General features: G+C 41.7%; 6 protein-coding genes across 6 annotated transcripts; 4 read left to right on the plus strand and 2 right to left on the minus strand.

The window, feature by feature from the left end:
* Nucleotides 1-628: 628 nt before the first annotated feature.
* On the minus strand, nt 629-5,897 carry ctss1 (cathepsin S, ortholog 1). The gene is made up of 8 exons (XM_080485381.1): nt 5,754-5,897; nt 4,694-4,814; nt 4,484-4,606; nt 3,454-3,606; nt 3,149-3,373; nt 1,932-2,097; nt 1,459-1,564; nt 629-1,377 (listed from the first exon to the last, which is right to left on the minus strand). The coding sequence occupies exons 2-8, from the start codon at nt 4,811-4,813 to the stop codon at nt 1,278-1,280; spliced, it is 993 nt and encodes a 330-aa protein (XP_080341507.1). The 5' UTR covers nt 4,814; nt 5,754-5,897; the 3' UTR covers nt 629-1,277.
* Nucleotides 5,898-12,662: 6,765 nt separating this feature from the next.
* On the plus strand, nt 12,663-14,492 carry LOC308122883 (leucine-rich repeat and immunoglobulin-like domain-containing nogo receptor-interacting protein 1; the record flags this gene model as incomplete). Its single annotated transcript, XM_080485032.1, has 1 exon — nt 12,663-14,492. The coding sequence occupies one exon, from the start codon at nt 12,663-12,665 to the stop codon at nt 14,490-14,492; it is 1,830 nt and encodes a 609-aa protein (XP_080341158.1).
* Nucleotides 14,493-16,242: 1,750 nt separating this feature from the next.
* On the plus strand, nt 16,243-21,386 carry vps72a (vacuolar protein sorting 72 homolog a). Its single transcript, XM_080484320.1, has 6 exons — nt 16,243-16,629; nt 18,813-18,965; nt 19,563-19,683; nt 19,804-19,980; nt 20,168-20,312; nt 20,569-21,386. The coding sequence occupies exons 1-6, from the start codon at nt 16,513-16,515 to the stop codon at nt 20,957-20,959; spliced, it is 1,104 nt and encodes a 367-aa protein (XP_080340446.1). The 5' UTR covers nt 16,243-16,512; the 3' UTR covers nt 20,960-21,386.
* An 11,067-nt stretch (nt 21,387-32,453) lies between these two features.
* Nucleotides 32,454-74,398, plus strand: LOC308123160 (ras/Rap GTPase-activating protein SynGAP-like; the record flags this gene model as incomplete). The annotated part of the gene is made up of 19 exons (XM_080485492.1): nt 32,454-32,553; nt 42,440-42,528; nt 42,689-42,810; nt 50,479-50,632; nt 52,358-52,456; nt 52,577-52,837; nt 52,934-53,269; nt 53,395-53,539; nt 53,938-54,082; nt 54,164-54,400; nt 58,841-59,042; nt 60,473-60,663; nt 61,837-62,041; nt 62,633-63,208; nt 67,383-68,069; nt 68,181-68,342; nt 69,953-70,164; nt 72,136-72,208; nt 74,360-74,398. The coding sequence occupies 19 exons, from the start codon at nt 32,454-32,456 to the stop codon at nt 74,396-74,398; spliced, it is 4,035 nt and encodes a 1,344-aa protein (XP_080341618.1).
* Nucleotides 74,399-88,453: 14,055 nt separating this feature from the next.
* LOC308123045 (relaxin-3 receptor 1-like) lies at nt 88,454-89,665 on the minus strand (the record flags this gene model as incomplete). The annotated part of the gene is made up of 1 exon (XM_080485297.1): nt 88,454-89,665. The coding sequence occupies one exon, from the start codon at nt 89,663-89,665 to the stop codon at nt 88,454-88,456; it is 1,212 nt and encodes a 403-aa protein (XP_080341423.1).
* Nucleotides 89,666-96,628: 6,963 nt separating this feature from the next.
* On the plus strand, nt 96,629-113,857 carry LOC308123189 (zinc finger protein 516-like). The gene is made up of 5 exons (XM_080485533.1): nt 96,629-96,928; nt 106,330-107,827; nt 108,469-109,749; nt 109,838-109,902; nt 111,822-113,857. Exons 2-5 carry the CDS (start codon nt 106,492-106,494, stop codon nt 111,870-111,872), a joined length of 2,733 nt encoding a protein of 910 aa, XP_080341659.1. The 5' UTR covers nt 96,629-96,928; nt 106,330-106,491; the 3' UTR covers nt 111,873-113,857.
* The last annotated feature ends 30,322 nt before the right edge of the window (nt 113,858-144,179 follow it).

A 144,179-nucleotide genomic window follows, 5' to 3' on the forward strand; every position in this document is an offset into this window, starting at 1 on the left:
CCTGTTCACTGATTCTACTTTTCTTTGTATCTGCATGTAATTGTTTTCTCCCTTGAATTAGTTAACTGATTATGTATTCTGTTTATTGTAGACACAATGTGAACTTTACAGTTTCAGTTTCATGTTTTATGAGAATATTGTGTTGAATAATCTGAATAAAAGGGTGTGACAGTAAATATTTCCACTAAATCCTGGCACCTTTATTTATAATTCACAGTGAACGTCTCTTTCAATAATTGTAACCAATTTGGGTGAATCTTATCATTCACATCATACCGTGTAAACGTAAAGGTGAGACATAATCGTGAACAGATTAATTTGACAATAGTGCGGAGAAGACGATTAAAGGAGAGGATGACATAGTTATGGCCTTTTAAAATTGAATTTCCCTCATTAACAAAACTCCTTAAACCCTGTGCTGCTTCTTGGTATTTCTAAATACGAAAATGGCTTAAAATTCAGTTTGTAAACCAACTTGTAATCAGTCACACTTGGAAGTGTCTACATATTCTGATCATCCTCATAAAGATACTGATAAGCCCTCACTGTCAGGCCAGAGTTGAAAAATCAAAAAAAACAACTAAAGAAAGTATATTAACTAAGTTAAAGCACCAGAAAGCATGTTTTTCACTGCTTTATTCAACCTCTTAAAAAGGAGGCTCACAAAGTGCTTGGACAGACACATACCCTTTTACAGACGATAACAAACAAACAAACAAACAAACAAACAAACGAACGAGTGACAGAATTCAAATGCAAATAAGGAGGTGAGAGGGAATTTCTTTTTTGCACAAAACCGCAAATACATCACATTTGGTTATTGTTATTATTGCCACTTCACAGAGGGATGTTAGAATGAAAACACATTTTTACACTGCACTGACAAAAACCCGTCTGTTATTTTGATAAATGCTCATCGATGTTGACCTTATTTAGATATCTCTAAAACAAGAAAAATTAATTACATCACAGTACAAAATTAACTGTTTAAATTTCTTTCCCCCCATATTGTTATGACTTGTATTGAATTCATTAACATGAGTAGCTTACAGCACAAATATTACTATTTAAATAAACAGACTAGAGCTCACTATGACAAATATACAAAGTACCTGGCTGTTCTATGGGGGTGGGGGTGGGGGGGGTGGGGGGGGGGGGGGTCAGCATGTTTGACTGTTGAGCAAGTGCAGGTTCGGCAGTAAAAATAAAAAAACCAACAAAGATGGGACCTCTGATTTTAAATTGAACAAGATGCTTTGGGAGGTTTTTTTTTTTATTTACAGGGTTGGGTAAACTGCAAAGCTGGCAATGCCACACATATTATTCTTGTTCCTTGCGATGCGAATGTAGCCCTGCTCTCCCCACGCCGTCCCCCAGCTGAAACCACAGTTAACATCAGATTGAACACATTGCACAGGGAGCACCTTCTAATCGTCTGTCCAGGAGAGACGACTTCACCTGTTTTTCACCAGCCAGTAGTCTTGTCCTGCGTCCGTGCCGTAACCCACCACCAAGACGGCGTGGTTTACTAACTTTGGGTTGCAGCGGGGTACATTGTATAAACCTGCAAGACGCACACATTTCGAACCAATCACTCGGACACTCAATTCCAAATATCTATACTCAGCATTTCAATTGGGAAAGTCCCAGATTGAAGGGAACTTCAACAGTTTTACAACTATTAGGTCATGAATTCCAACGTATCTTTCTAAGATGTGCTAAGAAGTTTCGAAAGATATTCAAACGAAAACAAGAAATGGAAAACTGAAAATGTGTTTGTGACTCTTCACCCACGAATGACGTACAACCGATTTCATTCGGCTCATTTGCACACATTTCTGAGTTATTACTGGAGCCAGACGTGACAGCTCCAAGCTCCTCATTAGGAATACGTTAATAAAACCCACATATCGGAGACCGATGAGCCTCACCTCCTCTGTACAAATGGAAAGACGCCAGCCTGGCGTTCACAGCCACAGCGACTGGTCCCACTGACGCCACCACAGCCTGCAGCTCCTTCTCATCTCTTCGTGGAAGGACGTGGAACTTAGAGCAATATGCAGCCTTTCCCTTGACTGAATAGCGGCAATTCCCATTCTACAAACAGGAAAGAAAATGGCAGGCGAATGTATCAAGCGATTTTGATACTAGAATTTGAAGTTTAATATGATAATGTGACCAACTTTGCTGCTCTTGGGGTTTGATGAACTTGCTGCTCTGCTGAACAGGCTTATTGAGAAACAAGTATAAGTATGTTTTGCAGACGCTAAACACGCTCCTCTTCAGAGCGAGCAGCTTCTGGTTCTTGCAGCTCACCACCGTGTTAAACATGTGGCTGCTTCACTAAAGATGCTCCGTTTATGAGACATGCAGCTTGTAATAGTTGTTGCTCTTCCAAATACGCAGCTTATGATTGTTGCTGTTCTGCTAAACAGGATCATGTGCCGAGTTTTGCTGTTTGTGGGTGTTGCTGCTTTGTTAAACATGAATATCCTTAATATTTTCACCATAGGTGTTATTGCTCTGCTAAATATGCTGGTTGTTGGTCTGCTAAGCATGTTGCTCGTGGTTGTTGCTGCTCTGTCAAAAATAATAGTCCATTGGCGTTCTGTCTTGAGAACTTCACTGTGGCTGTTCATGGCCAAAATGACCTGCAGGCCGATTGGAAAACATCTGTAAATGAAAATCTGTACTTGAAATCCCGAAGTTGTTTGATTTCTCATACAAGAAAAGAAGCCTGATTGTAGATTTTACTTTCTATCTAAAGTACAATGTAATTCATAATACCCTGTACAATATACGGTGAAATATTCATATGAATGCAGATATTCCACAGAATATTGTCTGCATCTCACATACGCAGTTTCACTGAATATGTAGAGTGCACGCAGTGTTATGCAAATTGTAATTCTCACACCACCGCTGATAACAAATGTATATGTTTGACACATTATGTTTTGACATGGTTGTCTTAACATAAAGATTTAAGGAATTCAGTGTATGTTATTATTAGTTCACATCCAGGCCAGAATAATGCTCCAACCAGAAAGAGTAAAAAAGAAAAGAATCACAATAGAAACTGAGAAAGAGGAAGTAGCACCATATTAATTTGACATTAAGCACTGTCAGACTGTGTGCTCAGCCTGACCTTGTGTTCGTAGGGGTAAAAGTCCTCCGAGTCCACGCCGCCGTTGTGGATAATGTAGCTGTAGGATTTGGAAATGTAGCCTCCTCTACAGCCGAGGTTTCCCTCCCTGGTGCTGCAGTCCACCAAGTTCTGTGGACTCAGAGACACCAGGATACCCGTCTTCTTCTTCATCTGACCCTCGAGAGCTCCCAGAGAGCTGAAGGCCCAGCATGACCCACACGGCCCCTTTAAAAGCAAATAAAAGACATGTTTACCCACACATTTCTTCATCATTCTAGTTTCTATATTTTGATGGCTGTTCTTACTTGGTTTCTGACAGGAGTAACCAGGCCCTTCTTCCTCCAGTCCAGACTCTCTGGTATCCGTGAGCCACTCGCTTCGCTGGAAGTGCCATTTCTGAAGGGAAAAGCCTCCTCCTGTTTGAGCCCGTTGAGCTTCTCATTGATCTCCTCCACTGTCTTAACAGAAACGAATAAAGCGCCCGAAAGTTAGTGAACGCGTCTGTATTGCGATGCTTCTCTGAACCTCATGACATTGGAATTTACTGAAGTATGTTCTCTACATATTTGTGTGTTGAAGGCCATCTTGAATTGTGTAGTCCCCTTTAGCCTCAAAATGCACACCTTAAGGTAAATTTGTCTTTCATATCATATAGATTACAAACACTCGAGCTGCGTTCTGAAATTCCACGAGGCAACACCGGGTAACACACTGTCCTCTGAAAGCAGGCCAAGAGCTTGTGTGAGTCCCAAACATTTCTGCCAGTTTCCTGCGGAGTTGTACTCGTCACACCCATCCATGCCTCGCTGCTCGGCCTTCCTCTTGTGCAAAAACCCTCCTCCTCCTCCTCGTGACACCGTAGAAATGCCCTTCTACTCAGGATTATCCATCTTTTTGATGACAACCTCTAAAGGGACCGTCACTGCGGTGGGAGGGAGTCATGCTTGTGTTTCTCTAGTTTCCTTTACTGAACCTGGATTCAGAGCTTGTTGTGTTGCTTGTGATTGTGTTCGAACAAACTGTATAGATAGTAGATCATGTTTTGATCCCTGGCTGGGTTTTCTTCCATTTTAAATTATTATTTTTTGATTTCCTGAAAGACATAAACAGTGTAAATGATTGTCCGTCTCTCTATGTTTGCCCTGTGATGGACTGAAACCGGTCCAGTGTGTGACTCGCTCCCCGCCACCCTAACATGGACGATAGAGTTTAAGTTTTCTCCCTGTTAATTGGAACGACTTGGAGTGAGGTGTCGCGTCATGAATGCATTTCAATTATTTCTGATTGATTCTCAAGTCTCAGTACTTGATCCTTTTTCCTTGAATGTTCCATTACCATGTCTGCCAGATGGTGGAGCCCCAATGTGAAGCTGTGTTTTCCCGCTGAGGCCTCCAGGTTGTGCTTCATCACAAAGCGCACGTTCCTCTCCCAAACTGCTCGCCTGAAGTCGATCTCAGTCTGAAAGGCAAATGCAGAGTGATCTGAACTGTGTGGTCACGTGTGACGTTGGGGGTTTTTTTTGTTCTTCATTCTCCTTTGTCCCACCTCGTTACTATAAAGTCTGTGGTGTTCAAGTGTCCAGTCTTCCCAGGCTCTGTTTGAGGACGGTGACGAGCTACAGCGAACCAAAAAGGCCCAAAGCAGAGCAGCACATGAAACGTTCATCCTGTAACAGAAGAAACATAAACTGATCACTTCATCTGATCAAATGATCTTTGTCGAGAAAAGACGTGAAGACCAGAAACTACAACTCTAAACTTGATCATTCATTTTTTTCTGCATTCATTTCAAAAAAGAGAACGAACAAAACTAATAATGTCTTTTTGCCCAAAAAAACCAACTAGTCAAGTTTTTTATTATCTTACACTTCTTGTTTATTTATAAGCTACAAATCTTTACACACATATTTAACACACTATATCCTTTTCATGTATACAAGTGTGTAACAACAGCACTGCAAGCCTACAAGTTTAAACAGAATAGTTTGTTAATTTCAACCCCATCTGTTTGTATTATTACATTATAAGTTGTTGTAAAGGCAGAATTAATAACTGAGCAGGATTACATGCCTGTTTATGAAGCAGCTGGTGAGTATGAATTTGAGTGTCAGCCGATATGATGCGTGTGCATTCTAAAATCCTGAGGACAACACTTCATCAAGAAGATCTACGTCTGTTTCAATCTTCACTTGGTAAACATCATATTATTTAAAATCTTAAAACAAACAAACAAGAGAAATACCACACTTTCTAAATATAAAATGCACAAAAAGTATAAACCCTCGCAGTGTTGATATTTTTTAAAAGTATCTTGACAGTGAATCCAGATAAAAAATAAGAGTCGTTATCACAACACAACACTTTTTGACTTAGTTGGCACTGAACATGACGGTGCAGATGACGACTGATGAATTGATTTTAGCATTATTAATTTTAATAGTGATTTCTTTTTCTCCAGGTTTTTGTCACCTCTCAAAGGAAATGTTCAAACATGTTACTGTTATCTTAAATCTTCTTCAGCAAATCTCTTCTCCAACACTCTTTTCATTCACACGTCACTGAGAAGCCTAACTTCATTACGGCAAACACAAAATGAGGGTTTTTACCTTCTTTCAGAATGACAAAGAAAATACTTGTTGTTCTCTCCAGGGTGGAAAATGCGTCTGTTTTCTACCGGACCAGTAGATGTTCACACTTTAAAGAGGAAGTTTAGTTTCCTGGCATTCACTTTTCTCTCTGACTCGTCATGTGAATCTAATTTAGAAGCAGCAGCAGTGGCTCAAAACGCCCCTCCAGCACAAAACGCCAGAGAGAGGAGTTTAATTATGAAAATGTGTGCTAATCCAACTGTTTGCATAGAAAATATGAGTGGAATGAAAAGTTTAGCCATAAACGGACCTTTGTTTTAGCCCAGACTTCTTCAGCTTGTTGGACTTTAAACTAAACCAAACATGAAAGCACAGACCGCAGTGTACTGCCAATAATGGTAATCTAATTTAACCAGGGTGACTTTAAACATACCGATGATTCATAAATGACTAAAATGTTTTATTTTTCAGAGTTAGGAACTGTAAATCCGCTCTCATTGCTGACTTACCTCCACATAAACATCTTAAATTCATTTTAAGAAGGTTAATGATAGAGGTAAATGTACACATATTGATGATTAATAGTCCTGTTTTATCAATCCAGAATGATATTAGGCAGCAACCTAAATCAGGAATTTATGTCTTATATTATCTTTTACTTGTTTCCACATAGTAAATCTAAATAAATCTCGAATAAAAGAGAAATGCCCACATGCATCAGCGCAGTCCCTATAAGGAGGGAGGAACACACGGTGTGACGATAAACAAACAGGAGGTTATTATATAATGTGGAACCTCGATCCGGCACCTTGCTATAATTAGCGTCCTCCTTTGACCTCTCCTCCTCCTAAATCCGGGTTTGGACTGAGTTCTGCTGATGAATGCAGCTTCTCTTTGGTACCAGATGGTAAGATCATGACTCATCATCACAGCCTCTTTTTTTCCTATAGTGATCATACATGTTCAGTTTTAACGCACGGAAGGGGGAAACCCTGGTGAAACAAATGGATTGTTGCCGTTTGTTTCTTCAACAAGTTGCGATGAAGCAGAGCCGTAAAGGTTCATTCAGCAGATGAAACTCAATCTGTAGAACTTTAAATGAACCAGAGAAGATTCCTCAGCTGACTCATCACAAAAAGCTGAATTGATTACAATGCTTCTTCTGGAGAGAAGCAGCAGGTGTGCTCTGTTGTACCTTTCCTGTTGTGTAACTAGGAAAATAGGATGAGTGTAAATATGACTACATAGAAACACAACCAGTTCATGTCTATATATGGGAAGTCTTCTTATTGATGGTATTAATATTTATTAGATAACACTGTACAATGCCAATAATAGACAACTGTGTCTTGTAACAACCAAAAATATATGCTTAACAAAACTTGATTTATTGCTGTCTTTCTTCTTTTTTTTTTTTTTTTTAACCCAGTCAGGTCTCAGATAAACACTTCCTCCAATGCGAGACAACAAACCATCAGAATCTCATCACTTCCCAGGAGGAGAGTCCGAATGCTGGACGGGTCGTCTTCTTCAACTGGCCGTTTACCAACACAAGACGTCATAAGATGTAACGGTAAAGCAGCTGGAATCCTACACCACACAAAAATGGGGCAACTCTTTCTCCCAAAAGTCAATATTTGGCCACCGATTGCTTCCTGGTCTTATTTGTATTTCACATATCCTCTCAAGTTTTTGTTGGAATTAGAGATATTTGCGAAAAGGCATAAAAGCAATATTATATTAATTAAAAATGATTTATTGTAGTCGAGAACAGTGATTCTCAAACTGTTTTTATTTAATTACATTGAATTGAAACTATATAAAATTATCAAAATAGTACAATATTTAGAATAAACTGTAAACTGTCCGTAGCCTCCACTACTGTGTCTTCATGTCAGCCAAATGGTCATAACTCTCTTTTCTCAGATGGTACACACTGTGGAACGTTTGATAACCGCTGGTCTAGAAGGTTAAGTTAATGTTATGCAGAATGATGATATTCCTAATAGGAAAGGTGAGTATTTAACCTGGAAACAAAACAACACAAACCAGGAGCTATACGGAGACGTCCAGAGTCTCCGACAAGGTGGCGGGACGGAGGCTCAAACTGGCGGGCCATTGCCTCCGACACCCAGAGATTCCAGCTTCAACAACCGTCCGGTGGGAGTCCCCGCGTGGTAAAAGGAGACCGGAACGACCAATCAAAACCATGAGAGACATGTTAAAGGAGGATGCCAGGTAGGACAGCATCTCTGCGTTGAGGACCCCGATGGTGGACAGGGAAATGTGGAGGACTACAAAGTTTGGCACGCATTTGGCTGAACATGTCAAAACCAAAGCGCTGACAAGATTCTGGCTCATGTTTGGTCTCTGTCATCACGAATCGCGTGCTCCTCCCTGCCTTCTTGTCTCTTACGTCTTGTGACTCTGACCTTGTGTCTTCCCTCCATGAAAACCCGTCAAGTGTTTCCACCTGTGTCCTGTCAGGCCCTGCCGCCCCGTGTGTGTTTTTAAACACTCGGTCCGTCCATCAGTGTTTGTCGGTCCATCTGTTCAGTTTCTGTGTCTCCTGTCCAGCAACCGTACGAAGGACTTCATGCCCTCGTCTTTTGGAAAAGTTTTGACATTCTGTTTTTGGCACAAAAGTACTTTGAATTTCATATATTTAGAATAGAACAGAATAGAATAGAACTTTACTTATATCGCAACTTTCACAGACATGAGTCACAAGGTGCTTTACAACACTACAAACAGAAAATATAAGAGAAAAGATCATTAAAAATATAGAAGAAGGAAAAACATACATAGTTATATATATATATATATATATATATATATATATATATATATATATATATATATATATATGGGAGGTTAAGTGCTTTATATATATAAGACTTATGGGTAATTGTGTTCATTTGTATCTATGCTGCTCAAAATTACATATGTCGATAATTTGTCAGTGTCATAGATCCGTGACCTCCCCTCACTGTACAACATAAGACCACAGAGTTTAAGCCACAATCAAGGTTAAAGCTACAGTTTTCCCTTCTTTAATCTGGGATTATAGCTGTTTTTAGATGTGCTTGAAACTGAGTGCTGTTATAGGGTTCAGAATCAAAAATGCACTGCTTGATAATTTTCCTAGATTGACAAAATTATTTCCTACCTAAGATGTGAATCAGGAAAAGAAATTCTGCTTTTGAAAACAAAAAACTGGCAACAGAAGCAAATATTGGTCAGACAACTTTGTTTATCATTTCAATCCACTAGGATACGAACCATTTTCTCAAATAACAAATGATTAAAAATCACTATTGCTAAAATTTTGAACTATTAGATTCACTAAAAAGATTGGAAATGTGGACGTTTTAAAATGTTACAATGTCGGGAACTTGAATTAAACGATAATGAATGGAAATAAATAAACAGTAAAGATAAAAAAAAATTGAGAAAAAGAAGCATCTGTTTGTGTTTAGCAGCAGAGTTTAAATTAGCCATGAGGGGTTTTCTTTTGTTTGTTTTTATTTGAGCTTTTCTAAGTGAAGAACTTGTAACGACATTCAGCAAATTGCACCAGTCAATGTATTTCCACTTGAATCAAAGTCCTTGAACGCTCGGTGGAAGCAACAAGCTGGAAAAGAATCTTCTTTTATTTCTAAGTGTCGGTGTTTAAATTCCTTCCCATCTGGTGTTGCTCCGAAATCTCTGCGTTTGGCTGACCTGCGCCTGCCTCCTGCCTCATCCAGTGCAGCAGGCTGGATGGAGTCCAGGAGCGAGTGCATATAATCCCCCAGCATGCACCGAGCCCCCGCGCATCCGCGGCCAGGTTGTTGTTGCCATGAGGACGGAGGAGCAACACGGGAACTGAAGCCGTGCAGCATCACGCTCTTCCCTCCCCGAGTTTGGGGGTGTTCAGGATGGGACCACACAGCTTTCTCACTCCTCTTTGCTCTCAGATGTATTTTCGGAAGTGTTTTTGAGCTGCACGGTGTCTGTTGGTTTTTTTTTTTTTTTTTCTTTCTTTAAAGGCGGTGCTGATGAAACCAGGCTCTCAGCTGTTTGAATCATTTCAGACAATCTATCAAGGCAGTTTAAAGAGAAAAACAAAAAAGTCCATTTGCATCACAATGACGAGCGCTTCAGCCTGAGGAGAGGGTGAGTTCCTGCTCTTGGATTTTGTTTTTCTCTTCGCTTTCACTGAGAATTTCTCTTGTTGTTATGTGGCTTTTATACACTCCCTCCGTTGTGCCGGCGCTCTCAAAGCTGTGGAGGCACTGCTAAAAAACTGTAATATCACCTTTTGTACACTATTTACACTTCCAGGGATGTGCACTCCCTGGAGGTGTTGAGGAGGAAACGTCCTCCATCACTTATTGCCGTGGGGAGCTGCTGTCGGCACCGACTCTGTCCCATGATGAGATTTCTGCCTGAAAAGTATTATCTCAGATAGAGGAGGAGAACATTTCAACCTGCTGCCCACCCAACCCCCCCCCCCCCCCCCCCCCCCCCCGGCATGTTTGTTTGTTGTTTTTGTTGAGTGTCTGAGGCTATCGCAGCTTTTAGAATAAGATGTTTTATGTGGAACATCTTTGAGGCAATAAAAGTAAGAGCACTGTAAAAGTTAGGCCGATATAAATCAGCTTGCATCGAGGGGAGAATGCAAACATCGAGTAGATCTCTGTTGTTCTCGCCTTTACATCGGGGATCTCATCCGTTTCCCTCACAAACCAGAGTAAATCCTCCCTGCTGCAGTCACTCAGGTTGCATGCTTCGTGGAGTCGCGACCTTCAGAGCAACAACATGCGAGCGAAGCTGCCAAAATCCAACCGAGGGCGGCATCACACTTTGAAGGCGTTATTATATTTTCTGTCACTCTCCGCACAATTTAAACCGCACGTCTCAGCGAGTCACACATTTTATGACGAGCTGATCGCCCACTCAAAAAAACATTTTTTTTGACAGACCTACAGTTTGATAAGTAAGAGAGCTGTGTTTCTGTGTTTTGTTCTCATTTATTTTTTCTAATTTTCACACACAATATCAAACCAAAGTTACATGTGTTTTCCCCCCCCCCAAAATGAATGCATTGTAATAGTTTGCTTTTGTCTCCTCCTACTGTTACTGTCTGCACTGGGCATCCTTCCTGTCACACATCAAAGTTTGATGAAGATCAAGTCCACAGCCTTTCAATCCTATGTCACTATTTCTGCTCATCTTTTTGGTACGGTTGCAGGTTTGAGTGTTAATCTGTGGCACAACATTATTTCACTCTTGTGTTTAGAGTTTCTGCATCTCCATTGTCATCGGGCGCAGAGACGACATAAGAGGTGAAATAGTCAGAGACCAAGCATCACCTGACAGTGGATGAGGCCAAGGCGCTGGCTGAGGAAAAAAAATACACGTCTTGTTCGCCTGAAACGAAAACAGAAACTTTCATACACCTTGCATCATCCAGAAACAGATATAAATCAATATGATCTCTGCCTCAGTGGGTATGAAGACCTTTACAGAATAAACAAATAAACCCTGAAGTGGAAGCCTGAAACATGCCTTCTTCTTTTCCTTTTTGATTTTTTCTCATGATGAATTTATTCTGTCATTTGTGTAAAATACAGAATGTGCAGAGGAATGTCACGCATTCATAAAAAATCCTAAGTGGAGCTCCAAGCTACTCCTACAGAAGCGGCTGCATCAGGGTAAACCGCATCACCTCAGATGTAATAACTGTGGAGGAATAGGTGTTCTTTTCACATCACTTTTTGCCCCGAGAGAGAGAAGAGAAAGAAAGAGGATATTTACAGTAGCTGCAGCCCTGCTGATAATTCAGTGTCTAAGTCCTCCACGCGATGCCTCGTGTGGAGCAGCTTTACACGTTCTCCCATTGTCTGCTGTCAATCTGTATAAATTAAACAAAAGCAGAGTGGGCATACAACCAGCTATTCTTATTTTGGGATTTATTGACTCTTGCTTGAGCTGTCGAGCTGAAAGGAAATTGTCCACAAGCCTGCCGACTGTGCTCTCGGCATGCGAGGTGATACGAGGTGATGTGGGATAATGATGGGAGAAGTGATGGCACTCGTTTATGTCTGTTGATGCCTCCTCACTAGAAGACAGCAACTGAGAGGAGGTGACAGCTGATCTACAGACTTATACAGCATAGGACGAGTTAAGATTGAATGGCATTTTTATTTGGAGATTTACGTTATGGTGATTTGGATGTGTAATTCAGTGGCGCTTACATCAGGGCCAACTCACAAAACAAACAAGTACTCAATTTGAGATTAATTAAAATGATATGGCTTATGCCACTATACCCCTGTGCCCACCAGGAACAGATGTATGGTGATTAGAAATCTCGCCTCGTGGCAAGAAGGTTCCAAGTTGAAGTTTTCTTGTTTTCTTGTCCATGCATAGGTTTTTGTCCAGGTACTCCAGTTTGTTCCCACAGTTCAAAAACATGCATATGTGCATAAAAATAAGCTCGGCTGAATTGTTCACGTAGATTCTACTCTGGACTTTGTTGTTAATATCGGCCATGAACCAGATCCATGACGAGATGACTGCACAGGCGATTTGAAGTGACAAGAATCAACTGTATGAATACCTAATAAGTTCACACAAGTGAGAAGACAAAAGTTCACCTTGAAGCAAAATTGAAAAAAGAAAAAGATGCAAATATTTCATAAAGAAATAAAAAAAATGATTACAAAGACACAAAATAAGTGGGATGAATAACAAGCTGTTGACATTGTATGGGCGTACATAGAATGAAGATTAAAAGCACCGATCAGTTTATTCTCACTATGTTAGTTTAATAAAAGTCACTCTATCTATTATAAGATTATTTTTTCCAGAACTTGACAACCAAATAAACTTTATGTTTTCACAGCTGTGTTTTTCTCCCACATGCAGGCAGGTCGCCAGATGTTTGAGGGCTCTGTCTTCCACCAAAGGCTGTGCTGGGGAGCGCTCTACCTGCTGGCGGCAGGCGTGGCGTTAACGCCTGAAACACGCGCGCTGTGTCCGCCGTCCTGCCGCTGCAATGCCGTGCTGCTGGAGGCCAACTGCTCCAGCAGTCAACTTCCATCCGTGCCCGATGATCTCCCGCACGAAGCCAAACTGCTTAACTTGACCCACAATACAATCAAAACTCTGCAGCACCAGCAGTTCCGCTCCTTAACGCAGCTGCTGGACTTGGATCTGAGTGACAATCTGTTGGGATTCATCGAAGTGGAGGCGTTTCTCGGCCTGCAGAGCCTCTTGAGGCTGCGCCTTTCTCACAACCACCTGAAGATTATTCCAGTGGGAGCGTTCGCCGGTTTGACAAACCTGCAGTTGCTGGATATAAGCAGCAATCAGATCCTTGTTTTTCTAGACTTCACTTTCAGTGACTTGGCGAGCCTCCAGTTTCTCAAAGCAACTGAGAACGACTTAGTTTTTATCTCTCATCAAACTTTTGCAGGACTGAGCAGCTTAGAGGAGCTGTACCTCGACGGAGGGAACCTCACTGCTGTGCCAACGGAGGCACTCGCACAGCTGAGTGTGCTGAGGCGCCTTCATTATTACCGCCTGGGCCTCGACACACTGCCAAACTACTCCTACCGCCCTCTAGTGCACCTTAAAGAACTGGTCATTTCTCATTGCGTCTGGCTTGAGACGCTGTCAGGAAACAGTCTCTTTGGTCTGAATCTCACATCTCTAACCATCACACACTGCAACCTGAGTGCTGTGCCCTACATCTCTTTACATCATCTTGTCTATCTCGTGTACCTGGACCTTTCTTTCAATCCTATCACCTGCATTCACGGGAACCTCCTCGGGGACCTTCTCCGCCTCCAGGAGCTGCGTCTCATTGGAGGCTCGTTGCTTCAGATTGAACTTGGAGCGTTCAGGGGATTGATTCGTCTCAGTTCACTGAATGTGTCCAGTAACTTTCTTACTACACTTGAAGGAGGAGTTTTCCATTCAGTGGACACTCTGAAAACCCTCGGGCTTAATAACAATCCATTAGTGTGTGACTGCCGCTTGCTCTGGATGGTACGAGGGCAGCCGTCAGTGGACTTTGGCGGACGCCGACCAACTTGTGCTACCTCGGTTCAGCTGCAGAGCTGGGATTTCCTGGAGTTTTCCAAGGAAGAGGTCCAGACTCTGCTCACCTGTCGACAGCCTCGGATCCTAAAACGTAAACCTCAAGACGTGCGAGTGGACCAGGGACACACGGTGGTGTTTTACTGCAGCGCAGAGGGTGACCCTGTACCATCTGTCAGCTGGCTCAACCCACAGCTCAGACTTTTATCGCCCTACGGTAGAATGCGAGCGCTCTCCAACGGCACGCTGGAGGTTCGTTTTGCTCAGCCTCAAGATAGTGGCACTTACCTGTGTGTGGCAACGAATGCAGCAGGAAACGACAGCTTGACAGTGAGCCTTCATGTCCGAGCATTCACGTCCTCGTCAAGAACCCCCTTCCGTCTTAAAGGTTGGCCCGTGTTTCCGTCGTCCTCTCCGGACAGGACTGCCAATGAAAAGCTCCCATTTGACGTCAAGACCCTGCTGATAGCAGTAACCATTGGCTTCTTCTCATTCTTCAGCTCCGTGAGCGTGTGTTTTGTTTTTATGTTGTTTTGGAGTAAGAGCAAAGGGCAAATAAAGCACACAGCCACAATCGCATACGTGCCCCGAAGCGCTGCGTCCAGTAGTAATGGAGGGACCAGCAGCAGGCAGGAGACAAGCAGGTACACCATGAAACTAATATGAGAACAGATCAAAGTTACATTTTTACTTGACATGACTGTGTTACAATGATTGCGTTTTATTGTATGTTACTGCTGCAGAGGAGAATGTTTCATAAAGTCAAAATTTTTTTATTTGCATGAAGTTGTTTAACATTAACTTAAACAAAGCAGAAGACAAAGAATGATTAACATTTTCCCGAAGGCATGTCAACCGTTGCAAATATTGTTCACGACAAAAACTGTATTAAAACAAAGGAAATGGTGTAAAATAGCCAAAGTGAATGTATTTAATGCATGTCAATGTGAAAATGTATTACTTATAATAATCTAATATTATAGTTTGCCGCCACGAATCTTTCAGTTTGTTTTTATTTGGTTTCTTAAAGCAAACCACCAAGGAGGAAAAAAATATTCACCTTATATTGAGCTTAACTTGTCATATTCTGGATTCAACTTTGGTATTCCTACCAAACTTTTTCTTTATCTGATGTCACTCATTTTGTCATTATTCTAAAAATATCCGATTGTTTATTTATTTTGATGTTTTTTTGGGGGGGGGTCTTGTTTATGTTGAATACATTAAAATGGTCTCTTTTTTTTTGCAGTATTTGATGTTTATTTGTTGCTTTTCAAATTTTGAAAAATTAACATCAGTTTCATCCTGTAAATTACAATAAATAACTATAAATCAATAATGCATTTGTTTAAATTGGTGTCATTAAAAACAAATGTTTCAGAACTGAAATATTTGCATATTTCATAAAATTATAAAAAAATTAATTATGTATGTCTTCTGTTAATCTAATTTCTTTAACTGTTTTTCACTCCAGACAATCTTTTTCTTTAATTTTACATCCAACTGTTGAAACATTGGCAATAAATGCAGTAAATCTATAAAAGTGTATACAAATAATAAAGTTTGAATACTGTATATACTTGATTTTTACAATAGATGATAAGTGTTTACTACCACAGACACATCAATTGATATAAGTCAATCAACTTTATTAGCACATTTGTTCAAATGAACAAATGTTGCTGTCAATCATATGCGAGGATGCATATTAAAAAATGAATGTTCTTTTTCCTGTTGATATATATAAATATATATATATATAAAAGGGAATATACAGTACCATCACCAGGCTGTATATTGGAGCGGTGGTAAGTGCCTCTCAGTGACAAGGTCATAGGTTCAAATACTAACTAGGGCTTTCTGTGTGGAGATTGTATGTTTCCTCCAAATCCTCCAGTTTCCTCCGACTTTTGAAAAACATGCATGTGAGATTAATTGATGACTCAAAATAGCTCCTTGGTGTGAATGTGAGTGTGTGGTTGTCTTTCTCTCTGTGTCCACCCTGTGATGGACTGTTGGCCTGTCCAAGACTGGGATTGGCTCCAACGCCCCGTGACTCTGCACAGGATAAAGTATGCATGATTGAACTTTGGCTGACCTTCATTTACAAAATATACAATTTAAGGACAAAAACAATTAGAGGACAAAAACTTCTTCTTTTTATATTTGAAAGTTTTAATTATTAGTGTGAAATTAATGCAAATACTGTTGTTTGTCTTTGACATATGGCGCATGCAAAAAAAAAATATATATGTGATTAAATTTTCTGTAATATTTTGGAATTTTGGAAACTACATTTAGAAAATAAGGAATTGGAACAAAACCTCCATAAAAAGTGGAAATTTTAAACAATCTAACACAAGTAAAATTGTCAGCGCCTGCAGTTTCATTCTGAACACCCGGAAGTACATCTGCTGCCCCGGAAGTGACGTCTTCACAAACAAAAGGTACCGCTCTGTCTTAGCCATTAGCTCGTTGCCCAAATCGTTGTTACTACAGTTAAATTCAGTGCGACATTTCGCAGCAGAGTAGAGGTAACTGGAACCGCTTAATTTAAAGTAAGCAGCAAACAAACCGATGAGTCAGGGCACCGAAGAAAAGCAAGTTATTCCAGCCTCAACGTCCAGTCGATAGCGGCTGAAGCCCCGGAGCTAGCCAGTGTTAGCCGTGTTTGTGAGATTCCACCATGACTCTGGCGGGGAGCCGTGAACCCAGAAAGACTGCGGGGAACCGCATGTCCAAACTCCTGGATGCTGAAGAAGAGGACGAGTTCTACAAGACCACGTATGGAGGCTTCAACGACGTGAGTGAACAAACTGACCCTGCAAGTTGTGCTGAATGAGCTGCAGCAAAGCTGAATGGGTCCAGGACTGGTTGTTGTTATGATGAATGAAAACGGTCATTTATTTATTCATTATTAGGCTTCAACTGAGGGTTACAGTCATCTTGAATCAGTTATTTTACAGATCTGGTACAGTAGATCATAAACAATAACAAACAAGGTATTAAGAGCATCCTCTAGATGGTCTTAATACCTTGTTTGACAAAACAATTCCTCGATTATTACAAAGACGTATCTCAAAATATTCAAATACAATAGAAGCGATTTCTTTATTTAATGAAAATATATATATATATAATTCAGGGAGTGAATCATGAACTAAAATATTCATAAAATATAGAGTCTTTTCTGTTAAGCATAGACTCAATTTCATTTCATATGTAAAATATAGGAAAGGCCAACACATTTATTTGTGGTTAAATATTTCTTCTGGAGTAATTATTATCAGTTCATGACAATCCTTGTATGGCTGCTTTTATCATTGACATTGTCTGTGACTTTTATAAGATCCTCATCATTGATTCTTAATTATGCTGAAACCAATATTAAAGCTGTAATGGGACACTTGTTCAACCAGCTGTCTTAAATTATCAGTGCTTTGCAGACTCTCTTTGATTTTAAATTTGGCTGTGGTCAAGAGATGTTTGTTTTCCTAGGCATCATATAAAACTAGAAGGAACATATCTGTGAATTGTTTAAACTCCCCCTGGAGTTGCATAAAGGTTGATTGTGGGTTGATTGACTATAGTTAGATTTATGGTTCCATTCCGATTTTCACAATTTCACCACGTGAAAATGTTAATGCTATTTAGGAGACATCTACTGATTTTGGTTTAAATGACCCATTCTACAGTCATGACCAAGGGAGAGTTCCTGTATTAGACTGCGTAAGTTGTGTGCCTACTATCTTCTTCAGCGTTCATCTCAAAGTCCCACCACCAATAAATGTTATCCCACGTACACAGATTTACTGGCATAATCCCTGCAGTTAATGCAGGCAGATTAGTGTGGGGTTTTAAAAAGCTTTCTCCGACTTCAAGTTTAGAAATTTGAGATAGCAAAGTAAATTCATGTTAAAACAACCTGAAATGTGTGGGGAAAACTTAGTCTACATAAATGTGTCAAATATTAAAGTCATTGTGTTCCATCTATTCATTTCTATACTGGTTTCTTCAACTCGTGGTCATGTCAGAGCGGAGCAGATCTCAGCTGGTTCCACTCTGGACAGATCATAGTCCATCACAGGGGAAAGATGGAGACACAATCAAACCTATGGGAAATGTAATAACCCACCAAACCTCAGACATGTTTCTGGAGCGTGGGAGGAAGTTAGTTACTGGAAATAATACAGGAATGCACAGGGAGAACATGTAATCTCCATACTGATCAGCCTCCAAGGTCGACTTGCACTCTTGTCATTGACTGTAAACGTTCTCTCAGCTGTGAAGATGAACAGGATGTGACTGGATACCAACATTTACTGTTTGATCGCCAAAGAGAGAAGAGAAGCGCACACTGACTATACTGTGTGGCAGAGCACACCGGAGAGCCTGAAATTACATTTTAAAATACTCACATTGCTTCCTCAATTTAAAGCACGGCTGATTTTCCTCAAACAGCTGCTGGTTCAAAGGTCAACTTGTGTAGGGGGATTTGGCAGTGGCTGCTCTGGCAGTTCTGACAAGAGTGGTTAGATTTAAAAAAAAAAAAAAAGAAAGCATCTCAGTATCTGTGGGTCCTGAGATGCCTTCGTCATCTCTGCTGAGACTCTGATGAAACAGTGTGACCGTGTCTGTGTGCATGCTTCTACTTGAAGGACAGTCTGTTCTCCAGCATTTTCACCTCGTGGCCTGTTCTGCTGCTTGTCGCCACAGCAGATCTAAACTTCAACGTGCTGTTAGAGTTTCCTCGTCACTTTTGTTTTCTTCACCTTATTTAGTGTTTACACAGCCGTTCTTTATTTAATCTTTCCTATTTCATGCCGGTCCTACAGTTAAATTCTGTTTTGTGCGCTGTACAATTCCCCCAAAATCCTAAATATTGCTGTATTCTGCGAGCTTGAAGGTTACAAACTATGTATTTAAAACCCGAGTCGAGGGTGTTGAGCTAAGCGCTTCAATCCTGCACTGGTCTTCGCTTTTCAGGAATCAGGGGACGATGAGTATCACGGTGAACATTCAGACACGGAGGATGAGGTGGACAGTGACTTTGACATCGATGAGGGCGACGAGCCGGACAGTGACCAGGAGGAAGACGCACCTCGGAGGAAAGGCCGGGTTGTCACGAAAGCTTACAAGGTAATATTCATGTACATAAGAAGCTGTGGAAATTAATTAAAACCAGTACGGGCTGTATTACTAACTGAGAACTTTGTAAATAACAAACAGGCTGCTGTTGTTGCACTCTTGCGTTTCTCGCCACAAATTTACAGCCTGACTTCAGAAACTGTTTGTTTTCTCTCCAAACAATCAAATTTAGGAGCTGCCAGCGAGTTTTTATCCCTTTGTTGCTCCCCAAAGTCTTTTCAGCACATGTGCACCTTTTCAGCTTGATACAACTCCACACACTGAGCCTTTAAAGCTGCTTCTTACCATCACTGCTCTGCAGCCCCTCTGGAGCCGCCATGAAATCCTCTCCAACAGCAGCTGATCGAACAGACAGCATCACAGATTCCACAACACATTTTTGTAGGATTTTTACATCCTTTTGGGGGAGAAAAGTGCTTATTTTGTCCATTACTGGTATTAACGAATGAAGACAGGCTTGTTTTGATGTGTTATTTGCTCCGTTGGTTGAAAGGAAGTGTGTGGCAGGCGCTATGAAGCGAAGCCTGTTCATACATCTGTTCATTGATGATACGGGTTTGAAATTAAAAGGTTGTTATTCAATTTAAGGAACCTATTAAGGTGGCGAAGCCCAAACCCAAGAAACCTCACGAGGAACAAAAGAAGACTGAAAAAAGCAAAGTGGAGCTCAAAAGGAGGATCCCTCAGGAATTCCAGGATTTTGCTGAAAGTAAGATTTCTACTCACTGTTAATTGGGTCACGTCCCAGCTTACTTACATGGTAATGACACAGTAACTGCATCAGTTTTAAATATTGTCTCCACCCCCCCTTCCCCCCCCTCCCCTGTAGCCCGTAAGTCTGTGCGACAGTCCACCAGTGAGCACACGCGCAAGACCAATCTGCGCTTACAAGAGCGCCAGGATGCCCCGCGGAGAAGGCGAGGTGCTCACCGCGATAGACCCCTGACCCAGGAGGAACTGCTGGCCGAGGCCAAAATAACAGCCGAGGTCAACATCCGATCCCTCGGTACGAGAACGTTTGAAACGTGTTCGGCAGAAAAATCAACAGAAATGTGACAGGCGATACACAAAGGGAATTCCCTGTGTTTTCGCTGAGGTCTGCAGTGTTAAAGTGGATATTTATTTTAGGGCTTGCAAGTGATTATACTGTGGGGAGAAAAAATCAATTTCCCTTTTGTATATTTTGTGTCCAGAAAACTATGAGCGTCTGGAAGCGGACAAGAAGAAGCAAGTTCATAAAAAGCGGCGTTTCGAGGGACCGACAATCCGTTACCATTCAGTCCTCATGCCTCTCGTCTCCCACTCCGTCCTGAAAGAAGAAAACGTTGACGTTGAGGGGTACGTATGACCTGCCAGATGGCTTTAGAATCAGTCCGGCAGATGTTCTGTGGACCTTTCTGCTGCTCCGTTTAATCTGCTTCCTAAGTATTTAATCCAGTTTCTGTGGCGTTCTGTACTGAATCTCATGAATTCGGTTGAAAGCAGGTAAAGCAAAGCCATTGAGACGTCAGTGCAGAGTTAAATCTTCTCAAGACAATTTCATCTGTGTAGAAAGCAAACGAGTAATTCTCATCATTTCCATCTCGTTCCAAAGACTGGACCAAGATGTTCCTCAGACCGCTCCTCAGAATCCCGCCACGCCTGCCCAGCAGCCCGCCGGAGGCCTGTGCTCGCGCACTTACATAACGTTCAGCGACGACGAAGCCTTCGAGGTGGCCTTCCCGCACGGCGCCCAGCCCAGCCCGCAGCTGCCCGTCCAGGAGGTTTGTCCCGTCACCCACAAGGCCGCGCTGTACCGCGACCCGGTCACAGACATACCCTACGCCAACACGCGCGCCTTCCGCATCATCCGGGAAGCGTACCGGAAATACGTGGCCGCTCATGGATTCCCAAACACGTCGGGAGGGGCGGCGGGACTCGAGTCCTCGGCAGCCAAGGGCGCGCGGCAGAAAATGGCGGTCAAGCAGAGTTCCGCCGCCACATAAACGACCAAACGGCTACAGACAGATGTTTTTTTATTACAAACGGAGTGACTTGATATGGATCAACCGACCTCATGAAAGACCTGCTCGCATCCTTTTCACTGCAGAGTTCTGGGGGTTGAACAGCCTGTCATACTTGGATTCAAGTACATAAAAAGTACAACAAACATGGAACACAAACTGCACTTGGCCTTATTTGAGATGCACCTGTCTGCGTGTTTGTGAGAGATAAAGATAACCCAGGTGGGGTGGAAGAGACACGATGACTGTCTGGGATCCAGAATAAGGTCGGATCTCCACGTTGGCAGCTTTTCTTTTTCTTTTTTTTTCTTTTTCTCCCCCAATGATTTGTATTTTATACTCGTTGAATCTTTTTGTTTCTACAATTGTACAACAACAAAAAATAAATAAAAGATTGAATCTTGAAATGATTAAGCGTCACTATTTCTTTGGCTTTAAAGTGCATCTCCCAATAACAGCAGCTGAGGAAAACAAACCACAGACGTGATCTTTGCTCATCTAATATAAACAAGGATGTGTTTTTACTCTGCCGTCGTTCCCTTCCAGCGCCTCTTAAATTATTTGGATGTGATTGAAAGTTATATATATATATATATATATATATATAAAAGAAATAAATCTTGTTGAAGTACATGAAATAGTTTGTGTGTCTGACTCATCATTGACACTTTCAATTGATCAAATCCTTCACATTTTGCCAAAACGTGCATGAAATCCTCTGTTCTGTGACGGTGCCCAACAAAAGAAAGCCTTCCGCTGTCGCGTCCTCATTCCTTCTCTTGATGTTTGTGGATTTTATTATTGCATGTCCTCTTATCTGCTCGCCGCGTCTGAGTCGACAACAGGATCTAAATAAAGCAGACAATTTTACAAGCATTTTGAGTATGTTCAATCTGGTTATGAAGCTTTTACAAAATGGATTTTTTTTTTTTTTTTTTTTTAGCCTCCCGACATTCATTGTGAAGAGCAGAGAAAAATTGTTTGGGTTTCAGTGGCGAATAATGAAGCTATGTTGATCCTTTGTTGGACCCCCCCAAATCAGATTTTCTATATTTATTCTCTCGATACACAATCACAGAGTACCAGAGTCACCGCTGCTGGTGTCCCGGAGCCGGGGGGACAGAAATAATCAAACGTTATGAAATCACAGGGCATGAATTAGTCGGGGCGAAAAGAAATCCCACCAGCACAATAAGTCCTTTTTTCATTGCGGCTGTTTATAGAGTTTGGCTTCTAAAAATACAGGCAGACATGATGATTTATACTCAAGCTGGGAACATGATGATGATGATGATGATTCCGACCTTGAAACTCTTGGAGGTTCAGGCAGAAGCTTCACCTTCACAGAAAAGCTCCCAAATTTCTCAGCCGAGTGCCAAAAGCATCCTGTTTCCTACTGGGTCCTGATGATGACGTCTTGTAAGCAGTTCAGAGAAACGAGTAACCAGGTTTTAATGCTCCAGCTTCATCTGAGGCTTTTATTTATTTATATATTTTTTTCAACCTGTTTTAATCTTTGATATTCACGTCCTGCTACTGTACCTCAGAAATACTTGTATGTTTTTTTTTTTTTTTGTGACTGATGAAAGCTGACAAATGGTTTCTTTTTATAACTTAAGTGGAAAAACCTCGGTTGCCAAATCCGCACCGATGAGCCATAACATTATGACCATGAAGCCTGTTGCTTTGTGGGATACATCAGACAAGAAGTGGACAGCTTGTCCTCAGACCTGACGTGTTAGAAGCTGGGGAAGTGGACGAGTGCAGTCATTTGTGCGAGTTTTTGGGAAGGGTCAGATTGTGATCGCTGGATGACTCAAGTCTGAACATCTTGAGAAAAAATAAAAAACCCCGCAGCGATGGTTGTTCTCGATCAGCAGACCTCAGTGTCGGTGGAATAAAAAGCAATAAGCCGGCAACAGGTTCATGTTCAGCCAAAACTCTGATACACTGAGGCTGCGCTTTGCTCAGGCTTTAAAGGATCCACTGCATGATAACACGCTTGCACAAGTCTTTTTTAGTTTGTAGTCGTTGGAACCGTGAAACCTGGTGTCTGCCGCACACTTTGAAAAGCACTAACAACCAAAGAGAGACTTTCCCACGTCATTAGGCAGGTGTTTATTACGTCACGACTGTTCAGCGTGTGTAAACGAGAAGCTTTCAAGGGCAGTTCAGAAAGCAGAAACTAGTAATTTGATTTAGAAGCCCGTTAAAGACACTCAAGGTCAGCTTGTGTCAGAAAAAATAAAGCTAAAAATATACAAGCATTTTTTTTTTCTTTTTCTTTTTTTAAATCGAGGTTGAACGATGGAACTGGTCGGTCTGCACGAGAACGTGAAAAGGGGGAAAGAGTGGAGATGAAACGGTGAGATAGATACCGTATCTACCATAAAGAGCTTTTAATGTTAAGAGGATTTCAAATCGTATACACAGTTTTGACCGGGAGCCAGTTCCGCCGTAACAGAAGAGGAATAAACATGTTCGGTGTGTTTGTTTATGCGTTGATCCATGCTTCTGCACACAAACCATCGTTGTCTTCTCACATTTAATGAGCTGCGATGCTCTTGGACTGCAGGTAGATTATTTATAATCAAAGTAAATGTTGAGTTTTTACACGTATACTCCCTCTAAGTTTCGAGCCTCGTCTCTTTGATTCGCTTGTGCTTTTTGCTGAAAGTGTCAGTGGATGAGGACCCTTTTAAAATGCTGTCACTTGACACTGTTGTTGATAGGCAACACATTTATTAAAAACAGTGATCCACCAGGGGAAAAAAAACAAAAAACAACAACAAGTGAATAATCTGTTACATAAAGCCTATTAGCATAATTATGAATATTGATTTAATGCGGCCATTAATAGTAAAATGCCATATTTTAAAAGGGGTTGTGGAGTCATCATAACAACAATGACAGCAGGAGCAAAAATAAACTTTCCATCTCTGTTGACGGTTTTTTTTTTTTTTAATGCAAACGACACTGCAGTGCTGCAGGAGAAATGCAGGCGCACGTCAAGCATCTGCAACGGGCCGTCCCACAACCGGCCTCACCTCAGTTACATTCAAATAAATAAGACAAATCTTGCTGCGCAAAATTCACATTGAACGACAAGAGAAATGGACAAAGAAAATCCTCGCTCTGGTGTGAGAGAAACTGTGCTGCTTTGGCAGGAAACAATGAAAATAAAAAATAAATTAAAAAATCCAGGATATGATTAAAGGCTCAAAGAAAGATGGCTAAAAAAAAAAAAAAGTCAGTGGGTGTAGCAGCAAGTCACTGTCTCAAGTAATTCCCCTGGTTGTTTTATGGCTAAACCCTAGTTATAATTTTGTACACACACACAATGTGCATTGTCATCTGCACGTTGTTGACACAAGTTCCACAGTGAACACCCCGAGCCAAACTGTAATCCACACTGTGGCGCCTTCACTTCATGATGCAGATTCCGGAGAACAAGCTGCACTAAACGTCACGGTGTCACTCCGCGTTCATGCCAAGCAGAGGAGCGAATTGTCTTTGGTCTGCCTTTTCTTATCTATCATCCTCAATACTTGTTCGTTGAAAGCACCTGCTGCCCACACACTGTGCCACTTGCTTTTGGTGAAGGAAGGGAAAAAAAACAAAAACCTTAACACATTAATGCAAAAATAACAAGTTATCCCTTAAAGCGAGGATGATGATGATGGGCTAAGACGACGTCCCTGGTGGATGGATGTACATGAAATATGCAGTTGAAATATTTAGCCAGCAGTGTTTTAGAAGAATAATACTTTAATGCTTCCAAATTAAAAACAAAAACAAAACCCAAACTCCTCATATCCTGTGCAACAACAGAACAGGGGAAGCTTTGTCTCCCACATACTGCTCGGTGCATATGGTACCAATTGAACAGTTTTCAGAATAGGAAGAGAGGGAACTGCATTATCACCCGTTCTCGTGCGGTAGTTGCCATGGCGACGAGTGTAGGTGGTGTACTGTGCTGTACTCTGTGCTGTACTCCTTCCCCGGCCCTCTCCCCTCCTCGGTAGCCCACCCTCTCCGTTCTGCTATCTGCAACATCCGCACAACTTTCATTCCTTCGCTTCAACTCGCGCTCTCCTGCTTGTTTCTGCTCTGATGTTTCACGGTGGAATTTGACGTCTCGGCTGCGTCACGTCACGTCAAAATGACACTCAAATTACACGAAGGGGTTGAATTTCGCCAGATTACAAGAAGTTGATTTGGGATCAGCTCACCAGTTTGTAAACGGAAACAGATCACATCACTATCATGCCACGTTCCCTTCATTTTGTAGTGAAAATTAGACACTTCTATTTGACATCTTTGCACATTGTGCGTCTTCCTCTTAAGTTTGGCAGCATTTTGTTCTTGTGTACATCTTCTCTTTGTTTTCAGTTATTCTGTATGCTTGTTTCTTGCTGACTGCTCAAGTTCTGATATATGTTATGCTTTGTCAATCGCTTCTTTTCACAGGCCAGCTATTCTTTTATCAGTTTCCATGGTGATGTGTGTGTGACTGAGTGAGCGTTGAGAGTGAAACTGTAAGGATGTGTCGTTTCCAGGTTTTCTTCTTGCTGCAAATTTTTTTTTTTCCCTCCCTAGGACTGCATGTGCCATCCAGAGTCCTTAAATAAGACTTTCTCTTGATGTAATTTCATCAAATGTTCTTCTGCTCCCTGCTCCTTGTTGTTTGGCGAAGATGGATTACACTTTTTAGATTCTCATAAAGGAAAACCCCAGTAGAGCCTGAATTTACTCCAGTTTATTCTTGGAAAATAGAGGAATACAGGAAAAATGATTGTCATGTAAACACAGGCCAAAAGTAGCCACACACACACACTTTAAAACCCAGACTTTTCTAGTGTGTTTCTTACAGATCAAACCTTTAATTGTTAAGTCATTGATTCGTTACCAGTCATGAAATGTTTCTTATAATATGACTTTATACCAAAAGCCCGTGTTTGTGATGTAAAAGATCAAAACCTTACTGGGCTTTCCGGCATTTACATAACAGTCTTTATACATTCCCACAAAATAATCTATGACACATACAGCAACAATTACCATTACATCCTTATGCAACATGTTTACATGCAGATATCAGAATAAAGATCCTTTAAAACAGAACAATAGCTCTTTCCCCCACATCTCTGGACCTATATGGATATTTCTTTTTTCCTTTTTGGCACATTCATAGTCACAAGAATGAAATCCAATTACAGACTATTAAAATCCAAATGAGTCACACAGAGGCGCTGATCCGCCCTGTGTTTCTTTTTTTTGGGGGGTGGGGGGGTATTTGAGTTCTCTGAACACAAAAAGCATCTCTTGGTACTATTCAGGAACAATTCACATTTTAAGCAAGTCTCTGTTGAATAATGCTCAGAGGCCTACATGCACATTAAAAGTCATTGGCTGAGAAACTCGTTCTTTTGAAATAAGGAACAAAATCCACTCTTAATACTGTGCAAAAAGCTTTTCTACCATTGGCCAAGAAGATTATACAAGGATTTAAGCAGCTAGTTAAATCAAGTGTGGCTTTTTTTTTTTTTTTTTTTAAGTTATCTTTTGTGTTACTCAATTTTAATTTAGCGAGGAATCAATGTCTTAACACAAAATGAAAATCCAATTTTTTTAAACACCAGCTCAGGTTCTGAATACATTAAATCTTCACAGTTCCAGACTTAAAAAAAACAACAGAAAACTTTCCACTTTGTCAGGCGTCTGACTGGTGAAGACCTAAAGCTTCAGTGGCTATATTATGTTACCTTTCGGCAGCAGAACGACCTGCTCAGGTGAGAGGAACTAACACACTTCACAACATGCCTACGTAAGCTTTGGTAAATGTTTTTTTTTTCTCACGGGGATATGAATAGTGGTCTCAAGTGTGAACACCAGCAGTGCCAACAGTTGTCCTTTATATTCCATTTTGTCCATTGTTTTGCTCATTTTAAGTAGTAAACAAACTGCTTTTTTTTTTTTTTAAATTACAGAAATGCACATACATGCTCGCATTTGATGAATGCGACTTTACCAGCAGGTCATACAACATATTAAATATTTGAAAACGTAAGTAAAGGCCTGTGACTTTGGAGCATTCCGTAACTGAGCCAGTAAAGTCTGCCAGGGAGCTTTGGAGATAAAGCTGCGACGATGGAGCATGTCCTGGATCAATACTCACTTTGTCAAAAACCATCCGTCCATCTTCCGTATTGCTTTGTTCAGCTCACTGGAGGTGATCCCAGCCTGGATCACTGACTGAGTCACTGGTGACACACTCACACATATCAATGATCAGTTGATGTCGAACACAAGGATAACAAGTAGACTCAACTGGAACTCATAAAGTGGAGGTTCACGTGAAGTAAGATTGATATTTGGCTTTGTCAGTTCAAATTCAACAGAAACTGATTACCTAATGACCGATAAGAATGGAAGAAAATATACTTTTATCCAACTCCTCTTTCAATTTGCAATTTAGCACGTGAGCATTGAAGATTTCTGAAACGACTCCATGTATGTAATGAGACAGATACACACCCTTAATAGATGTATGTACAAAAGGAGTGAGTGTCAACGCTTTCCATTGTGTTCAAAGTTACCACACACCTGTGGCCCTTTGGGAATATTCCTCCCACGGATCTGTAGTGACACACAGAGTGAGATGTCTGATTGTTTCTCATCCCCCTTTACAGATAAAGACAATCATAAATATTCTGGATAAAAATAAGCCTGGGGACGTTTGGATGCCAACACCCACGCTTCCATATTACATTCTGCACGAGACATTTGCATATTGAAGAAGTAACTTAAGATGAACTTTGTAACTCCCCTGTCTCATTTCCATTGTAATTATTGGGCGCAGTGGGCGTCACGTCGCCTCTTTTATTTTTTAAATTATTATTATTTCTACTGTTACAAACTCCCAGATGATGGTACATCGCAGGGCGGACTCAGCTGCCATTGGAGGCGTCGGTTCTCTGTTTGTGTCTATCTCACACTCCATCTCCGCCCTCAAGGGAAGAGACTTCACTTCACCCACCACCTCCGAGCGCAAATGAAGACGAAGGTGTGACGGACTGGAAGCGCGCAGAGGACGCCGCGACAGGTTTTTGGTTTGGGTTTTTTTTTTTTTTTTGGCTCCGGGATCTCTCAAGCCCTCCTCTCTCTCTCTCTCTCTCTCTCTCTTTTTCTTCCTTCCCGGGATTATGAGGACGTCGCTGAACTACACGCCGCTTTCTAAGATTCAATCTCCCTAGCTCCCCAGAAGATGTGCACGAATCCGATTTTGTTGAATTTTGCTGCAGCGCGCCTCGGGTCCGTGAACGCCACAGGACGCGTCGTGTTTCCCGGACGCGTCCGTGGGTTTTTTCAAGTGCGCGCGATGTGCAGCGAGGCTGATCGCGGCTCAGAGTTGAGCTCCATCACCGTCACCATCGTGTCAATATCAGCGTAAATCGCCGCTGTGCTTGTAAACCGCGCAGTGTCGTTAGACGTGAACATCGGAAGACGAGATATTGGACCGAATGCGCCAACAGGAGTTCATATCATCCTCACATTAAAACGCAACGCAGAGGGGGGGGTCTGGGTTTTTTTTTGTGGTTTTTTTTTTGGGGGGGGGGAGTCACATGCGCCCAGAACAAACATTTAAGATGACAAAAACCACCCCCAGAAGAGATTGTTTCTATTTCCGAGGAAGCTGCATTGGGATCACATCCCAGTTCCTGGATTGCTACAGAGTTGGAGGAGAAGGAGCAGAGGAGGAGCAGAGGAGAGGAGAAGCTTTGGCACCAGTGATGGACTGATCGGAAGGTTGACAGTCAAGCTTCACGTTATCCCCAAGAATCCCGCCTCCACTGCCCCCCCCACCACACACGCGCACACACACACACACACACACACACACACACACACACACACACTGCAGCACAGGTGGGGGACAAGCGGAGCTCCCCACGTTGGACACCACAGGTCGGCCTAATGTTTCAGAGAGGACAGCACTGGCCTTTAATTTGGAAACCTTCTCTCAGGTCTGCACAAACTGTTTCTACCTTGGTCCCAAAAAGCAAGTAATCCTGGAAACTCACCCCACCCCTACCCCCCCCTTCTCCCCCCAAGTGCCCTGAAAGCCCTGCAGGATTCAGTCTGCACCCCACAGATGTAACTAATCTGTCAATATTTCTTCACCAGGAAGTCCCGAGATTTAGGGTAAGTGATGTATGAAATGGGTGAGAGGAAAGTTGCATGGATTACTACCCCCACCCCCACCCCCAACCCACACCCCCTCCCTATTGAAAGTGTTTTATTCCAGTCAAGTGTTCACCTGGTGTCAGTGACAGCTGATGTAGGGAATACTCACCAGCCCAGGTGTTGCAGGTGCCCGTCCACCTACATCAGCTGGTAATACCTGTGTGAAACTCAGCAGAGCTGCACACAGAGAGGAGGAGGAGGAGGAGAGGAGGAGTCCACCTTCTGTGTGTTGCTTATGTGATGAAGAATTACAGGCTGCATGACCTCCGATGACTCAGTGATGGGTTCAGGCAAAGTGGGACACGGAGCAAGGTAGCAGAAATGGGAAACAAGAATTCTCTCGATAAGATGCAATTATTTTGGAAGCAACCAGTTCTTTTGTGGACGAGTTCTCCTCAAGACTCTATGTTGCTTAGGTGATTTGGCAGAAAACCAGATCTGAACCACTGTAAGGATTTGTTGGCTGTAACCAGAGGCCGCCCCCTCCTTCAGCTTTAGCAGCATGAAGGCTTTTTGATAAGAGTTTTTCCACAGATGCAATTCTCTGCATGCACCATTTCAGGCTACGAGGCCCCGAGTATCACAGGCTGCATTACAACTGCACTTCTGCATGAAATGCCTGCAAATCCTTACAAAGGGGAGTTTCTAAAGCAACAGTGTTGTGAAATACACATCGCATCCCTTCATACACATTGTAGCTGACATGGAATTGGACCCGGCTATTCAATTTGAGTTCTGTTCTTTTCTGATTTGATCCTTGCAGAAACCTGCTGCTCTCCTCATGTCAAGTCTTTATTGTTGGGGGGGGGGGGGGGGGGGGGGCTTTTGAATAAGTTAGACTTCCATGCCATTTTGCTCTAATTGCACTGATGCCTGCAGTTACCTAATTGGCTTTCTCAGTGTTGCACATTGAACCCCTGCATGGTTTATAGGGAGCCTCTGGGAGCTGAACTCCGTGATGAGATATGAAAGAGCTTATATTTGAAGGTGTATTTTAGCCTGCTCAGGTATTTGGATTCCTCCACTGATTCCTACTTTGTAGGTTCCGATCAATGAGCATTTGCCACACAGTGTCCCAGTTTTACTGAACTTTGCACTGGGTTCTCTGGCTTTTAGAGGAACGGAGAAAATGTGTGTGATGTTGTTTAATAATGACTATGTCGGTTTTCTTCCCTCTCAGCGGGTGACAGACAGCCACCATCTTCACGGTCTATAATGTTGCACTTAATGCTCACTTCTGTCATAGACTTGCCCATCTTGACGCAAAAAATAAAACAGAAATAAAACATAATGCGGTGGAAATAGAAGCCCTTCACTTAATGAAATGTCTAAGGCGGCGCTCTTGACGAAACAAGATGAGTCCGGTTCAGCCTGAGTCACTTGCCCTCAGTGGATTTCCTCATCCTCCTTCATGTGAAATGGCTATCCCAGTAAGATAGGCCAATCTCATACAATCTCTCCATGGAATTATTGTGTTAGCTGAAATGGAAAGCTGTGGATCACCGACGTCTATTAATCTCTCTCAATTCCCTCTGAATTGCTGAGAATTTGGACTCGTCGCGCGCTCGGTCACAGTTGTCAGCCGGGGAGCCTGACAGCCGGCAAAGAGCCGCCCGCCTCTGCTCCAACACCAAGTTTCCCTCGTAATTCGGCTGTTCTTCAGCCATCTTCAATGCAACACACGGAGGGAGCTTTTTCTTGCTGCCAAGGACAGAAAGCCTTTGTCAGTCTGTTTGAATGTTCTCTACCAAGAATAATAAAAAAAATAATAATAGGAGCTACTGTCAAAGCTTCTGTCCTGCAATCTTCTCAAATAGTTTTCTTTAGCCGCAGGCCGTAAAGTCTTCCCCATCCTCACATTTCGAGGGGGGGAAAACCCCCCCAAACAAACCTGAAGACATTTTTGCCCTTCCGGTAATTGTCTGACTACACACTCCCTCACGATGCAGAAATGTCCTCCTCGCAGGACTGTCCGGCTACTCCGGCCCTCGATTCCTCCTTATCATCTGTTCTCATATGACCACCGGAGGAAGCCATGCTGGATTTGTGTGTGCAGCCTAACTAGCTGGCGTCTCATCCAGCTGGGACGGACACTTCCCCGTCCAGCAAATGTCACAAACGAGACAACCTGAATTGACTGCTGCTATTATGTTCAGGTATCGTAGCAAAGTGAAGACGCGTCAACAGAGGTTGATCTTTTCTTATTCTGTAGGACAATTGTCATGACACGAAGGAAGGACGTGAATTCGCCTCAGTATTTTATCGTGTCGCGTCCAGACTTTGACGCTACAAAGACATATTGCACGGTCTGCTGAAAGTGAAAACGTTTCTAAAGTTAATGAAACTCTGACAAAGTGTGGAGATCGAACGTAATCTAACAGGACACTCGCTGTCAATTTAAAGCTCTTCTCAAGAAAACACACGTCTCATATTTACTAGTTTAACTTCAAAGAGAAAAAGTTTTAGCATATTTAGTCAGTCTGAGTCTTGTCATGAGGCAAAAGGCGTGTCAGTGTAGTTTTTATTATTATTAATAAACAGACAATTCAATCTTTTAATGGGAAAATCTTGTCCGACACAAACTATTATTCAAAGCGGAGTATTTTTTATTATTATTTTTTTATTTTTTATTTTCACACATCTTCCAGTGTGCCTGGAGGGGCTCTTTAAATGCCAGTGATGTCTGTGGAAATGCTTATCAATTAATCATAGTAGCAGCTTGAGGTTGAGCACTGTTGTGACATTTAGCTTGCGACTCCATAAAGGGCAGCTGTGATCGGCGGAGGAGCCTCCTCCCGTTGTTCTGCGCCACACAAGCCGACACGTTTCACGACAACTTTTGCGAGTCTGTGCACATGCTCCGCAGCCGCTGCCGACTGCGCCTCCTTACATTTGAGTCACGTTTGTTTTCAGAAAACGCTCCCGTCCCCGCCGGGAAAACCTGCTCCCTCCGGAATCCTCACACACTTAATATAAGGAGGATAAATCCAACTGATTGCATCTTTCGATTGTCTCATTTGTGCAGCATGACCTGACATTGTCCAGTTTTGTTTTTGTTTCATCATACCATCTATATTAATGTTGATTTATCTGTTATTCTCATGTACATACTTTGCTGCCCAAACTTTTTGTTGTTGTTGTTGTTGTTGTTGTTGTCATTCTGGTGATCCATCAGATGTCAGTAACCAAAAGGAAAAATACTTGACTTGTGTCTGTGCCATATAGCTGCATGGACACATCTTCAAAGACGTGGCTGCCGCATCAGAGTCAGTTTGGGTTGGTTGGTCAAGCGGAGGTTTGCTGTGGCGGACCTGGAGTTTTAACCCCAAGTGAGTCAGTTTAGTCCAGACCCGGTCACAGTGTACTCTGCTCCGCTCTCGGCTTTGCCCGCATGTCATTTCTTCAGCTTTCTCTCCCATCTGTTGTGATCTGATGAGATTTTTAAATTTTTTTTCTATCTGTTGTATATGTTTTGTTTTTTTATATATATTTGTGCCCTTTAGTCCGCTGTTCTCTCTGAAATCCTGCTGTTGCCAATGGTGAATGAACGGTTTATCATGCGCTCTAACCTCGGACACACAGCTCAGCTAAACTCTCCCTGTGCCGTGCCGTCTCAGTCCTGTTCAGCACTATAAAGCCCTACAAAGGTACCTCAGTATATTGAGGATTTTTATTTATTTTTTTAACCACTCACTCCTCCGCTGGAGCATCACTCACCCTCTGAGCCCCTGCTTTGTCACACTCCCGGAGTTTTATTTTGACATCTTCAAGGTTTTGATAGCGCCATTTGCCTTTTACACCAGCTTTGAGTCGTGGTCCTCGGTGTGGTCTCGTTACTTCCCCCACATGAAAGCAGCCATTCCTGCTCCCTCTGGGGGACCGGGGGGTGGGGGGGGGGGGGGGGGGGGGGGGGGGGGGACAGGAAGAAAATAATAATTTGCAGTTAGTTAGCGCTCTGCGTAAAGCTTTTATTTAAGTTCCAACATTAGCAGCAACCACAGCGATGTTTAGTGGCCATATGAGGAAACAATCGGGGTGGTTGGGGCTGTAGGGGGGCTTCTCAGCGGAGGCTGGATCTGTTTGCAACTGCGCTGCGTTGAGACGCCGCAGGAACATCAGGGTGCAGTTGCTGTTGAGGGCTTCAAATTGCTGCTTGATCTCTTTGATTTCATTCTCAGTTCTTTAATTTGGGTCTGCTCATTTCCAAGCATCGCAGTAATGCCTCTAAATACATTAGTAAAAATGAAGGTAGTTTGGTGGAGAGCGGTGCACAAGCTGCAAACACGTTCCTATGGTAACTAGGCCACACTCCTCTTGGCTAGTACACACACACACGCACACACGCACACACGCACGCACGCACGCACGCAAGCACGCAAGCACGCACGCACGCACGCACGCACGCACGCACGCACGCACGCACGCACACACACACACACACACACACACACACACACACACACACACAGCAGAAGGACAGGCAGGAGAGAAACTGGCATCACGCTGGAAAACACACATGACGGGTAGCAACTTCATTCTGTTTATGGAGGCTACTCTTTTGCATGTGTGTTCAGAAATGGTGGCTCCATTGCAGAAAGCTGGACGTCACTTTGTTTGTGTGTTTCGCCCCCACCCCACCCCCCCACCCCCATCAGAAATATCTGTCAGATTTCAAGCTGATGGCAGGTTGTTTCCCGCGGCTCCCCCGTGCCCACACCGGCCCCACTTCCTCAGCCCTTCCACCCACCTCCTCTCTAAATCCTGCAGCTCTCCCTCTCCTGTGCAGTTTACATTCACTTGATTACAGTGCTGCTTCTAAACATAGCAGCACAGTGGCTCTGAACCAAGCACAGTTTCTCGGCGGTGTCACACAGCCGACTACACCCATCATCCTAAGAGTTTACAAATATATATATATATATATATATATATATATATATATATATATATATATTTATCATTACATAATTAAGCCTTATTAACTTTTTTGGTGCCATATACCAGGTTCAGAAAAAGGAGCTATTTTAATTCCTCCACGTTTGGGTCTGGAGGCGAAGGGTTCTTTAACAGCTTTAAACAGCTGTAATGTTTCCTGGCTTTGCATTTGAAAGCAGGCAGCGTCATGCCAGCAGTGCACATCCCCGGTGCCTTTTTTCCCGTTTTGTAAATCGCTGCTCGCGCTCACACCGTGTCGAAGCTCCCGGGGCACTGCTGCCAGCATGTCAAAGAGCCATGAAGTTGATGAAATGAGGTTTTGCTCCTGTCAGTCATGCAAGCTGATCGTTTGGACGGCGCGGCGCTAACGAGTGGCCTTAACTTTCTGCACACATTGACGCCGTCCGCGGCATTTCAACAGCTGTGACGCTGCTCGAATCCACAACAGGAAATGAAGCATCTCCAAGCTTCTTAAGAGTCGCTTGAGTCCTGTAATGCACATTTATAGGGGTGTGCGTTGTTTAAAAGAGATATTTATTTGAGAATGACCAAAATATATTACATACCTTTCTCTTGTGATATCTAGAGACATCTTCTTGTAAAGCGTTTAGGGGATTTTTTAGCTGTTGGAATGAACACACACAATATGACTTTGTTCTTTTTCTACAAAGCTTTTTACACAACAATAAATTATTAGATTTTAATCTTAAAAAAAGAAAAAAAAACTACTTAAAACTGCAGCTGTTGTCAGCACTGTAGCCTGGGGTGCTACATAACATCATAAATCAACTGCAAAACTTAATTCACTCGCCCCTAAAAAAACCCCAACCAAAACACCGTTAAATTGACTCTTATTTTTATGAGAATGGAAAGTAATGATAAGAATATGTAAAGTGCTAAATTTGATAGCGTTTAGGTGAAATTTGCCCCCAAAAATACATAAATTACAACGGTTTTTAAATTTCACTAATCAGTTTTGCTCCTCGAGGCATTTCTCTGTAGGATAAAACATATCGTTTATCAGTTATATTGTCATACAGCACATCATAGGAGGAAGTTTTCATATTGTGACCCTTCAGAAGCCATATGAATAAAAAGAAAACCACTTTACACATCATTTACCTACAAAATAAAGCATGCAAGCCACTAAGTGAATAGCACACATATGCATCATGAACTGAGGAAGAAAAAGGACACATTGAATTCATAATAAAAATAGGCAAATCATTAATATACAAAATTGCCAACATATGATATTAAAATGACTAATTTGCAGAAAATATTAGATTTATACGTATATCCATTCATCCATTACTACTTTATCTAAATCAAGGTTGTGGAGCCCAAAGGTAAATAAAGATGAACTCAATATTGAAATCCATCTAAAACTTAAGAAAAGTTTCAGTTTTAACCATTTTTATGAGAATTTACCAACAAATCAAACCAAATGTTCTTCATATTCTAAGAAATGTATTCAGTTGCATGTAGATTGCAAAATGAATGAAATCAGTGCAAGTTAATCTTCATATCCACATACAAAATATACACACAGTGTGGCAAATAAAATTCTATTGCACTGATAGAATTTTCAATCTGAAATAAAATTAACTGATTAATTCACAAAAATTGCAGATTGATTTCTCAAACCTTTTTTTTTTTGAAAACCAATTTACAGCTCTTACTTTCAGCACAAAAATCAAGGAAAAAAAATTACGAAATACCACAAAGCCAACAAACTAAACATGACAGATGTGATGGAAAATCTATCAGAAACAAACAAACAAACAAACAAACAAGAAAAACAATGATATTAACTATTTAAATGTATAAATAGTTATCACGTGTTAGCCCGGATATAAATCTATTGGAAATGAATTGTAATGAATTTGGATCCGTTTTTTTTTCCATTTATTCTGAATTCTCACATTTGGACCAAATAGTGTGTCGAAAACTAGCAGTTAATCATGAGTCGGGTTCTGGAGACATGTTTACATTCTGGACACCGGGAGCTGTCAGAACAAGAGCAGAGTCCCGTGTTGTAATTAGCAGCTGGTTGTGCACATGAACAGTGTTTACTAGTTGAAATATGGCAATTACGCAGACAACATGAGTGCGACATGAATGAGTCCGCCCCAGCAGGCTGGTCTGTGAGTCACTGGAGGCTCCAGACCAGATGTAACGAGATCCTGCGAGCGTGACTGGAAACGCTGCCACAAACTGGACGGCGCCATCACTACTACCAACAATCACAATGGTGTGAAGCCCACTCAGTTTGTCTGCAAAAAGATTTGGCTTCCCACATTAATGCAGTGAATCAAACCCTGTTCTGGAATGTGCTGCGCACGCGTAGAAAGTACCACCGAGAGGCTTTTATTCCTCATTTAAAGATGTTTTTTTTCTTTTGTACACAGCGTGCCAGTAACAAAAAACACCCACGTCGGCTGGTAACTACTTACATTATTTAAACGTTTCAAAATGTGACTCATTCTATACTGTACATAGTGACTTTATTTCACCTATTCAAATGCTAAAAAGCATAAAACATGCAAATTATGTCTTCTGAATTCATCCTTGAACATAACCACCCTGAAGCTTGTATTGTCCCATATTGTTAAAGACAATCTGCACCACACTCTTCTTTTTCTGAGTCACAGTTGTATCCTCCAGAGGACACAGGTATAATTTGAGAGGAGGCAAAGTCTTAAATAGATTTTTAGAACAAGTACCGCTGTGATCTGCTATTAACAGCTTTTATAATATACAGGGAAATCTGCTCATTTTGTGTCTTTGGATCTGTTTGTTTTCGATCCGTGTTGGACTTATAGATGATTCTGAAGTAAAATGTGAGTATTAAAACAGTAGTTTTTGCATTAGTTAAAGCAAACGTTGGTTACATTCAGAGATTCCGCATCTCTGTGTCCTGATCATGAAGCAGACTATATCAACATGCTGATATTGCTAATAAGTGCAGATTGGTTCATTAAAACCTTTTAATTAATTTTTTTAATCAAATGACGAAATTAAATCAAACTTTCAGAAACACTTGAACAAACACGCTGGTGACAAAAAGAGTCTGAAATAACAAGAAAAGAAAGTTGATCTAATATTCATTCAGATTATTTTTTTTTTACATGCTGGGAGAAGGTTTCATGTTATTTCCAGCAAAGAAAGCTCTGTCATCCACCCTCTGTCATCCACCTTCTGTCATCCACCTTCTGTCATCCACCTTCACACAGACGCCAAAGTGCTGCAAGAATGACATTTCTCTGTTGGTTAACCTAAAATTTAGCGTTACCCTGCTTCTAACAACAAAGAGCAGCTGTTTCACATGCAGCACGTGTTAACACGTCTGTGTACAGTTATTTTGTGAATTTAACATTTTCGTCAAAAATACTTAAATTGAGAGATATTCCTGACGATGCGTTCAATTCAGAATAGTGCTAGTATACCTTCAAGGTCAAAATTGTAGGAACCGAGAACCTAATAAATGCCAGTAAGATACTAATTTTGGCCATTTTGAATGTAATAAAGCCGCTGATGGAATAACTTGCCAATATTATAATAAAATTGAAAAATTTTTACAATCACGATTGAGTGTTCAAAGTATAAACCCTCATTAAATGAATATGACGACTAATCAATATTTACATATTAGTACAAAATTGACAGAATATCCTATAACACTATTGCCAGGTTATCACTTCAGTGGTTTTGTTACATTTAAAATGACTTAAAATGATGTGATTGTCTATTATTGCAAGATTAGTTCTTACATATCGGCTCAAAATCATTGTTGCCAAATGAAACGTGAAATTTATTGAGCTCCTACTCACAAATCTCCACTGACTTCTATATAACCTGAATTCTGCAGGCGTTGGATGTTGTATCCTTCGTGCTGCCAATGTTAGACGTGCTACCGTTGCTGTGAGCATCTCCGTGTTTCAGTGCAGCCTGAGTGAGCTTTCTAGCAGCTCTCCGTCTCATTGACCTCCAGTAGATCTGTGTGAGGAGGGGGGGATTTTTCATTTTTTTTTTTTTCCCCTCATGCAGTGTGGTGCTGTTATGTAAGTTAACATGGAAGCAGGAATCAGTGACATTTGCTTGTTGTGATTGATTGAAGTAAACTAATAAGACAGATTTGCTCAGGGTGGGTGATTAAATTAAATAAACTTGTGATGACGACGTAGAGGCTCCTCTCGATTCTTGCACATTTGGAAATAAGCCTTCGATTGACAGCCGAGGTTTGAATTAGCGTATCTCGTAGAAAATGAATAAAGTGAGATTTCATGATCATTTGAATTCAATTTTAGAATTAGTATTTTGTTTGGGTCGTTCTGTTTTTATGTGCCTTTAGAGACAACACGTTATGTCTTTGTGTTATCTATTTTTATAATCTCCAACAGGTAAAAAAACCCAAAAAACAAAAACACCATCCTGTTTAAAAGGTCATGATTTTATTCCATTTATTAAAAAAAGAAAAAAGAAAAAAAAGAGCTAAGTTTCAAAATATGTATTAATAGCGATATCTATGCTAAAGGTTGAGTATGTTTCTGCAACACCCACTCACAGTCTTACTCTCTGTCTTTCTCTCTGCCTGTATCACAGTTAGCTAGAGGCTGTTGCCGCCCACACACTCCGTCCTGACAGCAATTTACATTCAGAATAGCCCGTTGCGAACACATCCATGTGTTCTGATTTGTCACGTTTGCTTAGATCGCTGCATGTTGCGGGGAGACTGCTTTTAGTGGGCAGGTGGCGATGTGACGGATGTTTCCCCCTGCAAAGGCCGTTTCGGTCTGCATTGTCTCTCGCTCTCTCACAGAACAAACTGAAAACGTCTCCTCCCGTCGAGGAAGATTCCCCCCCCCCCCCCCGTCCTGGCAGGGCCGACAGGTTTCGACCGCCTCGCTCACACGCGGCAGAAAACACAGTGTTACTTTGCGTTTCTCTCTCGTCGTTATTGTGCAGTTTTATGCCAACATCTTCTACAGTTCAAGTAGGAGCCCTTGGAGTTGTTTCCATGGATACCAAACAATTAGCTAGGATTGAGAATAGAACCTGGAGAGAAGCCTATTTACAGGCTTTAGGAGCAGGAAAATCATCGGATGACAGAGTGTATTCATTCTCTGCTGCAAAGAGAGAGAGAGAGAGAGAGAAAAAAGACAACTCCTTTGGGTAATAGGTAATTTAGAAAAAGGCTCAACAGATCAATCACACGTTAAGATGAAAGAGCTGAGTGAGGATCATTGTACAGCTTGATCACGCTTAGACACGTCACGTGTGCTTGTCATCTGCACAGCCAGTATACCTGCTTTGTTCATGAAACAGTGGTGCAGTGGATCGCAGTCTGTCCTCACTGTGAGAAGACCCTCGGCTTGAGTCCAGGCTCGATGTTTTTATTTATTTTTTGCCGTGTGGCGTTCCCGCTGCATGTCTGTGGGTTTAGGACGAAGGGAGAACATGCAAGCACAGGAAAAGTCTCCAAACTTGGGATTAAACAGCTGGTTTTTCTCCCTTTGAGATTAGACTTCTAACCACTAAACTATCCATGTGCATAAACAGTTTGACAAAATGCCTAGAAATAAAACAGGTCTGACTTTATTGAACACATTTGAAAATCATCTCATGTAAAGGCTGCGTTTTCTCTTTTGACGGGGCTCATTCTGCCTCCTGTTATTACAGAGTCCAAACCGTGTGTGGCTGGAAGTAGGACACCTATTCAAAACCAAATGACAATCCCCCCCCCCCCCCCCCCCCCCTTTTTTTTTAGAGGTTCAACAAGAGAACAAATTTTTGTTGTGCTCATAAAATGTCTTTATAGGATACAAAAACTACTACAAGTGAAGTTTGACAGTATTGGTTCTTTTTTCCCTGCAGACATAGCACCTCCATTTCTATAAATTAGATCTGAGACAACAGCTCTGCAGCATGACTGTATGTTGAGCAGGTAACACGATGTACCATCCAGCTTCTTTGAAGATGGCAGATTGAGATGGCGTGTCTTCATACCTTGATCCATTAATTCAATTCGGAGATAAAGAATTACACAGCGTACATGTATTTGTTCTTTTTACAGGTATTCATTGTTTATTTTTGCATTTTAAATCGACACGTATTTACTGTTCACTCACACAATAGGCTTTCTGCATCACTAAACTAATGTAACGTGGTCAAAGAAAGCAGTGATATAACATTTTAACAAAGCCAAAGCAAAATCATGAACATTTATCCTACTTACTGCATTCAGTGGAGTTTCTCTTCGCCTTGCTCCTTCAGCTGCCAGTGCCTGGAATATCTCGCTATCAGGGCCCGCAATATAGGCTTGAAATGACTAAGTGCTGCTACAGCGCAGCAAAGTCCACAGTGCAGGAAAATAGCACACAGCCTGACACAGTGAACCTGCCAGGCTAAATTCAGGGCAAACAACACCCGATTTATGGACAAATCTTGAAATAATCCATTTGATTTAGAGGGCTGAGGACATATCAAATGTCACGCACACATTCCAGGTACAGGCACAAATGATTGCTGAGCACGCTTTATCCGGGGATGTTCTTGCGGTGAGGTCAGAGTGCAACTTGGACAGGACTGTAACGCATTGCAGAGACACAACTTACTGAATATGATTCCTGTGACACAGCTGGAAGACGACCAGATAACTGAAGATGGAGCACGTTTTACTGAACTAAAGCCTTATTTATAATGTGGTTAAAGTTCACAGAACAGAAAAGTCCTCCAAAAGTTCACTTTCACACTTTGTGGATGTTATTATTAGACTGAATTAGTAAAGCTTTGCCTTCTTTCACCAATACTTCACTTTGCGCTTAAGATGGAAAAGTAAAAAAAGGCAGCGCTGCTTCCTAATGGTTTACACACTTTGCATGTCCTTTGATTGTGTGAGGAAGCTTATACACAGAGAGAACATGCAATCTGCACACAGAAAGGCCCAGGCTATCAAATCGAGGTCTTCTCCTTTGGAATTATAAGAAAGTGATGACTGCCCTCTCTGGAAGAAAGCAAAGAACTGTGAGTTGGAGATTTCAGGAAGAAGCGCCTTCATTGCATTGTTAATAAAAACCTCTCCTATATTTCTTCTGCTCGCACACAGAGGTAAAGATTACAGCGTAATATAAGATTCCGCATCCCCGGTGGTCAACACACAGCCACGTAGAGAAATCACAGGAGATGATTCCCTGAAGACAGTTGCTCATGCTTTTATAGATCCATGTTCTTTTTCAGAGTTTGTACTCACCCGGAGTCAGACTAAGACCATCCGTTTCAACATGACTCATTGGAGTCTTCCTTCCAATATAGCTCCCGCATCAGGCCTCCGCGTCAGTTTCCGCCGGCCCCGGATACAAAAAATTTCCTGGCGACGGCTGATGAAAAGTAGCCGCATTTCCAGAGAACATACAGACGTCTTTCACTCTGTCACAGTCTTATTGTTGTTGTTTTTTTTTTTTGGGAGGGGGTGGGGCAGCTGTAGCTGTTTGTTCTCGTTGGTGTCAAGCTTCAGCTTGAGCTTCATTGTCCTGGTTTCCTGCTTGTGAAAAGTGTTTGTGTTTCCTAATTCTGTTTCCCCACTTCTAAATGTGACTGAGGCGGCTGTGCGTTGGAATTTACTGTGTTATGACCGAGTCAAGAGGTCCTATGATTTGAAGCGATGATGCACAATGTGAAAATGTGACATTTCAAAAATGTTATTCAACATTATAGTTACAGTATCTGTTAAGCCCTTTATGTAATAATTATGCAATACTGTGCCAATGTGTTTTATTCTTCTTAGAGCTGTTGTTTGAATTCTCAGCAGTGTGTGAGCACTTTGTATTGTGAGCCAGCACACAGTTAATTGTCAGTCACACCTCTTTCAACGATAATAAATTGAATCTGTTTTGGCACCAGATTCAATACATTAAATATTTGGATAAGCCTGAAAACGACATCATTAATTTGATTTTCTGTATTTTTTATCTTGCTTGCCAAATTAGTGTCGCTGGGGTTTATTGACACATGCTGCATTGTGAAATTTGATTGCATTTATATATGCAGCCCTACAGCAACATGATGAATGACAATCGCCATAACACAGCAGCTAATGAATTTGACTTTCATGTCGGGCTTCTGAAATAGTAAGAGACCAATGAAAGCAGTTGGGTAAATAAAGACAAAAAAACACAGTGTTACATTGAAGACGTACATTTTCCATGTTGCTGTAAAGGTTTAAAGTCTTACCCTTTGTTTTTTTTTATTGTTTACTTATTTGGCACTTTTTCCTCGTAGACCAATCTCGCAGGGCAAGTTTTGCCTCTGTAAGACAGTCCAGCATGGAGACACCTCCGAATGCGACCCCGCAGCCCTTCAGACAGCCGGTGAGTACGGTCAAGTCACACCAGGGGCACGAGGCACACGACAAAAGCTTTCAACGTCGCAGACTTATTTTTAGCCCCACTGGAAGCAGCTCGTGGACTAATATCGTTGTGCTGGCTTTGATAAAATGACCTTATTTCTTTTGGTTTGTGCAATTTTCAGAGTTTTCTCAATCGAAGGCTGAAGGGCTCCATCAAGAGGGCAAAGAGTCAGCCCAAACTGGACCGGACCAGCAGCTTCAAACAGATGATTCTGCCCCGGTTTCGTAGTGCCGACCAAGAAAGGTAAGTCACCTCTGTGCAGCGTTTGTATGTTCCCAGGTCTCATCATCCGTTTGCTGAATTCATGTCTAATTGATGGCGTGGATGTACCGGTGTGTTTTTTAGGGTGAAAGCCAATAAGACAGATTTCTGGGTGAGCTCAAGGAAAGCAAACTGTGGTGTCCACAATTCATGGTGGTCTTCTTTAATCCACTGAAATAAGGTCATCTACCTCCTTTTTATTGTGCAGTTTGAATGTGCTCGGATACTTCTTCAGTATTATGTATTAAAATGCCCTACAGCGTCGATTTGTGAGTGTCGTAGGAGGTTTAATGGTGCAGAGACGACATATGGAAAAGCATACGTGGAACGTAAACTGCATGAAGAAAGGCCTTTGATTTTTTTTTTTACTTCTTCCTTCTTTGAGAGCTGACGTAGCGCCTCGCAGGAAAACATTGGGAAAGAGTGTGTACTTGTGTGTGTGTGTGTGTGTGTGTGTGTGTGTGTGTGTGTGTGTGTGTGTGTGTGTGTGTGTGTGTGTGTGTGTGTGTGTGTGTGTGTGTGTGTGTGTGTGTGTGTGTGAGAAATGTAGAGAAATGGGTAGATGACATTCAGCAAACTTCCCCAGCTGGAGGTGAATCACAAACGCCGTGGTTGGCTTGAATATTAGCAAACTTAAGATGGATAGTGCATTGCAGCTGACATTACTGAGCCGATCTACGCTGTTAGAAAATCATAACAATTAATGATGGTGTTTTTGCGACGGCTGACTTGCAATCAGATGTAGTCCCTGCATGTTAGGGACATTTGGAGCGTACACACCCTCCTGCAGAGTGGCTCCACTAATGTTTCTTTCAAAGATCATTTACACTCATGGGTGCATTTCATTTTTCTTCAATATGTTTGTCCTACGTCAACAACTTTATCATTGGTGGGTGTGAGCGTTTGGACTTTTCTGTTTATTTTAAGAGGTTGTCATTGAACTGTGGTCATAAGTAGCTGCAGCTCAGTTGGTAGTTCAATGCCGATTCACTCCTCGTGTGTGTGTGTGTGTGTGTGTGTAAATGTGACAGTTTAAATCACTGAGGCTGCTGAAGCAGCACCCATCTGTCTTCCATACAGCTTTATCCAGGGTAGCAAGCGCTGGAGCCTGTCCCAGCTGACTTTGGGAAAAGGGCAAGATACACCCTGGACAGGTTGTCAGTCCATCACAAGGCAAACACACACACACACACACACACACACACACACACACACACACACACACACACACACACACACACACACACACACACACACACACACACACACACACACACACACACACACACACACACCCCCTCGGGGCAATTGAGAGTCACAATGTCGCCTCAAAAGCATGTTTTTTGAGGCTATGAGAAGAAACAAGAGTACTTGGACAAAACCCTCACACATAGAGGGAGAACATACAACTTCTTCACAGGAATCTAGGGATTTTCTCTCTGTGAGGCGAGAACACAAACCACTCCATTGTGCGGCCCTTCATAACCCCACAGAGCCCTGCAGAAAGTTGGGTACACCTTTTTCGCTGGGTTTACTGCTGCTTTGGAATAGCTGTGAATCTTTGTGGGGAGGTTTCTTGAAAAGGGACGCTGGGACCAAACACAAGTTTCCTTTTGAGTGTATTATATTTTATACCTGCTGAGAAGCTCAAAGGAAAAGGTGCAAAAGGAGCCGTTGCAAAGTTAGAACCGGATTTCAGCGCCACCTTTTAGATTTGGACGACATTGAGGCATAGAGCAAAACAATAACAGATTCTACGTTAGAAGATTCTTTCTTCAGTAATTTTCCAGTGAGAACTTGCGATGTATTGCTTGATAAATTAGATTTTCATACTTTTTTGACACATAGAACTTCACTTACATTTCAAAATATTGATCTATTCAAAAAGATAAAATGGCAAATAGCTATAAGAGCTATTAAATGAATATGCTGGTTTCCAGGCTGAACTGGATTACTGGTTAGCTGAGATTTACTTACTTTTTAAAAAAAATTAAAGCGATTGAATGCACGTGCAAATGACAATGTATTAGAAACTGTAAAACACACAAGAGTGAGTCCTGGTTTACTGTACAGGAGTCTCTCGTAAAAAGCCGACTGTGACCAGTGTGGAAAAGCAGTAAAAAATAAACAAACCTATCCATTTTTTTTTTTATAGAAACATAATAAACAAAATAATTTTCAAAAAGTTGAATATTAAGAATATCATAAAATCCCTTCCATCTAGACAAATCAGTAGATTAGGACTGATCGCACACAGAGTAAAAACAAAGTCTGCTACTTGTCCTCTTCGGCTCAATGCACTCAATGTAATCAGTGTAGTATATCGAGCAGCATTCATCCATTCATTAATGCATACGTGGACTGTCGTTCCAAAACCAGCGAACTTGCCAGTTTTCAGGATTAGTCAATGCACTTCTGTTGCTCTTGGCATCCCTCTGGTTGTAGTATGCCTCAAACGTGACTGAATCTGTACTATACATGACAAACTGATCATCATCAAGACATCATTCACAAAAAGACATGTTGACTGAAAACAAAAAAAATATAGGTTTTCATGCACTGTGCATTCATGCTCTGCATCGGATGCTCCTGGTTGTCTTGACAGTGGATCTTATTTAATGTCATTATTTTAACACTAGTGACGAATTCTTGGCATCAGAAATGTGACCAACAACTTCCTAATGGTTATGACTGACAGTTGCAGCGTGATTGGCACTTTCGTCAGCGTTCCATTTTGTTTACAGAATGTGTCTAATGAGCCTACAATTGCTGCTATTTGGTTGCTCTGTGATTTTATTCTTTAACAGTTGGCCTCTAATTGGCTCACACAGTTTGCTGTCCTCACCAATGTGGTGCTCTCGGCAGTTGCCAAATCCGCCTCTCCGGCCGTGCCAGCGCTGTCTGTTCTTTATAGCGAATACCCAAGTCAGATTCTTACACGAGCATGGCTTTACATTTTTCTTGGGTGGGTGGGGGGGGTTGTTTCTTTAGTCCATTATTCGTGGAGTCCAGGTTGTTGTGTAACGTCAGGAGCCTGTTTTGTCCTGGTGCGGCTGCAGCAGAGCGTGGATGGATCTTCTACCCTCCATTCTGACTGTGGCTCCTCATCAAGCGCTCTGACGAAAGCAGAGCCCGGATGAATGAGGGACAGTGCCTTTAGTGATACCTTCACAGATGGCTCCGGGCTGCTTTCAGGCAGCGACTGAAGATATTCATTAGAGCGATATTAATAGCAGCATTACAAAACAGTTTCTCCAGCCGCTGCAAGGCTGCCATCAGAGCTGTGACGTGTTGCAAATTAAGGGAAGAGGTGCAGGCGAGTGAAAAAGCTCATTGAATGTGGAACACGTATCATCAGTACTTAGAGAAGAGGACTTAGGTCTGTCTGCGCAAAGGATTAAACAATACGGGCCTAATTATATGCACATTTATTTAAATAAGTGCTCCTACTCTCTGGATTCATGCATTTTTTATGGGGTTTTCATATTGTACTACTTGAATTGTTGTGAGATGCAGATTACCCTGAATTACCCTGGGCAGTTTGGAGCTCTCGTGAAACCCATGAATGACGGAGCCATTTTTTAATACTTTGACAGTAATAAACTTTGATTCAAATCCAAGCTGCAGTGACATGGACCGTAAGTAATCCAATTAAATGTGATCCAATTAAAATTATGTCACATAATCAGACTAGTTATCCTAAATTGATGAAGCCACTTGATTCAGTTATTTCGAGATGTATGCAACGCCACTACGTAACGCCACAACGTAACGCCACAACGTAACGCCACAACGTAACGCCACAACGTAACGCCACAACGTAACGCCACAACGTAACGCCACAACGCAACGCCACAACGTAACGCCACCACTTAATGCCGTCTCGAAACACCGTCTCATAACGCCACCTCATAACGCCACCATGTAACGCCACAACATAACAGTGTCTTAGAAAGCCGCTTTGTAATGCTGCTTCGTAACGCCACAACATGACACCACAACATGACGCCACAACATGACTCCACAATGCTCAGAGATCCACAGTGGTGACCTGTCAGTGGAATTCCAAGCTGGGAACATCCAATCACAAGTCGTCTTCTCGAACCTCTAACAAGCAGCAATGTTTCTTTGTTGTTGCAGTTTCTCAAGCGTCATTAATCAAATGAAGAAATCCATCTTTGATATCGGCGGGTTCCCAGTTAGATGTGAAGTCATGTCATCAATGGTCAGCATCACAGTGCAAAGCATTTTAAGGATTGATCCAGTGATTGAATCAGATGGTCTTCATTCTTTTTAAAGAAAATAGGGAAATCTGCTCACTCAGTCAAACAATTTACTCAGATTGACAAAAAAGTGACCGTACAAACGCAGCCGCTCTCTTTTTTTATTTGGTGTCGTCGGTTTAATAATGCAAACATACAAACTGAATCTGCCTCCTGTAAGAGAAGGTTTGTGCCTAAGAGCCTCCTGATGGAAACCGCAGAACCGCTCCACACTTCAGGCATCGGTGTGATCTCTATGGAGCTCTGGATACGATCGCTTGCAGCACTGGAGGCTCTCATGACAGCTGTTTCTTGTTTTGTATTCTGAAGTGAGGTCAGATCCCGGCGGATTCCTGCTTGCGTTGCGATCGAAATTTTATGCAGTCCTTGCACAGACCAGTCACGAAGCACATATGGGAAAGACATAGACGTGGAGAGAGCAGCAAAAAAAAAAAAAAAGGGTACTGCTGACAGCACACTTTGCTTCAAGCCACGAGAGAGACGTAATAGACATTTTCAGGGCAGGTGCGGACGTCCAATGAGATAAACGGTGTATCATTTAGCATAGGACGAGAAAAAACAACAACCCTGAAAACAATTGTGCTCCCAATGATTGATGATCCTGGATGCAGGAGGCTCCTTCGAATGTATAAATGAATTAAACCGAGATGTTTGGGCCAAACGTAAAGGTGTTGGAGTTAAAGAGGCTCTCATCCTCAGCCGGCGCACTTTCCCCTCGAACCAGAGCTGCTCACCGCTGCCGCAGACAGCTGCCTTCACAGCCGGCTTTGAGTTCTGCCCACACATACTTAATTCACTCAGTAGTGTTAAGTTGACTTTGCTATAAACCCGCAGCATCCAACTTCACACTCTTAGCTTTCCAGCGCAGCTGCTCTGCCTGTGCTGCCAAGTGGCTTTACCAGAGTATTTTTTGTGAGTGCTGCCCTCTGCCAGCGTCGGCGCCTCAGACCGGATGATTCACTGCAGATCGACATTAAAGCTGCCCTTAAATTAGTGTTCCCTGTTTGCTGTATGATTAACATGCATTTCTTCAAAGCTGCAACCCTCCGTATTTTTGTCTCCTATATTTAAACCCAGCGTGCAAATCTTCGTGCAGATGAACCCCACATGTGGAGCAACCACAGAGTAGCTCAACGTTTACCTCGCGTGTTTGCTTTAATAGGAATAGAAACAGGAAACAAAGTGTCCCGTTATTTTTTCAACTTGGGCTGAAACCTGATTAGAAGCTATCATAAGATCGAAAATTTCAGATGAAATTTTGGGTGTGCCTGCTGCTCGTTGCCTAACAAAGTCCCATTTGCTTTCACTGGCAAATTTTATTTGTTTATTTATTTATTTGCAATTCTTGCATTTCTTTGTGGAAACAGTCCACAGCCCAGTTGTCGTTTTTTGATGTGCTGCTTGTGTACGTGTTCCCATTTTTAATTTCATTTCATTTCAACATTCAAAATTCCATTCTCTTTGATTGACAAATCTGTCATAGTTTTTTGCATTTATATACATATATATATATTAGAACTACGACAAAGCTTTGTACTGTTTTAAATGTGTTTTTGATATTTAAGTACGTGAGGGTATTTGTTTATTTATTTATTTTACTTCCTGAGAACTTACAAAGAGCTTATCAAATGTTTGCTGTCAGAACAGTGCAAGGAACATCGCAAAGCAGCAAAGAGCAGCTGCATAATAGAGTGGCTGAGTCACCTTTATCGCTTAGTATATCGGTGTTGTTTTAAAAACAGTCGATGCAGGCTGACATGGAAGGAGACGCATTGAAGAGCAGGTTTTGATCCCCTTCCATGTGAGCTTTGAGTAGCAGCTCATCAGTCACAGCACGGCTCATCATAGTCAGGTATGTTGCGGGAGGATGAGCCTCCCATCCCTCAAGTACTCATTTTTGTTCTAATACCAGATATCCCCAAGTGTTTCCCAATTAAAGTCCAATAATCCTAGTTTATCTATATATGTAGTCCGCAACTGCCACGACTGTTACACTTAATATTGGCTACAAAGGTTTATCCTGTCCCCCTGACCCTCAGATTTTTCCTGATGCTGGAAGTTGTCTAGTGTCCCCATTAATCTGTAAACCACTGTACTAAATTGAACCTAACCTGACAACCTAAACACACCCTGAGGCTAATGTAAACACACCCATGGTGCGTTTAAGGAAGATTAAAGGAAATCTGCCTGTTCATGCTGTGCACCCAGTGATGGAATCATCCACGGAGAGATCTCCAGCTAGAAACACTCATATCTATTAATGAATTCAAAGGTATGGTCAGGATTTATTCTAAAAGGGTGAATTTTGTTAGTTTTCTCAGTAGTTTTCTGTGCTTTACTACTCTGTTTTAACTTTTCCTAGGTTTTACATTTTGTGGGTCCTGTCTAAATACCTCAATGTTGAAATACTGGTCAGATTTAAGACATTTGAGGGGTCCTAATCATTTCTTCTAACTCTTAGCATGAAAGACAATAATCAGAAATCATAAAAAAAAAAAAAGTGTATTTTTTTATCTAAATTAACTAGTTTGAGAAATGTATTTTTGGTTACATAACTTGATCTTTGCCATCCGTATCTCACATCTCCTGCAAAACGATTTACTGGCTCACATTGTAAAGCTTCAGCTGCACTTAAAGGGCAGGCACCCACTCAGCTGCTTAGACACACACACACACGCACGCACGCACGCACGCACGCACGCACGCACGCACGCACACACACACATCATGCATGTTGTCCCGATAAAAGGTTTAATTTAGTTCTCCTGCTTTTTTCCCCTCTGCTCTCAGCTGCAAAATGCTTTTCCTCGCGACATTTTTTTGATTCGACACACTGACCCTGCTTCACCTTTTCTGCTTCCAATTCCACCACTTTTCTGCTATTTGATAGCGCTGCCCTGTGCCAAAGGTTACTCTATGATCAGCCCATTTTCCACCCTCCGTCCCTCCACTTCCATACTGCCGAGCTGTATTTCTTCCTCGGGTCAGAGCAACATTATGTTTCTCGTGTCTTTGGTACATTTTTGTGACCGTAGAGACAAACACAAGGAGTTGTATTGTCAAACCGTCCTCCACTCTGAGCCACTGCGGGCCTCGAGTCGACAACAGACCAAACTGAAAACACAACAAGTGAAAATCTGGAAGCTTTAACAATTTTTTTTCTCCCTCTTTATAAAAAGCACGGAGCTATAACAAATCATGGCAGGAGACACACATGAGCACTTTTTTTTTTTTTAAGCTGTAGTGATGCGTGACACATGAATCGAAAACAGCAGAATAATTATATCTGACTTCTGAAAGTGACTTTCTCTTTCTCCCCCCCCCCCCCCCCCCCCCCCCCCACCACCACCCCCCACCCACCCATTAGGACTCGCTTGATGCAAAGCTTCAAAGAATCCCACTCCCATGAGTCCCTGCTTTCTCCCAGCAGTGCTGCAGAGGCTCTGGACCTAGTTCTGGATGAAGATGCCATAATCAAACCTGTCCACTCTAGCATTTTAGGACAAGAATACTGCTTTGAGGTCTGTTAAGTGGTTTCACCTTTCTCGTCCCTGTATTATTATCTTTAACCTACGATGGTAGTGTTGCAGTTGTATCTTTTCTTTCTTTTTTTCCCTTTGTTTTTTTAAATAAATTACATCAAAATATTTGTGATTAAATTTGAATCTTAGACCTGGAGAGACGTTTGTGTACATCTCCCTTTTTTAGGCGTTTACAAACTGCCATTTTCAGACTCTCTCAGACAGAAACAAGCATGGCGAGTATTTTATCATGTCTTCTATTGGTAATCTAATGTTGAAGGTTAATGGTAAATTTAAACTGAGTTCACAATAAATTCAACAGAAAAAAAAACCCTGGTGATCATCAATGACACAACGATAAATGTGACACTGGCGGTTTGCAGTTTCCCGTGGAGGTAAAGTACAAGACCAGGTTCACGTCTTCCATCTCCTTCTCTACTAAATTTCAACAATTTCCGACCTGGTTCGCTGAGTTAGGCTTTTATCAGCACTGGTGTTATGCCACGACCTGCCGCACTGAATTACCTCCCCTCACAGGATCACTGTTAGTGAAGCGGTTGCTGTAAAATAGCGAGTTTAGAAATGATTGAATTACTCAGAGAAACCTAAAAAGCACCAATTGACCCTAATGTGCCATCAAAATGAGGTGATGTATTTTTTATTTTTTATTTTTGCAGTTGTTTCGAGTTGGTCAGATGTGGATCCCCTGTTTTATCAACCCAAGTGTGTAATATATGATAAAATTAACCCCCCCCCCCCCCCCCCCCCCCCCAAAAAAAAAGATGATCGCGGTAGCGGTTGTTTCTAATTTATTCACCAGGAATTACACTATTTGATGAAGGCGAGCAAAACCCAATGATGAGGCGAGAGATCTCACATACTGAGCGCCGCACAAGTTGTGTGCCTTGACAAGTCGTGGCAGAGAAGATTTGACCTCTCAGATGATTTACCAAATGAAGGTCTAAGCAAAGTCGTTTGTTGTCATTTTGAATGTGAAAAAACCCCCAAACAAGCTGCAAATGGACAGTTTTTGTGCAGTTTATATTTATATAGATCTATATTTTATAATATTTAAATTGTACTTTTATATGTTTTAAAACTTTTTCAAATGTTCAGAGAAGATATTGATTAACCGTAGACATCTTTCAGAAAGGATTAATCCTACAACACTGCCCTAAAACTAAGGTAAACATTTATTGGCTACTATGCCGTCATTTTACTGGTCAAACCCACTGAATATCCGATCTTTCGGTTTGTGACCTTGATTCAAACGGCAGCATTAGACGTAGCCATTGTTTTGATTTAGTCATGGGTTGTTTTTTATTGTCATTTGGAGATTTCCATGAGAAAAGTACATATTAAGGTAAAAGATGAAAAAAGTTGTTTGGCTAAAAATGGGAGATGCACACAAAAACAAAACCCTGTACCGAGCCTTCAAAGGATGAGGTACGGTGGTTTGTTTGGACTCGGGACAGAAGATGTAACTATAAAGATGAGTTGGACTGGAAGAAATTGATCAAGCTCCTCAGTGCTTAATGATTGAACAAAATTAGTTTATATACTTGATTGTGGGAAATCATGTTGGCCATTTTGCTTATCTTAAAACCCAAAGGTGAATTTAACGGCAAAAGTGATCAATTAGCAGTGGGAGCTATTGTTTGTTGCCTCCGCGAAATGAATATTTTATGGGCCTGAATCCACTATAATGAGGAGTTCTGTCTGCAGGTAACCACCAATTCAGGGACAAAATGTTTTGCCTGCCGTTCAGCTTCAGAAAGAGACAAATGGATTGAAAATCTACAACGAGCGGTCAAACCTAACAAGGTAGATTCAGTTCCTTTTTATTGTCCCACAAACACCGGGTGGTCTTCCACTCTCATCCATGACATATATATCCAACTAATGAAGGGTGGGACATTAAGAACAGTTATAATCCAGTAACAGAACTCCTCGTTTCAATTCCAGGATAACAGCCGACGGGTGGACAATGTGCTCAAACTGTGGATCATCGAAGCCCGAGACCTCCCGGCTAAGAAACGCTACTACTGCGAGCTCTGTCTGGACGACATGCTGTACGCACGCACCACCAGCAAACCCCGGACCGACACCGTCTTCTGGGGCGAGCATTTTGAATTCAACAATCTGCCTACCATTCGTAGCCTTCGTTTGCACCTCTACAAGGAGACGGACAAAAAGAGACGCAAGGTAAAAGGGGAATTTCCTATTTCACTGCGATTGATGGTCAGTTGATGTTGAAAATACGTACTAAATGACATGGAAACGACAATGTCTATCGTCCAGGAGAAAAGCACATACCTTGGCCTTGTCAGCATCCCCATATCCAGCATCACGGGCCGGCAGTTTGTCGAGCAGTGGTACCCAGTGATACAGTCCAGTGTGTTGGCCAAGAGCGGCGGTGTGGGAAGCACCAAAGTCATCAACGCGTCACTGCGGGTCAAATCCCGCTACCAGACCATGAACATCCTCCCGATGGAGCTCTACAAGGAGTTCGCCGAGTACATAACCAACAACTACCGAACACTGTGCGCCGTCCTGGAGCCGCTGCTGAGTGTGAAAAGCAAAGAGGAGGTGGCGTTCGCTCTGGTGCACATCCTCCAAAGCACAGGGAAGACTAAGGTAAACCAATGGTACCTGGTTCAGGCTGCGACCATCTAATTAATTTCTGCTCACTGCTACTTATCGCTGTGGTGTTTATTACAACAACAACAACAAAAAAGGTTTTTGGTGCAATCTCCTCTCAGGAGTTCCTGTCAGACATGGCGATGTGTGAGGTGGATCGATTCATGGACCGAGAGCACCTGATCTTTCGGGAGAACACACTTGCTACAAAGGCTGTGGAGGAGTACCTCAAACTGATTGGTCACAGATACCTCAAGGAAGCTATAGGTGATGTTCCCCCTGACTATCTTTACTATTTGATTATGAAGCGACTCTGCACCTATATCAAGTGGCTGTCACTGTGTGTGTTTGTGCGAGAGACAGAGGAAATATGAAAACGTGCTTTGTAAATATTTACCATTCACCTCAAGGGAAATTACATTTTATTTAAATAATATACAGACTGACTGACATTTCCATAGAAATACCATCTTACATTTGGTAGACTAAAACCCTAATGTGACATGAATTGTTGTTAAATCTTTTTCATTCACATCTTCAGTGTCAAAATAGTGCAAAGGTCACCTCAGCATATAAGAATGTTTTCTTAACTTTGTCGTTTCACACAAGGTTCATTTGTATTTTCAGCAACAAAGCTTAATGACAGTGTGGCCTTTGGCTTTCAGGTGACTTTATTCGAGCCTTATACGAGTCTGAGGAAAACTGTGAGGTGGACCCCATGCGTGTCCCACCGTCAGTCCTCGCCGACCATCAAGCCAACCTTCGCATGTGCTGTGAGCTGCTACTCTGCAAGATCATTAACTCCCTCTGGTCAGTTTTGCCCACACAGGTCAAACTCTTGTTTTGCACAGTTTTCCTCGACGTTTGTTCAAAATGAAACGTGCTTTCCAGCATATTCCCCCGCGAGCTGAAGGAGGTGTTTGCCTCGTGGCGAGCCAGGAGTGCCGAGCGTGGACGGGAGGATCTCGCCGACACCCTCATCAGCTCCTCCCTGTTTCTCCGCTTCATGTGCCCGGCCATCATGTCGCCCTCCCTGTTCAACCTGATGCAGGAGTACCCCGCCGAGCGCACGTCCCGCACGCTCACGCTCATCGCCAAAGTGATGCAGAACCTGGCCAGCTTCAGCAAGTGAGAGTCCCATTGCACCCAATAACACACATCAGCCTAAGTCGCTCTTATGACGTAAACATGATGGAACAAAATGTGAGGTAATTATATCGGTTGCGACCCAAAATACAACAAGTACCTGAATTGTTCTAAAATTGAATGTAATAAAACCCGAAATGTAATAAGTGGTCGATAATGTAACAAAGTGGTGAGCCCGAGATGTAGTAAAAAAACTAAACAAAAAAAAAAAGGACAAATTTGCCAAACAACATAAAAATCCTTCTGGTTTCCTTGATCTGTATGAGAGACTGTTTCCTCCTACACTATGACGTCCCAAGAAACATCGTGACAACATATGAGCTCTCATTTGCTAATTCCTCACTGTGTAAGGCAATAATGAACGAAGGCACACATGATTCAGTTTAAAGATTGCGGTCTTTGGGTTTTTGGTGCTGGGATGTATTTCACCCTCACGTTTCGTCACTTTTTTTTTTTTTTTTTTTAATATCTAACCAGAATCTTTTTTTTTTTTAATAGACTTCTGTGCCTAAGACATCAACAGTGTGGCAGTTAGTAAAATGTTGTAATTTTACTTGCTTCACTCGAAGAGTATTTGATGAAATACACTCACGGTCTCGCCTGTTGTCGTCTCGGCACCCTGAAGTGTTTCACTGGATGTCATCAGATATTTGATGAGCCGAGTGTGGCTTCCACACCGACGCCGCTTTATCTCGATGGCTCCCTGCAGAGCGGAGACAATTAGTCGGTGACTTGACAGAGAAAATAAACCATCCACAATCTCATTTAACAAATTCATCCTTCAGGTTAAAAGAAGTGAAAGAAATCAGCACAGGATCCAAGCTCATTCAATAATTAAACGTACTGGATTTTTTTTTTTTGGGGGGGGGGTGTAAATTAAATATATTTTGGTTTTGTACTGACAAACAAATAATCTGAAACTACTTTGGCATTTGAGGAATTTCATCAGCAGTTTATCACTATGACCTGAACAATTAGGAGGGCAGCTGCATGTTTTTTTTGGGAGAAAGTTGTAGTGAGTTTAATGAATGAAGTTGATTTTCTTTCTCTGAAATCATGAAGCCAAAAGTGGTGAGTTCATGTCAGGTGAAATTAATTTGAATTCTTGCTTCCATTTGTGTTAAAAATTTTTTTTTGCTTGTTTGGTTGATTTTCTTTGCAGCCGATATGTGTAATTTTAAAATCCAGCAGCTAAATTGAAAAGAAGAAGAAAAAAAAAGAAACAGGTGTAAAATTGGTCCAGTATGACAAACATCAAGAGTTGTAGCTGTAGTCCATCGAATGAGATCGTTCTTTCAGAGCTTTTATCCGCACCTGTCAGCTGTCTGTGGATTAAAAAGGATATTCACTTTGGATGGAAAAGATACCTCTGAAAATTGACCATTTTTCTTTTTTCAGGTGAAGAAAGAGCTGCAGTTACCAGTATGAATGTGTTTTATTTCAATCCGATACGAAACCAAAGCTGGTGTCAGTCAGTGTGGTCGGCATGAAATGGAAATTACACAAAAGGTTCCTTCTCGGGGATCGTTTAATTATACCACCTCAGAGCAGGGGTAAATGGTGAATGGAATTCACTTATATTACGCTTTTCCACCACTTGATCGGTCCCCAAAGTGCTTTACATTGTTAATCATATTTATCCGTTCACACACACACACACACACACACACACACACACACACACACACACACACACACACACACACACACACACACACACACACACACACACACACACACACACACACACACACACACACACACACACAGAGAACAATGGAGGCGGCTGCCATCCAAAGGCTCTCAATCCATCCACTGGGGCCAATTCAGTTCAGTGTCTTGCTCGAGAACATTTTGACATGTGGACTGAGGTAAGATCGAACCTGCAACCGTGCTGATAATATTTGATTATTTCACAGTAACTCAATTTAAAAACGAAAACGTTTATTACTGGGATTCCAACCCGAGTCCCCACTTTCAAAGTTAAAGCTTAACCCACTGCTTCAGTAAAATTGCTATATCGGAAAAATAAAATCAAGCAGGCTCAGATAAGATAAAAATAATCTCACTTCATAGTATTAATATTTTCTTTTTTTTAATAAAGATGGCTGAAGATCTGAAGGTAAAAGCCAAACAATGCAAATTCCTGCCAAATGGGTGATCACTATGCGTTTATACGCGACCAGCAGGTTCGGTTTACCTTCAATAAGCAACTCCACAAGGCAGTCACAAACTTTTAGATTTATTTTACTGTCATGCTTCCGTCATTCAACTAAAATATAACCGTTAGTGTGTCAGGAACAAAAAGACAACAAGATCTCTTTTTCACGTGGCTCAGTTTTTCACTTCACTGAACCTAAGTTCTTGTTTTCTTTCATAGCGTTGCAGCAGTTTTAAAGAGCTTTTATTTTGTCACTAAACATAGCCTGACTGTGTGCTCACAATATCAGTCAAAGGTTTAAAATAGCTGCTTAGACGTCTATGATTCGGCACCAGTCTTTCTTTTTCTTCACTGCAAAACAATTGCAACTCAGTAGATGTCAGCCGCCTTAAAAAAATATATACCCCGTATTTTCACGACCAAAAGGCGCACCGTACTAAAAGGCGCAGTCTCAGTTATGTGTGCCATTACTGCATTTAACACACACATAAGGCGCACCTGCTCATAGGGCGCGGGTTCCATGCCCACACTTCCCCCTTTAACGTTCTCATGGTGTCCGCATTACAACAACACACACACACACACAAGCATACAAGTGTGCGTATTTAAAAATAGAGCGGGAGCAAAACTGAGTTTGGTTGTGCTTTATTTAAGTATTGATTACAAAGTACTAACATTTTTTTTTACCTGTAATCGTCATCAATCAAACCCATCGAACTCCTCGTCCTCTGTTTCTGAATTGAACAGCTGCGCTAAATCTCCATCAAACATACCAGGTTCATTTTCTTCACTGTCAGAGTCACTTTCCGTGCCGTGCGGCTCCTTGGAAATGATGCCGGCTTTTGCGAAAGCTCGAACAACAGTGCCAGCAGACATGCTAGCCCAAGCATCTACAATCCATTTGCAAATTGTGGCGTAACTCGCCCGGCGCTGCCTTAGACTCTTAGTGAAACTGTGGTCTCCATCGGTCATCCATCGCTCCCACGCCGCTCGCAGCCTTACTTTGAACGGCCGGTTCACACCGATGTCCAGCGGTTGGAGTTCCTTTGTCAGGCCTCCCGGAATGACAGCAAGCTCAGAGTTCATTTGCTTCACTTGTTTTTTCACATCGGCTGTGAGATGGGCACGCATAGAGTCACAGATCAACAGCGATGGTGATGCGTGGAAAAAACCACCTGTTCTCCTTACATACACCTCCCTCAGCCACTCTTTCATCATTTCCTCATCCATCCAGCCCTTTTGATTTGCCTTAATGATGACTCCTGATGGAAACTTCTCTTTAGGCAAAGTCTTTCTCTTAAAAATCACCATAGGCGGCAGTTTCTGTCCATTAGCATGGCAGCCAAGCACAACAGTAAAAGAAGACTTTTCGTACCCCGTTGTGCGTATCGCTACCGTGCTGGTCCCCTTCTTCTCCACAGTGTGACTCACCGGGATGTCGAAAGTTAGCGGCACCTCGTCCATGTTAGTGATGTGGCTGGGCTGGATGTGTTTGTCGGCGATGTGTTTGCTGCAGTAGGGGTGGAAGATGGCCAGCTTTTCATTATAATCCGCTGGAAGTTGCTGCGCTACCATAGTTCTGGCCCGGATGGAAAAATGGCACCGGTTCATGAAACAAAAGCACCAAGACGGACCTCCTTGGAAATGTTCAATTTTCATTTCTTCTGCTAGCGTTACTGCTTTTAGTCGAATGGTGACCGTCGAAACGCTTCTCCCACTCGTTCTTTGTGCGATGATCCACTGCTCGAGTCTTTCCTCCAACTCGGGCCACCTCGCCTTATGTCCGCGGAAACTCAGCTGCGTCTTCTTCACCTGTCGGAGCTCGTTTTCCAGCTTCCTCCACTTGCGAACCATCGATTCATTAATCTTAAATTCTCTCGCGGCTGCTCGATTTCCATGTTCCTCCGCATAGCTGATGGCCTTCAGTTTAAACTGTGCTTCATAAGCGTGTCTCTTCGCCATTTTCAGGGTTGTTAAAACAACGACGTTCTGCATAACGCACATACCCGTTCATTTATATACAATCCACGCCCACACTTCCCCCTTTAACGTTCTCATGGTGTTCACTACTACGTCCGCTTTACAACAACAACACACACATAGGGCGCACTGCACCATAGGGCGCGCCGCACATTTTGAAGAAAATCTAAGACTTTTATGTGCGCCTTATAGTCGTGAAAATACGGTATATAAAAATGTCACCATACAAACCTAAAGTGGTCCCACAGTGTGTATCTAGCCCTTGTTTATATTGTGTGCAGATTTGGACCCAAGGAGGAGTACATGTACTTCATGAATGATTTCCTGGAGATGGAGTGTGACTCCATGCAGCAATTTCTCTATGAGATCTCCAACATGGACGCTGGAGGAAACGCTGGAGGCTTTGAGGGCTACATCGACCTCGGCAGAGAGCTGTCCATGCTCCACAGCTTACTGTGGGAAGTAATGGGCCAGCTCAGCAAGGTAGGTGGGAGGACTCTACCAGTCAAACGCTTGATACGGCTTCTCGCTCCCCGTTTAAAAAAAACAACAACTCAAGAGCATGAAAGTCAATAGCTGCAGGTCTCTATCTCGTAGTCATAGACTGAATATTAATCTTGATGGAATTCTATGTCAAATTGAAGTGCTCTCTCCTGTAATTAACCACAATTGCTCAGCTGTTTCTGTATAATGAAAGTTGTGACTGTTTCAGGCCCGGCTGCAAATTGTATTGAAGATTAATCTGCTTTATAAATTACATTCATCTTTTTTGAGTGGAGGACTCATCGAATCTAATGTATGAATCGCGGGACTGTGGGACATTTTCTCAGTTCGTTCACATTACAAGGCTACAGAGTGACGAAAGTGTCGTGCAGATTGGTTGACACCGAGGTGATGGAGCTCTCGCCTTCCTATTAATATTGCACAAAATAATGGCTATAAGATATTTAGGAACTAAGTCACAACCACCTGGTTCAGTCTGTGCTTCAGCAAAGGCAGTCGAACAACTTTGGTCAGTAGATCACTAATCCGTTTTACTGCCTCTTTTTATCCACATTCAGCTACAATCCGCGTACAAATTAGACCTGTATATATTAACTGAGCCATGTTATTGTTTGTATTGTCGTCATCTTAAATATCTTTCTGTATTCTTTTTTTTTTAACAATCAGTCAAAATGAACATTTATTAGCAAATATGATGAGTTCAGTTTATCAAGAAAAGCTTTTAGCACTGACTCCTCGTTAACACTGACAGTGTTGACCTTTTACATTATCCATTTTGGATCTTAGTTAAATTTAGTTATTTTTTTCAAAGTTTAGCTGAAAATGTTTGTGTTTACTCTGACGCATGTTTTGTCATGCAGAACTTTGATCACCACACATCATGCTAAACTCCTAGATTTTTCCCAAAAATGCAGATGACCAACACTTTGGACTATCTCAGAATACACCGCAGGCTGGTAAACAAACTGCTCACGCCACATCACACCATTACACGGCGGGTGCTTTTAGTGGAGGTTATTTTATTTTATTTTTTTCCCCCCAGGTTTTTAGGGAGCTTTGAGAAAAACACTCGAAATAGAAGGAAACCTTTAATTTCATTCACCTTTAGGCAGATTTGGTGTCACTAAGTAGCTGCTTTTAACTAATCTTGCCAGTTGCATATGCCTCACATCTGTTTCACAGTGAAACAAGTAGACATTATAGCCAGAGGTAAAATGGCAACATCTGTCAAAATGTCATTTAGTGATTAGATTTTAGAGTCCAGAAATAACTTAAGTGTGTTTGGTGGGGTGACTGGCAATGATGTGTATTTTAACGCAGTTCATGTTGTGAGAAAAGGTCGAGCTCTCCTGTTTTGAGCTGCGTGACCTTGTGCATCCCCTTGAATCAAAAACCCGTCTGTCCCGCAGGACGCAATTCTCAAACTTGGACCTCTGCCGCGGCTGCTGAACGACATCAGCGTCGCGCTGAGGAACCCGCAGCTTCACATGCCTACAAATCACCAACCCGACCGACCGAAGGACCGACTCTTCTCCCGCCCGTCCTTCAATCGTCTCATGTCCTCCGACTTCCAAAGCCTTATGATGCGTGACTTGAACAGGTATCGTCCAGCGGTTCCCTGTTGTTGTTTTTCTCTCTCTTGTTATCACTTCTAGACAGAAAATTGTTGCATATCCTCAAAGTGAACAACACCAAAGCAGATCCGGTCCCCGCTGTGGCTTTACCCAGACGCCATGCACGGTCATGCACGGAGCACCTCACCCACAGAAAGACGAGAAACGCAGTTTCACATGGCTGCAATTAGCATTAATGTATAAAAAAAAAAAAAAAAAAAGGGCCAAGAATCCACAATAAGTGAGAGTTCAGTAGCTCAGAACAACACGGGTGTACTTCTAAGAGCCCATAATGCTAATGCTAATGCACCTCTTTAGGCTTTTAAAGTATTTTATCAATCAGTAATTGCGGGCGCCATCTGTTCCCAGACGCTCTCACCCAAACCTCTTGCTCTGTGCTTTAATTCATGTCAGCACTCTGCTTATTGCCAAGAGACAGTTGCTCCATTACTGCCTGGTTAAAGAACTCTTTAAGTAAGATAAATACCAGCAGCATTATCAAAGGACTCCACCAGCGCCGACTTCATGCTCCACCATAATCCACTCCTTCCAAATATTTTGGGGGGAAAAATCTGGAGCAGTAAACATGTGATGGACTGAGAATGAGTCGAGTGCGCTGCAGGCGGGTTTGAGAGGACGGAGATGAAACATCTGGGGATTTAAACCAACACCTGCCAGCTCCAAACCCCCCGAGGCGTCGCGTCACGCCACGAGTGACTGACAGGATGCAGTCATGTCTCCTCGCTGATGCGTTCGCGTCTTTTACCATCCAACGGTCACGTGATCAAACATGCAGTTTTTGCACGAAAATCTCACATAGACAGACAGTCTACTGAAATGCAGTGTGCGTGCTTTGTTTCTCACAGGACAGGACAGAAAATGTTATGTCATTCAGAAAAGGTCTTCAGGTAATTTGATGTGGGAAGAAACTCTCCTGTACATCAGTCAACAGAAAGCTTTTTTTGTTTTGGTTCATCACTATCCTGCTTTACCTGAGAACTTAAAAAGAAAAGAAGTCAAAATAAGTAAAATTTGCAGGAATCGATCTGAATTTAAGGAAAGAAGAAAAATGTAGACCAGGAAGTAAGGAGGTATTACACATGTATTACTATGTTCGGTATGTTTGTACTTATTTATGAAACCGGTTCTTGTGCGTGCAGCTCTATAGACATCTCCCGCCTGCCGTCGCCCACGACCGGAGTGTCAGCAGTGGAGTCGCTCTCCTCCAACCTGAACATGAGGCGCCACGCAGAACGAGACCTCCGCTCATCGAGGGAAGTTTTCTATGTGACCCGGCCGCCGCTGGCTCGATCGAGCCCCGCGTACTGCACGAGCAGCTCGGACATCACCGAGCCAGATCCTAAGGTACGGACTCAGGTCGTCGTCTAATTTGTGCCTGTGTGTATACCTTTATGTCTTCTTAGTGACAGAAACGTCAGGTAAACAGTGAGTAACACACAAAAATGGTAGAACTGTTCTATTTCTGATATTTATATATAAAAAAAAAAAAAGGAATAAAATAAGGATGAAAGTAATTCTGATATTTATAACAGTCAATCTTAGGAAACACTAAAATTATGATTTGGTGGGATCCTGTATATTAGTTACTATAGAGGTGAGTCTGAGAAAAACATTATGGCTATATTGACTGTTTGGTACTTTTTTTAACCTCCTCCCTGCTGCTACATGGGGGGTGTCCCAAATATTTTGAGAAACATGAGTAACGATGGGTCCAAGGTGGAGTCGACAATAGTTTATATATTGTAGAAAGGGACGAGAATGGCACGCGTTAAAACAAAAATAAACTTTCAGAAAAAAATGATTTAATGATTAACAGAGGCTTAGAAATCAAAATCTGAAATGAAGAATAACAAAAAGGAGATAACTCAAAACAAGTAAAACTCATTAATGTCCTTATCGTCACTCCTCTTTGGCCCTATTTTCTTGCGTCCTCAGGTCCATAGTGTAAACAAAAGTGTGTCCATGATGGACCTTCAAGACTCTCGTATGAACAGCATCTCCAACCTGAACTCGGTGGGAGACATGCTCACCTCCTCTCAAGCCTCCATCGCTGGTCTCGGCCACAGCTTCGGGAACCTCGGCGGTCCTCTTCGTATGGGGGGCCATATGCCGGCAGGTTCAGCCGGCTCCGGTCTGAGACTGAGCCAGATGGGCCACGTCGGGGGGCCGACCGAGTCCATCTCTCAGCAACAGCAGCAGGCGGCAGCCGCCATGAACTTCCCCCTGTCTTTCCAGAACCCGCTATTCCATCTGGCTGCCCAGAACTCCCCAGCTCAGTCCCAGCCCCCTCCGCCCCTCCTCCTCGCCCCCGAGGCTGAGAATGGCCACCACGACTACGCGCCGGCCTTTGGCAACAGCGCCTTCTCCCGCAGCGAGGACTTGTCCGCCCTGCGGTCACAGAGCAGCCTGGTGCAGCCCAGCATCGTCCACTCGCACAGCTACAGCGACGACTTCACCCGGCAGAATCAGAGCAACGATTACGCCTGGCACCAGCTGTCGCTGCAGGTGCAGGTAGGGATCTCTCGCTCACCCGCACACACACATGAATCTTTTTGTAAGGGCAAGCAAACGAGATCTGCTTCAAAAATAACCATTTCTTTCCTTCAAAGACTTCATTTCCTGTTCAGGAAAATGAGCAAGATACAGCAATTAAAAAGCAAAAGAAAGTTCTGGATTAGAGTTAATAGTTTATACGAGTGGCCGGAAAACCAGGAAGTGACTCGAACGTCAAGAAGAGCGAAGCAGTTTGCTTAAAGATCTTTGATCCAGATAGTTACCTGACACTTATCTGCAGATGAGTTCTCATGAAGTAGCTCATTAAATCCTATGAGGACCAAATTCACAGCTTGTTTACAAAAAAAAAAAAGAAAAAAGAAAAAGATGTCCCTGTCTGTGTCTGCCGTGTGATTGGTGACGGTGAACTCGTAGTTCTGAGCACTGACAGCCTTCATGCTGAAGGTGGTGCGCTTCTCCTCACACGCGGCGTAATCGCAGTACCTGATGAGACCTCGGGCTTCGCTCACACCGAGCAGACTCACAGTGACGCTGGTTTATTTCCTCTCTCCTCACTGCACTCAGAGGGGTATTTAGTGTCCCAGAAATAATCTTGGCTTAACCCGAGCGGTAAGTGCTCAATCATCTTGTGTCGGATTTATCAGGTTTTTATGAGTCAACTTACAAAAATCTTTCCTTCAGCTTTTCTCAAAACTTGCGAAAATGTGGTGATAACCAAAGCGTCATGGACTCGTATAAATAAACTCAAAGTGGTTCACCAAGGTGGTTTCCATTAATCACTGACATTAGATTGATTTTTATCTTTTATAAATGTGGAAAAAAAAAAGAAACAGTCCGTGTCAAAAGTGCAACACTTCTAAAGAAATTTGGATCATTATAGTTGTCTATTCAGTTTCTTGTTCAACCATTCATCTCCATAAGCCAGGCAGAGTGATTACGACAGTCCTAATGAATTAAACTGATGTGCTGTATTGGCTCTCGTGATAACTGTAGTAAATTTGATCAGAAATTGCATTTTTGGCTGGCTGTGTGACGAGACGAGTTCAGCCCACACAGCTGTTTTGTTTCCCGGTGACTTCCTGTTTGATTTAGCAAAACTAATGTTAAGGTTCAGTATTTCTTAGGTTAGTATTTTCTCTTTAAACAATTCCGTTTGTGATAAAGCTATTATTGCGCAGTCAACTTCAGACTAAATCTTGGAAGTCTTTCATGTTGAAAATGGAAATATTATGAGGCCAAAATTGTAAGATGCACTTTTAATCATTTCACTGCTGATGTCATTTTTTTCCAACTTGGATTTGATCTGTTTGATATTAAATTTGCAGTTTGGATCAAATATTTAATAAAAATAAGTGCTGCTGAGTTTGACTGTAGAGATATATATCTGACTGATGGGGGCCTGGAAATGTTGGTACTTCTGAAATAGGGGCCCGACAGGAAAAAGGCTGAGAAAACACAGACTCAACTGATTTAATGTTGTTTTTTTTTAAATCGGAGCATTCTTTTAAATGAATTCAGCTGCTGTTTGCTGGATGACAAATGAATGCAATGGAGTCCAGAACTTCAGAAACTCGACACATACAGTAAGCTTTGCACTTCCAGTTTTCAGATCACTCAACGTTCCTCACAGCTCCGAGGACCTTCCAGATATATATAGTTTGTTCCAACAGAGTCAGGTCACATTTGTGACTCACAGTGAGTTTGTGTTGCAGGGGCGAAGGACACAGTCCACTTTATTGTCTTCTAATCTGATTTGAACATGAATGGAACTCGGCTTACTTCTACTTTAATCTTTTGTTTATTATACATTATGTGTCTTTGCTATTTGACTCAGCGTGACAATATGTATACCTTGATTTGTGTAACTGAATTCAGATTACCCCTCGTTGCATGAAAAAAGGAAAGAAATGTTGACAGAAATGATCCTCAGCTGCATAATATGCAAATGTACAATCTCTTGTTGTGTGGAGAGATCTGACTGAATTATATGAGCAGTGATTATTTGCGTGTCCAAACTGAAGATAGTCAATCGAGCCTTTTCAGGAAAGAAAGAAATGTCCCCTCCTAAACTTCTCTTTAGGCATAAATTTAATCTAAATTACATTTTCAGTAGATTTGAGAATTTTTTTTTTGCATAATTTTAGTTGAAACTTAAAGCACTAAGCTGTAGATCTATCGCGCAGCAAATTCAGTTTGCCTGGTTAAATCATACTGTCAAGTAGTCTTCAGCTATTTCTGTCAGTCTGCGTGGGACCTAATGGAACAAACATCACACTCCTGCTTCAGACAGGACCGTCCTTTATGAATTAATTATCATCCTATCTGTCTGTACATTTATTAAACAGACGCAGCCAAATGTGCATTTCTGACCATCCAGAATCCAGCGTCAGGCTGACAGAGGCCGGCCTGCTGATACCTTCACACGTACTTCACAGATACCGACTGTGTAGAAACATGGTGGGAGAGCAGGAGAAGCTTCTCTGAATCTGCTGTTTTCTGGATGACAGTCGCTTATTGATATGGTGCACATATTAAGAACACTAGTATATAATGGAATCAGCGCTCAGGGAAGGAAATCAGTCATGATGGCAGGAAGTCATCTAAAGTAACTCAAATCAATACAGTTGATATAATACTAAAGTACCTGTCAAGAGTTCAAGAATTCTTTTATTAAAGAAATAGCAATATGAAGAAAAAAATAGCTCTACTTTACGACAATAAAGTATTTCTTCTGTGTAACTCAGTTTTTTGTTATTTTTTTGTCTCAACTTTTAGTTTTCAGAGCAAACCTGAAAAATCAGCCCCTGCGTTATTTTAACACCGTCTGGCTGAGTGATGGCTTATTTATACACTCGAACAACAGTTTTCAGTTTCCTGTGAGCTTTTCGCAAAATGCTTTTTTTCTATTTAGGACATTTTTATACTTGCTGCTCCATTCGTGGGGAAAAAAAACCCCCACATCTTTCGTCTTTTTTATGAAGCTTGTTATGTTGAGTTGTTGTTAGCTCCATCACAGAAGTATTAATGGAACAAATGTGCACAGTTTACTGCAAAATCCGGGGCTTTACAAGACAGTCCTGCTGTGATGCTTGGGGACAAGAGTCCAGAGTTAGACGATGAGATTTTCCTTGGGAGTGAGCGGGATGGACATGAATGAAAATGAACAGATCAGACGGACAGCTGAGGTCGAGAAGGACGAGGTGGAGTTTGTTGGTGTAGAAGCAGAGGAGGTGGGGGATGGAGGGAGCGATAGAGGCAGATTATCCTCTGTAGTGAGTGACACCTGAAGGGAGCAGCACAACAAAGGAGACCGCGGTACTGAAAGCTGCTGCTAATAAAATCTGCATGCCTCCTGTATTTTAATGGAAGAACACCTCTTGACAAACCTAACTTTCACATTCCTGACAGTTTCACTTGGAGATGCTGGAAAGTGGCTGGCACAACCTTGTGAACGCACATTTTGTTTTATTTAGTTTCATTGCAGAATAATCTCACAAGTTTGGTACGTAGCGTGTCACTCAAATTCCCACCGACAGGTTGGAGGAAGCCAAAGTCGGCAGGAATGAACCGACACGTGCACATGGAGAACATGCAAACTCAACGCAGAACGATGAGAACCAGGGAGTGTTTCTCACAACTCCACTGTGCAGATTGTTAAGTAATCTCAATAAAACATGAAACCTTTGTGCCGGCGATTTTTGTCGTGAGTTTTCTTGCAACATTTGTGCATCAAAAGCACAGTCGCAGCTCCGTTTGATTCCAAGTAATTGCGTCTGTCATTTTTGTGCATTATTCACATTTTTGTGTCTCAGATTAGTTGCAAGTTTTCTGTAGCCCAGTGGGATAGGGGCTTTTATACAACTCCCTGTCATTCGTCTGTTTCTTTTAATTCAAGTCACTGCATGTGGAATGTCTGTGATTCCAATCACATCAAATAATTCGGATGATACATTTTCTTGTTTGAAGAAGAAGAAAACTGTGCAAATCTGGTCAAATGTATTCAGCGCAGTACATGTTGCTTTCATTCATCTCAGTGGGGGGAGTCTTGTGCAGAAATGTCTGCCTGTGTGTTTAATTGGATTTTGCCTGTGGGGGCATCAAAGAGGGCTGTTGCGTACACTGGCTTTCAATAAACATCTGCTTTATTTTCTCCCTCCCCTCTTCCACTCAGGAGTCTCTCCAGAATCAGCACCTGATGGGAGTCACCTCTCAGACCGGCACTGGCACAGGGACTCCCGCCTCCCTCGCAACGCCTCCGACCACCGTCCATCCTGTCCGCCAGTCGTCCATGGCCGCGTCACATCTGAAATCCCAGCGGTCCATCAACACCCCGGCCACCGCCACCCCCCCGAAGGCTCGCCCGCAGAGCAGGAACCTCCTCCTCGGCTCATCTGACACAAACTTCAGCGGCAGCCAGTCGAAATTGCGGCAAGCTCAGCAGGCGTCGCAGCAGCAGATGCAGATGCAGGCGCAGCAGCAGCAGCAGCAGCAGCAGCAGCAACAGCAGCAGCAGATGCAGATGCAGATGCAAATGCAGGCGCAGCAGCAGCAGCAGCAGCAGATGCAGATGCAGGCGCAGCAGCAGCAGTTGCAAATGCAGATGCAGGCACAGCAGCAGCAGCAGCAGCAGCAGCAGCAGCAGCAGCAGCAGCAGCAGGAGGGTCAGACGTCCGTGACTGACAGTCCAGCTCCCGGGCTTCCGTACCAGACCAGCTCCACCAAAGAGAACCTGGGCCAAAACGCGGCGGCAGAAGAGTCGACGGACACTCCCACGAGAAGCTCCAAGAAGTCTCAGCAGTCGCAGCTGCAGCTGCAGCCGCCACAGCAGCACCTGCTCAAACCAGTCGTCAATAAACAGGTCAGTCCAACTCAAAGTGTAGGAAAGGCATCGTCTTCCAATTGCAATGCGGTGGAAACCAACAAAAAAGAAAAGACATGGACTGAAACCACTCCTCTGCTGTTGTTCCAGGGTTCTCAGTCGACTTTGAGCACCCCGGCTATGAACGAGCGGACGGTGGCCTGGGTGTCCAACATGCCACATCTCTCTGCAGACATCGAGAGCCTCCGGCCGGACCGTGAAGGACAACTGAAGGAGTACTCCAAGAGTATGGATGAGTCACGACTGGAAAGGGTCAGTACTTTTGCCTTCCCTCACACAAAAACATGAACTCCCAGAAAATTACTCCCCCCCCCCGTTACATTCATTTAATTTCTAGATTGTGTTATTACATTTTTCAGTTGATGAAATTGAATACAAGCTGTGAAAATGAAACTCAATAAAGACACAGATTCAACCCTTAATGTGTTCGTTAAATAATGAGAAATAATTGCAGTTATTTTATTCTAATATGAAGTTAAATCAAAACACACTGATGTATTCAAGTGTTCATTAATGTAGAAAGCTGTACATCCATATGCTGGTATATATATATATATATATATATATAGTACCTCCCTATCTGCACTGACTTTATCCTCTCTAACCACTTCAACTCTAATGCACAGCAAGTAAAGTGCCTATTATGACGTCCTTACTGGGGGGAAAAAGGGCGAAACATACATGTTCTGTATTGTCTGTCGTTAATTGTATAAACTAATCTGCACGGTGTATATTTCCTCATGTGACACCAGAGAAGTCTTGATGCAGAGCCACACTTTTTTTTGTCTGTATACTGAGCACAAAGCTTTTCTCAGTACAGCAGTAATATCGCTTCATCTGCTTTATCCATCCATTATGCTGGAACTCTAACAAAATTGTCAGGCAGAGCCTGCATGTATTTTCTCTAATAATTCACTCCCACACGCCCCGGTAAGAAGCAGTTAAGTGCTTATTTGAACTGAAATAGGTGTTTGCACATTTAAGGCGAACCCAGACGGACTCGGCCTGCACATTCATCCAACTTGCTGCTTGGCTGCACAGGAGAAGATTGTCCACACCAGAGCTTTTAAAAGAGTGGGAGGATGAGCCTCGTGGAGCTTGATTGTACACCCCACTTCTCACTCTGCACATGCTTTCTTTCACACCACGTAGTCATTTTTGGTTGAATCCCAGATGTCCTCATGTGGCTTGTTGGGATCCATATGTCAATGTAAAGTGTGTCCCAGGACAGAACTCGCCTCATGAAGCACAAGTCATCTATCAGTGCCTCTGACTGTTGTTGGCCATGGATTTATAGCCCAAGCTTCTGTTTTGGTGGTAGTTTGTCAGTGCAAACATTTATTGAATATACTATAATACAAGCAGAGAAATATTTCTGCAAAGCACATTAACTTTTAACCTACAGCAAAGAAGATTCCTTCAAATTTAATTTAAAAACCATCATGGAAGAGTTGTGCGTGTGCATGCTTGCGCTAAAACTTGATTCGACTTACTTTCATTTAGATGAATTCCAAATTTCTTTGTGCTACTTAGATATTTCTATTTGGAACCATCTGTTAAATCGTTTATATGTGTGGCAATTGTTACTTGTTATACTAATGGTTATTTTATAAGTTCAGTCATTCTGTTTTGGCCTGGAATATCCCTATTGTGGGAACTAATGAAATACTATTTAATGTAATTTAATCTTTATGTGTGAGAGTCTGTAATACATCCGTAATACACAGACACATTTTCTGAAGCTTGTATGTATGCATCCATACACACCTGTCAGCCCCACCGCTGATCTAACAAGAGAAGCATTATGCATGCAGCTCAGAGATAATTAAAATGAAGTGACTTTTTTCAAATTCCTCACTCAGGTAAAAGAATACGAAGAAGAGATTCATTCGTTGAAGGAGCGTCTGAAGATGTCACATCGTAAGCTTGAAGAATACGAGCAGAGACTGATGTCGCAGGAACAGCAGACTAACAAGATCCTGATGCAGTACCAGAACCGGCTGGACGACAGCGAGCGCCGCCTCAAGCAGCAGCAAGTGGAAAAAGACTCCCAAATCAAAGGCATCATCAGCAGGTGATTAGTGTTGAAGGCTGAAGAAGCGGCAGAGATGAGGCTGATGCTTCAAACGTGCTTTAAAAGTTGCAGTCCAGTTCATAAATAAAATAATTTTAATCCATGTCCTTAATCATGATAACATCTCATCTGTAATGAGCTGTGTTTTAACATAGAGATCCTCCATTAGAAATGGGCCAAGTATAATCTTGCTGTTGCATAAAGGTTTTGCAGCTGGAAAAGCAACAAATAAGATTTGCAAACTTTCGACAAATAGCAGACTTCAGGGAAGATTTCAGGCAAAGTAAGGGTGATAAAAAAATGTGCAGCAGATTCACTAACTTTCAAGAAATGAAAAGCCGGGATTCATTTTGCCCCGGCGCAGCATGAAGACCGAAGGCACTTCTGTGTACAACCCGAAGCAAAAACCTCACCTGAAAGCCACAGTGCCAAATATTTGAAAAAGGGTAGATAAATTAGGAACCGTGTGCTTGTCTTGAAGCTAACCTTTATGCTATAAGCTATTTACTTTCTGGCTGTAGCTTATTGCAAAAAGGGTTTTCTTTGTTTCTTTATTCCTTTATTTACAGTCTACACTGACAATGACAAAATCCCATCCGTATTGAGAAAACAGACCAAATCCAGCTCTAAATTAAGACGGATCGCACGCAGTCGTAGACAGAATGAATAACACAAAGCGTGCTACTTGTTGCGTTTGTCATAATGACAGAATCCGGTTGTCCTGCTGCAGCACTGGATGACAGATCTGTTAATACCTATTTCAATTTGTGCATTCAAGTTCCACAGCTGAACAATAAAGACAGAATAGTGCTTTCTTTTTTTTAAATTGCTGATGTTGAATGCAGTGCAGTGGAAACACACTTGGAAAGTAAACCATTGCATATGACTAATGTAACTTTTTTTTTCTTTCTTTTAGTAGTTTAAAGATAACAGCAGATATTACCACTTGATTTGGTGAAGTGATGAAGTTTCCCTTTTATTTACATCATCTATATATCTAAATCTGAGTCGCCTTTGCCAGTTAATAAGTCCCCCAAAGTTTGGCCTTTCCAAGATATAAACAGGAGAAGTCGCTGCACTCATCAGTACATCATCCACCCGCAGCGTTTAAAACACGATATAGAAGTGGGGAACATCTGTCATCCTTCTTCCCAATACATGCAGCTGTTTTCTTTCCGTCAATACATTTTTTTTTTTTAATTCATGAAACTGTGCATTTACAAACGAGTTGGAAAATTATCCAAAGCATTTAAAGTAAAGTGACATTTTTTTTCTCTGACTGAAGGTTAAACACGATAAACACTCTACCAATAAAAAATCTTGATTAGATATGTGTAGATCTGACGGGAGGAAGATTGTTTTTAAAGATCCCGACAAAATGAAAACTAAATCATCCTGTTATAGACCTAAATCTGGTCGGTCAGAGGTTTCCTGGTAAATTGACTACAAATGTTCACACTGGGGCGACTTAAATCATAGGAGACGCTTCACAAATAGAAATGTCAAACTCATCACCACTGAATCAGCATTTTCTATGAATAATAATATTGAGAGGTTAAAAAAAAAAAGTGAAGAAGAAAAGGTAGTACCTGAAGGAAATATCAATTGGAAAGCAGCACGATTTTACCAGATAAAAGATTTGCATTCCTTTCTACACAATCAAATCTCATTTCGTCTGGTAGAAATCCTGCTGGAAGACGGGCGCACACCTCACTATCCCGCACACACTCATCTCACAGACTTCCTTTTCCCCCCCCCAGAGAGCTGAATGCGAACTTCCTGCACGCGTCTGAAGGCAGCTCCCATTCAGCCTCTGGGCGCGCTGAGGATAGCTCAGTGTGCCCGCCAACACGCCAGGACCTTAATATCATCATATGGCCGTAGAATCCTACAGTAAATCTGGAAGAACACCGGCTTCATTAATTCTATTTTTGTCAACCGGTATGTTTGTTTCTATTTCCCTGTTGTCAGACTCATGGCTGTGGAAGATGAGCTGAGAGGGGGTGCCATTCCTGATATTAAGCCTCGAATCCTCACAGACCAGGTTTGTGCCTGAGTCTACATCTTTTATCATCCCTATTCGCTAAGCCAGTCATGTCCTAAAACAGTTTGCTTCATTCTTGCATCACATCCAGAGCATTTGCCGAAGCCAGTGCAGGGGTGGGGGTGCGGGCTTGGGTGGGGGTGGGGGGGGGGGGGGGGGGGGGGGTAAGAAAGTTTGCCGCTTTCATACGCATCGCCGACTCCCATCTTTCAAAGAGTACATTTATGTCACGCCTGGAATCGCATTGCACCATCAACCGCACCACGTTGATCTTTGGAAATAAAGATTTGCGTTGCAGAGGCTAATCTCGTCCGTCTCTGTGAAAGGAATAGCAAGACCTCAACATGGAGAATGAGCATTATTCGTCACAGAAAGGTTTGCATTATACCATAGGATGCATTCAGCCTTCGGAAAAAAAAACCGAAAAAAAAAAAAAAAAACCTTGACTGTGACTCACCGGCGGCGTCACAGTAATTCTTCGGGGCCTCGAGCTTCATGAATGCACCATGTGGGCTGGATTGTGACGCAGGTGAAGAGGTTGTGCGTGCCGAAATAACTCGTTTGCTCTCCTTGAGATGCACCGTCGCCTTCTCCTTCTCCGCAGCTCTCTGGAGTGAAGGCGCAAAAAACAGCCTCTTTAAAAAAAACAAAAAGAAAACCACAGCGACCACATATAGAAATGCTTCTCCACCGCGAGACTGTAACTGTTGTCACACCAGACCTCACAAACAAATGTCTGAGTGGGATTATTCTGCAAGCTGCAGTTTTTTTGGGCTCAGAGTCCCGCGCGCGCTCTCACGCCGAGTGTTCCAGTTGTTGAGGTGAAGGAGCGTCAAAGTGTTGAGGAATGTTATTCCTTCAGAGACGAACGGCGCTGATTGTTGCTTACTGCGTCTCCTCCAGACAAATCACGTTAAGACGATAATTGCGCGCAGTTATTTGCCTTCTTGCCAGGATTTAGAGGAGCAGATTGTAAAGTCTGTGCAGTAAATGTGAAGCTGCAGCCAGATGATGCTTTGTTTACTTTTTGCAACGATCGGCGAGAAGAAAAGAAAAAAGGCAGAGCAGCTGATCTGGTTCTGTTCAGAGGTAAAAAAAAAAAGAAAGAAGACCCAGCCACTATCCTGCCCCTGTAGTGGTTCAACCTTGACAAAAAAACTGAATTGAGGGTTATGTTGTGGACCGAGTTTCATGATAGTGTTGAGTCGTGTCCAAATTCATGGCTGCGTCCTCTGAGGATGCACTTTATAAAGATGTGGCCTTCGGGGGAAAAAAACCCCCCACAGGATCTATTTTAAAATTGCCGGCTATAAAAAGCCAGCTATTTGGCAAGATGCACACTACAATAATCTGTAGTACTATATATAGAGTAACATTCACTTTGAGCCAATATCTTACTATTTTCTCAGAAAGTTGCTGATTTTAGTAAACAGTTATAGCTGATAAACTACTGATTTTCTATATAAGACGCAGGAAGAAAAGAGACAACTGGTTCATCTTAATGCAGCTGTTGTTTCTCAGATGTTTAAAAAAAAAAAAAATATATATATATATATATATCGTTTTGGAGCTCTGCAATACATGCAATATTTTTGACCAAATGTGTATGCACAGCAAGTATCATGAATATATCCATTGTTTGTAGGATTTGCGTCTTAAAAAACTGCTTGTGTTGCTTAGCAACCGTGAAAGCAGCCACACATGACACAGGAGAAATCCGACAAATAAAATATTGGATTCCTGCTCCAGTTTCCTTTTCTGGACATTTATATTTTTTACAGTGGAGGGAACAGACACACTGTGTGTGCGTGTTGGGATAAGTTTGGCTGCAAATCAACAGAAATGCAAAGGTGGAAATCACGGTGCATTCAATCAGGTGGAAACTCCCAGTTTTGAGTTCAGGGTTAAAAGAGGTTAGAAAGAGGTCAATTGATCCATCAATGATGATCTGTGAAAAATTCCTGTTAGACAGAAACTCAGATTTAGATTTTCCGGCTCAAAAGTTGGAAATTTCCTCCTTCCTCATGAATGCGAATGCCGCCCTGGAAAAGTGGCTGCCCAGCTTCACACTTGCGACACAGACCCGAAAGTGGCGACTTGATTTCTTAAAAGGAGAAACGAAGTAATTTCAGCTATTTTGTCTCCCTGTAGTCGATCAGCCAGGGCTACGGAGGCCACCCAGGATCCTGACTGAGGTTTCCCAAGTGACCAGAACTCATGACGGTCACTCGGGTGTGAGGAGACTCATTCAGATCTTTCTACAACAACAAAAAAACTAACTAAACCTCCATCAAGACAAATCTGCAGTGGATCCAGCCGGACTACTGGAGGTGTCATCTCACAACCTACCGCCCCCCCGCCCCCCAACCCCCCAAAAAAACTTTGCACATCTTCAAACTTAGCCTGTACCAGAACTTGACAATCAGCTTAGCGCGAGGACCAACGTGTGACGTGAATCTCCTGCACATGTCGACTGAAATAGAAGCCAGCGCCACAGGAATGGCAATACTGAACCTACCATGAGTTTTAGGTCATTAATTGGAAATGAGGTGCCGTCATGACTTTCCCCTGCTGCGGGCGGCGTGGTTGCTCCTCGCCTAAATGGCTGCAAACAAAAAACAAAACAACGAACTAAACAAAACAAAACGCTTTATAAAAGCACAAACTCCCTTCGTGGTGGCGCCTGACGACCAACTGCCACCTACGTTTGTCACACGCAGGGTCGAAGCGACGCTTCACCACTCGGCTCTGATGAAATCACCCAGTCACGTGTTCACATTGTAAAGATGTAGGATTTTCGCATCTTTTTCTACTTCAGCCATCTCATCTGAGACGACGCCAAACGAGTTTTTACAATCAACCTCTGAGTACAATCTGAATCCTGCGGTTGGTGTTCCCTCTTCCTTCGGCACACAGTGTAGAGGTTTGACTCCGAGTGTATACAAGTGTTTCCTACATCTACCGAACCTTTTTTTTTTTTTTTTCTAATAACGGAAACTCTTCGCAAAAATGATCTGACGTTTAAAATCTGCTTTGTTGACTTTGTAATGATATTAATCATGGGAATATTTATGATCGTGAGTTATTTGAATCACATTTCAAAACAGTGACGCAAAGTGCTTCTTCAGCAACGTTAAAACGACATAAGAGAGGAAACTAATCAGGGAAACAAACGTCAACAGAGATCGGAAGGCCGCTCCATCCATTCCTGTTTATGAGAATTTGATACGGAGACCTGACAATTTTTATTTTTTGTTTGTTTTTTTTAAAGTGAAATTTCATGGTGCATCCAAATCAGAAGGATACTCTCAGGGTTTTTAATCTCTTTGCTACATTACAGACAAAAGTTAGCAGAGAGTCTGCAAAGAGGCGTTTGAGTAGAGCGGTTACCGTGAGTGAGTGTCATTGCATCAAAACAGACTCGGTGCTCTCAGCAATCTGGGCGCGTTTTAACAGTTTAGAATGCACGTGATCCAAAAAAAAAGGAAATACTATGATCACGACAGTCCTTCCATATATAGAAAAATGGAGGCCAGTGGGACTCGATAGGTCAAAGGGTGTTACAGCTGAATTATTTTTTTTTTATTCCGCCATTCAGAAGCTTTCTTGTACATATTTGCTTCGTCTTGCACTTTTCAGCAGATCTGATTGTATCGAAATATCATACATCTTTTGTTTATGTCCCCTAAAAGCTGCACAGCTGCTCCTTTTGGTCACAGTATCTATTTTTGCAGATTCTTCAGCGAGAGCCCGATAAAGAGTTAAAGGCCTTTACCTGCTACATACAGGGAGGATGGGAGCAGACTAAACGCATACAAAACACCGGTCCGCAATTATTTCACATCAAAACTATGAATTTGAGCCAAAAAAATAAAGAAAATAGGGATCTGTCGTTTATTGTTGTGTTTAGTGAATGGCTTTTTTTTTTCTATACACAGTAAAGCATAAGAAAATAATCACATAAATAAATAAATAAATAAAATGACATGTATTTTTTTTTAATATATGTAATTTTTCCATAAAAATACCGTCAGTGTGTCACAGCCCCGAATCGTAAAAAATAAAAAACTCAATAAGCAATTAAAATTGACATTAAAGTTGGGCAACATCTGCACAATGACTGTAAAAATAATGAGTTTTTCATTGATTTGTCACAGATGTTTAGTAAACATTTAAGATTTTCTCACTACAAATCAACATTAAACTTGATTCTATCACACTGATCTCTGAACATCCAGTACATTTACTGAGCGAACCTGCTGGAGCGTCGCCCTTTTTTGAAAGCTCTTCTCTCACTCAGCTCTCCACAGACTTGTGAAGCAATGTCCAAAATATCTTAAAACATAAAGCAGAGGTCTGCAATGTCAGTCTGGTTTTCTTCCAGGTTGGAGTCTTAATCCAGTCTGTGTTTTCTTTTGAGCAAATGTCCTGCAAACATGTGATTCCAGGTTAAATTGGCGACAAATCTTCTGAATTTTGTCACATTTTTGCCATCACTAATACAGAGTTGTTGCAGCCCCATGAAATGGAGACTTATTGGAAGACATGAAATTAAATTTGATCGTTACATTTCATTAATCAAATTTAAAATAAAAAAAATCGAAAAAAATGTGTGGTTCTGACACCTGAGTTAATGCTACAACAAGTTAGAAGTATTGAGATGTACGTTTTTAATAATTAAACATGAAAAATGCCAAATAGATTGTTGAGTGGAATATAAAAACCAATAAGTTAATCATTTTGGCCATTTTGAATGTATTAAAGCCCATAACATAATAACTTGCCAATGTTGAAATTAAAAAGTAAAAGACGTTTTACAGCAGTGTTTGAGTGTCTATAATATACCTATTTTTCATGAGCAAACTGCACAAAACCTGCAAAAAAAAAAGGCTATTATTTACAAGAAATTCATCATATTTGTTTATTAGCCAGTTATTACACATTAATCACGTAATAACTTATTACGTGATTGAAGTAGCCGTACACCACTACATTGAAAAGGGCCTAAATGACATTGTATTGACAGATATAAGATTATTAGTTGTTACAATTAGTTGTTTGCATCATTAACATCAAACCTGATATTTGAAAAAAAGAAATTCTTTTTCTTTTTTTTTTTTTTTAAAGAGTTTCGACAGTGTTGGTCTAAATGAAGTTTAACAACTGAACTCAACAATAAACGTCAGATAAATAATAAAAAGGATTATTTTCCTGTTGAGAATAAAGAATAAATGTTAAAAGGTGTAAAAGTAATGAATTGAACCCCAAATCTTAAAAAAAAAAAAAAAAGCCTTTTTCTTCACAAGCGTTCCTATGTTCCCAGCATTTCTACTTTCCATCACTTTATGTTTGAGTTGCTGTGCAGCACTTTGTACCACTGCTTTGAAAAAAAGTGTTCTATAAATACATTTCGATAACTATGATTCAAAAACAAATCCTATTATCGCAAGTCGTGAATTACTCACCTGTTGTGTTTAATGTTTCTGAAGCGTAGATGTGCATCGGTTCTGCATGAGCTTTTTAACTGCGAGGACGAGTAACACAGTTTGCTGGTATTATAGAAATGTACAAAACAACAACACAAACTCAACTTTCTCGCTGGAAGCCGTATTTTTCTAAACAACTTGTTGGCTCTTCATTTTTTGGGGTTATTTAGTTTTTTTTTTTCTTAACAGAAGAGTGTGGCATTCAGCCTTTTGCATTATACCACAAGAGCGTGAGGCGATAAACGGACCAACGTGGAAGTAAAAGGGGAGCGACAGTGAAAACAGCAGAACAATAAGGAGTTTACAAACAGGGATATGTAGTATATGTGCATAGGACTTGACTGCCTTACAGTCTGTGCCACAGGGCCCTAAAACAACAATGCCAATATTAAAAAAAGAAAAAAAAAAAAATGTAAAAATTTGTATGATAAATGTCTTTTTTTTGTAGTCAGGTGATGAATTAATAAGCAGTGTGTTGGTTAACTTTGTACGTTGGTCAGAATCATTTACATAACCAATTTCATGGTTGATATAATTTATCTTAACCTCTTGCCTTTAAAAAGACATTTTCTTTTTAAGATGACTATAGATGATACAAATTTAAATGTTTATGTTACCAGAAATGTATAAAATAGCTTAATGTATATCTATTCTTATATGTAAAATGTATTCAAATCAAGGGTAGGCCTTCAGGCATGTTGAAGTTGCGGTTCAAAACTGATTCTTATATTATCACAACTCTTAATGCTGCAATCCAGAGGCGACTCTGGCAAATCTGTGACTTCAGTTCGACACGACAAACCCTCCGAAAAGCCCGGCTACGTCGTGTTGCGCCGGTTCCAGCTCCACTGGGTTGCAGTTTTTAAGGAGTCTTCTTTTGAAATATGCGTTTATTTATTTGGCCTTGCATTGCAATACAGTATTTTGAGATGTTATATCGCACTTCTGTTTTCATTTAACAAGAAGCTGCACTCCGTAATCTATAAAAAGATGTTTTTAAAGACATAAAGATGTATAATCTACCCATGTATTATTGAAACTCTTCTCTGTATTAGCTGCAAGTGGTACAGTGTGCTACCTCGGAAATCAGTCTGCTTTATACCACGACCCGAGAGGACGCTTTATCCCACTAGGCAAGAAAATCCTCCATTTGTTTGAGTGACAGTGCTAACGGACACGTTACCTTTTTTTTTTTTTTTTTTTTTTTCGTTGCTTTCAAACCACATGAAGAAACCAGGTTGAGATTTAGTTTTGCTTGTTTATTGCTATCTTTTGGGGATTTCTCATGTACACCGCAGGGCCATCCGCACCGGTCTGTCCTGCTCAGTAGTGTATTTAAGTGCCGTTACCATCACACTCCTATGAAATCTCCTTTTACCGACGGGATGAGATCGACTGTGTTCCAGCTGTTCGTCAGACTCTCAGGTGTTACAAGGAACACGCAGATCACTTTGGACCATCTCTGAAGCCAAATGCACAAAATATGGAAACACTAGTTTGTTTGTTTTTTGGCTTTGCAGCTAAACGCAGTTCAAAGAGCACATGAAACCACGGGTCTGTGGGCCGAGACACCTGCTCTGCTTTCATTTGGGTCGCCTCTCATCCAACAGACACTTTGAGTTACTCTTTCATTATATTTAATAGGAACAAGAGTATTTTTTTTTTTTTTCCTTGATCCAAATGACAAATGTGACGGATGCCCTACTGTATGATAAATATTATAGTAGATATTATTGAAGAAGTGCTTTATGTTTACAGAATAATGACATTATAGATGATATATTAACCTTTGTTGAATCAAGGGGGGGAAAGAACTGCCGCTTTGCTGCAGCTAAAGCAGGACCTGATATATGAAATCATATATATCTTGTATATTCAATCCACATATTTATGTTTCTAAAAATGGATGTATTGCATTTTGGAAGGAAACTGAATATTTTGTTCTTGGCAGCTATTATTCTGCACAATTGACCTGCTGTGTCACAAATATATAGTTGATGGGATTTCTGACTTGAATTAGGCCTACTGGATGTAATACCTTAATTTACTTGAGATTTCTTTTGAAATAAGCCATGCCCCATTGATAAGCCATACCCTCCAGTCCCCCGATGTTGTATGGTGAATGTTTATTGTTGGTAGTTTTATTTATATTGGTATTTATTGTAGGTATGATTGCGCTTGTAATTATTATTATTATTATTATTAGTGTAAGTATACTTGATTGATATGATTTGTTTTGTTTGAACAAAGGGAATGTATTCATTTTTCAGGTGATTTTTTTTTCTTTCTGAGTGATTTAAATAAATTAATAAATCCCTAATCTACATTTTTTTTCTTTAACTATTCAAGCGAGTCATTATGCGAGGTTTTTTTTTAATCTCGATCAGAGGAATAAAAAAATATATCGTCACTGGGAATTGATGTGTCGAAGGCCAAGACAAGTAGAGTTTCAATTTGACAAAAGAAGTTGAACGGTTGTGTGTGAATTGTTGTGAACGAAGTTTCAAAAATGTTACAAAAAATATGAGAAGTTGCATAAAGATGAAAAGCTGTGAATAAAGTTCAAATGTTGCACAAAAATAAAGTTGAAAGGCTGTGAATAGAGTCGACTTGTTGTAAAACTAGTGAACATTATGCATCTAAACAAAGATAGAAAAATGTTTTTAAAGTTGAACGATTGTGGAAAAAGAGCAATCAGAGATTTCTGACGTCCGCCAAAGGGTTACATCGATCAGTGGGGAAAATTTGGTGAAAATCTTTAAGGTGGTTTTGACGTATAAAAGCCTATAAAATGAAATCCTGATCCAGAATCCAGATCGCCTCCAAAATTGAATGGAATGTTCCCTGGCCTGATTTCTATGAGGTGAAAATGTTGACAAAATCTGTTCAATAGTTTAGATAAACAAATATACGCCAATGTTTTTTTTTTTACATCCTTGGCGGACGTAATAAGGTCAAAATGTTCCAGAAACACGAGTTAAGTGGTCATATATGAGGGTGAAGGAGTGGAAAGAAAAGCCTTCTACAGAGGCAAAATGTTTCATATAGAGAGAGAGCTGCAAATAGTTCAAAATGAAGTTGAAAGATTGTGAATGAAGTTTAAACACTGCAATAAACAAGCAAAATTAAAGCGTTATTTAAATTAAGAAAGAGTAGGAAATGTAAAAAAAAAAAAAAGAAGAAATAAAGACTGGGTATAAAGTTGAAAGATTGTGTATAAAGTCCTTTTCAAATCAGGGTAAAAGACGGGCAGAAAAAACAACAACATATGTTACAAAAGAGGTTGCATATGATGTTTTAAAGGGGACATATCATGCTAAATCCACTTTTTTAGCCCTTAAATGCATTTTGTTGTATATTTAGAGTGTTTAGAAGTACAGAAAAGTTCAAAGTAGTCTCTTCAGGTGCTCCGTTGATATCTTTATATTCTGTTTTGGTCATATTTTGCGATCGGTTTCGATTTTTCTATTCTCTATTACGTTTTTTGAACAATGACGTCACAGTATTCTCAGCGGAACTGCCAAATTAGGACATCGACATTTCGAGCAATCCGCCATTTTTGTTTCTCGCTGCGATTTTGTAGTCCAACCGAAGTTACGAGAGGATAAGTCGAAATGTTCGGTTGTTGGATGTAGTAACCCACAAGCTTCGTTACACCGTCTCCCAGCATCAGAACCTTTTCGAAGTGCCTGGTTGAGTTTTATTTTTCACAGAAATGTACCCACATCTGTGGGCAAGGTCATTTTTGTGTGCGCGAATCACTTTAAGGACGACTGCTTCAGCAACCTCCGCCAGTATAAAGAAGGATTTGCCGAAAGACTTGGTCTGATTGAGCGGTCAGTTCCTTCTATCTATGGAGACGACGAACAGAGCACTTCGGTAAGCTGTATATAACGCTAAAAAGTGTGATGATAAGACGTCCCTGTCATTGTTTTGTTAGCATTAGCAGTTGCACCGTCTTCATATGTTAGCGCTGTGTGCTCGTTTTAGATTATAATGTAACTTCTGTGTTAAATAGTCGTTGTAATACAGGCAGTATTGTAGTAGTGGGCATGGATGGAGAAGTTAGTGTAAATATAGTAACACACCATTGCGTTACATCCATATGAAGACGTTGTTCTTCAGGTGCATCATCGTCATTTTCATCTCGCTCCGCCGGGTCCGACTCTGGCTCCAACATGTATGGCTGGATGGACAAATCTTCCGTTGTTGACATTTTGTAAATAATGTGTGAATATAAAGTTTCTGCGCCGCTAGATAATTGTATCTGTTCTATCAAACTACAAAGATGGCCGAACAGGGTGACGTTGAACCGAGTGTCACCTCTGCAACCTGGAGAGGAGGCGGGGTATGAAGTGTCTCATTTGCATTTGAAGAGACCGCCCCAAAACGAGTTGCTCTCAGAAGCACATCAGAAAAGGGGTTGAAAAGGGGCCTGTGGAGCTATAATAATGAGGAATTCAGACCCAAGCATTGCAGTTTCGCGTTGTATAGACCACAACTGTATGATTTATATGTAAAAAGGAAGGATTTAAAAGCATGATATGTCTCCTTTAAGATTAAAGTCCAAAGTTTTCAGGAAAACTGGAAGTTTTTTTCTAAAACTGAAAAACTGTCTTTCTAATGTTAATATGTTCAAAATGTTGCAAAAAAACAAAAAAGGGTTTATAGGTTGTATATGTATTTTAAAACAACTGAATAAAGTCAAAATGTTGCAAGAAAAAAAAAAGTGAAACGCTAAATAAAGTGGAAAAATTGTGTATGGAGTTACGGAATTCAAACGTTCACTTTAAAGTTGAGAGGTTGCCTGGAAGACTGAAAATAAAAAAGCCCCCAAGAAGTTGAAAGGTGATCGGATTTCAAAATGTATGAAAGCAAAATGTTGATTTAAAAGCTAAACGATTTTTTTTTTTAATTAAACCATAAAACATGGGAATTGTTACCTAAGAAGTTTAAAGACTGAAGTAAAAACAAAAAGAACAAAACAGTTGGTGAAGGTGAAAAACATGATTGTGAATGAAATTGGAACAACAAAAAAGTCAAAAATACATAAAAGTTAAAAGTTTTTTGAAAAAGGTCCAAAATCATTGATTTTAAAAGTTGTAAATATGTGCAGAAAAAAAGAAGCAGATTGTAAAAAATCAAGGTTGAAAATAGCGTTCAAAACAAAACACAGTTCAAATGTTCCGTATAAAGTGAAAAATGTCTGAATAAAGTAGAAAAAATGCTTCAAAAAACAAAACAAAACATAAAAAACAGTGAAGGATTGAAAGGTTGCATTGAGAAATGGTGACTAAAGGTCAAATCCAGCAAACAATAAGAAGTTTCTTATGAATTAAGTGGCTGTGAAAAAGTCTAAATGTTACCAAAGGAAGAATAAAAGATCAAAAGTTACAGGAATAATAAATAAATTCCAAATGTTGCTTCAAGGTTTTCAAAATTAAAAGGGAGCCGATAAAGTGAAAGAGTGTGAATCAGGTCAGAATCCTTTAAACTGATGCAACAATAAATAGTACAGAAGCTACACACTGAAACTCATTTCTGTAAAAATACGGCATATTTCGTACAGTAAAATACCTTTTTACATAAACACAGTTTAATAGTGTACTGTAAATTTGTATGGTTTTCAAGAAAAGAATATTTCCAGCAAGCAAGTCCACACAAAGCAACGAAGAAATTGGTGTAAAATATTATGCATCAGCGATTTCATTCATCATTGATGGAAGATGAGGATTTTCTGCCGAGCAATGAAGAGAACCACAGTGACTAAACTCACCGCTCACCATCATCCATCCTGCTCCGCTGGTTCACCTAACAAGGTAATCGTGATCTCATTCATGTCTTAATAACATTTTTAAAGTAAAGTAACCTTGTGTTGGCCGTGAGACTGAATGGGGAAGTTTCCCGTCGCCGTTAAACTCAGAATAAACACAACTTTGGTTCTTTGTTCTTCCCACCGAGTCGCTTTCTTTAATTCTCCTAGCCAGGGAAATACAGTTCGCTCTCTTTATCGATGGAATCAAACACTTGGCTTCATTTGACTTTTGTATTGGGGATGTTTGAAGTTTACGAAAAGGTCTGAGGGGGTCATGTTGCAGTTTATGCAAGTTGATTTAAATGTGCAATGAAGTAGGTCCTTCTATGTTAAGCATTTGCCTTTATTTGGCTGAAGAATTTGACTATCCTCAGAGAGCATTGTTAAACGAGTGACTTGTTTTTTCATAAAGGCAGGTGAATCATAGAACAGAAATGTTAATTTGCAACATTCAGTTTGTGCAAAAACCTGGAATATTAAAAAGCGCATTCAAACTACAGTTGTTTGCCTGATGCATCGTGCAAGTGTTGTTTTCCTGCACTCACTTTAGCTAATTCGAAGTTTTCAGCATTAACGCTTCACATCGCTATGAACGTGAAAAGAATTGGACTAAACGATCGTGTGCAGGGACTTCATGTCATGTGGACTCATGTAGCACGAGGTGATGGGGACGTCCGGGGTTTTCTACTGCATCTGATGGTCACCTTGTTCATATGTTGTAGAAAATGTTTTACTGTTAAGTCCACATTCACATCACGTGTGTCAAGACACATTAAAGATTGTTCTGAAGAAGGCTTTGCCTGTTGTCCACCAGGGCGGCGATGTGGAGTTACTGTTCACCTCGTCCACCTGCTGATGGTCGACGGTGAAGAGCGACCAGATGGACTGATACTTCTTGCCAATGCAAGTTTTTTAACATTATTTTTTCACAACTGTACTCTACATACGATGTCATTACTAATTTGGATAACGTTGGTGTACAGATGTCTGAAACTGGCAAGTGTCGCCTCAGTGAGGCATGGAGTTCAGAACGTAAGTTTTTTTTTTTAATATATCTGTCTTTCTAATTTCTGTGTTTTCATATCTTCCCCATAAACGTTTTATTGATGAGCACATTGTTTTTTGCTCACTCATGGATATAGTTCTCTCACCTATCTTACTTTTGCCCGGTCATGGAAAGTCATTTAAAGCATTGTAGCTTATGATACTTGATGTAAATGCCTCCAACCAAAGAACTCAGATACTGTTATAATGGTAATACACGTTTCATTTCTGCTAATGATAAAATTGTTTGTCAAAATCATGTCATACTCACACTGATGAAACAGATTATAATCATTATTATGATCATTATTATGACCTGAAAATGTTTCTTTGATGAATGTTCACCTTCCACATCTAATGTATTCTTTCTCCATTACTACTTTAGGTGCTTCACTGGTACCGACCCTGAAAGGGGAACAAAAGGCCCGGGGGGAAGACCATGTCCAAGAAGACGGGGATATTGGTCCAGAAAAAGGCTGCTACCATGAAGTGTTTGGCCACACTTATAAATCGACTCATGGACTTCGAATTGGGTTTTATGTAAACCCACAACACGTCTCCACGCAGGACTTCACTTTGACAAAGGAAAAGCTCTGCAGCAGGATGATCATGTTGACATTTTAAGGGAACAAGTCTCAGCATTCTGTTTCAATATACTTCAGTCCAAGTGTGTTCATGATGAAGTTTCAGGTTTGTTCCTCGACTTGGTGTTTATTCTATTTGATCACGAGTTATTACTGATTCTGAAGGCAGCGTACCTAAAGTGTGATGTGCCATCTTATGTTGATAATGCTAATTGTTCTAATGTATAGTATAGTACAAGACTGGAATTATTAAAAATGTGTTAGGTGCTGAATATGTGCAATGCAGCAGTTAATCACTGTTATGAATTCAATGTTTATTTGACATATTTTGTTATTGTATAAGAACAATATAAACTAAAGTGAGAATACCTGGACCGGGCCATGCAAAGTGAGATCCTGTTTAGCATTAAGAAAGGTTTGTATGACACAGAAATGTAATGATGTTTGATGCTGAACTTGATTATGTTAAAAAGTCATCTTTTTTCAGTGTCATTTTTGTGCTGACAATTTTCAGGAGTCATTATTTTGAGGTGTGACATTTTTAAATCACTACTATCTTCATGTTCTATATCATCACATTCTATGCTATGCATTCTACAGTATTATGAAGATTACAGTAGCAACTGTAAAATAACATTATTATACTGTAAAGCTCATACTCTTATTGCATAATACTGTAATATTTAATGCAGTGACATACTGTTGATGTAAAATACAGTAGGTTCACTGTGGAATAACCTGTAGCTGCCGGCTCTTTACTGTACATTTACAGGGTATGTTCCTCGAGTGCAGCGCTGCAGTCTAAAGTGCTGGAATCTAACGACTAAACAGCCGGTTTGTTGAGCACCTCATCACTTCCCCTGGTGTCACTTTCAGTGGTTGAGTGGGTAATGGGATGTCAGCAGCTCTCCATCAGACCCCGGCCAGGCCAAAGGACCGCAGGCAAACCGCCTGCAAGAAAATGAAGGTGAATCATATCCCTGCTCTCACTGCTCCTTCAGCCTCCTCAACAGCCTCGCGTGACGCTTTCACAAGACTCCTCCTCGTCGTCCTCGTCCTCGTCCTCGTCGTCGTCGTCGTCGTCGTCGTCTTCGCCGCCGCCTCCTCCTCCTCCTCCTCGTCGTCGTCTTCACTTTAATCAATTTCTATTCTGCCTTTGATACACTGGTGTTCATTTGTGAATCAAAAACCCTGTATTTGTGTTTTCATTGAGCAGAAATGATTTGACAAAGTCAATTTCTTTAATCAGGATATTTGAACTATTTCTGAATCATCTGTGGCATGCTTTAACGGATATGTTTAACAAATATAATGTGTTTGTGTGGTATTATGTTAAGCACTGTATTTTTGACTTACTGATGCAGAAAATTCCAGATTTTACTTTTTTTTTTTTACTTTTACCTGCAGTATGAGAAGTAACATGTTAAACAGGTGCAGTTGTTTTCCCCCTCTGAGCTCTGGGAGCAAAAAAAAAAACCAACTAACTAATCAATGAAGAAGAATCGGTTGAAGTTAAAGTTCTTTATTGCTATGGGAGCACGATTTAGCAGCTCCACCTTGATGGCAAACTACAAAATTTAAAGTTTTTTTTTTTAAAGAGAAAGTAATTTGTGCAAGAAACCCTTTCAGTAATGCTGTTGTTCATGCAGATGTTCACGTTAAAGTTAATTTACACACACCACTCCTTGATCTGGCCCATTTGTAGGAATACAGTATGTTGAAGGTTTATTAAGTTTGAAACGTTGACCATCAGCACCATCTTGTGGCGAAATTGAGTTACACAATGAAGAATCAGCAGCAACTCAGGATTTCTTTCTGCAGTATTACAATGAAATATGACACAATTGTGTGTTTTTTGATCTGACAAGTTCTGCAGGTTTCATGCAGCAACATCTTTTTAAATAAAGCCGCAAACTCCTTGTATCTACTTGATCCCTCCAGTGTGTTTTAATAGAGTGTCAGTGTTTGTAGAAAGGCTGTAAATACTGCATAAGAGTGTCTGAAAGCTCAGAAGGTTTTCAGGACATTTGAAGGAAAGTAATGATCTGATATAAAGATTGTCCTGGTTTTGACTATCATTAAGAGTGATAAATAGATATCAGTTCGACAAAGTGCAACCTGATGAGACCAGCAATAACAGCCCAGGAACTCTTCGCTGTGAGGTCACAGATAAACACACTAACGTACAGGGAGGGACGACAGATGCGACTTAGACTCAAAGCCATGGCATGAAATGATAGTGTGCATGAGAGAAAGACAGAAGACCTAATGTTTTCACCCTGAAACATAAAGTTTATTACACATTTAGGATATATATAAAAATCTGGTGGGTTGTTTTGCAGCAGGAATAAAAAACAAAAACTCGTAGTGAGAGCATGCAGTGGATGTGATGAGTAGCAATAAAATATTGTCTTTAAACAGCAACCACTAAACAAAGCCAGCTGCATTTAGAACATTTAAAGTCTTCTGAATAGAGACTGAAGACATGGACCGGAGGTTTGATCACATCCTCGTGTCCCGAGACCAAACATCAAACTCGGAGATGCTCCGAGTGGAAGAGTAGTTCATCACCTTCCATGACATGAATGTGTGGGAAGGAGACTTTGTGTGAAACATTGTGGGACTGCCGAAGTGGTGGTGGAAACCCAATATATTAACGGTGGCATTTTACCGAGAGCTGAAAGCTTTTGAAAATGTGATGGACCTTGGTGGTTGAAAGTGTTGCCGCACATGAGCCATTAGTTTGTTACAGTGCAGAATTCGATTGGAGAAAAAAAAAAAACACGTCTTCGTTAACAAGAGGTTATAATTTTTACATTTAAATAGATTTTTGTGGGTGTTTTGTTCTATAAATAGAGCTGAAAAACAAAACAAAATTGAAAAAAATCATGGAGTGAAATTCAAAGTCGATTTTAAAGTTTTTTATTCAAACAAATCAAATCAAGACGAACACAGTTTGGACCAACAGTGCAGCAATATTTACTCCATTACATTTATACAGGATTTCAAACAGCAGTAAACTGTTGTACCATCTCAATAGTACAAACAATAAGACAGATATGAGATAAGATGTTGGAGGAGGTATTACACATGGTGGTAGGCTCACTGATGGTAGATCTGAAGTTAATTACTGAATGTTTCAGGACACATGTCATTCAATGTCATGCAGACCAACACAGGCTTTGGTACATCTTCTCACATTTTCAATAATATATATATATATACTGTACATGCCTAGAGGAAAAAAGGCTCATCTCAAACACGCTGTCAAACCTCTGAAAACACCTCGTTCTTGTGACTTCATTGTGCGGTGGCTCTACAGAGTGGAGGCCACAGTCGGGAGGGCTGACAGGGGAGCATATCTTCTGGAGTCGGTCTGAGATGTCTCCTTGTCCATGTGGTTCAGTGGAATGGCCAGCTGCCCAGTCTGCCCCGACCCGTCCTCCGAGGTGATGCCGTAGGGCATCTTGGACATGATCGCCAGACTCAACTTGAAGAGCACGTTGTGCAGAGCCAGGCGGTACTCCTTCCTCACCAGGCAGTAGATGACCGGGTTGAAGCAGCTGCTGGTGAAGGCCAAGCAGTTGGCCAGAGGGAAGAAGTAGGTCTGTGCCTGGTAGAATGACGGGCTGATGTCGACGACATCCAGCTGGATCAGGACGCCCCAAAGCGTGAGGACATTGTACGGAAACCAGCAGGCGCAGAAGGAAAGCACCACCACCGCCACGGACTTCGAGATGTCGGCCTTTCGTCGGGAGCCGCTGCCTTTGAGTTTGTGGCGGCAGAGGAAGCGCAGCAGGAGCAGGTAGGAGAGGATGATGGTGGCGTAGGGCAGCAGAAATCCCAGCACCACCCTCAGGAGCTGGTTCAGTCCGAGCCAGGCCGTGCCATCTGGGAAACGGAGGAGGCATGCTGTGTCGTTGCCGCTGCCCACAAGGCTCAGGTCTGCAAACACGGCCCGGGGCGCCGCTGCGATGAGCGCCGCGGCCCAGATAAAAGCCGTGACCAGAGGAGGAGCGCACGGCCTGCTGCACAGAGACGAGCCGGGTTTCAGGGCTGCCGCCACGTAGCAGTACCGCATCAAACTCATGGCCGTCAGGAAGAAGCAGCTCGCGAAGACGTTGAGTCCCGTGAGCAGGGACACGGCCTTGCACGTGGCCAAACCAAAAGGCCAGCTGTAGTCCATCGCGATGTCCACGGCCCAGAAGGGCAAGGCCAGTGAGAAGAGCAGGTGTGCCAAAGCCAGGTTGAAGACAAAGAAATTGATGGTGCCCGTGGTGATGGTGTGAGTGGAGTACAGCAAGAACATCACCAGCAAGTTCCCCAACACTCCGGCTGTAGCCACAGCAAAGTACACCACAGAGACCAGTATTCTTAACCAGGGGGAGCCATCATCGGGAAGCTCCAGCCCATTATCGCCACTTGCGTTGTGAAAAAGCAGCTGAGAGCTGTTACAGGATTTTCCGACGCTGCAACCACTCAGGATGTTGCTGAAGAACTCGAGTCTCTTAAAGTCGATGTTTGACATTTTCGCTGCCCGGAGGGTTCCCTGGATGAAGACGGTGATTATCCTTAAGATCCTGCGATGCTTCCACTTCTCCTCCTGATGCCAACAACAAATTAAAAATGTACTGCAAGTTCTGGATGTCAGTTTATTAGATGACAGTGTGTCCCTGCAAGGAAAGAGGAAGTTATTATTGCATAATAGGCGCTGTAGTTTATGAGTAAATAAGTGGATTAGCTTTGTCAGATAAACAAATTACACTGAAGTGTTACCCACAGAGTTAGATAATCTAATTTTGACCCTAAAGAATCAAAGAGGAAATAGAAATTCAGCTTAGAGCTATTAAAACTAATTTCAACCATTTGAAGTGTAGAAGCCTGTCAGCGGGTTTCCAGAAGCTCTTTTTGATAACGCAATCATACATGAGTCTGTAGATAATCAAGTGCGCAACCAAACATGGGAACTGCTCATGCTGATATACACACACATCGGTGTGTCGCAAGCAATTCTGAAAACGGTGCAGAAGAACAGAGATGTGCTCAGTGATGACTAATGAGCAAGAAATTGATTGAATCGAGATTTATGAAATTTAAATTTTTGTGACGCGAAATTTTCACTTAAACTCTGACATTCATGAAATGATCACAATTAATATGAACCACTTCATCTTTGGGGGACTCCTGAGACCTCAGTGGTTGTTTTCATGAGTCAGGGTTAGTAATTATTCAGCGGATCACTTCAACAAATGTTTCTCCGAGACTTAGGCAAATAATTTGATTTGAACAGCTCCCAGTTAAAACAGGTGTTTTTAATTCCGATTTTTCAGCTTTGATAGAATTGTTTTTAATAAACTAACCCTTCTAATCCCACAAATCTGAAAATCATATATGATCAGATTCCATAACAGAATAATTTTGATTATCATATGTGGCCTTGTTAAGATGTTTATGAGCATAACAAAAAGTTATCTTTTTGTTTCCTACCTTATAATTAATAAACAATGCATCATACATCCTTATTTAGACAATAAAATCTCAACATTTTAAATGCCACTTAAAAATGACTGACGCCCAGACTGCCATTTGTAAACACATTTACTAGTCACAATAACTCTCAGCTGTCTGGTATACAACATTGGAAAAATAACACATATTTATCCACTTTGCTGAATAGTATTTATTTCAATTAGCCTTAATACACATGCTCAAAGGCCAAGAACAAAGAACAAATCTTACCTGAATATGCAAAAGGCGAGAGATCCTCAGCTGTTTGTTATTGTAGCCACACGCTCTGCTACACAACGCCGACGACAACAACAACGTGGATGTAACCCACCCTGAAATCAGGCCCCGCCCCATCGTATTCTTCGCTCTGCATATTCAGAAGCACCGAACATCCCAAATTCCAGGAAAACGGGGGAACAAACAATACTGATCACCTTGCGTCACATTTCAAATTTGTAATAAATCCTGGGTCAACCTTCATTATTACACCCAAAAGAACGATTTTCTTTTTTTTTCTCCCAGATTTAGAGACTTGATCTGAATAAGTGTTTACATGCACTCTGTGGTACAGATCGTATGAAAAATAAAGGTTGATTTGATTTACGGTATTTAAAATTTTTAAAACTTGTGTTCATACTTCATTGTTGGCATTCATTATAAACTCTGGTAAAACATCCCAATGCTTAACCTTTTCAGCTGGATCATACCAACACTATATGTTTAAAAAGGATGCATCAGAATAAGTCCTTTGTGGTGCCATGCCGTTTACAGATCCTTGTTCAGCTTCAAACTAAAAACAGACAAGCCGAGTTCATCATTAGATATCCTGGGATCACGTGACCTTTCTTTGACCTTGCGATTCTCTTCATTAGTGTGTTGCCAGCTGTTTTGTTTTTTGCGTGTGGGTTTTTTTCTAGCTGTATGTCTGTTTTGTTTTATGCTCTTCACAAACACAGAAACATACCATGATGATCTTTAAAACGATCTTTAAAAGAAAAAATGTAATAGTACCAAATTGATACAACTTGATTTTTTTGAGTTTTTAGATGAAATAGTTTCTAAAAAGCAGATTTGAGCACTTTTCTAACACTTGCAGATTCCTTATCTTTCTCCGCTAATGTAATAAAAAGTTCATATCAGGCTAAATGATCTTTGTACAGATATAACATGTCCTTATCGTATGGATCATATGTTTTCAAACAATATTTGAACCGCTAACAGGTTGCACAAAGACGCCGGCGATAAATCCATAGGAAGGCCAATTTATTATTGTTTGGTCTGATCTTTTTTCTATTTATAACCGGGGCGTTGCATGAAGATTAGATTGAGCAGCAGAGATGACTCTTCATTACAAATCGTTGATAGTGGAAAGAACATCAGCAGTGACTGACAAAATGAGATTATGTGGGAAAAGGCGGAAGAGTGGGGAAATTGATTTATGCTGATCCGTCCGAACTGAGGCATAATCATAAACTAGTGAGTGAGACATGCAGCTCTCCAAGACTTTATGCTTTTACAGACGGGCACTAAGTAAACCTGCATGTAAGAGTAAAGAAAAGAAAACCCTGAATATTTCCTCTGATGTACATATGCCTGTCTACTCACTGGGTGACTGCATGGATAAATCCTTGCATGCAATGTTAAAATTTTAATAATAACCTAATATCATTTCAATGACATACATTGCAAATACTAATAAATCTTTTAACTTCCTCAGAATGTTCTGCCTTCAGGTCTTTAGAGCCTATCCCGACCCCAGCTTGTATGCACCGTATGGCTTTCAAATACACACTGTACGTCCAAACATTAAAAGAATTTTCATTTTCACTGAGAGCAGCAAGTGCAGTGGCTAGAACTTAAAGCATGAAGACAAGGTTTGCTTCCAGGCCAGAGCCTTCCTGTGTGTAGTTTGCATATTCTCCCTCTGTCAGCGTGTTTTATACTGGTGCTAACTGAACTATTTCATTTATTTTCAGTTTAGTTAGTGATTCAAACTTTTGTGCATATGTACATTTTACTGTGGTTATCAGTCAAACTTGGCCAATGTTAGTTGGGATACTGTAATAATCTAGATGAAGTTCTTTCAGCATCTTCAGTGGTTGTACTAGATTACACTTTATGACTTCTGATTGAAATTAATGTGGAAAGTTCCAGATTATTAATTTGGCCAAATCTACATTGATAGGCCTGACTGATTCTGCTTTTAAAATGATGGAAGAATGAATGTGTGTGTGTGTGTGTGTGTGTGTGTGTGTGTGTGTGTGTGTGTGTGTGTGTGTGTGTGTGTGTGTGTGTGTGTGTGTGTGTGTGTGTGTGTGTCAGATGAGTTGTGCCTGGGGGGGTTTGGAGGGTCTGTGGGCAGAGTGAATCTAGGCCTCATCAAGACTCATGACTTTGTCGCCACCCTTTGAAAGAATGAGAAAACAACACTTCACTGTGTGTAGGGAGGAGGGAGAGAGAGAGAGACAGAGAGAGAAAGAGAGAGAGAGAGCCCTCTGGTGTTAAATTTGAGCCAACAACAAGCAGTCTGAGGCCATTTGCTGGGAGATAGAGGGGGTAGTTGCTCCTCGAGGAAGACATGCATTATGCAGTCTCTTTGTTGTGACATTTCAATCTTGTAAAATAGAAAATGGGACCGCATTAGACACAACTTCAATTCTCCGAACCAACAGCAAGCAAAGATCCAATCAAAAACTACATCTCTGCTTTTGTGATATCTTTGAGTTGGTGAGTCGGAAATGAAACCTGACAACATAAAAAGCACATCTCAAAGAGAATAAATCTTCACAACAGGAACAAATGAAAATTGTGCTGCATAACAAAAAAGCTGAACTTGACATTCAACTCTTGTTTTAGTGCGTATGTGTGGGGGGAAAAACTCCTGGAGAGAACAGCCCAACACCAAACCTTAATCTAATGCCTGTGATTTTAACCTTGCTACTAATAAGGCAGCTGTATAAAGGAGGCGGATCGAATTGAATCTATCACAGTCGATAATGCATGTATGACTATATTACTGACCTGTAAAACAGTTTGAACCCTCTCTGGTAACAATAGAGGAAGCTTCATAATACTGTAATTAAAACAAACAAACTGTGATACGGTGTTATTGCCATTATTATAGATTTGTTGAACTTTATTATTTCTTTATCATCATCGCAATGAAAAGAGAAGCAGAATAGATGTTCTTTTTCTATCCACACAAATTGCAAATTTTTACAAAAGCATACAATAAAATAGGAAATAAATATAATATTAGAAAAGCAATTACAGTAGATACATGTAGACAGACTGACAGTAAACACACTATGTACAAGTAGATGGGGCTTGATGCAAAATGTGTTTAATGGAAGAGTTGTGGAGTTTGATGGCCAAATGTAGGAAGTGTCTTCTGTAAAGTGATGTAGTGCATCTTAGTGGGTTGAGTCTGTTATTGAAGGGGCTCCTGCTGTGGGTCAGGACAGCATGGAGGGGGTGAGAGACTTGGCCCAGGACGAACAGCAGTTTGGACTCAGACAGCCATGACCATCTCAACTGTTTCAACGTCATATACCTTCTTGATTAGTCTGTGGAGCCCGTCGGTGTCAGCCACCCTCAGCTTGTTGCTCCAGCATGCAAGAGAGTAGAGGATAGTGCTTTCAGACTCACAGACTCATAGAACAGCTTCAGTATTGTTAAGCACATGTTGAAAGGCCTCACCGCCTCAGAAAATAGAGACGGCTGGTCGTATAGCCAACGATCTAGGACACAAGGGCAGAGCCGGCCTGATGTTGAAGACACTGGAAAATCAGAGAACATGACTGTCACAGTGCTGGCTGTCTGTCTAGGTGGGGGATATTCCAAGTAGCAGGTGACAGGCGAACAGGATGGAGTCTAGGTGAGGCTTGACCAGGAGCTGGAACTGCTCCAGGATGAGTCTCTCCAGGGTCTTCATGACACTGGACATCGGTGGACATCAGAGTCTGATCAACTGTCTTCTAACAGCTGCCATCTAATAGGGCGGACAAAGTCCAACACAACATTCTGAAAGACTGCCGCTTCACTTCAGGAAGGAAGAAAGGAAGAGGAGAAGGACGGTAGACTGTGGAATTTGTCCACCAACACTAATACTACATTTTATTTGTCTTGATCTCTTCTGGAGATTTGTCTGGAGACACATTCCCACTGGTGTTGCATTCAGTTAAGCACCTTGTCGGGAATCCAAGTCAAAATCCTGGTTGTGGCAGGAAGAGCATCCGGCATAAAAACTGACCAAGTCCACAGTGCGAGGTGCAAATGTTGATGGCCATTAGCTGACATGAAACCATGCAAAAGCATAAGAAAACAAACCCCTAAATATAAGTACAATTATGCACAATCCTAACTCAGGACAACTAAATAGATGTTGAGTCAATGCGTGATTGTTTCAAAAACAAAGTGAGGAATTTGGAGATGGTTCTCAAACCTGCTGTTAGTTTAAAAAAATAGATGCAAATGAGATGCAGAGAGCAGAATACTCTCATTCAGAATTCGATTTACTAGCTAAAATGGGTTACACTGGATAAAACCACTTCATTGAAAGAAGCCACAGAGCCACTGTTCAAAAGGTATTTATATTGTTAATGTAACCCTCACCTGCCTGGTCCAGCAAATTCACTTCGTACTGAGTGAATCCACTTTATCCTCTCGTCTGTCCTCAGCGCAACAAAAACAAATGAAGCTGCAGTGAAGTGTCGCCACTGGTGGATAGAGAAGTAAACACACCAGTGAATGTACAGTAGCTCAATACTGCATACAGATTGAACCCAGCCAACCGTGCTGTTGCCGTTATGAAAATAATGTTGCATAAAATCAATATATGAGCTTCACAATATGAACAGCTGTCCAGAATGCCTTTTGTTAACATACTTTTTAATTCCAGTGAGTTTACAAAAGGACTAAAAATCATTATTATTGAAAGCTCCCGAATTCATCTTTTACAGACTTCATGGAAATAATAGAAAAGGGTTGTGGGTTGAATACATTGTTTTCATTTCTTCTCACTCCCTTTCGAATATGTCTGAGTGTGGGCGGTGGGGCCTGGAGGGAAGCGAGCTTGTGACTGACCGTTGATTGGCAATGGGTCACCGCTGAGGGATCTTTGAGCAAGATTTTTAACCAACCGCTGCTCAGATTACATATGAAGGCCATTTGGCATTGAACTTGTGCCACATCAAAACATGCTTATCGTGTGTGTGTGTGTGTGTGTGTGTGTGTGTGTGTGTGTGTGTGTGTGTGTGTGTGTGTGTGTGTGTGTGTGTGTGTGTGTGTGTGTGAAATGAACTGTAAACATGTATAGTTATGTTATGTATTAATGAAGAATCACCAAAAAACTATAAATACATATATTAAATAAACAATAGTCATTCGATGTCTTGTGACGGTTACAAATTGTAACATAAAATCTGTGGGAAGGTTGTAATTGTACCAGTTGTCATGCGTGTGTTTACACATGGACAATTCCATGTACTTCTGTATCTGAAGAAGACGTCTTCCTGAGGATAATAACAAGAAATTGATCATAAAGCTAATTTGAACTGCTGTCATCAGTGATGGAGCAAAGCTATTCGAAATTTCCCACTTTACCAATGGGAATTTCCGAGTTTCATTCTGGAAACTTTCTTCTCACCCCAGTTATTTTTTATTATATTACTAATAATGACCTCACTTGATGTGCTTTCGAAGCTACAGGTTTCCTGAATCATTTAGTTTGTGTAGAAACACAGAATAAAAACAGCTTTAGTTGTGTTACTTTTCAGTTAAAAGCTGTTAACTAATCTGTATATTTCTGAAGACTGAAGCGCAGATGGGTTGACTTCTGGATGATTTTGTGTCTAAAAATGGGGCAGATAAACCCTCGGTGGTGTATGTGTATGTGTCTGTGCGCGCGCGCGCGCGTGTGTGTGTGTGAGAGGTGAGCGGCGGTGCACGCGGCGGCGCGCGGGGCAGTGAGATCACTCACTTCTTATTAACGTTAATAACGTTATCTCTCGCGTCACTCACGTCCCCGCCGAGGACGGAGCTCCGCCACCGCTGCTGCTGCCGCTCCTGCCGCTGCAGAGGAGCCGGAGGACGGTCTGCAGGCTCAGGTGCACCGCTGTGACTGAAACAAGTTCCAGAATTACAGCGGGGACAGAGATGAAGACGCCCCGGTGAGGGATATCACGTCGCTCGCCATTGTTCTCTCTCTCTTTTTCTTTTTTTTTTGGTTTTCAATGTGTGATGGGATTCCTCCGGGAGCGACCTGCCGCCGGACATTAACCCGGTAAGGCGCGGAGCCACACCGCGGCTAACCCCCGGAAGGCGGTGCGCTCCGGCAGCTGCCGCCGCTGCTCGAGCCTCCTCTCCCGGGGTGATGCTCGGTGCTTTTTTGTCGGTTGTTTGTGTGTGAAAGTTAACTCCACCATCCCGGCCGGCCAGTCGGTGGCGAACATGGATGTCAAGTTAAGAGTCGCGGGTCTTTTGACACAAACCCAGCCCGTCTAACTCCTTCATTATCTTTCATTTAAAGTCTGTATTTAAATTCATATTTGGGGCGCAGCTGCGCGCCGACTATCAGTGAACGCGGTCGGCGCACGCAAACTTGTGGTAAGTGAGCGCAAACGGGACAGACAACAAGGCTGCCATTGTACCGGATCAGCGGCGGATTAACGGAATTCCTTTTCTCTGCACTGTCTGAATGGCCTCCAGCCTCTCTCTCTCTCTCTCCTTCTCCTCTTCCCGCTGCCCCGCGAGGCTTTTAACACCTTGATTCCTCGCCGCGTCCTCCTCCCGCACTTGTTTTGGACTCGGTAAAGTAAAGCAGCAGATGTCCCGCCGGGCTGGTGCTGCGGGACACATGTGGACGGGCCGCTGATGGCCACTGAACTGTCGTATTGTTGTCAGGAACATGGCTGAAAACTAGTGATTAGTGCACTGAAAGAGTGCCACTTAATGCTGCGTTTCTCTCTTTGCTGAAGAGTTTAGTCTCCTTAAATCCGAAAAGAAACGCCTCGCAGCACTTTAATTGCATTTTTTTTTGTTGTTGTCTAATTAAGAGGATGAGTATCAGTGACGAAGACAGTTTGGCAGGAAGAGCAAATGATGGCTCTTTTGGAAACCAGCTTTAATGTGATATTTATTCAGTTCTGCAAAAATAGTGAATTGGCCTGTCAGCAAAGCAAGAAAACATGAACCTGGATGTGCATTAAGGTTTATACTTTTTTTTTGAAACTTGACAATTTAAGCTATGTTCAGTCTCAGTTTTTTTTAAATAAACTTAGAAAAGCCAGTTTGTGAAAACAGTTGGCTTCACGTGACATTGACTATTTCTGACTAAATGGTGCATTTGTATTTGTAATCCGACTGCAAATCCTACCCCAGCCTCTGCTTGAAGGTGATGCCACTGTGCTTTTAACTGGCTTTTATGGAGTTAATGAGCATGAAGGGACAAGTATTTTGTTGGAGAAGTCTTTGGGGTGTTGTTTGTCTGCTCTCCTGAGAGAAAAAGCTCTCGTCTCATGACTGATCATGAGCAGTATCAGCATTGAAAATGGTCGTGTAGGTTGCCAAGAGGTTTTAATTACATCCCTCAGACAATCGGACCGCCTCTGGCTCTTTTATATTCTCGTGCTTACAGGCGGTAAACAAACATAGGCCCAGATTTTGTATTTCTTACCCCTCCCTTTCCTCCATACACTTGCACATCATGCACCATCCCAGCTCTCTCTCCCCTCCTCCCCCAGAGTATGTGGCCAACCAACATGTGGGGAGGTAATCCCAGCTATTAGGGTAATCTCCTCAGCATGACGATCAATAGGGGAGGGTGTGCGACAACTACCAGACAAGAGTAGTGGGGGGACAAAATTTGTGCTAAAGAAAAATGATTTAATCATCTAGATTAGGTCAGGAGACCAGGGTCTGGACAGGGGCTTGTTGCTGGTAAAGGGGGAGGGGTGCAGACAGAACAGACAGGAGGATGTGAGGGGTAAGGCCATCTCTACTTAGGGCAGCGCTCTTGTGTGACAATAGGCTGACAACACGTTTTGGGTTGTTGTAATCTGAACCAAATGAAAATCGACATGTCGATGCTTGTGAGGGACGTCGCTGCAGCGAGCAAGAAACACAAAGCAAACGTATAGTGTCTTTAAAACAACATTTTCCTTGGGATTAACCATCAATGATGCAATGAAATTAAAATCGAACATTTGGATCCCTACACTTCTTGTACTAAGCGTGGTCTCCTGTCTGTTGTTCAACATGAATCCAATGTTCAGTAGTGAAACCACAGCATGTGCCGAGGGTCTGTCAAAAGAGGGCCATTGTGAAAACGTCAAGGCAAGGCAGGGATTGCAGTGCAGCCACTGTTTACAACTCCTGTGGCCACTTTTCACTTCACTTGTGACGTCCTCCAGGGCAAACTATCTCACAATATTTACGAGCATCTGTTGATTGTTGCGTCGCTGAAGGAGAGTCTGATGACTGCCAGATCACTGTTCTCCTTCACATATCGAAACTGAGTTTATGCCGACTAGTTGTAGCCACCGTCATTATCGTAAGTTATTAATAAGGAAACGGCGTAATTAAACCAAGAAATGCATTTAAGACACTTGTTTTCAAAAAGCAAAGCCCTTCGCACACAGACAGGATTCATCTGCACATGTTCCACTGATTAAGAATATTCCAACAGCTGTTTATACAAATCTGTGATGAATCAGGTGTGGGTTCAAATGGATTCTCGTCTTTTTATTTGTATGAAAAAATGATCTACTTAAAGATTAAGAGACGACAATTGTGGCAAAAAAAAACCCAACAACAACAAAAAACATCTGATTTCAGAAACAAAGAGTCCATCCTCATCCCATTTTGAGATGGTCAAGAGAACTCAGCCCAACAGTTAGAAGATGTCTATAGAACAAACTCTGCTTCTTCTTAGGACGTTAGTGTTGCATATGAGGAAGGACACGAATCATCAACAGGTTTGTTCAGTTTTTATATCCTAGTTTGTTTCACAATCTAAATATATGATCTTGCTCATTGTTGCAGAATATTTATGTTGTGTCTGAAAGCGCTTGTAAGAAAAATAAATGCAGTTTTAAAATACATTTACTTGTAAAAGTTGTTTAAGTAATTGCATTTGAAATAGAGATAAAATTAAATCTCCTGAATAGATCATTGATAAAATACTGGGGACTACTATTGAATACCCGAACATAACAGAGTTACTGCTCTCTTAAATATGCTAATCTGCTACTGAAGTAACACACTTTCTGCTGAGCATACCGCCTCTCCTCTTTTGTAAGTACTCTAATTACTCTTTCTCTACAACTCTACTCTTTTTATGCAAGTTGCAGCAAGTGATTACGAGAGGCCATAGCTAATTAGAAAATATGACAACAAAATGCTTTTGAAATATTCCTAATTTTCATTGTGCAGTAACAATAGTGTCGTACTGTTTCTGTAAACATGCTGTTGTATTCCAACGGCGTCGTATCCCCCAAAGGCACAAAGCTGCTTTACTTTGTTAACGTGACCCCCCCCCCCCCCCCCCCTAAAACATATTACTGGAACAACAGATTGGAGGAGATTTCCAGTTTGTGGTCGCACAGGTTCATGGGTAAACAAACAAAAAAAAAAGATGAACTTGCCCTTTAAGTCTCCAGTAGAGGAACTGGAGTGCAAATAGTGGCAAAATGTCCAGATGGAAGATGGGAGGGATGAGTAAGGCGTTCACAGATCCCTTCTGTTTGGTCCCATTGAGACAGAGGGAGACGAGATTGGATGGGTCGGAGGGAATCAGGTTACTATCGGCCCATTCTACTCCAAAGAAGCCCTGGTGTAAAAATGCAATACCCCTCTGGGAAACCTAATCCAGGCCCTCCTGCCAGCTGTCATTCTTTTGCTCCACGGTAAAATCGCAAAGCAGGTATCACCTTACCCTTCTTCACTCCTTACTTTAATCGTGGCAGGAAATGGGAAATTACACACATGTTGTTGCACTTGAACGGCAACGAAGCAAGCTTAGAATTTCTATCCTTCACGCGGACAAACAGAAATATAAATAGGAAGCAACAAAATAATTAAGGTTGGTTTGTTAAACCTCTGAAGTATCATCACAATAGTGAGGTTTTTTTTCTTCAAATGTCCAAAGGTTTGCAGATATTCAAACCTTTTCGTCCTTTTTCTTGGGGCGTAAAGCGATTTTGTTCCCTAAAGATAGAATGACAAAGTAGAATTAAATTTACCCAATAGTCTCTGAAACAAAATGCTCTCGTGATTTTATCAGTTAAAATGGATTAAATATTCATTTAAAACTACATTTCCCTCAAATTGAAGGTACAGTCACTGGGGGTTCAGTCCCAAACTGTTGAGTTTGTTTGAAAGGAAGGATTTTTTATTTTTATTTTTTTTAAATCTTATTTTGTGGGTTAGAACAAACCTAATCCTGAGTATTATAGCCAAGAAGATTAAGTCTTTTAATTGATTGATTCATCAATCAAAAGGTCCACAAAGAACAATGATGATGAGAAAAAGAGTTAATTTGTGGACATAAATTATTTAAGACAAAGGTACCAAAGGTAATCCAGTTTCTCATTGGATTTAAAGATTTTCTTGGTTTTACGTTCGAATATTTTAGATTTCAGATTAGATGGCTTTGAAGAGGAGATGTAACATATATATCACTTACACTTAATTATACAACCCTACACACGCCTCGGGAGAGAAGGTAAATGACGGGGGGGGAAACCGATACAGTAAAAGACAGAAAGCAGAGTGATAGGGAGACATAAAGGGAGACAGAGTGAGTGAGTTGACCTTGCCCTGATAATCTAATCCCTGTCGAGAGTGCTTTTTTTAGAGAGCAAGTTAATGCCAGCAGATTATACTCCAGTGTCTCCCACACTAGCCAATCCACACTCAAAAGAGAGAGGGTCCACTTTGGATCCTCGGAACCGCCACATCGGATAAATGAACATGAACCTCGGGAACTATCCACAGGATCCACTTTGCCTCCCCGCTCTCGAGATCACCGACTCTGTGGCGTCTGTGTTTGGGCCGGCATGAGACCTCCGATGTGTTTTCACCACAGGTACCAACCTCTGATACGAAGCTCCCTCGCCTCGGTGGCATCGGTGCCCCATAACACACCGAGGGGAGTCTATGACAAAAGGCCACTCATTGAGCAGCTCATCTCATGCAATGAAGAGTAATCCCTGTATATGTTGTGTAACCAAGTAGAGAGTTGGCCAAGGAGGGGGATGGGCACCAATGGGTGCAACTTTGTCAGTGCTTGTGACTGTTGAGCTCTTGGCTGTCTAATCTTTTAGGTACATTAGGCTGTGCGCCCACATCAGTGTGCTGCATCACTGTTTTTCCCACTATTAAGTCACTCGAGGAACAACATCAGCCCCGAGTGACACCAGGCGTCAGTGGTAAGCTAGAAAATGGAGGACCGGTCAGACATGGAGGCATACGCTAATCAACTCACACGAGAAGATGCTCCTGATGTGACCGATGGACAGAATGTTTTGCCACATTCATCAGGACTTTCCTGAAATGGGATTGTCTCAAAGTCTGTCGAGCTCCGATGTTGCAATCAGGCCACGCTGGCAGATGATGTCCTGTTGCAGTGACTGGTGAGCATTCATGCATTAATCTATAGATTCGACCTCCTCCCACCGTCCCTCCAGTCACACCCGAGCACTGGTCATGTAGAACAATATAGGGATTATCGTAAGAATATCTGCACTATTTTGTGTCTTGACTTAACTCATGCAGTTAACCTCATGCTACAGACTAGTTTGGAATCACAGTTATAGTCCTGTGAGGTCTATGAAAGCCACGCGTCTGCAGCGTTGACGCACTCTTGAGCGAGCTGACTTGTGGTGGATCGTCTGTTCACGCAGACACCTGGGAGCCCGAGTCGACTCCACTACATCTGGAAGGAATCAACACTTGAACTGCATCAGCAGTGACTCAGCAGAGCGTACAGTTTTAGCATACCTGCTTCTAAACTTAAGAACACGACTAAACTCTTCCTCTGTTTTGCAGGAGCATCATTCTGTACAGGTGTTCAATACGGCCGACTGGCTGTTTGACAGTAAATAGAAAGAAAAGAGTAAATGCTGCAAATTTCAGAGAGTTGCTAATTTTAGGTAACAACATTGTTGTTTCAAAGTGAGGAAGTTGCAGGTTAAATTCTGGGGAGGGGTTGCTTTGTGGAGTGAGCATTTTCTCTGTGTGTGTGTGTGTGTGTTGGAACCTTTTTTTCTTTTCTTTTTTCTTTCTTTTTTTAAAATACATCCCAGTATTATTATTTACTGTGCTAAAAGTCATGTTGCATAATAATGACATCCGTTTTTCTTTTAATCGATAAATAATCTAAATGAATTTAGACTTAGATAATTCTTTCAGCTTTTGCTTAGAATTCCAATACAATATAAACATCCTATTATAATCTGAATATGCCAAAGCTGATCCCGCCTCCAGCTTGATCTATGTGCTGGGTTTCATTTTCTATAATTAGCAACAAAAAAAAAAAAAAAAAAAGAAAATGCTGGAATTATATTCATCTTGTGAGAAAAAACAAAAAAGGAGGAATTAAAAAAAAACAAACCCATAAATCTGAATTAGTAAAAATATAAATCTTTGGACTTAGACTGTGCTCACAGCAAAGACTCCTATGGCATGTTTGTTGTGTTGTGCCTCTGTTTTGTTTGCAGTAGGTAGAAACACAGGATTATTGGGCACAAAACAGTGGATGCGCGGTGAAGCTTAGCGAGCGACTGTGGCTTTGAACACTAGCATAAGGACAGTCACATGCTATCTCCAGTCAGGGGTATATTGGCACACGCTGGTGGATGTGACTATTTGGAAGACTTCAGCACACAGACACACATTACACTCTCACACCAAAAGCAGTCATGAGGCACGCTCACATTATTTTCACACGTTAAACATTTTGCACCTGCATTAGCTCCAAGTAGTCTTTCATGTATTTTAGTCAGGCTTTTGAGGTGTTCAAGTACAACCTCCTCTAAATATTAGATGATATTTCCAATCCATGGAAGCAACCAGACACACAGGCGACGCACAAACATGCGACACGCCGACAGTGGATACACACACACACACACACACACACACACACACAACACACACACACACACACAACACAGCACACAGCACACAGGCTCTCAGCATCAGCGTCCTGACCATAGGGAGTTTGTGCTGAGCTGGTTGGGACGTCAGGATGAATCAATGTGAGGACAGCTGACTGGACATGCCTATTCATCTGCCAAAGAAAAGAGAGAGAAAAAGGGAGCGAGGGATTCTAAAAGAAATGAGCTGAGCCCTGGAGCAACATGTTTGGCTATCTGCATTACTTTACAGATCCTCCAAAGGGCTGCGTGTCCATGGGATGAAGGCAAGAGAGGTGGAAAAGATGGCAGAGGACATAGAAGAGGGACAAAAAAAAAGAAGAAACTTAAGGACGCTAGTGGTTTTTGCTTTTGAAAAGCAAATTCACTGGTTAACACAAACACTATAGAAATGCAATAGTGTAAAATTGTAGCTGTTGATATATAGTACATACTAAGAGCTTTGACAAAGACATAAGCCTCTACTGTAGAGACGACCAACTCCATACTGATGGCCCGTTTATTCCCATCTGTTGCCCTCAGCTCTCTGACTTTATCCCCATTGTGTTAACTCATTACATTCGCCTTAACCTTAACCCCATAATTGCCGCACTTCAGTTTCTCTCGAATATCCTCCCCCTCTTGGAGACAGTGTGCCACATCGGCCATGCACTAATCTTAAAGCGTCTGCCTACCAAACACCTGCCATTCCCCGAAAAACCTCAGAAACACCCCCATCGTCCGGATCCGACACCCACTCAGCGAACACGACATCAAGGACGCGTTGCATGCATGCCCACACGTGGGCAGATGCAACCACAGATGCAGATAGAGATAATTAGACAGAGATCTTCATTCCCTGAAAATCATACTAGAGTTATTCTTTTTTTTTTTCTTCTTTTTCTTTCCTTTTGGTGCAAGCACACCTTAGTTTTCCCTCACATTTAAAGACTCCGAGGCAAACAAGAGTTGTCCTTTGTCCCGCCTCTTCACACAGACATGCATTCGAAGACAGTGATGTGTAGGCCCAGGCCCTCTTTGGGTTAACAATAACTCTCTCGACCTCCTAATGAGGGGTGGAGAGCCAGACATGAGGCGATGTGACAGTTCTGGTGCGGCCAACACAATAGCAGGTTTTTCTTTTGACTGCCTGGCCAGCTCTATAAGCACAGACCACCTTCTTTCACTGAGACTGTCGGACAAATGCTCATGTTTGCCTGAGGAACATTTTTGTGCTACATACTGTACTATTCTTCTTGTGGAGTACTGCAGTTGTGTTCCCGGGTGTTGTTTGTGGTGGTTTCAATCAGATATTTCAGTCCTAATGGAAGCTCTTATATCAAAGTCATGAGGCCGTCATGAGACAGGTTAGTTTTACCCGACTGATGACATGTTGTTGCACCAGTAATCCTATCAGCTGTGATCATTTAGATTGCACGTCAGAATGGGATTTCTCCTCTTTTAAGGCATGAGTGAATGTTCAGCAAAGAATGGATCTAAACACAAAGATTAACACACATTGTCATTCTTGATTCATTTGAACAAAAATACACCTTGTTGCTGCCTTTACTCGCAACCTTACATCAGCACTTACCCCAGAATCAGGACTCTGAATGTGCCAGGAAGTGCGTTTCCAAAATGAAGTTTGTTGATAATGGATTATTGATCGTGAATTAGACTGGATGGCCCCTCTGGGCTCATCCCGGTTGGCCAGGAATGAATACATCTCTTCATGCTTCACCTCACACACTCAATTTAGGCATAGGCAACCAAAGGACTGACAGACACATGCATGTTGAGACACTGACCCGCGGTCTAATGTGTACAGACAGGCGTCGTTCATCCAGCGAGAGACAAAGATTAGTCCAAAATCTGTGTGATGCAAATGGTCTCTCACTCTTTGTGCAGTGTGCCGGGGTTATTTGTCTTTTAACACACATTCAGTCAAGCCACCTCAAATGTAGACTCAACATCTGTTCATGTTTTCTACGGCTCAAAAATGCTCGTTTGTTTTTTTCAACTTGTATGTTTTTTAATCATTTAGCTTTTTCTGGATAAAACGTAACAAAACATGTTTGACCGATTCAAGACTCTTTCACATCTATTTGAATTCTAAACATATGTATATATACAATCTTACTGTAATCTGTACCATATTCAAGCTCATGAGCTCATAAAAAAACAACTCAACAAACGCTGTAAGCTCTATTGCAGTGTGTTTCACGATTTGCAAGTTGAGCTTTCCTCTGATTTAGAGTTAAGTGGACTAAGAATAACATTTATGGTCGCCTGAGTTGTGTAAAAAGCACCATAAACATGATATCCTTTAGTATTCAAAAAACATTTAGGTGTTTGCTGGTTTGCAGCAGTTCAAGGTATTTTCAGTGAAGAGAAGCCTCTGCACATTTACTTTCAGTACATGCTACTTGTCATTGATTTATAACATTCTTAAAAGATGAAAATGAATCAACTTAAGGTTTCTGTTGTGATTTATAAAGATAAACACACTAGCACATGTCTTACCAGTTTTTTTTTCTTTTCTTTTCAGGTAAAAAGAAGATCTTCATGAAAATCTCAACCAAAAGAATCAAGATGGATGGATGTTAAAGCTGTGATGTGTTGCCGGTTCTTACAGCCCTTTCTGAGAACTCAGTAAACTAAAACAATAACTTTGCATCTTGAGAGGGATTTGTATGCGTCTGGAGGAGTGATGGAGACAGAAGAAAGGGAGGATGCCTCACAAAAACACACAGCTCACATCAAGGTCGAGGCAGAGGAAGATGCCACTTCAGGCCACACCTGTGGAGTGTGTGGTCGCAGCTTTCCTCTTCTCAGCTCTTTGTCCCAGCATATGAGAAGACACACCCGGGAGAAGCCGTACAAGTGTCCCTACTGTGAGCACAGGACTGCTCAGAAGGGAAGTCTGAAGGCCCACGTTCGCAGCCATAAGCTGGGCCTGCTCAGCCATAACGTCAGTGACAAGGAGGGCGACGGACAGAAAGATGACGCTAATACACACGACCCTCCAGAAACCGTCGGCACGTCAGACAAAGCTCATAAGGTCAATGGTAAGGTGAAGAAGAAGGGAACAAAGAAAAAGGTTAAGCGTAAAGGAGGCGTCGAGGAGGGCGAGGAGGCTGACGCCGGACCTTTTACCTGCACCATTTGCGGCCAGGCGTTCCCTCAGGTATTGCTCCTGAAGACTCACATGAAAAGACACCGTGGCTCCCAGGATCACGGCTGTCGGATATGTGGCCGGCGCTTCCGCCAAGCGTGGTTTCTCCAGAGTCACATGCGCATCCATCGGGTCAAAGGCCAGTTGCGGGGCGGCAAAAGCAATGATCCGCCTGCCACCGTCAACGGGGTTCCTCAGGACCCAGCGTCGCTGACAAATGAAGAGTGCCTCTATGAGCTCTGCGCGGGCTGTGGGAACTTCTTCTTTGACCGCAAAACCTTGCGCATTCATGAACAGCTACATAAAGTGAACCACAGCAGTGGGGAGGATCAGAATGGACCTCATGAAGATCCCGAGGCCTCTGAGCCACACATTGATAAGAGACGCTTTTTGGAAAACCTGAACCTCACAAGTGCGGGACAAAAAGACACCAGTGAGGAAAAAAGTGTGGGCAGGAGAATTCTAGAGCTGGATCCAATTTGTAGTTACCAAGCATGGCAGTTGGCCACAAGGGGGCGACTAGTGGAGGCCTCAGAGAAATGTTTAGGATGGGAAGAGAGACTGGCGGATGCAGAGGTGGCATACGACATGGAGAAAGGAGAGTATGTGCCTCTGAAACAAGAGAAGAAGAGGAAGCAGATGGACACGGCCACCCCCAGCATCAAGAAGAAGAAGGCAGACCCAGGCTTTGATCACACACCCAACAGTGTGTCTCACACTAAAGGTGTTGACAAGAAGATTTGCCAGAAGGACCGTATTCTGCTGAATGGACTTGGACATGCTTTTTATGAGGCTATGCAGGCTAAGAAGGTCAAAGATGTTCATTTCTCTTCCAAACAGGCGAAGAACATCAAGAACCAAGACCAGCAAGGTGAGCTTGAACACAAACTAACAGCTTCTGCTGTTTTTAGACTTGCAGGAGGTCAATTGTAGTCACATGTTTTCTAAACTGGCAAAGTGTTGGGGATCACCAATAGCTCATCCCTGTGGGAAACGGGGACCTCTAGTGATTTTATAATTGAATTACAACAACTTGGGTCTTTCCTTTGTGCAAACATACTTTAGAAATGCAGGTTTTCTCACCTGGGATTTCCAAATACATTCATCAGACAATGTTAATGAGGTACATTTGTGAAATATAGCGTGTTCCCACACACCAGCCCGGAACATAAATTCTGCCTTTATAGAAGTAATATCATATAATGTTTTCTGAATTTGTCAAATTGGTTTTAATGCAACTTCATTCTTGTGATTTTGCCGTGCAGTGGTAATGAGCTGCAACACATTATCTTCCCAGATGTTTCTATTACTCAGCCTCCTCTTAATGTTGGTTAATAGGGTGGCTGCAAATTCTGAAATGTCTCGGTGTGTAAAGCGATCTTGTTCAACATAAATCCATTTTTGTGGTTTTGAACAATCTTGCGGTTTATGTTGAATTGTTCATTTTTGGTCATTTATGCTGGAGCAGATGTCAATAAATTCTCCTTAAACCCTGTGTTCTTTCCCCCCCAGATAATAAATCCTACGTCTGTGATCACTGTGACTTCCACACGGTTGACGCCTCACTACTCAGGTCTCACTTGCTCAGGCAGCACCAGGATTTCCTGGGACCCTTCAGCAAACAGACCACTGCTGTGGACAGTGTCCGCAAAATTGGCTCGAAGGCCTCAAGATACATGGACTACCTCAGAAGCAGGAGCGCGTTGCTCAGTCAGCCATACTGGAATCCCTACACATGTCCTCCAAGCCAGTTAGTAGACTCAAATATTAAACTAGAAAAGTCGAACGGCATGGAGGTCAAAGGTCAGGGTCATGCTGCTGCTGAGGCTTGCAGCCTCCTCAATCTTTCTTCGTTACCCATAACCGATAAAGACGGTAGTGTGAGTTTTTCAGTAAAGACAGAGGGCCTGGTGAGGCATCAGTGCCCATACTGCTCACACACGACCACCTACCCAGAGGTGCTGTGGATTCACCAGCGAGTTGCTCACAGAGTAGACAGCAGCAGCTCTGCGGCACCCAAGTGGGCGCCGTCTTTTAACTCGATCAAAAGTTTAAAGGCCGGAGCCTCTCAGTGGCGACGCACCGGCCCGCCGCCTTTCCTGGAAGGCAAGGACTGCCCAGCTTTACTCGCTCCGCGAGCGCAGCGCACACAGCCCCCGGGTTGTACGGCCCCCGGCAGCAGCAAGCAGGCAGCCCCCAAGACGCAGTCCGGCACCCTCAAGTCCAAGCATCATGCAAAGGACCCGCGGTCTTCAGACGGGACACAGTCCAGTACGAAGGCTGGACTTCAACCCCAAAAGAAGTCTGGTGAACATCGAGCAGCTGTGTGTGGAAGTAAAGGTAGCGGCGTGCAGGCGACTTCATCAAATAGCATCTCGCACAGTAAGAGTCTCCAGAGTTTCCAGCCGACAATCAGCCCCAAACACCAAAGCAGCAACCGAGCGACTGTGGAGGGGAGCTTCCCACAGGAGGGGTTGGGCTTTATGTTGTCAAGAAACCATGGTGCGACTTCCTCCAGCGCTGCTGCAGACAGACTGCATCCCCGCCGACAGTCCTCAGACTTCACTTCAGGTCCCAAGGGTCCTGATCTCTGGGCAGCCATTAACATGTGGGGGCTGCACGGCAGCAAGGCGCTTTTAGACCCGCTACTGTTTGCTCAGGGAAAGAGCGGATCGACAGGAGAAATGCCGATGGACATTGATATTTTGAGTCTCTTGAAGAACTACAGTCCTCATGAACTGGCGGCGCTCTATCAGCACTGGGGGTTTGTTGACCCCAGACTGGACCCACAAGGTGAGTAGGAAGGTTTTGTTTTGGTTTCGTTTCTTAATATTGCACATTTTTGTACCATTAATGTCAAAATGTTTCTCTACATTTACAGCAGCGTTCCAGATAAATGGAAGTTTTGGAAATGAAGTCCATTCTGCCACTGAGGCGTCAAAACAAGTACGTTGTTTTTTGCAGCATCTAGTGGTACTTTGTGGGATTGTATCTGATACTGACACAAGAGAATGATCATTTCCTTTCATGATCATCAATCTGTTGACGTTACAGGTCAGTGTGAGAATTCAAACAAAAGCAAAGGCCCAACTTAACACTTAAGAAACTGAGTGTGGCAACATGTTTTGGTTTTTTTCCAAAACAGAAAACTTAAATACATGTACAGATAAAAAGTCACATTTACATTGAGCTTCACAGAGTTTGCAGAATCCTTGTAAATGAAGCATCCACATTCGTGGAGGGGTCATCAGAGTGGATCATGTGATCTGTGTGTTTTCATTTAGCACAAGTTAGCAGTAGCAGCTATCCACCTCGCCATCTTATAGCTCACATACCATAATGCAAAACTGTGCAATACATAATTGTCAATTCACTGCAAATGATCATACTTGTGCAATAATTCTGTCTGTAACCACAGAGCAATTTAACGTTCGGCCACTTTCACTCCTATATTTTGTTAGGAGTCTTATTCTTTTTGCCTTTTCTATACTTAGTTAAGTTAAGGTTAGTTAAGAGTTTATATTATTTTCTGTTCTAAATTTTGGTAGGAGTTTTATTTATTCTTTTTGTCATTTCTATATCTAGTCAAGTTTAGGTTAGTTAAGAGTTTATATTATATTATACTTTGTTATCCTCTGTGTGCTGCTCCTCTTTTATTAAGCTGCTGGAACTTAAATTTCCCTGACGGAGTCGTCCCAAGGGATAAATAAAGTTGAGTCTAAAGTTTTGGGCTGGACGCTCCACAACGAAACTGTTTTTTTTTTGAAGATGCACTGTGGTGACCCGTTAACAGTGGAAATTAAACCACAGAACCTCCAGTCACAAGCTTACTTCCCTGCACTTACACCTTTAATAAGAAAGATCATTCATAGTTTGACTGTTTTATTGAAGAGATTATGAATACTAGAGATGTAGCCATAGTTAATAACCACGTTAACTTTCAGGACTTGTAAATCGTGTTGCGAGTGCTTTATATTTTCAGAGTTATGACATAATAATATATTAAACTCTGTCCTTTGCGGGTACGTACAGAGTCTTTTACCAACTGTGTGCGCTCGCTCTGTACCTTGTCTGTCTCTGTCACTTCTCTGCACATGTGCTTCTGTGTGTTTGCATGTGTGCTTGTCAGCTCCCACAACCTGGCTGTCTCTTTCTTTTTGCTTCCATGAGAGAAGCTGACAGGGATGAGGCAAACAAATATAAAAAAAAAAATGTAAAAAAGCAGTTGTCCCCCCTCAGGGTAAAATTTGCCCAGCATCTCCATATGGTGTGTCATCAGCCTGTCAGTCATGCCCACCCTGATGCTTCCTACAACTGTTGTTGCTCTCCCCTCCTCCCTGGAGAGGAGTGTGTGTGTGGACCTCTTTAAACATCAGTGATGGGAAATGACTCTGTAGGACTAGGTGAGGAGTAAAACATTTTTAAAATTCACCTGGATGCCAGACTTGAAGTAAACGTGTATTGCCTTAATACCTACAATGATATCGGTAGATTTGATATTTATTGTGAGTTTCCAAAGTTTACGTGTCCTCAATACTAAAGTAATACAAAGAGGGAAACTAGAGCCGCCTCTTGTAGACTGACGTCTTAGTTTGCGTTCATATTCAAGTCAAATGAAGTTTTCTTTGGAAGCCGATTAGGAAGTCTCGGTCTGATTTGTTTTGCACTCGGTTTCAGACGGCAGCTTTTATATCTGCACTCATCGAGCAATGTCCCTGGTGTTTGTTTTGTTTGAGCCAAAGCCTCGTGGTGCGAGCACTTTGGGAAGTTGCGTTCCAAAGTGAACATCCGATTTGTGTTGATTTCCGAAATACGCACACACTCCGCAGTGTCTGACTCGCGTGTCTCGTGCTTGTCCTCTGCAGATGAGCAGCCGCTCCACGTCCTCCTCAGGGTCCCTCCATAAAGGAACGTGAAGGAAACACGGCGTTCCAGATTGCACAAAACTTCCCCGTGAAACAAAGAGGCCTGCTGTGCTGCGAGAGGAACCAGCCATAACCCCCCCCGAGCAGACGCAGGCGCTGGAACAATGCACAATGTATGCAAAGCAATGAGCCGGACTTTTATTTTCCTGATAAGGTTGTTTTATTTGAAGTGTTTCGCATGCTTTCTGTTTGTTAAGAGTGTAGATACGTTGATAGTTAATAACATTACACTCAGAGATGTGGTTTTGAATAATGTGGAAATATAGTAGAATGACTTGAGCTTGTTGTAAAAAAAAAAAAGAAAAAAAAGAATAGAAAGACCTGGTAGAAGCACCACAGCTCAGTTGGTGAAATATGTAGGAAGAGTCACATGGGTAAAGATTATATTTTGGCTTAACAGTCCTTAAAAAATACATTCAGTACAATATACCAAATCTAAAAACTTGTGATGCGAATGTACGTTACTACCTGCTGTATTCATATTGAGTTTCAGTTTGTTGTTTGGCTTGTTTTCTTTTTGTAAATGTCTTCAGTTGGGGTTTTTTTTTTCCGGTGTTTGTTGTACTTTCAGGTTTACAGATAAAATGCTGTCGCTTCAGTTTTCAGCCTGTAATTGTGAGGTTTGCGCTCGTCTGACGCCTGATACCGAGGGTCTGAGTTACTGCTGGTTTTTATCCGTCGCCGCGCACGAACGACAAGTTTTGTGTTGCTGAAGAGGAGAAAGTTACAGGAGCAATACAGCGAAGGGTGTTTTCACAGTCAGTCTAAGTGACGGTCAGAACCTCAGCTTCGGCAACGTTAATCCTCCATGTGCAGAGAGAAAAAGATGGTTTTCTCTTTAGAACATGAGCAACAATAATCTCAAAGCCGAGTAATCAACTTATTACATGTCTGCTGCGTTCTTCTCCAGCTGGGGACTTCTTGCTTCTGCAAAGTCAGAAAACTCGCATGCCAAATGCAGTTTTGTCTGGACATCGAAACGTACTGCTATTTGTCAGAAAGCACATCCGTAGAGAAAGAAGGGAATCAGTGTGATGTCACAGGGTGTCATCAGTCACCAGATCAACCGCCGAGGGTAAATCAACAGTAACTTCTTTTTCCTAAACATCAGGTCTAAATTCGACTTCCATGTTGACTGGAGCAGTCCGGTGGCTGCGCGTGGGGGGCGGGGTTTAATAGTTTAGTTTATGTTTACTATTGACACACGTGTGCCCAAAGCCAAATGTAAGGTCCAGGAAGTGATGTAGCCATTTAAAGCTGTGACGTCTAGAGGTAGAAACTGTAGTGATAACGTTTTCTCCTGATGTGGCCCCTGCCCGTGTTCTTCTTTAAATTTCACCTCGACTCCGTTTGTTTTCATGTGCTCTCTGTTTTCAGACGTATCTAGAGTATGTTTACATTTTAGGTTTGCTTTTTATCAGTGTATTCTTCTCCCGTAGAGAAATAGTCTATGCATTTGACAAAAAGCCATCAGCTTATGGATTCTCGGCAGATTTCGAGAAAACATAATTTATTATTAGAATATTGTTGTTGATCTGTGTGAGGCGAGTGCATTTGTTTTGTTCTTTTTTTTTTTTTTTATAAATATTGTAAATGATAGTTTTATTTAATGATATTTCTTTGTTTGCTAAGAGTGGAACTTCGCCACTCAGAACTACTTGATATTTGTAGCAACAGGTTGTGTTAAAAATAGGTGTTTTTATTTCAGCGACATGCTTGTTTCAGGGGTCACGAGCAGCAGGCGGCGGCACTCCTGCTCCAGGTGAAGAGCCAGAAAACTTCACTGTGACATGAAGTGAATGGAAACAGTGAGACAGTGACTTTTATGCAAACATAAAGCTTTGAGTTGAGCTCATTGTCGTGACTCTGTAAACATGTTTCATAGGTGATCGTTTTAAGGGTACCAGAATTTATATTTTCACCGGTTCCATAATTTGTCTGACTGTAAAACGGTTCCAATAAAGTTGGTTAATGTTGATTTGTATTTAAAAAAAAAAAATCTATATAAATAGTGTTGTTGTTATTACATCACACGCAGGCTGGAATCCACATTCGCCAGCTCTGAAATAAACTCATTTCATTGAGTGTAATCTCAGCAGCTTTAGGATTTACAGATTTATCAGTGTTTCCCATTTCTTATCAGAGAACTACTAGAAGACCACATCCAGGACTCTCCAATATCCCACCAGTGACATAAAAACTATGGTAACCCACATTCTACAATATACCCACAAGTGATTACAAAAGACATGCAGGTGAAATTAGAATACAATGGGAATGTTTATTGTAACATACACAATGAAACCATCTCTATGAAATAAGATATGTCTTTCCAGTTTTCAACCAGAGACAATAATTACCATCATTAAAATGTGGAATAACTGATACAACAATTCACTTTTCAATTCTGCCATTTAGAATTCTGTTTAGATGCAACTGCAATACGAGCTTCATCGAGATGAAAAGAAAAAAAGATTTTACTAGAGATGTTTGTGGATTTCACTGGTTGTTAATTAGATTTGTAAACTAAATAGAAAATAAAACACTGCAAAATGTAAATGCGATCCTCTATGCCGCAGTTTACATTCTATGCCACCAGGGGGCAGGCAGGATCAACAAATGAAGGCGTCACTAGCTGCTTTGTTATGAATTCATCCTCATTGGGTCATTTTTCTGACCTCATCTGTGATTTCTGTGGAGGCTCTTCACCCTTTTCAAGCCATCAGCACATTAACATGTTTATTTACTAAACTTCCTTTTTGAGTACAACTTGATACAATATCATCTTTGAGTTGCTGATGATGCGATTTGACCTGTTTTTTTTTTCCCCACTGTTTTGGTTAAAACAAAATCAGATCATCTTAATCTTCAGGAAAAAAAAACCCCACCAACAACAACATGAATCTACAGGCGGCATTCAGCATTTAATCACCTCATTGGAGTGGAGAGGAAACAGTAGCTGGAGTTTCAGGATGATTATTATGTGAGTGATCTTGTGTGCGGCCAACCTGATCTGGGTGCTGGAACCCAAAGAGGAAAACAAACACTGAAATGAATAAAGAGTGCTGCTGCTGTAACTGCTGCTGTGCAGCTTATTGACGAGCCCTGACAACATATCCGACTCTGTGCGTGTGTGTGTGTGTGTGTGTGTGTGTGTGTGTGCGTGCAGACTGGTATGCCTGTATGTCCTTGTCACAGCCTGTTTGTCACTGACTCGTGTTATATCTTGGTGTAGTGACAGCATCAGTTGGCTGCCTGAGAGACATCAGAGATCATGTTCACGGTGCCACCAGCAAGAGGGGCTGAGAGTCGACGCCGGCTGGCCACAGGGTCCGGGAGTAGATAATGTCAGGCGGCTCGGAGCGGGAGAAGCGTGGTGGCATATGTTGTCTGACAGGGAAACGCCTGGATGTTGTCGGGCAGCGGGGAGCGGGGCGGAGGGGGGGGGGGGGGGGAGGGGGGGGGAACGGTCTGGTGGCCAATGGGAGTGACAGCTGTCAGGAGCTGTGCAGTGTGTGTCAGTGTGTGTGTTTCTGTACTGCTGTCCTCATGAGAACTACTCATACTTTAGGACTTTAATAACAGCATTTAAAATTCTTTTTCCCTATTTCAAGTGGCTGGTTTTAACGTCACACTTCAGGTTCTGGGAGTCAATTTAGGTCAAGAATTTAGTTTACATGGATTGAAATGTTCAAATAAAACCAGTCTATAGATAAGGCTTTAATTAAAAGAAGAAAGTTTGACTCACACAGCTCTTTATGCCCCCTAGAAAAAAGCTACTATCATAATTGTAGAAGTGTACATTTCATAACAAAAATATAAAACTATTAAAATGAAAATAAAACCAAAGGAAGGTATTCCCTCCAGCAGAATTACACACCATTATGAAATCCGAAAGCCGGTTTTGGGACTGTAGTGTGAACGAGAACAAAAAGGAGTAGTTTTAAAAAGGTTGTTTTGAAGTGACCAGGTTAGATTTGAGGTTTACACAAAGTGGATTTAATCTCATGAAGTATATTCACCTAATCACAGGAATACTTATCTCACCACGCTGAGTAAAAGACAGATACATCCTCCAAGAAAGATTTTGGTCAAATAGTATTTCTATTTATACTTTCTATCTTGAGATGGGCACAAGCTTCACGAATGAGAGGAAAAAGGCGCGAGACTGCAGCAGAACGCAGCTTCATGTTTGTAATAATGTCTGTATGGTTCCCTGAATGTAGATTTGCAGCATGGGAAATGATTGCCCTTGAAATAACCACACATATAAGGTTTGTCTCGGAAGTTTTTCCTCATCATTTCACCTTCTTCTGTACAGACAAGATATGAAAAAAAAGTATAATATTTAAAATGAAAAAAAAATATTCTTTAAATTATTGTTATTGATGCATGATGGAGTGGAACGTAGTGTTTCCTCTGGTAATGCCTGGGTTTGATGGTCACACACACACACACACACGCACGCACGCGGCCCAAAAGCTAAGTCGTTTCCACTTTATATCAATGGTAAACTTTGTAATTCTTTTATGCTCAGTCACTATTTGGCCCTCTGTGTGTGAGGATGACGCGCCCGTGATTCTCTCGATGATCAGACTCACACATTCCTGCTGTAAAATGAGTTGAAGTGGATGTGATGTAACTCAGTATCAGGATGCCACAAGTGCAAATACAGATAAACACTGATCGTATCCTTTCGACAAAACGGGCCTGTTGCGTCACTTTCTGCCCCGACGTCTTGTTCTTAATTTGACATGCACCTCAGGAGGGCCTCGACTTTTTTTTTCTTTAACCTCATATTTCAATATAAAAGTATGTTTCAGTTTGTTTCAAGTCCTCCGAGTCCAGCGCCGCGTCTCGTGTTTTTGATACCGAGACCCCACTGTGACAGTAATGACTAGACAGCGGGCGAAAATACGGAGCGCCGCCTCAGACAGGTGGACACTTGTGATAAGGAGATTTCCCAGCAGCCACAGCAGGTGATTGTAAACGCTGTTCTGCACACCGCAATTGTCAGAGGCGGCCATTGAAGTTCCCCATGTTAGTAATGTGTTTACTATATGGTTACTGTGCAGTTTTTGTTTGATGTCATTTACTAAGTGAAACCCTTTCATGTGAATCTGCTTTAATGCAAAGTCGGTGAGGCATAAGCCCGATCGTTTTAAATCAACACCATCCAGAAAGCGGGTAACTCCAATCAGCATGCGCACCCTTTCTTTCCTCTGAATTTGCTGCAAGAAACGGATGTGAAATGTTAAGGACAGATAAGATGATGAAGAGCGGAGGTTGTTTTGTTTTTTTTCCACCTCAACATACAGTCTTCCAGTCACCTTTGTTGTTTTGAAAGTTTCCATCTCAATCAACAGGCAGATCCCCAGCTGTCAGCCGGTAATGATACTTTAAATAAAGTGAAAAGAGAAGTTTGTCGAGCGGCGGCGAGGAGGCTGTTCTTTATGCAGCAGAGTCCAGGTAGAGACACGCAGGAAGAGGTAGAAGGCATATCCATCAGATTAACACACAGTAATGTCTTCCTGGTCTGGCTCCCGGCATCAGTGATTTATCAATGCAAAGCTAATAGCATCAATATGAATCTAACTAAAAATCAATATTTCATTATCTAATTGTTAGTGGGAATGAAGAAGGATGATTGCAGGCGATGGCGTTTGAGAGCATCTGGAGTTCACAGAGACATCTGGAGGACAAACTCCAGCAGTGACTGCACACTCACTTATGACACACTTCTGAGAAAGAAAAGAAAAAAAAAAAGAGGAAAAAAAAATCAATGGTCACGCCTTTAATGTGGGAGAAACACTAACAACAAACAGACAAAAATACCATGATTTGTTACATCATGCTTCTGCAAGGTTAAAACTGTGTCACAACCCAACACTTTAACAAATAGATCCTCCATTCATCCACACACACACACACACACACACACACACACACACACACACACACACACACACACACACACACACACACACACACACACACACACACACACACACACACACACACACACACACACACACACACACACACACACACACACACACACACACACACACACACACACACACACACACACACACACACACACACACACACACACACACACGTCTGACGCATCAATTTAAAGTAGCGATGCTCATAGTTATCACGCCAACACAATCCTCCCAATCCATCACTCACACATCAACAAACAGGGCGTGCTGGCAAAAGTAAGCAGGACGCAATTTGGTAACAAAGGCACATAAAGCAAATACCCCCTCCATCGCCCAACCCCCACCCCCGCTCTGACATGAAGCTGTCTCATCATTCACATCTGCATCTCCTTCACTCGGACATTGTCCACAGCACCTACATTGTTGGACTTTGCTCTGCTCGTTCCCAATAATCGGGTCACGCTTTCAGCGGCGTTACAAGGTGAACAAAGGTTCACGCAGCCATCGACAGTCCACAAAGAGTTGGACCAATTTTGGCTCCAAGACAGGATAAAACTGTCCGATAATATCATTGTGGGAAAAAATGCTGGACGACCCCATGAGCCCATGTTTGAATAGTTTTCTACACTGTGATGCTGAGCGACGCTCGTCTTGAAAAGTCCGAACCGAACCGAGCCGGGTCGTCAAACAAATAAAAAGTCCTGGTTTATATCTATTAAAATCGTTTACCTCATTATTTGCCTGAGAAATGAGCTTTAAACAGATATTTTGTAGATTAATTAAATCAAACTACTTACAATAATTGCAGTAAACTTACACTTGTCAAGCAACTATACTTTTACCTGCATTTGAGTGCAATTTAAGGAATGTACCTAGTTTTCCTGTAGTTTTTAATTGTTAGTACTTTTTTACCTCTGGTTGGCACATACAGTATGTACAGCCGCTAGTATGCGTGCTTGTATAATTTACTCATGGCAAAGTAGAATATTTAATGGCAATGAAGACCAACATGAGCCTGGGAAAGGACGAAGCTCTGTAGTGACTTTTTAAATGATATTTAAATCATTTTAAAGCACAGAAATAATCTTGCTTTATGAAAACTTCTTAATCTCATGTTCCCCTCACTCATCCTCTGGTTTTACTGCTTAAAAAAGTGTCAAAAGCATATCCTGCTCCAGAGACACCATTTTAAAATTTGGGTGGTTATTTGTTTGGTTCCTTTAATGTTAATTTTCTTTTAATATGTTTTAGGATTCTTGCAACTGGGAACGTTCCAGATAGTTACCAGTTGGAAATTGGGGAAGTCCCATTTCTATGTTGGGAGTGTTTCTATGACGACAAAAAAACAACAAAGAAATAGTCAGTCCCACAGGAAAATGACAATTCCTGTATATAAGTATGATATAGGCACTTCATCATTAACAAATGATATTTATCATGTGTACAATCTCATCATGCCCAAACGTGTTCCCCGGTATGAACTTTTGATTTGACTACACTAAGTATATTTCTCAATCGGAAGAGGGAGATATCTACTAAAGATTAAGCATCATAGACTATATTTTCTTTCATTGGACATTGTTGGTGGACAAAAAAGGGGAGAAATGCAATAACACCCGATAAAAGAAAAGTTATAGACTTAAATCAATCACCGGTACTGTGTTACAGGTTATTCCTCCAAACTAATCTTGTTACTCCCCGCCGGTCCTTCTTAACATTTTTATTGACATCTCAGTGTAAATTTGAGGTCCGATCAATAAAGATCAACTCCGGCGGCTCTCAAACAGCTGATGAGAAAAACCTGTATTTTAATCTCATTCATGTTATGCAAACAGTTGAACACATTTTTATTCATCACAGGCCAAGACCTCTAAAATACTTCCACAATAAATGTAAGTTAAGAGGATCAACGGTGTGTGATTCAACGTTTGGTTACACTTCGACGCTGTGAAGGTGACTTGACCTGGTGTGACCATAAAGCAGGCTTGAAAATGAAATTTCCTCATGATCTTGAACCGCGTTGCCGCCTAATTCACCATGTTGAACCGCATCGCAGTGCTGCTCTCCGCAGCAGTTTCTGCTCAGGTAAAGAAAGTAGACAAGCAGCGGGAATTTCTTAAAGTCGGGGACAAAGAGGGAAAATTGAGCGAGTGTCGGGTTTGAAATGCGACGCCGAGGAAAAGTGAATATCATTTGCTCTGACACGGATCCTGCAGTTAATAAATGGACGTGAGATTCAAGACAAATTGTTTTCGTTTTCATCCGACGTTTTAGTGTCATACGAATAATAAAGTCACATGTAATCCCTAAATTGGTCTTTGGGCCAGTAAATGTTTCTGATTGCTTGTGTGTTTTAAAACGGAACATTGCACTGCGGTTTCTTTAACTTCTCGGCCGAAAAGACCGGTTGACATTCCTCCTCCTGACCACCGCACAGGAATACCACAATATCCACCAGCTGGAAATCACAATGAGCCACTCAGATGAAACCAAAGCCGCTTGTTTTGAACAAAGCCGTATTTCAAAGCAAATGAACCAGATCAGCGTGTCGTGGATTTCTCACCCAGTTCTGTATCACGGACCAGATTTGAAGCAAAGTCTTTGTCCATGTACAGCAGAGCACCTGCACAACACCCACGGAGCTCTCTGTGTCACTTCATTGAATCCTGGCCCCGTGCCGCAGTGGTTGTGCACCATTTGGCCCTAAAAGGAACAGTAGGAGGAGCAATAGCATCTGTCACAAAATAAAGAGCAACCTGCCCGCGAACATGAGGGAGTCAGTCTGCATTTTGGCGAGACCTTGAAGGTATCGCCGCCCGTATGCTGCGGCTGTTAAAGAGACTGAGAGGATATTATTTCTGCGGCGGCAGAATAAATCTCCCAGCTAAAGGTATTATTTGTTATGTCAAAGATCTAAATGTGTGCCGACACTTGTTAATGCTTTGTAATTTATGAAACGGTGATTTACAGGCTTTGAATGCGTAGCACCGAGCGGAAAGCGAGGTTTTGGTTTAATTGCCGTGGAGCAAAGTACATGACAAGGCCCAGGAACTGGAAGGGAGCCAGAGCCCTCCACTGTCGGGCACTAATAACACATCACGTTGACAGAGATGCGCCTCCTCTCTACCTTGCTGTATCGATCTCCCATCTTGTTGTTAATAGTCCTGTTAAACACCAGCTCTTGGCTCTTTACTGTGTCCAGGCCCACTTAACAATGAAACCCACCCCCCCACACCCCCACACCCCCACGCTCTGCTCACCTTTTAGAAAATGCCTGAGAGGCAGAGAAATAGCTGCAGGCTAAACCGTTGGCTTTGGTGGTAGGAAATTCACATATACATATGTTATCCTGGAGGATAATATGTTCGCATTTGTAGTCCTGGAAAATCTGTCTTAATTAGTAAAAAAAAATATAAATAAAACCTGCTGCAAGAATCAATTTGCTTGCAGAAGAACTAGCAGTTTAAAAAAAAATAAAATAAAAATCCTCCTGTTTGTTGCACAGGCACTGCAGCGTGAAATTGAATAAGTAATAAACAGATGAGTAACTAAAGAGCAGAAGTGTCGATGACGGAGTGACTGTCTTGTCGGCGGATAGAAGACCGATGAGTGTGGTGGGTCGTCAAACCGTTGGGAGGACAGAGTCGCTGCTGACCTGACGTGAACCGTTAAAGACAGACAGGATCCATTCAGCCCATTCCCAATCAAATCACACAACAAACCAAGAGTATTTCCTCTCACCGCCATCGCACCTAAATGAGGAGATCATTTTACTGTTGGATCGAACAGAAAATATTTTCATCGTCATACAAGGAAATTAAGATCCGTTTGGTTAAAAGCAGATATTGATAATTCGACTAAAACCATTGTGTAAAATGAACCTGTGCATAAATGATAAAAAAAACAAACATACGAAGGAGGTTGAATTACCAGAAAGAAGCTAATAGCAAAGCCCTCTGATATAAAAGGTTTTCATATGGGGCCCGCATCTCTTTCAGGAACAAACATTGAAAGCGAAGTAATCGCGTCACGTCTCATCTGTCACTGTAAGCATGTTTCTGCAGCAGGCTGAGGATATTAAGTGTTGACGATATGAGGAGCATCCAACCAGCCAACCACAGTGGCTGTTCACTGGATCAGCTGAAAACACAGAACTAAACCAGTTAGATGGTGGGAACTACATTAATGTCGTGGTCCAAACATGTCTGAAGGAGAAGTAATACAAATCCTCCGACAACGTTGAAATCCTCTGGTTCACAGAAGCACCAGACATCTCTGTGTCGGTGAAGGAACAAACTGTGTTCAGGCAGTGAAGAGTGCGTCAGGTATCTGCAGATGTGAGAGGAGCTGGCGGAGCTCGTCTCAGGAAAACAACTGCTGCCCATGTAGAGCAGACATCCACAGGGAGGCCAAGTCTTTAGTCAAGGACTTGCGTTTTATTAGTTGAACGATATAAAACATGACAAAATGCCTACTCAAAGAGAATCAAAGATTCTCAACCCTTTCCCACGGGGACGTCTATATAGGCCAAGAGCTCTTCTCTCTCTCTCCCTCTCTCTCTCTCTCAGACGAGAACCTCTTCCATCCACCACCAACCGCCATCATGATAGTGTATCCAACAATAAAAAACAAGATATAAGCACCACATACTCGCAGTTATATATAAATACATACACACTACTGGTAAGACGTTATTTCCACACCCCAAATTTTACACTTTTTTCTTTTTTTTTTTTAACTTTCAATTGTATTTGCTCCAGTCTGTTGAATGGATTTAAATGGTACAAAGGTAAGTCGTGAACTGCCAGAGGTTGTTAAAAAAAAAAAAAAGAGGGTAAAATGACTAAAAACTGGAAGTTAATGTACATTTTAGAATTGTACCAAAATGCCTTTTTCGGAGAAAAACAAGCTGTTCTTCAGCAATGGTGATTGATTAAACTTTGAAAGTTGGTGCTACCAATTCCTACAGATGTTCCAGCTTTTCTGGATTAGTTACAAACTCCTCTACATAAGAGCAGTGATGGAAAACCAGCAGTGGTGGCACCAGACCGTCGTGAGCATCAGTTGAGCAGGACTGTACTGCAGAAAGTCATATGTTGCCATAGAAATGGTGAGAAAAAGGCAATTAACAATGGAAGACAGACAGACCATCATAACAATTGTTGTTTTTTCCTCCAGAGAAATCACAAAAAAAAAGTCAAGGTGTCAGTGAGTCCAGTTTCCTTCACCATCAAAAGACTCCCAGACACTGAAACTCTGGCAGGAAGAGGTGGAGGAAAACCCAAAGCCACAAGAGAAGCAGGAGATTCTGGGAGTTAACAGCTTGCGTCGTTGGTGGCTCCCAAGGCAACAGCCTCAACGCAGCTAAATGGTGTTCGTGGTACGCAAGTCTACGCTTCAATTTTGAAGGAAAGACTTGGCGATGCGGGTTTGACAGAATGAGTTGCAGGATGAAAGTTATTGCTGAGACGTCGCAAATAAGACAAGGAGGTTCGTCTGGGCCTTGAAACGCCGCGGACTCCTGAAGACTGGAATGAAAGGATGGATCTATCAAAATCTTGGGTTCAAGCAGGATCTTGGTACGCCGTCGAGTGGGAGAAAGGACGGCCGCAATGTGTGACATCACCTGTCAGACATGGAGGAGGAAGTGTGACGGTCTGGGGCTGTTTTGTTGGATCCAGGGTCGGTGACTTGAACAGAGTGAGAGTCCCCCTGAACCAACATGGCGACCACAGCAGCGTCCGGTTTGTGAGCAGCTGTGATCAGTCTCCACCTACATCAAAACTAACGTGTGCAGGTTGGCTTCAGATGAAATCAAGTCTCTTTGACACGCGACGATCTGGTTTTAACATCCTCAGAACTGATGATGCAAATAATAAGAGTGAATCTATAGAAGGGATTTTGGAATATTGCGGTAGTTTTAAAGTCCTAACAGTACAACCTTTTTTCTTAAAACCACATTACAGGAAATAAATGAATAAATAAATAAATCACCTCTGTATGCGTCTGCTGTGAACATGCTGAGATAAGAAAGACAAAAATGAGACATTTTTGCGGAGGCTGTGAAAGCTTTGAAACTTTCTCGATAGCGTTCCCTCTCGGAGCTGCGGTTGGGTTTTCGCGGAGAGAGAGGGAAGTAAAAAAAAAATAAATACCACCATTTGAGCAACTAAACAGGAGCATAAGTGCGGTGTTTGTTGTTTTTGATTTCACTGATGCCTCAGGAAGGAATCTCTGGCTTTGGTGATGCGGCTTTGAAGAGAGTTTTCTTAAAGGTGTGCAATGTTTTCCTTGTCTGAAAACAGCATTTGATTTTTATTTATCCTGCTAATGTCACGTCACACACACACACACACACACACACACACACACACACACACACACACACACACACACACACACACACACACACACACACACACACACACACACACACACACACACACACACACACACACACACACACACACACACACACACACACACACACACACACACACACACACACACACACACACACACACACACACACACACACACACACACACACACACACACACACACACACACACACACACACACACTTCTGTGAAGTGTTTTGGTAAGATGGAATATTTACTGGGCCCGGCTGTGAGATTATAAATGTTCATATTCATAGGCCCATAAACAGAAAGAAAAGTCAACTAGGATTTTTACTGCTCTTTGGTTTTTTTACAAACAACTATACATCACTTTCATATTTGTCCACACCGGTCCTCGTCAGGACTCCGAACACCCTCTTAAAAATTGATACCCGGACTGAGCTCGGCGGGGACGGTGGACGGCAGCCTCCCTCTGGCCTCATTTCCTGTGACTGTCAGCGATGGAGGAGAGAAAGGAAATGCCCAAGAGAGGAAAAAACGTGCACAGCAGATAGATGTTAAGACTCAAATTTTTGTTGTCTGGATGATAAAAATAGAGGCTCTACCAGCATCTCACATTTTCCTCACAGGATGAACACGGAGCAAACGCCATCCTTCCACCAAGGAAAACCACTGAAAATAATTCTACAAAAAAAAAAAAAAAAAAACACGCTACATTAAGACTATTTTCTTCATCGTTTATGTTGGATGATTAAAATGTTGTAAAACGGAATATAATTATTCTTGTTAAATACAGTTTCAGAAAAGTATTATAGTGTCTTGGGAATAAGCTTTTTTCCCCCTTAAGGCTGCAGCTCCCCCTTCAATCCACCAAAAGATTGATATCTTTGGTACCCATCAAAGGTCCTTGGACCATAGGTTGGGAACCCTCACATGCAATTTGTACACGACACCAACATTCTCTTCATTCCCTAATGCTACAAATGTTTTTTCTGATGCGTGTCGTTTTCTTTCATTTAGCGCACCAAGTATTTGCTATATATTTTTTTCAGATCCACAAATCTGAACAATACACATTAGAACAATGGGGTTTAGTTTGAAGGGCATTCAAACACACACTCTAATCTGCTGGATAACAGAGTGATGCTGCGTTTACACATAGGAAAGATGCTTTGCAAATATAATTTTTCCGTCATTCGTGGTACATTCAAGTACACACAAGTTAAATATGTGCTATTTTATGCCTCATGCTACAAGCAAGACACAAAGTCTGAAAACAGATCTCTAAATCCACCTGAATCCTAAGAAACAGCGTCACATATTATATGTGACAAGATGTTTTGACTTGAAGCAAGACAACCCTGCTTGGTGAGATTTTATTATTGTTACAGTTTGACAGTACACTGCTGCAAAGTGACTCCTACGGCGCGACTATTTCTGGTCGTTTATGGAAAACTCCGACACGGAGACGTCATGGTGAACTGACTGGACTTGCATCAGGAGCTTCACTCGCAGGCAGTGTTGGGAGTAACTGGCACGCCACCTTCTCATCCTAATCAAAATAATAAAACCAGCATACAAGCGTTGAGACACTGCAGGCTCTCTGCTCACTAAGCTCACGGTCATCAGCATCAACATCATCCAGAGCTGCCGTCTCCAGTGAGGAGCAGCTCACAAAAACTCAAACTGAAATCAAAAGCAGTCATTTCATTTCTTATGTTTAAAAAGTGACACCAAAACATGGACACTTGTGCGTCTGTTCCCCTGTAAGTGACACCAACGCTCACTAGACCTCCTGACTTTGCTATTAAACGCTACTGAACACACCTTTTCCCTGTATTGTGCAACACAATGACATTTTTCCCCCACTGATGTACGTGATTCATCACGGCGGTGATTTCTGGCTGTAAAACGGCGGCGCACCGACTCCGTTCGTGTCGCGTTGCCAAATGATTCATAAACTCTGCTGAGCCGGCAATTTGCGGGAATGTGAACATTTTTCTCCTGAACCGTTGGCCATAATAGCTCCGTTCTGAATTATGGCATTGCTGAAGGTGGCAATCATGTTGCCAAATTAGTCATCCTAAATTGACAGAGAGAAAGGAGAAAGGAGAGGAGCGAGACAACACAACCCTCTCCTTTCACACAAGAAAACTTCACCCACAGATTCTACGCGCTTTACCAATTTACTTGTACAGTAACTTCATCAATGTGTGTATTTTGTCCCCCCACCTCTCTCAATCAAGACCTTCGCCTAAAAACTGTTTATCTATCAATACCACAGTCGTGGCGGCGGCGGCGGATCTTTGTTGTCTTAATGAAAAGACTCGGTGGAGAGATGAGAGATAAAGTGAAAAAGAAAAAAAGGAGCATTTTGGCACAGCGAGGGCCCCCGAGGCCCGGCGCCGCGATCCCTCACAGCTACATGGGACTCGTCATGCTTGTCATGGCAATGTTCCTGAAGGTCGCCTCATCCGAGAGGCCGGGAGGCGACGAGGCGAAGGAAGATTCACTGATGAAGTTCACACAGTGCAAGACAGAGTCTTTTCTATGCACCTGCAAAGGGTGGCTTCAACCCTCACATCGGGCGAGCGGACATTTTTAATAACTGTAGCGTCTCTTTGTTTTCCGTGTAACAAAGAAAAAAAAGAGAAAAACGGTCCTTCAACAACACTTTAGAGATAAAACTTTTATTTCACACCTATTTCAGCGAGCACCTTCTGCACGGTTTGACTTTCACAGTATTTTCATTTGCACGTTTCTTATGTTGCTTCCACCTCAAAGCCATGTTTTCCAGGTTAACTTGAGATTGCCACACAGTTGTAAAAAAGCAGATGTCAGGACGGACGCTTTAAAAGACCCCCAAGCCCTCCATGGTCGTTTCTGTGTTTTCAAACCAGCTGATCAGACTGAACAAGTTAGAAAACGTTGGATTGCATCAGAACGCGAACGTCAATAAATAAATCCTCGGAATGCTAAGTAGTCGCTTCTGATTAATATAGATCTGCTGTCAAGTGACGCAACAAATGGCAGTTTTGTCAGTGTAAATTGTCGTTATCACCAACTAATAAATCTGCATCCCCTCGGCGCAGCGAGCTATGAAACGCAGATTGATCTGCAGCCACGTCCATGTTACCTCCTTTCACAGGATTTCGGCTCGTTGCCACATTCATGTCGGACTTGACATAATGAAAAAAACCAAAAAAAACCTACAAATTTCAGAAATAAAAGCTAATAAACTTTTGATTGCCGGTTGCATGTGTTGAGATTGCGTGGGAGGACAACGTGATGTTTTAAAGTGATGTGCGGTAAATTATAAATGACATGTGAGTCATGCAGCTGTTAGTCAGAGATAGTGATGTTGACAAGTCGAGGAGTGATGTTGAACAGTCAGAGGCTGCAGCGAGCTGCCGTTGTTTGCGCGGCTTATAATACAAAGTGTTCTTTATCCACTTAAGCCAAGGAGGCATCTTCGGTGACCCATAAAGCTTTAATTCATAGAGGACTGCTTCCAGCAGACTGCACGACACATACATTAAGGCGAGTTGTTTTAGTGGTTCCCTCTCATCTACTGCATGGTGTCACTCATATCTCAGCACTAAGATGTTTTGGTTTTTTTAAATGAGATTTTATGTTTCCTATATGATCTTTTGGGTTCATTTAATTCAAGAGTGCAGAGATTTGATGTGTTTTCGGGTTAAAATGAAGTGATTTTCACACGGTGCAGTATATTTAAAGCTGATGTAGTTCCTGCTGGTCACCAACAGAGGCTGATAAAGGTCACTCACATTTCCAGGATCTGTCCTGTGGAGAACACAGTGACACACACAGTGGAACAGTGCTGCTCAGCATATTAAGCTAATGTGATATTTACAGTCTGCTCTGTGTCCTGCATCGGTTCCTCTCTCTCTCTCTCTCTCTCTCTCTCTCATCCCCCAGCTTTCCTTCAATTGTCTCCACTTTAATCACTTCCCTGCAAACTGAATGCCCCCTTCTCTCTCTACTCTGCCTCTTGGTCTTTTCTCTGTGTTCTTTTTTTTTTTTTTTAGAGTTGTTTCTCCTCAGCCCACCCCACCATACATATTTCCTCTGGCCGGGAGTCAGGCAGGGCAGCTGCAAAAGGCCTCACCCGTGCAGGCTGATGAGAAGTGACAGCTCTCTGTATCACTCCCTGGCACTGACAACTGACAGATGGATACCACTCACACACACTGCGGGGGGAAAGAAAAAGAGAGCATGCATGTGTGTGTGTGTGTGTGTGTGTGAGAGAGAGAGGGAGATAGAGGGGGCATCAGTGAGGATGAAGATTAGGAAGGAGGATGATTTGCCAACATTATTCTCTTCTTATAGAGAATTGAATGCAGGGTGGAATATCAAGCTTCATGCTGAGTTTTTACTCTTTTCTTCCTGACAGACATACATTAAATATAAACACACACACGCTCTAATAACACAAGTTTCAAACTCAGACTTTTCCCACCTGTTCGCCTGAGCCCACGTTGGCGAATTTAAACATTTCGACAATAAACACATTATTCCCTGATTCAATTTGAATTAAGCCTGGTGTATTTCTTCCAGCACAACATGATCACACTTTGTTTTTCCCCGGATCACTCACATGACGCATGTTTAACATGTTGTCACCGTTTGCACAGCTTGATTGATGCCGACACATCCGACTTGTGAATGTGAGGATGTTTACAGTTCTCAGCTCTGACAGTTAAGTGAAACTATGAAACCGCAGAGACCAATCACAGCGACTTTTTACAACGTGTATGGAACATGCAAATAGGTTTGTTTACAGCTGATCGGTAATAGCTTCCCCCACTCTGTTGTTAAGATCGCTGATGGGCATGTCTTTGTTGACAGCAATGTGACTTTAATTTGGATAATATAATAGAAGAAAACTCCAGTTTTAGTCTGACAGAGTCAAAGTATTTCCAAGTTCAGCAATAACCAGTGTTATGAGATGAAAAACACTGACCTGCTGCAGCAAATCAATCTGATAATATGAGATTATATAATGTTATATCATAGAGAAATATCACAAATACAATTTCTATTATTGTCAGTTTAGTTAATCATCTAAAATGCAGTTTTTTTAAAAATTATAATTACCCAACAGTGAGGGCTATAGACATTTATGTGCATTTTAATGCTTTTTGTTTGAAGTATTGCCAAGAGTGATGATAAGATATGTGGAAATAACGGCTAACTAAAAAAAATATAGATAAAACAATGGCCTGGAGAATTCAGAGAAAATCTACTATGACTTTCTACCACCTTTACAACCACCAAGAAATACTGATGTCACGGTATTATAATAAATACAATATGATCAAATATAAGATGACACCTCTTGTACTAATATAGATACGTAGCAGTGCTGCAAAGGCCGACATACAAGGAGAGGGAATGTCAGGTAAAAGTAATAAATCATCTGGTTCATGAGAGATGTATGAGTGATTGTTTTTGTTTTGTCTCACATTTCTCCCATGGACAGTAACTATTGTTTTTTTTTTTTTTTTTACAAATATATTAGTGTCAGAGACAATAATACACACAATGGATGAAAAGAAGCATCCTGCAAACCACCTGGAGCAACACATCTAACAATGCAAATTAAAACATCCAGTCCTTCTGTCTTTTTCCTATCAGTCCCTCTCTGAAGAAAAACAGCAAATAAATGAAGGTTATGAGCTAAATAATCAACGTTGAAGCCCGGTAAAGCTGGTATTATCAACTTTGGTTGTTTACAGTTATTTTCAAGAGAAATCACTGATAATGACATTTTTTTTTAGAGTCGCACTCCAAACATGTCAATCGATTGCTTTTGAATCTGGTGACGATGGGAGATATCAGACTCTTGGTAGCAGAAAGGGCCATTTCTGTGCAATGTACAGAAACTATTGTAGGGATTTCACCGGATGTAATGGGGCACAGAATCAGTCGGGTACCACAGCGGGCAACAGAAAAAAGCAGACGGAAACAGAAGCAGCGACCTCCAGATTTTACAACAAATGGATCGATGCACAGGAAGTGACTGTAGTTGTGACTGTGCAGATAAAGTTCCGGAGGGATGACGCTGAGCAGGAACAAATCAAAGTGGACAATGAGGCTGGCAGTAATATGAATATCATCTCCTCACCGCTGTGCTGCGTCTTCTCACCGCCGCTTTTACCTCGGATCAGCGAGACGGCGACGGTCATAAACCACCTTCAACTCCAAAGAAATCAAATTCTTCACTTGAAAACTGGGAGAATCCACATTGGGGGGGGGGATTTGGCGAAGTTGGCATTCAAGTGCGAATCGCTTGCGACGTGATTTTAAGTTGGCACGCACTAAGCAGCCTCGCTGAGTCTGATTGAACTAATAAGCTCGTGCCTGAAACCTTAAGTGACACTCTAAAATAGCAGCGGTGTCAAGCCTCAAATGGGCGACGCCACACCGAGGCAGGGATGACACGAGCATTGTGTACGGACGGTGAAGAGTATGGTAATGTTGTCAGCGCAGCCCGGGGCTTCGGAGCCATCACGCAACAAAACAGGAAACCTCTGCGATACGCCGTCTCGTTACCGGCTGGCACGTCTTCTGTCAGTCTCCCTAACGCCGGGGCTGCTGCTGCCATTACTTCCTCTCCACTTCCTCCGTCTCCCACACACTGCTTGACCTTGTAATTAGGTAAAATGATGTTTATTTTGCTCTTTCTTGAGGGTGAAAATCTCCCGAACATGAAAACTTGTGATCATGATAGCTCGTGTCTCATGTGATCATCATAACCGCTGTCTCCCACGGGCGTGATTGCCAGAGTGTTGATGGCTGAAGGCAGATTGTTTTCCTGGAAAGGATGAGGCCCGATGAGTTTGACTCTCAGCCAAGAGGAGTGGACTTGAAGAGCCGGGGGGGGGGGGGGGGGGGGGGGGGGGGGGGGGCTTCAGTCTGAAAAGGCCCCCGAACAACATTTCACACGATACGTAGTCAGATTACTGCTTGTGTTTTTCAGCTCTTGTATCGATGACAGAACTGTGTCCTTTCGGGAGGTGATTTGTTTGAACATTCGTGCAGCGCCGCCGAGCAGAGAGGGGCGCGAGGGTCGGCCCGCAAAGGCTACGACAACAAAGACAAGCTGGAATTGAAATAGAAGCTGAGCGAACACATAGATGGTGTAATGAAAGCTCAGATACATGAGCTCTATTGTTGTTTACACAGTGTAACTGAAGAACAACGTCACTATGTTTGAGATCATATATAACCTATATTTGGTTCATAACAATTGTTTAACAAAAAAAAGTATATTTCCTGTGCTCAACAAAAAATAAAGACACTTATTTTAGTGCAAAAGAAAATAGTATATTTAAGCCACTTTTTGCACTCGATGCACCTGAATTGTTTTTGAACAAAGAAGGCTTCTAGCATGTAGCGTTGATGACAATGCTACTTAAAAAAAATATATAATTATGGCTGCCTCACTGATTGTTAAGCCAATTCTTACATCTATATTTTGATCAGAGTGTACAACTTTGTTTTTTTTATTCACTTACAATATTAAAAAAATGCATTGTTTGCATTTCACATGTAAAGTTTCCAAATTGATTTGCTTAAAACTTCAATCGGAGTGTTTTCTCTTCTATCAAGCTTGACAAGTGGGATAAAAACTTCTACTTTAACAATTTATAGGGAAAAAAAACCCTGCGGTAGTGTATCAAATATAGATTCTACAGATTTAAACTTCATGAATAGTCTTTTCTATTCAAAGCCAGCTTCACTAACACGGTGTGACGTTTGGAAAAAGACTCGATTCAGAATCTCAAAAGCTTCCATATATAAAAGTATATTTAAAGCATTTACTCGCAGTCACAATGTAAAACTAGAACACTGAACTCACAATCAAATGCACTTATTGTGAAGAACTTAATACGAGTAATTTGGGGTCACATCTGAGCTGAGTGATGTATTTGTTAGACAGGTTGATCCAGATCCTGCACATCTCGGCAGATAACTCGGAGATCGAGATGCACAGGTGTGGCTTCTCAGTCTCGCCTCACGCGACTCTGTTTCATTCAAAACGCCTCAAAATGTACAGAACAACCTTCAAACCTTCAGCTTATCTCATTGAGAGAAATTGCGCCACGCATTCCCACACACAATGAAGAAATCTGCCATGAAACTTCATCACAAAAGGTCATGTTGTTGAGGGAGAAACAGATTAAATTAGCATTAGTGTAAGAGATGGAAAATGATCTCTGTCAAGTCAAACTGCAGCACAATTATAACATGTTAATTACTTATTTCATTAAGGAAGTTGATTGCAGTGCACATAGGAAATCATGCGGGCAGAGACACCTGGAAAGAGGTGATGAAGCTTGAAACCAGCCTCTCCTCCTCCTCCTCCTCCTCGTCATCAGATCTTTGCCTCGCTTTGGCTTTTCACGCGTGCATTAATTGCCTGAACGTGCCACACAAAAATCTTTCAAAAGGGCACAGGACTTCTCATTTGTTCATCAGAGAGGAGATGATGAGCAGAGTGCGATCATGTGACCTGCCCACAGCGCTCCTCAGGGGAGGCGAGGAGGCAGCCAATGAAAACATGCACGTAAAAAAGGCGATTTTTCACTCTGCAGGCTGATTAAACAGGATCCCATTTTGACCCATTAGTGGTACAGTAACACAGGGATGTGTGTTTCTGTGTGTGTGTGTGTGTGTGTGTGTGTGTGTGTGTGTGTGTGTGTGTGAGGTAACTTTATAGTGACTAGGTGGTCATAGAAGGCTTTTACTTGTACTACATTTTCTTAAAATATAAACTCAAGCCACTTTACCGAGAGTCAGATGGGACTGGAGACATTATCAGCTGACTGTACGTGAAGAGGGAGTGAAGACAGTCTCACACACACAACTACAGTCACCAATTAACCCTAACCATCGTCAGAAAGGCCTTTAAGCCCGGGCTCGAAACAGGGATATTGTTAATGTGAGAGGAGAGAGAGCTAACCACTACACACCCTGTGGGAAGGTAATAAATACACTTCTGAAGTAATAAGCTTGAAAATGAAAGATGTACAATATATAATGACACTTTTATATGAAGTCTAGCCAGATTATTACCTTTGTTTTTGTTTACTTCAAATATTATTTGATTAATTTAATTGGATATTATTCATTTCAACTAAATTGAAATCAAAAACTTAATAATAATAATAATAATAATAATAAGAGTAAAGTTATATAATAGAAGTTGCATCATACAAGATAACAGTTTCTACAATCCATGATAACAGCAATATCTCATTTTCATTTTGTTCTGCTCTGTCTCTTTATGCTGCATACTGATGGAATATGAGAGAATACAAGGAGAAAAAAACCCAAAAGGTTGAGTATTGGGAGATTTTCCAAACAAAATAACAAAGTCCACTATGTGACAAGAGTTTAACTACAAACACATTCATTGAAAGCACCAATCCTGATCTGCCCATGTGGTGAGCTGTCACATGACTGCTCAACAAATCAGCAGCTCTTTATTTAGAATGTTTAGAACGAGCCGGAGTCAAAGCAGCCCGAGGCAGCAGAAGGACATAAAACTGAGGCAAATATCACACGGAGCATGTAAACATCAGAAGCATGAGAGGAAAGCTGCACGTGGAGAGGAGACAACAGAAGCCATATGCAGCTCTGCTGATCAGCACTTCACAACTCCAACTACAGCAAACAGTGAAAACTCGCTGCTTGGGAACGAGGACAGAAACACAATCAGTCCTCACGAGCAGCTCAGAACAAACTAAACAAGTTCTCACCTCAGTGAAGATCAGGCGCAGCAAATTCCAGGCAGGGTGAGACGCCGTGAGATCAAACCTCCCCACAGAGGATCCGCATTGTTTCTCATCAGAATTACTTAAAAAAAAAATAAAAAATTAAGTCCTTGTTTCAGATCTGCCTCACCTGTCTGCAGCTCCACAGGTGAATGATATGAGTGGGCGGGGCTTAGTGAGGTTTAAAACGCCGCCTTCAAACGACGGTGCGTTAGATTTAAGTCACAGCCTGAAACGTGTGTCACGTGGGTGTTAAGGTTGAAGAGTTGAGTGAGTTTAGTTATCCACAGCCCAACCCACCAAACTACCCCGAATAGAAGGATGGCTCTGGAGGCTGTGCTGAAAACAATCCAGACAGGTTTAAAACCCGAGGAGCAGAAGGAGCCTTTTTCAGTCTGACGATAAAAAGTGATTCATGTTGCATTAATGTGTGAAAGTGAGTTTCCATGAGATCCAGAAACACTTTACAAGTCTGCTTTGACAGAAATCAGAGATAATCAATCAAATGATCTGCTATTGAGATTTGTTCAACTTTACAACACATTCACTTCAATTGTTTTGTTTTGTTACGTACACGTATTTCTTTTTTCTATTCAGTCTGTGTCTGTGCGTCTTTGAACTTTGTCTTTTTTGATAGTCAGGATGGAAGGAATTGTTCTACTGTTTTGTACTGATAGTTACTTTTTCCGGGCCCTGACATCCAGTTATCCCAAAAAGCTTTTTTTTTTTTTTTTTTTTGTGAACGAGCTTCTATATGATTCTATAAGCTTGATGTTGTCGTCAGTCATTTAGGATTTCCTTTTAGAAACTTGTTGAAGTTCACTTGTACACATTTGGAATTAATGCAGTTTTTTTGCAGCTGGTGAACTATATAGGGAAGTCCGTCTCTCTACTTTAACAACATGGAATTTGGGTTGTGGGTGTTACACGTTACATCATTATAAAAAACCCACGATGTCTGTGTTGTGTTGAAGGACATCAAGTCTGCTTTCTCTTTCTCAGAATCTTGAAGCTTCACACTTTTCCTGTGGGACGTCCAAACTTTGTAACCTACTTAGAAGTTGGAACTTTCCAACTTAACCGTTAATCACAAACTCGGAAGCGTCATGTACCTCGGGGAAGGACTTAGGGAGTCGGGGATGTGAGGGGGGCTGCTGCGTAACCAGGGTGATGATAGAGGATGTGCATACGCTAAATAAAAGATGTATTAAAAGAACCGTCTCATATATCTCAAATATGTTCCTTTGGCTATGGAAAAATATAGAAAGCCAATCTGATCCAGGCCACAGGACATCATTACAAAGTGCGATAAAAGTAACTTTTGTTTTCTAAATGCATTTGATTTTCAGAAAAACACTTGAGTAGCTGGTAGTTGTGATCATTGTGTTAATTCTGAACAAATATATAGCACGCTGATAGCGTTCTCTACTTTCTCTATTCTCTATGCAGGTTTTTTTTTTATTCTGAGAATTATGATAAACATTCGTCCTCATCATGGATATTATTGATCAGTCTGGTTCAAAACAGCAAACCTGTTGTGGAAATAAGTACAAAACAATTGCATCCAACAAGCTCAATCCCAGCTAAGGAAGGAAATCCATCCTGGTTGAATCTGCTGTGGTTCTCAGTGACTGTGTGTGGTTCCATCGCCGTGTTCTCCATGTTTCTTCAGCGTCTGCTCGATGCTTTTGAGGCTGATTCTTTCTCACCTGCATCCCAGGAGGTGGCGAGCTCTGTAATAAGTGTCACGATGCGGATGACTCGCAGATGTGGGTGTGATGCTGGACGAGCTTGTTCCTTCAGCCGCGACGTTAATGTGGTCTGAGCGAAGGAACGAGTGTCGCTGACAGAACAAGACCACGTCAGAGCTTCCAGTCGTTTCATGACCTCCATCTGCAAAACAGATTCGCGTGTTCAAGACATTTTCCTTTTGAGTAACGGATGCTGGTTTGTGTGTCCTTGATACACGTGCACAACGCCCCGCAAACATTCAAAGACAGAAACATAATTATAGTCAAATAAATAGCAGAGAGAAAAAAAAATGGCAACTCAACACGTGATGACAAAAAATGAGCTGCTGAAAACAAAGACGCGGCGTGACGTATACTTGAACCTGACATTATTGTTGGCCCATGAACACAGTCTGAAATAATCTCAGATTAAAGCCCATTTAATACCAGACAATCATCCAGGCCGCTGTCAGGAGATGAAACTGGCATCGCGGACGTCAACACGTTGGACATTTTCAGCTGTACTCTCCAACCTCGCTCTCATGGATCCGCTCGCCTCGCCCGAGTCGCTCATGACATTTGGTCTCGACACCGCAACCTCGGCACCATAAGTCATCTCACAAAACGCCTTCGTATTTGGCCAAATTAGATCCACTTCTGGCATAATTTATTATCTAATCAGTGGGTTGGAAAAGTTTAAGCTGATCTGAGACCTCTCTGCTTGATTGAAAGACTGACACCTCTTGTGTGAGTTACTGAAAGACTGCGAGCTGATGGCAACGCTAAATGACACTCGCCTCTGACAAGTAGCAAATGGAGAGGATTAACATAAGCCAATGAGCTACAGAATGAATATATGTTCAAACCTCATTTGAAGTGGCATCTGTGACATTGCCATGCCAATTTAGAGAGAATTCAATCTGCTGGCATCAACTCTCCAAAAGTGTGATTGGACTTGTGAAGAGACCAATTTGTTTCTAAATGTGTGCAGTCGGGCGTCTTTGTGATTATGATAGCATATCTGTATCTATTCTTGAGCTTCAGCTGTATTCTCAACTCCATCAGCACTCGAATTAGCCTTTCTTATCAAGTATTTGAGGGAAGATTAGAACATAATACGGTCCATCATTCTGAGAGGCAGGGTTAATGTTTGCCGGGATGTTTGAGAGGTTATCAGCTGTCATTACAAATTGCTGGAAAGTTGATGAAGTCTGCGTTGCGTTTGTGACCAGCCGCTAATCCCGTGTGCCGGGCCTGTACTCTGGGATGAATTATTTTTGACGAGGCCGCCGTATCCCTTTTTTTTCCTGTCAATTTCACGCATGTTTGTACAATCTGTGAATGCAACCGCCAGCGTCCAGTTTGAGCTCAATGCGACTTTTCCAACGTGGAGGAATGTACAGATGACAGACTGTATGTGTGCCTGTAAGGCCGGGATTCGGTCAATTATAAGACAAAGCACACAGAGTTAAGTCAGTGAAATCACTTTCCTGTCACACTCGTTTTTCCAGGTTTAATTAAAATTCCCAATCTCTAAATGCCGGGGTGTTTGTAGTTGTTCTAAGTTTTCGATGCGTGGATTTCGTCTTCAGTCCACACGTGCATGTCGGGCGAGTTGTTTCCCCAACTATCGACCACCGTCAGCCGGGATTGGCTCCACTTTCCAGTTTCGTGCAACACAAAGTTGACCAATGCGAATGCAGAAGAGGAAAGGCAACTCTTGCCCTCACAGCATGACGTTTGCACGTTCTTCCCGTGCGTGCACAGTCCAAAATCGTGCTTGGAGATTAACTGGAGACTCTGGATTTACTTACGCAGGCGTGAGTCTAACAAAGGGCAGGGTGCAACTCAGATTCACAGCGAAAGTCAATTTTTAGTCGCCAATTCAAGTCAAACGTGTCACACACACACACACACACACACACACACACACACACACACACACACACACACACACACACACACACACACACACACACACACACACACACACACACACACACACACACACACACACACACACACAATGGCTCATGTAATGATGGTCACCATATCCAACTTTCACAATGACGCCAGAGCTAAAGATATGAAATGTATCATTGTAAAATCAAGCATTACAGACAAAATAGAAAATGAAGTGAAATGTTTTTGCATACAACACAGTCTATTGAGTAATACAGTGAGAGTTATCTGTTATTTATACCGCTGCTGCGGATACGTGATAAGTGTAGAAAACAAGAAACGCACACAAATATCCCCAAAACTATAGAACTGTATTCAAGAAAACAATAAAAGTCATACAAAGCTTTTCATTTCAAATTGTCCATCTCCACTGTGCAGCGTTGCGCTCGCTGTAACTCACAGTGAAACATTGCAGTCAAATGTAGAACAAACCCTGTGTGTGTCTCACGGTTTGATTATTGTGATGAATGATTATCATCTGTCTTGCTCTCACGGGGCAGCAGCGGATAGGAATGACCAGTTTCTTAGACTATTATCTCTCATCTGTTTGTGCAAATGGCACTTTAATGCTTCAGAGATGTGTCTGAATAAAATTAGAATAACTGGATGTGAAGGAGGAGGTTCACTCTGGTGGAGCCAGCTTTTAAAACAAATCGTGTGTGTGTGTGTGGTGTGTGTGTGTGTGTGTGTACGTGCGTGCGTGCGTGTGTGTGTGTGGTGTGTGTGTGTGTGTGTGTGTGTGCGTGCGTGTGTGCAGGAGAGCCTGTGTATACCCTGTCATATGATAAATGTTCTCTCTCTTATAATCTATGTGCTTCAAAATATGATGTATGTGAGGATGAACTTTGAATTATAACCTAAAGAGTGACTCATTAATCTTCTGACTTTGCTGGGGAGCGGACCAGAGGAATCCATTTCACGTGTTTATGTTTTATGAATAATGCAATATTGCAACTGGCCGGTTGGATCTGGGTAATGACGCTCAGACGTATGGAAGTCAACATAGGAGCAAACAGCTCTGTTTACCGGGATGAAAAGGACCTGGATGTGTGTTAGCGTTCACAAGGAAGGTCAGCAGATCCTGCTGGGGTTTCACTGCATGTGATACATGATCCCTGTCCTCTGGAACCATGGATCAACCAGGGAGCTCGCTTTCTTTCTTTTTTTTATCTGTTCCAGTCTCATTTGGATTTATCACTGTTATATTTTTAGCACATTTTGGTTAATTCACTTGACTTATTACTTTTAAAACAAAAACATTTTCTTCAACCTTTAAAATAAACAAAAAGCACATGTCTGCTTGCTGCAGTGGTTAGCTTTTGAGGGTCTTACTGTCTGGAATTTGCATGTTCTCCCTGCGCATAGATGGCTTATTTGTTATTTCCTCACATATTTGGGGTTAATTGGTGACTAAATTGCTCAAGAATTTGACTTTGAGAGTGTGTGACCTGTTCAGCTGTGGTCTCAATGTGTTGAAGACATCTTTTTAATTTTTTAAATAAACAATTACTGCATGTATATGTTTCCTAGTTTGTATTCTTTTTTCCTTTCACATACTCAGTTTATTATAGTGCTGCCGTGACATGCACATTTCTTCAGTGAGAGATCAATAGAGTTCCTGTCATCTTATCTCATGTTATTTTATTTTGTCTTAATAATTCATCTCCATTTAAAACTTTGAATGCAACGTTAAACAAAAGTGAAACAATTTACTTTTTTCAATTGTAATTAATTTCATTGTTTTTTGAATTCAGTTTCATCCATTTTCCAACTGTTGTTTTTTCTCTATCCTCATTTCACTCACTGTCATATTTCATATTTGAATAGATGTTTCTATTCAAAGATGTATTCCGTTTTATTTTATTAAATGTAATAATCACTTCCTGCGTACATTTAAAGAGCCTGTTTTTCTTGTGTTTGTGAAGCACTGAGAACCGTACCCACCTGCACGAAAAGTGATTTCAAAATAAAGACTGAAAATCTGAAAAACAAATAAAAAGACTGCATCCAGGATTTTTTTTGCTTGAAATATAACTTTTGATTCTATTGAATTAAAACGTCCACTCTTGCATCCGACATCTGTATTATGACAGTCTGATTTGGTTATTTCTGTTCAGAGTAATATACAGCTCCATTCTCCTCATTTTTGTCCCACAAAAAAAATGCCTCATTGCAATCTTTTTTTGTCATTTATGCATCTTCTGGATCAATTATTGTTTTCCACTGGGATGCACGAGCGTCCCTGCTGCTGTTCCAAATAGTCATTTAGGTCCGGAGTCCCTGGTGGTCTTCTCAGCCGCAGTGACACAATCAGTTTCACCAGGAAATGTAAAAAACCTCCCAACTTATCAGGTGAGCCCAGACACAATGTAAGAGGTGATTTACTGGGAGCAGGCTGCATGTCACCGGGGCTTTCTTTGTTTCCCCGAGGTCTGATTTGAACTTAAATTGCTTCTGTGACGACTTGGCTGGTCTTCTTCTCATTATGTCGCCCCTCCTACTGCGTCGACATTAAGGAGACGCGTGCGCTGTGGGCTTTACCATGTTCTCAAATGGAGATGCCCTCATTCTTTACCATTTCTACCGCAGCACGGCCATCTGTCACACTGCAGCTTAAAAGTCTCATTTTCCAGCTCATCAAATGACTCAAAGGTCATAATCAAGATGATGATTAGATTTTTTTTTACTTTCAGAAATTTCATCAAAATGGATATTGAAACGGGTTTTTTTTTTTTGCATCATTATTCATAATTTAAGGCCCAAAGTAAATTAATCAATATTTGTAATTTTTGTCAATTTGGACAGGTTTTCACATTAAAACACATTACAGGTGTCTGCATATTGTTTTAGCATAAAATGACGACTTATTTTGAAAAGGCATTGTTGTAAACTCCTCACTTGTGATTGTGTTTCAAGTTACAATGCAGCACGTTTCAATAAAATGGATATAGGATTATAAATATGCAAAACTAGATCGATAAATAGGTGAACTAAAGGGCTGTGAGATTTTGATTGGAGGAATGCTTTAGGACCATGGACCCTTCTAACTGAAATCATTGTGACAAACAGGAAGTGGCAACGGCCACATTTTCTAAATGGGTGACTGAGATGCATCTTAAACACCTGAGAAAACACAATCTAACAAATATGACAATACAAGTATCAGTCCAATCACAGATCATTGTCTCATGTGGATTCTTACTTAACATATTGAATTTATGCACGTATTTGATGTTTTCCTCTCTATATTGAGCACTTCAGCCTCATCAAATATATGAACTCAGTGCGGATTACACAACTGAAAAGCTTTGCTTGTGCATGTTCATCATTACCTGTTAAACACAGACGTGTTGCACTGAAGTGTGAACAACATCTTAACCCTTAGAAACATGTCAAATGCTGTGCTTGCTCTGTGTTCATCGTGTTCAGGCCTCCCACACGGAGGAAACGAAGACCACACACACACACACACACATAAACACACCATGGCGAACTATTCAGCTGGTCGACCCATCACAATCATCGGAAACAAGATAGAGAAGGATATAGCAGGCGGGAAAGTATACATTAACAAACTTGTAACTGCTGGCAGAGAGCCTCTCAGCCTCCTTGTGAGCAGCCAGGCAGCCATAACCAGATGCATCAAGCACACATTACATCCCTGTAGCCTGTGTATTTACTCTGCCATCCAGCCAGAAAGATTAGTTTAGCTGGAGAGTTGATTTATGGACGACAGAAAGTAATCCCTTCTTGTCCTGCGCGCTGTAGTCGTGCCCCCTCCTTTGCCACAGCAGCGAGCTTACACAGTCTGAAAGCCCTTGATACCATGTTCGCCCTAAGGTGTAATGTTTGATAATATAACTACTGCTTCTGTCACCCAGACCCCCCACCCCATCTGCACCCACAGCAGAGCACCCCCCCCCACAAATATATTACAGCCCCACAATGCTTTGAGATTTATGAGAGAGTAGTGGCACAGCAGAGAGAGAGAGAGAGAGAGAGAGAGAGAGAGAGAGAGAGAGAGAGAGAGAGGAGAGAATATGCATTGATTGAAAGCCCAAGATAGTCCCATCCAATCCCACCCCAAAGAACATCAGTTATTTTGCATCCTGACACAGCGATTGATAACTCATAAATGTGTGCGGGGATGACAAATGCAGATGGAAACTGACTCTGACAAAAATGATAACGGCATCGGTCTCGGGGGGTTGACGGAGGTGGAGGTGGGATGCTTCTTAAAATATTTAATAATTGATACGCAGGCAGTGAGATGTTGTTTGACCCTGGAGGAGTGTGAATGTCATCAGAAAATTGCAGAGACTTTGAAGTGAAACACATTAATGATGCGTGTGCACGTGTGCGCGCGCGCGTGTGTTAGTAGGCTATAGGTTGCAGCCTTCAATGGCCACTATAAACTACATCTGCATTAGCATTATTATTCATTTCCAAAATATGTATTTTAGTGTTGTGTTTGGCTTTAATACAAACAGAGAAACAAAAACCCATTTATATGCATGAGAAAACACCTCATAAGTGAGATATTTTTCTCTTGATCTCACACAACCTATTCAGAATATTTCACAATGTGCCACAATGTGTATCACACACACAGATGTTAACCTCCTGGTACTGAAGAGAGTTCTGGTTCAAAACAATAATGTATCTTTTATCCGTAAATAAACTGAAATCAACTATCCTATTATTGTTTCCACTCAAGCCACAATGTGATGCTCTTGATAGGAATGCATTGAAAGCTTGAGGTCCAGTCCATAATAGATGACGCTCACACCGTAGCGGCTAAGCGGCGCTCCAGTCTGCAGTTATTTGATGCTTAACGGCACAAAACACTTGTTCTGCGGTTAATCTGACTGCATATCGAGAGCCGTGTCGACTGCAGCGATAGCCGATCTGATTCTGTTGTCCTAGAAACATATTGATTAAACAAGTATTAAAACACCCCGAGGTGCCCGTTAACACTCCTGACAGCCTGTTGTGATTGTGTCGTCCTCCTCACCTTGAAATTACGCTTCACCTCCGAATGGATTTGAAAGAAAATCATTGCTTTTCTATTTCCTGCTCATATAAAGAGCAAAGCGTTGAAGTATATGAAGTAATAACACATTTGTTTCATAATAGGGAGAATAGTGTTACCAACAGTGTTTTGATGTACTTGATTAATTGCTTTTCTGAAATGGCGTCTTTTCATAGCAGTTACAAAAAGCAAAAAGGAACTATCTGCCCAGAAAAGCAACGCATGCATGATTTTTAATTCTCGCTCAACACAGTCATTTATTAAAATTATATTGGACTTTAGCTGAGTTGATTGATTGATCCACTAAAGTTAAACTGGGTTTACAGTCACTCACAACTGTAAATACAAATTTATTGACGTATTTTCAACTGTAAGCCCCTCAATGCATGCGACCCCACCAGAGGGTTATATTTATGAAGTAATTACAATGAAAGACAGCGCTGACGAAACAGCCGAGATAAACTACAAACATGCGGTTTGTTTATCGCCGAGAAGAAAACACGATTTTGCAAGTTAACATCAGCTTGATGTTAGTTGTTCACCCTTATTACCGTCAGGAGGACTAAGTCAAAGATTAAGCTGAAGTTTAGTCAGTTACTGACTGTTCAGGCGAAAACAGCTAGAGGCTCATACAGACTGTAAGATATTAACAATATAATATAATATACAACAAGTCACACTGTACGTCACAAATCTATACGTATTCCGCCATGACATGAAGTTTGCTGGGTGTGGTTTACACGATGAGCACACAAGCTGAAGAGTCATAAACATGAACGGAGCCTCGCCGTTGTGGCATTTGTGTGTTTGGAGAGAAAAACAAAAAAGGTGAAGAAAGCGACTGAGGTTGTGGTTTGGAAGGAGAGGTCAACTTGGGATGCGAATTTTGAACATCGAACTTGAAGTAAGTACTTGTTCGCATCTACTAACATTTTATATTACTGTTTCCTGAAAAGCACCCAGTGTACAGTGGCATTCATTCTAAAGCTACTCGTTGGTACAGGTTACATGTTTAGATCTATATACAAAGTCACAAATATGAAGCAGAAGGATACTTCAGTAATGGTACCGATGTTAGGGTTTTTTGTTTTCAACATGTTAATATCAGTAAAGCGTGAGGACATCAGCCAGCCAGGAAAAAGTCCAGTTGATTTGCTGCTTCTGCTCCACATGGAGAGGCGTTCTGACACGTTGTACCTTGTAGTTCAGAGTCACAACAAACTCAGAGTGTTGCAGCCACAGTGCACTCACACAGCTATACAATCTCCCAATAGAGTCCATATAATACTACAACAATGGGATGTGCTTTGGATTAAAGAAGCGTCCAAATGTCTCACATTAAAACATCTAAATTCGTCTCCATATGGTAATTTGGGGACTCCTGCGGTGGACACAGTGGGACGCTGAACAGTTTCAGCCCCATCACCCCCACACACTGTACCTACTAAACAACCCTAAATG

Source organism: Lipophrys pholis, assembly GCF_963383615.2.
Source record: "Lipophrys pholis genome assembly, chromosome: 17".
NCBI lineage: Eukaryota > Metazoa > Chordata > Actinopteri > Blenniiformes > Blenniidae > Lipophrys > Lipophrys pholis.

What these genes read in the sequence shown, in the direction of transcription:
- ctss1 (XM_080485381.1), bottom strand. Translation starts at nt 4,813, where the DNA reads ATGAACGTTTCATGTGCTGCTCTGCTTTGGGCCTTTTTGGTTCGCTGT. An exon ending in TTACTCCTGTCAGAAACCAA is followed by an intron (nt 3,374 to 3,453) that starts GTAAGAACAGCC and finishes TTGCTTTTAAAG; the next exon opens with GGGCCGTGTGGGTCATGCTG. An exon ending in TACTGGCTGGTGAAAAACAG is followed by an intron (nt 1,378 to 1,458) that starts GTGAAGTCGTCT and finishes CTGTGGTTTCAG; the next exon opens with CTGGGGGACGGCGTGGGGAG.
- vps72a (XM_080484320.1), top strand. Translation starts at nt 16,513, where the DNA reads ATGACTCTGGCGGGGAGCCGTGAACCCAGAAAGACTGCGGGGAACCGC. An exon ending in TTGTCACGAAAGCTTACAAG is followed by an intron (nt 18,966 to 19,562) that starts GTAATATTCATG and finishes ATTCAATTTAAG; the next exon opens with GAACCTATTAAGGTGGCGAA. An exon ending in GGTCAACATCCGATCCCTCG is followed by an intron (nt 19,981 to 20,167) that starts GTACGAGAACGT and finishes TTTTGTGTCCAG; the next exon opens with AAAACTATGAGCGTCTGGAA.
- LOC308123189 (XM_080485533.1), top strand. Translation starts at nt 106,492, where the DNA reads ATGGAGACAGAAGAAAGGGAGGATGCCTCACAAAAACACACAGCTCAC. An exon ending in CAAGAACCAAGACCAGCAAG is followed by an intron (nt 107,828 to 108,468) that starts GTGAGCTTGAAC and finishes TTTCCCCCCCAG; the next exon opens with ATAATAAATCCTACGTCTGT. An exon ending in CCCCAGACTGGACCCACAAG is followed by an intron (nt 109,750 to 109,837) that starts GTGAGTAGGAAG and finishes CTACATTTACAG; the next exon opens with CAGCGTTCCAGATAAATGGA.